The 144,179-nt window shown below is 35.1% G+C and overlaps 2 protein-coding genes across 2 annotated transcripts in view; both read right to left on the bottom strand.

Moving 5' to 3' along the window:
- Positions 1-18,138: 18,138 nt before the first annotated feature.
- LOC129227905 (uncharacterized) lies at positions 18,139-52,179 on the bottom strand. The gene is made up of 12 exons (XM_054862526.1): positions 52,011-52,179; positions 45,121-45,281; positions 43,767-43,835; positions 43,492-43,542; positions 38,094-38,141; positions 32,689-32,733; positions 32,566-32,604; positions 29,390-29,434; positions 24,947-25,006; positions 22,070-22,132; positions 19,032-19,194; positions 18,139-18,155 (listed from the first exon to the last, which is right to left on the bottom strand). The coding sequence occupies exons 1-12, from the start codon at positions 52,150-52,152 to the stop codon at positions 18,139-18,141; spliced, it is 903 nt and encodes a 300-aa protein (XP_054718501.1). The 5' UTR covers positions 52,153-52,179.
- A 24,979-nt stretch (positions 52,180-77,158) lies between these two features.
- The window catches only part of LOC129227906 (low-density lipoprotein receptor-related protein 2-like), a 146,766-nt gene continuing 79,745 nt past the window's right edge, over positions 77,159-144,179 (bottom strand). The window contains 18 exon segments of the mRNA XM_054862527.1: positions 77,159-77,185; positions 80,268-80,472; positions 86,349-86,498; positions 96,352-96,565; positions 100,731-100,927; positions 101,761-101,973; positions 103,646-103,869; positions 106,589-107,106; positions 110,198-110,388; positions 119,594-119,756; positions 123,732-123,971; positions 127,246-127,365; positions 131,664-131,774; positions 132,748-132,861; positions 135,045-135,259; positions 136,026-136,217; positions 139,867-140,052; positions 141,863-142,079. Coding sequence (XP_054718502.1) covers positions 77,159-77,185; positions 80,268-80,472; positions 86,349-86,498; positions 96,352-96,565; positions 100,731-100,927; positions 101,761-101,973; positions 103,646-103,869; positions 106,589-107,106; positions 110,198-110,388; positions 119,594-119,756; positions 123,732-123,971; positions 127,246-127,365; positions 131,664-131,774; positions 132,748-132,861; positions 135,045-135,259; positions 136,026-136,217; positions 139,867-140,052; positions 141,863-142,079 — 3,497 coding nt within the window.

Here is a 144,179-nt window from a genome sequence, read left to right on the forward strand (position 1 = left end):
GTTTAATTTTCTTTTAATTAATGAAAATTCTTGGCTGTGTTGCAGGATTGACAATTTCCTGTCAAAGTGGTTTTAACTGACTAATATTGTTAAGGCAAAAACTGCTTTCTGTTGAAAAATGGTATTGACTGGGAAAATCTAGAAAGAAGCCCATAGTACAAAAATACTAGCTGAGAAGTAATTTTAAAACAAATAAAGGATGTCTTAAAAGCACAAGCGCAGTCAAAATTATCTCCTGGGAGTTTTTTTTTTTTTTCTTTTTGATCAAAACAGTCATTACATGCACATAAATGTCTGCATTAGGATTGGTAATAACGTTAAAACCAAGGCTTCTAGAGGGTGTTTTTATCCCCACCCCTCGCTGCTTAAGAGGAATGAATAATGCATTTAAAAGTGAATTCTGTTTTCATATGAAAGTATGCTGCATTATGATATATACAAGTAAAATGTCAATAAGTCAACAATGCAAAAGTTTCTAGGTATAAGATGTGGTTAAAAGAATGAATAATTAATTTGAGGGTGAAATTAAGTTTTCATAAAATGAGGCTATTAAAAACGAAAAGTAAAATGCGGTTTTCTTCAATACATAAAACTCATGCTACTGCACTTTATGCAAGCTGTAACATTGAAAGAACTCCAATTCATTGTTCCTTCTTAATCATCTCTAGCTTAGGGGGTAGGAAGTGATGAATCAGATACAAAAAATGTGTTCAGTCATAAATCAGTTCATGTTCAAGAACAAATTTCTACACTGGTACATCAACTCAAGGCAGCGTAATTGAAAATGTTAATAAGTTTTCACTCATTATTTGCTCATTGAAATTAGGACTTGTCAAGGTCCTATAGCTTTGAAAATACGGCCTTCTTAATGCTAATTTTCTCATTTCATAACATAAAGCAGACAGAAGCTTTAGTCTTTGCATGAAAAATAGTTTAAAGCTATCAAAAACCATAAATATCAAATTAAGTAAAATTACACTATATTAATGATGCTGAACATTAACAAAAGCAGGTGACTGCACTCCTTTTGGTAACCTTCAAACAGGTTTTTATGACTCAAAAACAAAAGTGAAAACAGGAGACAAATGATTTTTTTAAGAGAAAAGAAGGAGGAGGGGGGAGGGGATCTTGCAGCATTCTTGCATAATATAGACGAACGCGGGAACGGCGTTCACGGAAAAATTTTGGCTCTGCAGAAATTCTTTTTCAAACAGCTAGCATTTAAAAAAAAAGGGGAATTTAAAAATGAAATCCCAGTTTATTGCTGTTAAAGTCTTTCTCCAAAAGCCTTTTAAATTACATGTGTGAAAAAAAAAATGGTTTCGGCAGTTTTGTTCAGTTAGTGAAAAATAAGCACTAACTATATGTTATTACAAAAATATATATATATATCTTTCATATTTGAATTCAAATTTAATTCTTTATTCAAGGGTGAGTTAGGTAAAATAATTATTTGCAGAAAATTTTCTAGTTAGGATTTGTGTTTGCAGAAAGCTTTCACTTTTATCTAAGTCTCTCTTGCAGTACAGTTAGAACTGGATCACAACCCGTCCAAATTGACAAAGCTCCCAAAGAGAGCAAATAAGTCAATGGATAGCTGCAGCTTTTCAAGGCCAGAATTGAAGACAAGGACGTTAGAACTGTATCTCACTTAGCTGCAATTACACTACGTACAAGGTACCATATTTTCAGGCACTTCATCTAGGAAAAGGAAAACATATTTTGCTGCAAATTGAAGGTTAAATGGTCAGAAGGTATACCTCAAAACTCAAATTTTGAATTGGTAGCCAATGGCTACCAGATCCTCACAAAATGGTAGCCAAATCTCAAAAAATGATAGCCAAACTTTATTTTAATTTAAATTATTTTATTCCGTTTATTTGTTTAGTATGAGTGTATGTCATTGGCGTAGCAAAGAATGTTTCTTATAAAATAATAATTAAAAATAAATGAGTAAATAAAAAATATTTAAAAAAAAATAAATAAAATAAAAAGCGAGCTAAAAATGAAAAAGAGGGTTGAGGAAAAATTTTTGGAGGGGGGGGGGAATTGAACTTGGGGGGGAACGGGCACCCCTGCCCAGATACTATTTAACACATCTTTTGCAAACTATAATCTGCATTAATTTATCTTTAAGCAAAACACATCACGATAAAAAAATAAATAAATAAAAAAGATTATTATAATTATTAATATTTTTCAGCTTTCAAGACTCTAGAAACATCACAGCTTTCAACCAAAACACGAGGTAGTTCCTTGATAAAGAAAACAACAAATACCAAAAACTTGAACAGAATGTAAAACCTAAACCATTTGCGATTCTACAAAAATATTTTTTTGTTTTTACAAATGCATGCAGAATTTTATAAAAATCGAAGCCTGAGTGTCAAAAAATGAATAAATAAAAGAAAGGTAAACAATATAAAACAAAACGAAAAAAAAACAAAAAATGAAATAAAAGATCCAGCAGAAGAAAAAAAGGGTTTCAGCCGTATTCTTTCCACCTTCTCTAGACGCAAGGGTGCCATTTTTTTAAAATTATTTATGTGTTTTATAAATACGATTGTTCTTCTCTTTATTTATTTTGGAACACACATTTTCCTCTTCTAGCTGGTGAAAATGGACAATCTACAACGCGGCGCCATTTTGAAAACGCGGGACGCCATTTTGAAAATTTACCGCGAAACTTAAAAATAACAACTTTTTTAAGAAGAAATAAAGTAAATAAACGGATATATCCTCTCCTCCAGTAGGTTTTACATTTTAAAAAGAAAAAAAAGGAAAAACAAACAATATAATTAAAACAAAAAATCAAAAATCTTGCAAAAAAATTTTTTTTTGCGATATCGTTTTTACTTTGTCTCGGTGCATTTTGACTCAAAGCCGCCATTTTTATTTATTCATATGACCATATGTACAAGATTAATTCTTTTCAATTCTTTTTATTTTGGAAAGGACATTTTCGTCTTAACTGGTAAAAATGAACAATAACAACGCGATGCCATTTTGAAAACGCCTAGTTTAAAAATACTGCAAAACGAAGAAATAGCCATTTGTTAAGGAAAAATAAAGTTGAAAAATGAATTTACGATCAAAAAAGCATAATTTACTAAATTGGTGTCAGAAATTTGTCTCTTTTTACGATCGCGTGTAAAGAAAGCCGAGTTTTCGAAATAGAAGTTTTGTAACGAATTTGCCGTCGTGATTGCGATTTTTGTTTTCTATTCAGAACAAGAACACATAGCACAATTTGCCACAATTGGACAATGCTCCCCCCCTTCATCCCCGGCGATCCGATAGCCGAACTTTTAGTGGACAAAAGAATTTAGGGTAGGTCAATGAAGGTTGCATTGGCGAATGGTAGCCACATTGGCGACTGAAGTGAAAATAATTGTCGCCAAAATTTGAAAATTGGTCGCATTTGGCGACTGGCGACCGCGAGTTTAGAGCTTCATCAGAAGGAAAGAGGTTAAATTTTGCAATCAGCAAACTATTAAAATAAACTATGTTTTGTTTAAGTACAATCTCATTCAGTAAATTTAATTCCCAAATCACATATAAGGCAGTGAGAAGCAAAGGGATGCAAGTGGCAAAATCAAAAATTTGGAGATAACCAATACACATGGTAGGTGAACCTCTCCTCTGTCTTGGGGCAAGAGATGGTACTAGTAGCCCTGGTAGTTGCTGCTACACATCATGATTTAGAAAAAGATTTCAATGAAAGCCTTCCTAGGAGCTAATCTTTAAACGCGTTTTACTCAAAACTTGAAATTGTCCACTTGCATCCCTTTGCTTCTCACTGCCTCATATTTAATTTCTATTTTCTATTTTTTTTGGGGGGGGGGAGAAATTTTTGTGTTCAGTAAACAGGGTTGGCTTTCTGCCGGCAGAAACTAGTTTTTGCCGTGCCAGTGGCAGAAACTGGTTATAACCGGTAAAAACCGGCAGAAACTGGCAAAAACTTAAAGGTGTCTTTAATAACTTTAACTTTACTTAACTTTTCAAGTAATTACTAAATGATATTCGTTTAAATAAACTGAGACATCAAACTTCATTTCAATCATTTAAAAAAATAAAATCCTATGCTAATGCCCTTGATTTAGTTTGGAAAGGAAACTTTTCAATTGTAGATGCTCGTAATATTTGCATTAATCTAACAAAGGACAAAAATCAGATGGGTTCTTAGGAAAGAGGAGTGACATACAGAACTAAAAACAGGAAATAACTGATTGTAATTTGTTCGCTTTATATGCTTCATCTAAATTGCTTGTGATTGAAATTATCACGTGCTTCAAGAAGAAAGTGTCAGAATTTTACTTGCTTATATTAACCCAGATTTTGTATGCACCTAATGTCACAGCTTTGCAAAACAAATTGGCCGCATTTCTCGAAACTTATTTTTCCAGTTAAATTTTTACCACTTTCCCAGTTATTAGATGGTGGACCAGTTTGAAAAAATAAACAACTGATGAAAGTTTCACGAATATTGCTTGCTCTTTGATGCATTGCCTGCTAGCTCTTTTGTTGCAAGAGTACTTAAGTTCCTCATTTGTGCACATTAAATTGAGAAAACCGTTTGGATTTTTGGAACCACCTTTTCTAAGAGGCAACTGCAGAGTCCAAACAATGTAACATTTGCTGCAATGTAACAATTGATTGTGCTTCAGTTAACAAATTAATTATTTTTTCCTTGCATTTTCTACTGTGTGTCAATAATTATTTTTTTGTCATTTTGTGAGTTTTTGCCAGTTTCTGCCGCAAATGTGGCAGAAACTGGTTTTTGCCATGCCGGTTTTAACCGGTTTCTACCAGTGGTTTTAACTGCCTTGGCAGAAACTTGCCAACCCTGTCAGTAAATAATATATATGGACTCTAATGGATATTAGGGCTCCACAACTTGGATCAACTCAAAAGGGTTCGGTAAGAAAAAATAAGGTTGGAAAGCAGTTACAGCCATGGAAAAAATTACAAGGACAGTTTGAAAAATGATAATCATACATTAAAGTAATCATCAACTGCAAACAAAATTAAACATAATTTGCTACTTGTGATTAGGAAACATTAGACATCTGTTAGTATGAAATTAAATTACATTAAAATTGATAAATCACATAATTAGATAAATGTATTATGTGAAGCATGGAAAAAAGACTAAGGACATAAACAAATGTGAAACAAAATTAATTAATATTCTACAAAAACACCTTAAAAAAATCTTATTAGTCGTCCCATCATTTGATTCAGTAAGTTCAGTCAAAGTTTGTTTAGAAATGTTTTCCCATGCCAATTCAATGGATGATGTCACTTCTTTATTTGTATATTGTGTCTCATGTCCCACAGAAGCCATGCCACTAGAATGCCCCACAGAGACTTTATGGGGTTTAAATCAGTGCTTCTCATGGGCCAGTTCAGAAGTTTCACAGAAGTGGCCTGGAACTAGTTTACCCGGGAGAAGTCGCGGTACTTTTCGTCACAGGAACGCTCGCGGTGGGCTACGTAGGCCCGGAGTGGTTATTTCAGTAAATTAAGTTTGCAAAATAGAAAAAAAAATGTTTTCAACACTGAATCTTCTTCTTTACTAATAATAAAGCTGAAAGTCTCTCTGTCCAGAGGATGTCTAGATGTCTGGATGTCTGTAGGATGTCTGTGACGCGCATAGCACCTAGACCGTTCGGCCGATTTTCAGGAAATTTGGCACAAAGTTAGTTTGTAGTATGGGGGTGTGCACCTCGATGCGATTTTCCGAAAATCCGATGTGGTTCTTTTTCTATTCCAATTTTAAGAACAAAAATATTATAAAATGGACGAGTAATTTGCGAAATTATCGTAACGTGGAACCGTAACATGGGCACAAGCCAATTGGCGAGATACGAAATGATCATAACGTGGAACCGTAATGTCGGTACAAGCCAACTGGCGAGAAAATTCACTATACATTATTTGTAAATATACAGGCGAACCAAAAGACCTTTTGATTTTTCTATTGCGGGCGAAGCCGTGCGGGTATCACTAGTTACTAATAATAAAGCAGAAAGTCTCTCTGTCCAGAGGATGTCTGGATGTCTGTAGGATGTCCGTAGGATGTCTGTGACGCGCATAGCGCTTAAACCGTTCGGCCGATTTTCATGAAATTTGGCACAAAGTTAGTATGTAGCATGGGGGTGTGCACCTCGAAGCGATTTTCCGAAAATTCGATGTGGTTCTTTTTTTATTCCAATTTTAAGAAAAAAAGTATCAGAAATTACGAAATTATCGTAACGTGGAACCGTAACATGGGCACAAGCCAATTGGCGAGATACGAAATTATCATAACGTGGAACCGTAATGTCGGTACAAGCCAACTGGCGAGAAAATTCACTATACATTATTTGTAAATATGCAGGCGAACCAAAAGACCTTTTGATTTTTCTATTGCGGGCGAAGCCGTGCGGGTATCACTAGTTATAAATAGATAAACAGCCTCTAAAATTTGTTTTAAAAAGTAAGGTTTAAGAAAGTTTTATGATACATGAATCTAAATCTTCTTCTAAGCATTACTGATGATCGCTTTACTGTTCTGTGTCAACTTCTTCTTCATCATCTTCATTAAGGGAGTTTTCATCAGTTGAAACCTCAACCAACAAGTTCTGCAACGTCTTCATTTCACCTTTGTAGCTTAAATAGCGATGCATTTCACAACCTCTTCCTTTACATTCACAATCTGAAATGAAAAGCGTGAGCGCTCGCTCCGGGCCTCTGAGGCCCGAACCGGAATTTTCTGGGTAAAAGGGGGAATGTACATTCCTGAAAAGCATGTGGTCAGTATGTAGGTCACCTCGAACGCAGCTACTGTGGACCTCATTCATTTCCGGTGAAGGGGTGATTTTTGGCAGTGTAGTTTTGTAATGACCGGGCCTGAGAGGCCCGATGCGAGTTCTCCCGGGTTAATTAATCCCCAATGAAGAATCACTGCTTAAAACTATTCACCTAATTGTAAGCAACAGCTACGCCCTATAAATTACTCCAAAAGTCTACAACCCTATTGAAGAAGTAAAGTAAGTTTTTTCTAACATCAAGACTAGCTTAAGATTTGAAACAGTAACAACAATGACACCCCGGTTCTACTTGGATAATCAGTCAATTGAGGGGTCTAAGGACCCTTAACCTTTAAAATGTTCGATTTTCTGGAAAAAATATATGTATGCATAATTTAATTCTGAACAATTTGACACCTCATTTATTACCATATGCAAAAAACTTTTCAAGTTATTGTGAAAATGTAAACTTTCCCCGTAAAAATCTACGTTTACAGCAGCTGTTTAAGCCCCTTTTTCTCAGGTGCCGGTTTATCGTTTTGATCTTCATCTTATAAAATCATGATGTCTTAGAAAGTTTTTTATGTATTTCTGTAAAACTTTTCATGCATGTTTGTTTGCTTTATTTTTATGATCTGAACCTAAATTTCAACTAAAAATGAAAGTTAATATTAAAAAAAAATATTTTTTCACCCAAAATTTTGGAAAATTTTGATATTAACTTATAAAATTTCAATAAATAAATAAATAAATAAATTTAAAAAAAAATAAATAAATTGAGGTTCAGATCATAAAAATAAACCAGACAAACATGCAAAAAATTTTTTACGGAAATATATAAGAAACTTTCTAATATATTATACACGCAAAACGAGAAACTTGAGAAAACGCAATCTGAGAAAAAGAGGCTTAAACAGCTGCTGTTAACATAAATCTCTATGGGGAAAGTATATGCATTTTTCCGATAACTTGAAAAGTTTTTGCGTATGGTAATAAATAACATATCAAGGGTCCTTAGACCCCTTAACTGAATTGATTACATGATTTCTAATACAACTACTCCAGCATCTCGACAAAATGGGTAGTAACTGCTAACTTTAAGATTTTCTTCAAAAAAAGAAAACTACATATTGTCTCCTCAAAGCAATAGTAGGATATCTTACTGTTATTTCTGGGATTAGATGTCCTTATTGACGATACCTGTAAATGTATGCGTTGTTCTGTTCCTACCACAATATGCTGCAAATTTTTAATCAAATGTGGGCCTAGTAGTTAGGTACAATTTGTTTATAAATTCATTTAGCATAGTTTCTTGTTTTAGGTATACTTAAAGTAATTTTAAGTAAAAATAGTTTTTCCCACCAATTAAACGGTAAAAATAAGCCGATTATCACAAGTTAATGGATGCATTCCTAATTCAAATAACTAGATTCCACACCTTCCGACCTCCTTTACTCAAACGCCTGTAATCATAATCTAAATCAGAAAGTCCATTACTATTATTATTATTTTACAACTGGTAATCCATTTAAAGATTTATATTTAAAAAAAACCATGAAAACTAATTACATTTAAGTTGCCTCAAATTTAAATGAATATTTTATGCTTTCTTTGTTACTTGTTAAGAAAAGAGTCTCCATTTCATATTTCAGAGCCGCAATATTTTTTCATTTTACATTTAAACAATATATCATGATATAATAGTTGCAGCCAAAAAAGTAGATTCCCGTGTGAGTGCAAAGAACTAAATAAAGGAATTCCTCTAATAAGTAAAGAGGAAAAACCCCATGTAGTATGTTATTTGGAAAACAAACTGATCTTTTCAAAAAAAAAAAAAGAATTCTTTGCAGAAAAGTCTTTTTTTGCAAAGAATCTTCACCTATTCTTTGCAGAAAAATACTAAATGAGACAAACCAGCAAATCAAATTATTTTGGTTTTACAACTCTTTCATGGACACTCTTTCAAATACGTGACATTCATGATAAATTTTGTGTATTTAATACTCAGTTCAATAAAAATCAAGTACTTTCAACTGCTTTAAGAAACAAGAACCAAAATGAAACATTTTGCAGGATAGCTCAGAGGATTGAGAAAACAAAACAAAAAGAGACCATTAAACATTGTAAATAAATGGAGAAAATATAATTTAGAGAAAGCACAGTTAAAAATTTAACACTTACTTTCAAATTCTGTCCCAATGATTTCAACCACAGAATTTCCATCTTGCATTTTATGACGTCTGGTAATATTTTTGTCATCCATTTCAGTCATTAATTCATTTTTTTCAGATTCACTTTGTTTAGCTTTATTTTGTTCAGAATCAAAAATTTCTTCCGAAATATGTTGACTCACATTAACATTTGTAGCAATGTTTGGAAGAACCTCTGTATCAGTATTGATAGTTTCTACTTCGTTTATAGAATTTGTATGTATATTTTCTTTCTCCTTGTTGACCGTTTCGTAATTTTCATTCTCAATAATGTTTCGATTGACATCTGTATTTTTGTCAGTGTCAACTTCAGCTACGGTGTTTTTATTTTTGTTCTTGATTTCATCTTTACATTCACTGATGTCATTTAATAGATGCCTTGATTCTGTTTCATTGTTTTCAACTTCATCTTTTGTCTCTTTAAATGGAGTAGACCTAAAATACAATTTTTTTAAAAATCATGTACATTAAAATTTTATTTATATTCGCAGTAACACTACATGCATATAATTCTGCTTGAATCAGAAAGAATGCCGCACCAGTATTTAAAAAGAATTGAAATCAGCTGTTCCTTTTACACCAATTTAATGTTATTTCCCCATTATTGGCAATTTTAATGTGATTCCATTGTTAACTCTCTAAATATCACCAACAGTGGCCAAAGTAAAACCAGATTTTTAAAAAAAATCTCCAAATTTGTTGCCAAGTTGGGGACAAAACTTGGAGACCAAAAGACTGGCGATATATTGCCAAGTATCTGATAAATTATAACACCACTTGAGTTTGCAGCGAAATTAACAATGATTTCCCCCCAAAAAGATGCAAAAGACCCCTTTAAAAACACCCAAATGCAACCAAAAGGGGAGGTGCACATTTAAACACCACTAGCATCTACGTACCAAATTTCAACTTTCTAGGACATACCATTCTTGAGCTACGCGAAATACATACTCACATACTTAGACATACAAACGTCATGCAAAAACTCGTTGTAATTAATTCGGGGATCGTCCAAATGGATATTTCGGATGTCTATATGCTCTTAGGCATATATCCGCATGTAATAGGGTTGAAAAAAACCTCAACATTCATTAGGGGGTGAGCAAAATGGAAATTAAGGCCTATTTTTGGGTCAAATGTTTTTCACGAATACAATACTTCCTTTACTATGTAAAAGGAAGTAATAATAATTTAATAACTAAAATCAAACTTGAAAAAATAAAATAATTTGTAAAATAAAAAAAGTTAATTTTAATATTTAAATTAGCTTTAGTTAATTTAACTACTACAGGGAGTAAAACTATTTGCCAAAAATACTAATTTCACTGACCAAAATTTATAAAACATCGACTAAATACTGACCAAATTTTAAAACTGCTGACTAAATACTGACCAAAATTTTAAAACACTGACTAACGATAGCTTAATAATTAGCAATATTACACTTTGTAAAATGGATGTTTCTTTCATTTGTAATGTAAGGCAATGCCTAATTTGTAATGCACACTAGAGATGAGTTCGGGCTCATTTTTGAGTGCCCAGGTCCACCCGAGCCCGAAAATTTGTAACCGAGCTCGAGTGATATTGTCTCGGACCAAAATAAGAGCCCGCCCGAGCCCGAAGGAAACTTTCTTGTATCAAAAACCGAGCCTTTTACAGTCTGACATGATCTCTCTGTTAATGAAAAACGTTGCGTCAAATGTTCTTCATTAGCAGAGAGAAGTTTCTAAATTTTCTTAAAATGCTCTACTTCAAATGCATTACTGTACGACATATTGCAATAGTAATCGCAAAAAAAAAAAAAAACCCACTATAAATAAGCGTTAATTTATTTTTTGGTAGGCGGGGGGGTACATTTGACGTTGATTGAACTGATTTAAATGTTCTTTTCATTTTCTCACTGTAGGAAAATGTTTATTAGCTTTGAATTTGTATGGAGATTGGCAACTGTATATCTGTGCTTGGGCCCGAGCCCGAAACCTATTTTCGGTTCTAGAGCCCGAGCCTGCTTCGGGCTGAGCCCGTCTCATCTCTAATGCACACCCAATTTGATAAAAATGTGTTATCAGTTTAATTAACATTATTATTGTATGACGATGAGCAAGACTGAGGTTTTTTTTATTATCATTATTAAGCTTAGGAACCAGGAATTTTTTTTAGCCCCCAGACAAATTATTTCTCACAGTTTAAAAGAAAATTTAGTGCAAAATGGTTTCTGAGAAATTCTTGTTCTAAAAAAGCAAGTCGTCAAGACATTTTTTTTAGCTGCTTGTGAGGTTTGGCACTCAGCATTTATTGTACCCTGAGTGACAAAATTTTATCGAAACAAGGAAAACATATTTATTTAAAAGATCTTGAAAATGTTCAAAACTTTATCCTACCCCTACATAGGCTAAATTAACTTCCAATTCCCAAAATAATTTTAAAAAGTTTCAGGACGCAAAAGAATAGAAACTTAAGTATGAAGTGCACTTATCGGTGATGAAACATAGGTTTTACTTATACAAGGGAGAAATTAAGAAAATTTTCGAATCAATTATTAGATATGTTTTTAAACTTTTCAAAAAATTATCTTAAATGCATCAAAAAAATAAGAGAAATGTCCGAAAAATATTAGCAAGATAAGTAATTTCTATTAGCAAGATAAGTAATTCTATAAGCGATACATGTATCTAATTAATTAGAAATTGCTGTTTCAGTGCATTATTAGTTGGTTTCTGTATTTATTCTAGCACTGGGAGATTTAAAAAGAATGGGAATTAAAAACTTAAGAAGTGAAGATGTTTTAAAAATATGTCAATGACTTCAAACTACTAAATGTGCAACCGATTTCTCAAAGTAAATTAAAAGGAAATTCGGTAAGCTATGAATTTCGGTTATTGCATTGCAATGATCAGCAACTCTCGCAGCATTAATTTTATCAAAGTACTGCAATGAATGATTGCAAAGCGACAAGATTGGTCAACAAAATTTTTGTAGTATCAACATTAAGCTAAATTTTTAAAAATCAGGAAATTAAGAACAATAAGAGAAACTTAAAAGAAAAGAATCAAAAAACAATAGAGTGGGTGGTTCGGCTAAAAATGGGAGTTTTTCCCAAAAATCGGGAGAGGTGACAACTTTTAACTCTGCATTGAAAAAGTAGGAAACCATTTATGAACTTTTGACATTGTAACCGAAAATCAGAAGAAATTCTTTTCCAATTGGAAAAAGTTTTTGCGGGCTTTTCAAAATAAAACTCCCAATTTTCCATTTCTCGCTGCGAAATTGGCAAATTTCAGTTTTGGAACAGAATACAGAAATTTTTGACGTCCTATGGGCAACTTTAGGGAGATTTTGAAAATTAAACTTTTAATTTTTTATTTTCTGGGCAGGCGAGCACAAAATTGGTGAATAGCAGTTTTCGGAGCAGAATGTAGCAGGAATTCAAAATAGAAGCTGTTCAGCGCAATTGGAGCAGAGTTTCGCCCCCTGAACCCCTGAAAGCAACTTAAGAGGAAGTTTTAAATGACACTATTCTTTTAATCAACTTAATCCAAAGCGGATTTTTCGGAAAAAAAAAGAAATTCTGATGAAATCGGATTTTTTAAGTACAGAAAAAAAGGTGGGAAAATTCAAGAAAAAGAGTACTTGTCAGCTATGCATTTTAAATACATACATCATAATTTAAATTTACTGAAAATTTAATTATATGAATGAAAGTAATAAATAAATTCACTCACGAAAGTACAGTGAAGCACTGCTTATACGTTTTTGAGGGGATTGTATGAAAAAAAGCATATAAATAAAAAAAACGTATAATAGGTATACGTTAATACGCATTAGACTCTGTAGGGACCAATTTATAAAACGTATAACTGATAAAAATGTATAAAAGTGTAACATATACAAAGTTTCACTGTATCTCAATAGTCAGCAAAAAATACGATAAGAATCTTCAACTTTATAAACACAAAATATAAACTTTTTAAATGTTTATTCATTTTATTTCATGTGCTTGCAAAAACAAAACAAAAAAAAAAAAAAAAAAGAAAAGAGAAAAAAAAAATGCACATTAACAAAATTAAGATATTTTAAAATAAGAAATAGAGTAGAACAATGTTAGGCAGATGTTCACATGTCAAAGTAATAACAATATTAAAAGGATACAAAAGGCTTGAAATCTCAAAAAGGAAACAAGCTTTCCAAGAAGCATGTGTTCAATGGGGGCATGTTCTCAAAAAAGAAAAAGGGGGAGGGGGGGGTTCAACAGGGTTGCCACGGAAGTTCAAGAATGAAATTCCCTGACATTTCCAGGTTTTCCAGGTGGTTTTGAGAAAAATTCCAGGTTATCGATCTCCACCTTCATTTTGCAACATTAATATATACATCTCAAATTTTGATAAAACTTACCTCATTTTCAAACTTTACAAACAATGGTTACCAAATTTAATTTACTCAAGCTGAAATAATCAAAAATATGTACTAATGGTGGTTCATTTTTTTTCCTCTCAGCTTGAGTCCAAGACACCCCTTATTTTTTTTAGACTTACTAATAGTATTATGCTGTAAAAGTTTTAGCTTCTTACTCAAATTTTAAGAGGGTGCTCAATGACCCCTTAATTTAACATTAGCTCTAGCATAGAAAAAGTCACAAATTTAGAAACATTTAATGTCCCCAGCTGTTTTTTTTATGTAAGTAATTATTTTATTGCAATGAATATGCATACAACTCGTGTATATTACAGTATGTAACATTGTTTTTTCAGTTCAATGTATTTTTTTAGCCCCCTCCCCATACTTATGAAGTTTTGAGGGAGGGGGTCGAGCACCCTCTTTCAGTTGGAATAGGAAGTTAAAATTCTTCCAGTATTTTACTATCCACAAGTCTAAAAACATTGAGTGGTGTCCTGTTTTCTAGGAGAAACCTTTTTTTTTAAAGTGTATTTTTGAACTACTCTAATGTACTGACACAAGTGAAGCAAATCACTGTAATAAACAATTAATGTAAATGTAGCATATCTTATTTTCAATAGCGAGGAGCCACTGCCTTACATCAAGTGAAAGAACTGCAAAATTAACAATTGTGACATCTGTATCACAAAAATAAAGTTAATTGCTAAAATAATCTGAACTAAAAACTTATGAAACCTAAACTTTTTCAATTATTGCCTTCTACCCCTCCAATCCATTGAACTCAAAAGCGCTTTTAGACTTTGGCCTGTAAAAAAATCATGCATCTTTTAGCTTCACATATTTCCCCTGTTTGTTGCTGATAAAACAGGGGTGTCCCCCCCCCCAAGTTCAATGGCACAACCTCCCCCCCACCCCCCAATATTTCTGAACGCCTTAGCGCTTTTATTTTTAACCCTTTTTTTATTTGTTTACCTATTTATTTATTTTTAATTATTATTGTTTTGAAAGAAAAGTGTGCTCGCTCCCCAAAAAATACACACACAGATGAAAATAATAAAGTAAAATAATATGAGTAAATAATTTGAATAAAAATAAAGTAAAATAAGTAATTAAAAAATCCCCCCCCCAAAATTTTGATGGCGCAACTTGCGCCATAATCACTCCTGTGGGCACCCTGTCATAAAGTTAAATTTTGAGCATTGATCAGAAACTTCTCTGATGCGCAGGTTTTTTTTTAAAAATCGGATTACTTTTATTTTGAAAGAAAGAAGCGCATTGGAAGTCTTTAAAGATCACTACCAAAATACTAAAAGATTAGCGATACTTCAGTAAAAAAGAAACTTTCTAAGTTTAAAATTTTCCAATGAACTAAATTTACAGAACAAAATTGTTTAGAATAATACGATTTCATTAATTAATTTAAAGAAATAATATAAAATATGAAAAGATTATTGCAGCTCATTAAAAACTTCAGTCCACTCGCAGACAAAACAATGCTGTGCATCATAACAACTTCAGAACTACTGGCGTAAACAAGCAGCGTTTAAACAGAGCCCGCTCAAACGAGGAAGAAAAGCACCTTCTGCGCATGTCCGCCGCAGACTGCTATGGCGCACGCGCCAAAGGCAGAGAGTTGATAAAAAGAACTGCAGGGGGAAGAAGAAAGAGGGGAATGACAAAACGACGAATGGGAAGGGAATGGCGGCGAAAAAAACAAGGCTGAAAGTTTTTTTTTTTTTTTTTTTGACGTCATAGACCGCGGGCAGCGCTAAGAACGATCGGAAATATGCAATTTTTCATTTTCCCTGACATTTCCCAGATTTTCGGCCATTTTCATTTTCCCTGACAATTCCAGGTTTTCCCGGTGCGTGGCAACCCTGGTTCAATGGGTCCATATACGTAAATTTTTCTTTGTCAACACTAATAAATCATATAAAAAAACAATAACAATATTAGCAAGGCAAAATTTAAAAAAAAGAAAAATGATTTCTCTGTCTCTCTCTCAAAAAAAAGGATTTTTTTCTAATTTTAATCCAACTTTAAAAATAAACATTCAACATAACCGCTGAGACACTCTGATTTAATTTTATACTGCATGAATATTAGTTAGAGACTAAAAGTATTCATGACAGTGTGGAAAATTTCAGATTCGCCAATCTTCCACATAATTAATCATGCAGAAAAAGTGTTTGTTTTAAAAAATAATGATGACAATATGGCTAAAAAAATGTAAACAAATTTTTTTATAGTTAATAATTCAGAATAATAGTAGTAAATCATAACAATCATAATTGGAAATCATCTGATATTAAAAGTATTAAAAAAACTTTCCCAGTGCTACTACACCAAAAGGAGGAAAAAATTTGCAAGGTGGAAAATCACGTGATCATGTTCATGGTAAAAGCCAATGTGTTGCAAGTCGTGACTTTCAGAACCTGATGCAAATTTAACCCGAGTTTTCCAGTTGTATTTCAAGATTCCCCGAGAATTCGCAGTTTCCAGAGTGAGTGGTCACTCTGGATATAGCAGTTGCAATGAACAAGAAAGAGGTTCGATTGCACTATCCCTTTGAGCTATTGGCACGAAAGTAGAAGCGACTATTGTACCCTCTAAGCTCTACCTGTGTTTGATTCAGTTCATTACTTCTTGAGATACAATAGTCACAAGCAATGAGAAAAAATCGTTTGATTGCTCAACCCCCTGTGAAGCAATTGACAATAAAATTGAATCAGCACTGTACCTTTTAGGGTCTACATATGAAAAATTTTTGTTGGATTCCTTCAATTACTTCCTGAGATATTGCAATTATGCACTACAGAGAAAGCACTCAATTGCTCCACTCCCTTGGAAGAATTAGGCACCAACCAAAACCAAACACCAAAAACAATAGGCACCAACTCACCTGGGGGCACATATGTGTACTGAATTTCATTTGATTTCATGCAGCAGTTTTGCTGTAGAGCAGCCACAAAGAATCAGTCACACACATACAGACATTTTCCTAGAATAGTCAAATGAATTCTGCACACCTCAAAACATCCAAAACCTTTGAAATTTGAAAATTTTCATGAAACCAATACTTTTATTTACATACCTAGAAAGTCGCCCGTCAAGGTGAAAATTGCTTCTACTCTTCTACATTTAAATGAAGCAATTGCCTGTTTGGTGATATTTTGATATTTGAAATTTTAACCCTAAGTCCAGTGGATTAACCCTAAACTCCAGTAGGTAGCGTTCATTGTTGACCCTTTTTTTGTTTCTTCACCCCCCTGAAATGATAGTCTTACCAGTAAAACAGTTGAGTTACCGGATCGAGTTCAGCCTTGTCACAATAAAGCCTTTCCCTGCAGGTTAAACGTAACCAAAACATATTATCAAATTATCTCGCAGTGGCACGAGTTTGATTGTTGGAACACGCGGGTACTCTATTATCAGCTATTATTTATATGAGGATTAGATACGTAGGAAAGTAAAAATACAACTTTCAGTCAATGTAAAATAAATCTATCTTCCAACAAGTCCATACTTACGTTTTTCTAGAAAAATCTATGCCTTCAAAGACACTGAGATCCAGATTAAACACTGGCAAGGTTGGAGCAAATTTGAAGTTTTCTGGTGCAAAGGATTTTCTTTTTGGCTCTATTTTCTTCCCTGTAGCAATTTTGCTGTCTCCAACTGGTTTTTTAACAGTATTTTTGCTGGCAGTTGGCTTGGGGAGCAAACCTATTAAAATACATAACAAAAAAATATTATTTAAATGTTTCGAAAAGTTGATAAAAAAAAGTTTCTTTTCATTAGTTATAAAACACATCAGAAAAGTATATAATTACTATACTTTTTAACTACAGTAAATCCTTGTTTCACGCGGGTTTATGTAACGTGGTTTTTGATTATATGCGGTTTAAAATTTGGCACCTTTATTTTATTTTATGTGGATGAGTTTTAATTTTACGCGGATGCAGCAATGCTGACAGATAAAATTTCCCTCTCTTTCAAAATTCAAACACCTGAGATTGAAGATTACACATAATAAACTGCAGTTTGGCGTGTTAATAATCAAGCTTGGGCCACTGGAAACATTTTATGCGATTGGTTCCAGAGCTCTTTCCATTAAGCTCACACAATTCAGAGCTAATTGGAAGAAGAGCTTTTAAGAGTGACAAAGGGGGACGAAACCAACAAGGATACCGACATGACACAGAACCAAAAACAATAACATTGAAAATCTTGAGCCATTCCTTAACAATAGCAAGTGATTTTTCTGATTTATACGTGAAAGATTTCTCCATAAGAAGTGAGAGAAAAATTCTTAATGACTGCCAAAAGACTATCATAACCTGCTCCTTTTTATAATCACTAAATTTATTTATATGTCCTTTGTGCATATATATCGATATAAGTACATTACACTTATAATAAAATTAGTCATCACCAATGAAGTATTGTTTTATCTATAGAACCTAACCTCTATTTTAACACTACTATTAAGTCTTAATTTACGCGATTTTGATTTATGCGGTGTTTCTGTGGAACGTAAATTTCTGCATAAGACGAGGGTCTACTGTAAGTATAAAAGATCAAAATCAAAAATAAATACATTAAAAAAATATTTTTTCGGTTTTTTTCAAGATAATTTTCTTTTGAGAGACTAAAATATCTGTAATTGAGTTTTGTTAAAAAAGGTGGAGGGGGTTCAGAACTGTCACAGAAAACTACTATTAGTATAACAAAAAAGTCGGTTACTGCTCAACAGAAACTAACAAACAAGTCAACAAGTCATATAAGTTTGTTTCTCAAGTATTTAATAAGTGAACCTTCGGCGAAACAGCAGAAATCAAACCTAAAACCAAATAAAAACATTGACTCATTCTCGTCATTCTATCTCATAATGTATATTGGTGAATGTCACTGTGATTCCTTGCTGTGACTGTGTGAAATCACATTTCCATAGTTAAAACTGACCTAGTACCCAAAAACCTTGAAAACTTGCACATGAACATAGAAGAAAAACAGGTGCATAGCTGTGTGTAGTAAACTTGTGCTCTACATTCTTTCCCAAACTTAAATTATACTACAGTAACAATAAGGGTCAGACCACAACATCCCCCCTCCCCCCCCCCAAAAAAAAATAAATAGACCTGGTGCAAATTGTTTCTATACCCTTCTCAAAAAAATTTAGGCTCGAAGTCCTATCCCATTATATGTCCGGTTATGAAATGGAAAGCATCTAAAAATTGTTATTTTGGGTATTTTTTCGGAAGTGTATTTCAAGCGGGAATATTATTTATGGAGAATTTAAAATCATTACACTAAGGATGTTAATACCCCTTAGAGGGATGGCGCAACCCCCAGTGCTACAGAGCCCCCTTCCCCATAAAACGAAACAATACCCCACAAAACACCTTAACTTTTAAGCTGAAATATTATTTCTTGCAAAAGTTAAAGAGCATTAATCAGATGTGTCCATCCCCCCAAGAGCGACAGTGTGTATATTTATACATACATATAAATAAACACACATAGTCTTTATTTTATTTATATGTATTGGAACATGTCGAATTTCACGGGAAATCTTACTAATAAACCAGCAATTTGCAACGATCTGAAAAAAAAAAAAAATGATCAATTTTACCTGGCAAAGGTTTAGGGAATTTCAAACCACAATCTCTTTTCTCACTTTTGAAGACTGGAGGTGCCAGACAATTGGCCTTTCCACTTATTTTCCCGATACGATCAGGAGGATTGCTTTTGCCATCTATTTTTCCAATGGGTTTCTTTTCTTTAACATCTTTTTTCTAAAACAGTAAATGCAATGCAAGACATGTTATATGTTTTAAAATTTGCATAAGCAAAATTTATGCATTAAGATTAAACATCAAAAGACATTAAAAGATATTAAATTCTACTTAAATTACAATTGGAAAAAGAAAACACTAGTTAAAACATAAAATAAAATTACAGTTCATAAAAAACTTCCTCCCGTGCCTTTTTAGGAGGGAGCTGCATCCTCCCCTTTTTACATAACTGTGCCCTGGCCTTTTTTGCATTTATTAATGTGCTCTCCTCAACCCTCTGAAATTTTAATAAAACTTAATCACAAAAACAAACCAAACTATTTTGAAACGTAACTCCCTTGTTTCCTTTATCCACTAAAAGTTGATTTGAATTGAAAATCTGACCTTTTGCCTTTTTTAGTATATATGTTTTAACTAAGCACTAAAAAGCTCTTTAATGTTTAGGAGAAAAAAAATACTACTGAAAAATGCGGTATGTACTCTCGTATAAGTCGACCCTTTACTTTGAAAAGGAAAAATCAGGAGGGGGGGGGGGGAATCAAGAACCCAGATAGTCGAGCTCCAACTTTCTAGAAAATCGAGAATGTTTTGCTTTGATTTCTGAACATAAACAATATTAAAAGGAGAGAAATGTAATGCACTGAACAGTCTTTTGTTGAAAAAAGTCCGATTTTTATACTTTTTCACAGAAAGGGTTCACTTCTGCAATCACGATTTTTGAAAAGGGTTTGATTTAGCTGTTATGATTTTTGTTACTAGTCGCTTTTATTTTGAATTAGTATCAATAAAATTTTGTGATGTGGCCCTATTCCATTATTTTAAATAAAGGAGCATTAATTTGCGACTATTGAGAAGATTTGTGAACAGGATAATTCCTTCGCTTTAAGCGTAGTCTATCGTTTACTGTAAGTATTTATTTCACAATAAGATCATGGAAAATTAAAACATAATGTTCAAGTATTTACTTCGTTACCGTCAGTTTAAAAGGGTTGGACTAAAATCAGGGGAGTGCATGGGGTGGGGGGAACTTGTTGGCCTGGGCTAAAGCCTGAAAGGGGTCCAAGATTTTTAAAATGAGGGGCAAAATATATGTAGGACGTATGGGTAGACAATAGACAATATGGAGGAGGGCCCATTAAAGTCATTTGTGACAGGCCCCAAAATTTTTGTACACACCCCCAACTAAAATCTACTAAAAGTTCACATTTGAGAGTGCTTTTTTTCAAGAACTGTTCCGGAATTCTGCCTCACATATATAGGACGACACCCTAACATTTAACCTCATTTTTTGTACAAAACTTTTCGATTTATACGAGAGTATATTTGGTACTTGTGTTTTGTAAGTGCATAGTATACAAAAAGAGCACTTTTCTGCAACAAAATTCCTATCAAAAAGTGCCCTTTCAATTGAATTAAACTGCTCATTTATCTAAAATGTAACCTGCCCCTTTTTAGGTATTAAAAGACAGGCATTAAATGGCAACAAAATTAAGGAATTTAAAGAGTAAATTCTGTACCTTAGAGTCAGAATAACGTAGGTCACATAATCATGATTTTACAGTAGAGAGGGAAATGGTTGTCTGGCCCATGCAAAAGACGGGATCCATGCTCTTTTGACCAGGGTTGGCAAAAACCCCGGGTTTTTTTAAAAAAGCCTATGGACCCAGGGTTTTTTGGTTTTTTTTTAAATAAAACCCAACTAAAGCTGGGTTTTTAAAAAGAAATGTGGGTTTTTTTGTCTTTTCTTAGGGAAAATGTGGGGTAATTGTAGTATATTGTAGTGTAAGTATATGGACAAAGCAAAAAAAATTGTCTTGGGGTAAAAAAAGCTGGAAAATTCAGCGTTATCTGAAGAAAAGTAAAAAAAACAAAGAAACCCAAAAATGGTGAAGGTTCAGAATTTTTAGTTTCCATGATTATCAACAGTTAAGGCAAAGTTACTTCTCGAGTGATAAAATCTATTGTTCGTTTGTAATTATTATTATTATTTTTTTTTTTTTTACATTTTGATTTATTGTATTTCATTTTGTTATGCAAAACTACTGTAGAACCTCAAGTAGTTTAAATCCGTTTTTATTGAATTCCAGCTTAATTTCTTTGAATTTTATGTTGCCTGTTTTTCTATTTCTGTGTACAGAGTAAGAAAGATTAAACTTTTTTTTGTAAGATAATGAAAATACTGTACATCTTATTCTGTTTTCTGTTCGATTGTTCGTAAAACCTGTTAATTTCCAAAAAATATACCTTGTTTATTCGAGAGTTGTGACGTGTTGGTTTGCAGAAAATAATTCACATGAAAGCCTTTCGGCTACAGTAGTTTCCTCTGTACAGTCTACAAATATTGAGAAAATCAGACCTGACAGGACTTAGTCAAGATAATTTGAGTTATTTATATTGACCAGTTAAAGAAAAAAGTTAAATACATTTATTTAAAATCTTTGAAGTATTTTTTTAATGCTGTTAAGAGTGAAGAAATACTATTAAAGTTCAAAATTCATTTTTTATGTCCATTGGCTGTGGTGAAGAACAAATAAAAAAGTTTAAATTGTGAAAGTATATAAATTAGTTTATTTTTTTTTTAAATTTCTCGGAAAATTTAAAAAAACCCAAAAGTGGGCTAAATAATGGTTTTTTTTAAATGAGTTTTTTCAAAAAAACCCATTGGGTCCAACCCAATTGGGTCCAATCCCGCCAACCCTGCTTTTGACGCTGGTAAATAATTACAAAGGATTTTTAGAATTGCGCTCACATGGCTCGATGCAGAATAGAACTCCACATACAATGCACTAATAAGCTAAAAATCACAATTTTTCGACTTACGTCAGTATGACTCTGAGGTACAGAATTATTAAAATAAATAATGTGAGTAACATACCTGTTGCATGGCAGGTTTGCAAGCCGGAATCCTGGACTCAAGCATCTTCAAATTCTGATTACCCTGTATTTAATACAAATTTGAACTAGTAAAATGAAAAGTACTTTTTCAATGCAAATAGAGTAACAAAACAACTCTGAACACAGGTCAAAGCAAAGATAATATCAATATGTGAGAGCAATATTGTTCAACATATAACATATTTTCCAAACATTATGCTTCGGGTCACTTTAAACTTGTATTTAAAAATCCCGAAAACAGCTTGGAAAAAAAGTAATGGGCAAAAGCAAAAAAGGAAATACATGTTTATCAGTGGAAAAGAATAAAGAGAAATAATGTTAATGTCATGAAATAATAAAATTTGGAAATGATATTTGTGTTTTATTTAAAACTAAAGCATAATATTCAAAAATTAACAGTTTTGCAAAAGTGTGCCAATTGAAACCACTATCACCATCCCCCCCCCCTCAAAAATGGCTTCTTTTTTTACTTAATGAATCACATAGTTACGTAAATCAAGCAATTACAAAAATCGTCAATTCTAACATAATTCCTGGATTTTTTAAACTTGCCAAAATCTAGCGTATCGAAGAAAAAGTGGGTTTTCAATGTTTGGGGAATCCAGACCTCAAATCTTTTCATTGTCTTATTATTGCATGAGCAAATCAGTAGTTTTACCCAGAGCTGCAAAGGCAACCAACTTTTTTAATTTCTATAATATCATAGAGAGATACCCCTCCTTTTCTATTTTTCCAAGTTTTAAGGCTGGACAAAAATATTCAATTTTAGTTAAGCAACGGTAGTTATTTCCCCAAACGATACTCATGCTGGACATCACTGACGGATAGTGACGTAAAAAGGTCTAGTAGCGCTTTTTCAGAATTTTACCTCACTGCAAAACTTTTGCTCACCCGTCAGTAATTGAAAAAACATCAGATTTGGAGCCCTTGTTCCATGTTCAGTTGCGCCATAGTCGGGACTGGATTTTGAGAGATTAATTTTTTTACAGTAGATTCAAAATCTTTTGGTTAATTTGAGAAATTAAATTTGAACATTAAAGCAATTGAACTAATAAATGAGCCAAGTTCAAGAGGTGACTAATTAGCTGTTGCCAGCATATAATTGGAGGAATGAAAAGCTGGAGAACAAATTGAAGCCAAAGATAGTTTTAACTGAAAAATCATTGTCTTTGCTTTGTGTGTTCCATAAAATGAAACAACATAATAAAACAAAGAGCAATGAAAACTGCATTTCATTTTCTATACTTTTTCAGTGTTGGCTATGAAACACGTATATCATCCAATTTATTTTTCAAACGTCAATTTATCCAGTGTTGTGTGTCCTTTCAAAATGACAAGTCTTGAATGACACTATCAAACTTTTATGAATTTTGTCTCATATTAAAAAGCATTAAAAGTATGTCTTAAACTTGAAATCAGTTTCTGAATAAAAATTTAAATTCTAAATTCTTGTTTTATAATCAAAGAATAAAGACAAATTTTAAATTTATATAGGTGTAAATAATTAACTTTTCTACATCAAATACTGTAAACAAAATGCATAGCAAAAAGTAAATAATGGTACACATATTTTGGTAGTTCCAAAAATAAAGATATGTAACTAAGGATCAATATGACTTATGGGAAGGTATCGTTTCTTTATTTAATAAAAAAATAGTTTTGAAATTGCGGCAAAACATTTATGTGAAAAAGAAGCCAAATTCAGTCGAATTGTGGTTTGGAGTAGTCTTTGTCACCAAGGAAAGAGTTTAGATCTAATAGGTACCAGGTTCCATAACAGTTTCTCATAGCTGTTGGATTGTCCAACGTTCTTCAACTTTATATCGGGGTTTTTTACTAGCAGCAAGTTTTAATCGTCAATAAACTATGCTCAAAACATTTGACTACTCCAATTATAAAGTAACTTGCTCTTACCCACACCTAATGTATTCCCATTTATTTCAAAAATTTATTTTCAGAACATTAATTTGTTAAATTTCCTGGCAATGACTTTGCGCATTTTTTAGCTGAGCATTTTCAAAATAATTTTGAGAAAATCTCTCGATTTTCCCTCTCACATCACCAAAAAAGCCTCACATTGATTTTTAAGATTAACAGTGGATGCCAGTTAATTGAATCCATCCCTTTCTTGAATGAAATCGTCAAAAACAGTCCAGCTTTATTGAATTGGTTATCTTATTGAATCAAAGCATTTTAGAGCAAACATGATTCATATAAGCAACGGCCACTGTAAGTACCTAAGTGCATCTATTTTTTCTTCAAAGCAATAAATTGCACACAACAAATTTCTTAATAGTAAATTTAACTAATGTTTTATAAATTCAGTTTTTTTTTTTTTTAATTAGAACTTGAAAAAGAAACTTGAAGGGGAGATGAGTAAAGGCTGCAGTTTCAAGTCCTTGTCCTGTCTCGGAATAAGTTCAAACAACAAGTCTGTATACCATGTAGCAATATGAACACAATTTAAAATTTGATAAAGGTTTTAATTCTAGGTAGCCTCCATTTTGACTACACTACAGGATTTAATAATTGTTAGTATGGTATTGACCAAAGAATTAGTACAGGCTTACCAACCTTACAAAAGACAAAACAGGAGAAATTTTTGCACCTTAGAACAAGGTGAAAGCTAGTACAAAATCTAGCTTTCCTCTTTTTAGATACAAATTAGAGAAAAACCAATTTATGTTTCCAAGTAAACAATTTTTGAAAGATAATTTAGAAATTAAAAATGCAAAAACAGATTTATGGTATTTTAATAAAAGTTTTAAATTATAGGTATAAACTCTACACTTAAAATCTTCTGACTCCTGCAACTAAAATGGATGAAGAAAAGAAAAAGTCACATTGAAAATCTTACCTGCGGTAAGTTTCGAGTTGGAAGTCTTGACGCACAAGTTTTGGGGATATTAGTTTTCATCTGTGTGGAAAAAGTAATAATGATGATAAAATAAACCAGAATATTTATTTATTTTGCCAATGCACACATCATAAAACTCTAAGAAAATTCATCAGACATACATAAATAAAAAAGATTAAATCACATGAAGGATTGATTAAAACTATTAATAATAATAATTGTAGTAGTAGTATGGTGGAACATCTCAAAGCTTAATGATTGTTTTTTCCTTTACTAATTTCAGATCCGTAAAAAAGTAATTGGATTATATTTTCTTAAATCTTTTCCTATATCCTACACATACAGCATTCAACAGTCAAATAGAATATATTTCACTACTTTATACAATAGCCAACTTTGTTATTATTACAGAAAAAAAGTCTTAGGCATCTGTTGTTCCAGGAAGAAAAACATTAACAACGTTATACACAAGTTTCACTGTATTGAGAATAAACTGCTCTTTAAAATGCTCCTAAAATCAGCCAGGGTGTGTGTGTTTACCCATTTGAACACTAGCAATGTTAGCAGGGTGGGGGGGGGGGCATTCCAGTGTCCCTGTTGAACATTTCAGAAATCTCATGCCTACCTAAGCACTTAGCAGTTACATATTTTCAATAAAAAAAAAAGGGAAAGAAAGAAAAGAAAAGAATCAGTTTATGATAGTTTAGGTTTTCACAATCAAGGACTGCAGCCAGGATTAAAAACATTGTTTTCTATTAATTCTAAACTTTTTATCCTTCTCAAATCTATAAGCTCTCAAGTCGATTATTCAATTTTTCTGAAAATTAAAACGTTTCACAAAGGCCGTAGCTGGGTTTCTATGTTAAATCTGCCCTTGCGTTTTTTTTTTGGCTCGCACTTGGGGGATCATTCTGGTGTCGGATAAAAATAATTTAGCCAAATTTTCAGCTCTTTATCTCAAAGGACCTTCGACTTTTTGAAAAAAGAAATAAAATCGAAAAACTTGAAAAACTTGAAGGTTGTTTGAGATAAAGCACTGAAAATTTGGCCAAATTATTTTTATTCGACACCAAAATGATCCCAAAAGTGCAAGTCAAAAAAGCAGCAAGGACAGATTTAACATTGAAGCCTGGCTACGGCCTTTCAGTCTACGCTCTGATTTTTAATCAACTAAATATCATACAAGAACAATAATAAGCTGTAATGTTTTAGAAATTTAATCATAGCACATAGAGCAATAATCAGAAATTAAATGATCTATGTATGGGATAAAATAGTGCACAGTAGTAATATTGAACAAAAGGCAAGTTTTAAAAATGCACTATTAAAAAAGATGCCCCCCCCCCCAAGCAGACAGAATAAAAATGAAAAACAAATACTAAACAAACCCATTCAAGAATCTTGGGTACAAGAAAATCCTAAATTTAATATGATTTAGAGAATGATAATCACTTACAATTACTCATCTTAGCATTTGAAGTAAAATAATGCTTTAAAAACATACAGAAACTATAAAAAGTACAGAGGATATCCTCTCAAAGAAATTGTAAAAAAAGAAAGAGAAAAATAAATAAATAAACAAACATTATTTTTACATATAAAAAAACGGACAATAATTTTTATTACAAAGATGCAATAATTTTTTCTCAGTAATTCAACTGTCAGTCCTCACACCATGGCAATCAATTATGCAACTTGCTTAGTCATCAAAGGAAAGACTAATGTCAGACAATGGTAATGTGAAATGAATAAGCAACCCTGACAGCTTAAAAAAATGGTTTACAATATTTACCATTCGGGTTACTGATCAATTAATAAGCACTGTACAACCTCGATTATCTGGACTAAATGGAACAAAGACAATTTGGAGATTTGAAAATCCCGATGATATTAGTAATTAGCAAAACAAATTCTTAAAAAGCCGGCCTACTGTTTATTACAATGACAATGTCTAATAACAAAACTACACATTTCATTGCAAGAAATTTAGGAACATTAAAAGGTTTGAAACCATCACCACAAAAAATGGTCGACTACTTAAATGAAGTACAGACTTTCTGATTACATCACCATGTTTGTACTGTAATTTACTTTACAACCTCTATAGAAGTTGTACGTGTAACAAAATAAAAAGCGAGTGTTTGGCGCTCTTGCTAAGTATTTAAAATTATTTATGCGTATTTTTTTTTCTTTTTTAAATTTTTTATAGTCGACAAATTTAATTGGAATTATAAGGAGATTCGGATGAACAAGGTTCTACAGTACATTTGAGAATTTTCAGATTCCGTTATTTTTTAATTCATATTTTACTTTTTCATTGGTTAAAAAGCAAAATCTTATCTATGTTAATAAAATATATTTTATAGATAGGCAGGGGGCGGGGGGGGGGAGAGGAAATGTTAGATTCATAGAAAGTAAAATTGAATTTTAAGTTGCATAAAGATAACTAAAATGATGTAGAAAAGAGACTTTAAGGAGACTTTTTTGCAAGGGACCCAAAAAGACTAAAAATTTGGGATGGAATGGATGGAACTAAGCTTCGGCATGGCTGAATCATGAGCTGTGATTCGGCAGTTTTGGCCTGAAACAATTTAATGTCGAGAAGTTTTCTTTACAATTATTTCTGTTATACAAGATACAGTCTTTTAAATTCAGAACTGTAACGAATGATAAATCATAACAGAAATGTATATTTAATTGTAAAATTTGGGTGTATTGATCCCTTGGAGCCAGAATTTATTCAACAATTAATAAGTTACATTATGTTTTAATTTACAATTTTATTAAACTTAAGTTTTTAAAGGGAAGCCATATAAATATACTGCATTAAACATTCTTCAAATATTGCTAGCTTTGGAAGCTTATAACAATAGCGATGTTACTTATATATACAAGGACGGATATGCGATTAATGAGCATCCTTAAGTAATTTGTTTTAAAAATATATTTTATTTATTAGTTATAGATACAATATTTCAGTTTTTTAAATAGATGTATTAATCTGTTAACATATTGTAACTTGTGACATTGTTAAAAACCTGAAAATAAATACTAAGTGATAGACTAGTAAGAAAGAATGCATGATATTACTTTTACAAAGTCAACAAAAAATGAAACATTTTGTATTAAGAATGTTTAGATATTTACATTGATATTATTAACACACAATCTAAATATTCAGTAAGTTACTGCCCTACAGCCAGGGCTAAGGCAGAAGTACGTGAAATACACCGCCAGCTCAGTCATTTCCAGCCGAGGACTGCAGTTTCGTGCTTATTAGCACTCATCAGCGCGGCATAGGAAAGTGACTGAGCTGGATATGGAAAACCTCTTAAGGAAGCCAAGAGTGCCAAACAAACTGGTAGCTAAAACAGAATTAGCACTGACCAGACGAGTGACCGAAGGCAAGGCAGGTATATTCAGTAAGTTACCGCCCTACAGCCAGGGCTAAGGCAGAAATACGAGTTGAACCGAACTATTGCTTCGGTCACTCGTCTGGTCAGTGCTAATTCTGTATTAGCTACCAGTTTGTTTGGCACTCTTGGCTTCCGTAAGAGGTTTTCCATCTCCAGCTCAGTCACTTTCCTATGCCGGGGTGATGAGTGCTAATAAGCACGAAACTGCAGTCCTCGGCTGGAAATGACTTGAGCTGGCAGTGTATTTCACGCACAATCTAAATAGTAAGTACTTGGTTATTGGATAACTCTACGATTTAATATTTGATCACATCAGTTGATTATTACAAATTTTAACTTAATTGCAGAGCATGGCTTTAATATTCCAAATAATGCTTTACTTACTCCAATGAAAAATTAAAAACATGTTTTTCTGGTACTTACCAGTGCAAAGCAAAAGTAAAATCTTAATTGGTGGTAAGTGCAGTTGTGTTCCCATAGGGTATATTCGAAATAAGCTGTATACTCTCAAACATTTTTTAGACACATATAGTGTAGTATCTCTAGCTTCATAAATTTTCATATTATGACATACTATGTATATGACTGCATACACAAATTGTGCGTAATGGATTACTGGGAGCAATACCCTCAGAAAACTTGATGGGAACATCACTGGATATGTGTTAATTAAAATAAAAACACACACACACACACACACACACACACACACACACAAACACAGTAAGCTGAAAATGTTGAACAAATTTAATGTAGTAAAATACAGGGAGAATTTGCATGATGTTGTATGCATTTATTGCTCATTTGGTGCTAAATTTCAACATACAGAGCAGCTGACACTTCAGCCATTAGTTGGTTGAAGCGTTGGTATTCGGCCTTTCGGTCAAATTGCTCTTTGTGCCATCTGTACTAAAAACACTTGAATGTATTATTGTTCTTATGAAAAAACATACTTATGAGCTAAAATTTTTAAGTTTCAAATTCAAGCAACTTTGGGTATGATGTGGAAAGTATTGCAAATACATACCTGTGATTTATCTCTTACTGCTGCAGATAATGCTGGTAAGGCACTCTACAGAAAAAGGGGGAAAAAAGTCAAAAGCAAATTTAAAAAAACAGCTGAAATGTTTCCTACATACTACATTTTGATTGAAAAACTTGAAATTTCAATTTAAAAAGCACAAAAAGTAAAGTCTAACTTATCGAATAAGCCACAGTATTTTATTCTAATGAAATATAAGCATTTACAGAGATGAAAATATTTACTAGTAATGAAAAAACAAAACAAAGTACTTTTCTGAATCAAGCTATAACTGAAATAACTAGGTTAATGAATATTTGAACTATGAATTAGTTATTTAGTGTAACTGGGCTATATGTAGGTTAATTTTGTAAACCTTCAAAACAAAAACTGCAGATGCTGCAGTTTAATGGAGATCAAATAAAATCGGTTTCCTTTTGAAAAAAAAAAAAAAAAAAAAAAGGCTGGCAATACAGCACACAGTGGATTGCATCATTTAACATAATTCTGACACTAATTTTGGAATGCTGAATTGAAGTTGTTGTAAAATTCTCTTCTTGCATACAATATTCCATTCAATCTTCATAAATTATCTTGTGATGCGAAATAAAAATGGGGAGTTTTTAAACATTTAGAGGTTTGGTTTTTCTGGTTCAAAGTTTCGATTATAATACTTTTATCAAAATAATTTGTTTATATCTCATTTTTCATAGTTCGAAACAACCCTATGTGGAATGACGAATTTGAACCAATAATTTTAAATGGTTTAAAAATTACTGTTTCCTAATTTCTATAAATTATACAATGCTTACTGACATTTGATTATTAAAACTTGTATTTTTGATAACTGTACAATTTTTTTTTCTTCATTTTTACCCAATCAGAATATGAATGAAGCAATTGAATTAAAAAGTAAAATTATGGATTTAAGTTAACCAGAATGCAGTAATTGTGAGCAATAAATTTTTAGGGGAATATGTTTAGCTATAAGAACACAGCACTGACCAATGAATTAGAAACCCAAGATCAATATTTAATTGGACCAACTTCTGAACGGATAACTGCTTTGATTTGTTTGAGCATCGGGTGCACAAGCTTTCTAGAGTGCATTTACATCCAGAGAATACCACGCATTGGCTATGCAGTTTTTTAGATCTTGTAAATTAGATGCAAGAAGAGAGTGCTGACAGATGCGTCTTTCCACCATATCCTACACATTTCCTATGGGGTTAAGATCCCGGCTATGCGGTGGCCAGGAAAGGTGTTGGAAGTCAGACTGATGCTCAGCTAACCAATTTTCAACACTTCTGACACGATGTATAGTTACATGAAATATACCACCAACTCAATCAATTCCAAATGAGGACTGCAGTTTCGTGCTTATTAGCACTCATCAGCCCGGCATAGGAAGTGAATGAGCTGGAGGTGAAAAACCTTTTAAGGAAGCCAAGAGTGCCCAATAAACTGGTAGTTAATATAGAATAAGCATTGACCAGACGAGCATGGGTGCAAGTTTGGTGATGTGTTCAAGACGGAAAATATTTTGAGCCCCCCACATGCGTGCTTAAGGAAAAATTTACGATCATAAAAGTTGTAGATTTTGAGTATGGCAGTTTTGGAATCTGTGTTTACTTTGAATTTTTCACTTTTGACTTTTCTAACAATATGGACCTAGTAGTTTTAATTGTAATATTTAAGAGTTTTGATATCGTAGTTCCAAAAAGCACCAATAATTGGGGGTCTGGGCTCTGGGGGCTCTCCTTGAATTCAAAAACTTCAATTTTTTTAAATTGAAGTCTAAAAAGCGCAATGATAGGCCATTTTGGTAAAGTTCAGGGAAAGGAGAGGTTCAGGGGTCCCAAAATCACAATATTGGGTGATCTTCAAAAATATTATAGAAAGAGGAAGGGGGCGCTGGCTCTCCCTGAAATCGAAGCTTTAAAAACGAAATTGTACTCCCTCTTTCATAACATTTACACGCTTTTTCAATGCATTATCGAAGGGACGGAAGTTCAAGAACTCTCCTTCAGCAATGTTTCGAAATTGAAGTTCCAAAAAACGCAATTTTAGGCAATGTTGGATGATGTTAGGAGTAAAAGCAATCGGGGGCTCCAAGCCATTAGTTTTTTTGCCAATCTTAAATCTTTTTTTTTTTTTTTTTCGCAGTAATAAAATCGCATGGGACATAAGATTCACTTTTGCAACATAAACCAGTTTCGAACGGAAAGTCTCCCCAAGATAGCGCGAACAAACCAGAAAAGAAAGAAAGGTGGGGGAAGGGTATAGGCGATTAATGAACTGGCAAATGAGAAAAAAACCGAAAGGACACACACCTCCAAAAGCACGTTGTAAACAAAACAAGCCCATGGCGGAAAATCAAGAGAATGTCCATGTAAATTTGTGGTTATGGAAAGGTCCTGCAATTAAAGCGTATTTTTGGAATACTCAGTTCTTCTTTTTTTAGTAAAAACTGAAGGAAAGTAATCGAATTTCTTTCCGTCCCGACCTCCGTCTCGGAAATTTTGTCCAAGACGGAAATCCGTCCTGAGACGGAAGGTCTTGCACCCATGCAGACGAGTGAACGAAACAATGGTTCGGTTCAATTCAAAGATTGAAGGCAAGGCATGGTATATTCAGTAAATTACAGTAATTTACTGAATATGATGTAGAGTTGTATTATCGTCCATAAAATATGTCGCCATCAAGATAAAAATGCAACATAGCAGGGTGCACTTGATCTGCTAGTATATCTAGGTATTGCGTGGCTGTTTGTTTACCCCACCACTTCCATGCCATTAGAACATGCTCCACATACCATGCCACCAGACCCTTGCTCAGTGCGAGTAAGGCAAGAAGTTTCTCTCAAAGGTTTCTAATTTAATGGCCAGTGATTACAAATAGACTAAAAAATTTAAAAATTACTAAATTAAAAGTTCAGTTAATTTGCCAAACAGTTTAAATATTTTTAAAAGATTTGGTAAAAATGATTAATGAAGGGTTAATTCCACTAATGCAAGATCAGATTAATCCCAAATTGGAAGACACCTACATATTGGTCCATATAAAGCTAATATGAAAATTACAAAAGAAAAGAATCAAGCCTTCAAGGATATTTTCATTCAAATTCAATATGAGTTTATATACCGTGCAAATTCATGCATTTTCCTTTTCTGAATACATACCGGGGGTTTAGCTTTCTGATTTGTGGATGAAGCTGCACCCTATGTAAGAAAAGTAAATTAATTAATAGCAGGGTTAACAAGTAGTTAAAATTTTTACTAAAAGTTAATATTCAAGAAACATACAGTTTTGGTTGGAGGTTTCATCCCAGATGAAGCAGGTAAATAGACCTGGGAGGGGAAAAAAAATGTTACAATACCAAATTTGTCTACCACAGAATGTTTATACAAATTTGATAACCTTACAGCTATTAGCTATGCTAAGTTCAAACACTGACTTCAATCTTTGAAGCATTAGTGAAAATATATACATTCTCGCTCAGGGGGGGGAGCTGAAAGTATTTTGTGGATTTTTGCTGCTTAGTGGAAAATGCTTTTATTTAATTTGTTTTTCAACTCTCAGGGAACAAATACACTTCAAAAGAATATCTATATTTTTGTCACCAGATTATTTTTTCTTGAAACTGTTGCTTTATTTTGACTACCGGTTGTTTAAATGATTTACTAGCTTTTTATGAGATTCATACCGCATCTGTATTTTCAAATAAAATTTTAATAGAGATACAAATTAATTTACTTCCAAACAAAACCTAAAAAATAATTGAAACCTGGGTTTAATTTCTACCAAAACAAGTGCAGGAGCCATAGTCCCCACAACTTAGTTTCACATTTGAATAGCCTGAAGTTTACCTAAAATGTTAAAATTTGCATAAAATTAAAAAGTGTAGAAGCGCAGCTCCTGTGAGCTCCTATGCAAACTAAGCCCAGGTTGAAACGAAAAAAATCCCTCACTTAGGCAGGAAGATTGTTCCCTGAAAACCGTTGTTTTGCTTCACTGAAATAGTAAGCTTATGTTATTTTACAGAATTTTTGAAACTGAGTGGCAATCTCTAAACATCTGCTACTGGTTTTGTATTGCTTTTTTTTTCGTATACATTACAAAGCATGTCGAGATTTTTTTTTTTGTAATGTACTTTCCTCTTCAAACTTAAAAAACAGAATAACCATTCAAGCGGAATTTCGCATGTATGTAAAGATTGAAACTCGCTCAATTACTCCAATTAGTGAAAAAGTTCTACATATGAATACGAAAAGTAAGGAAAAATTATTAACAGTTACACTTTACAAATTACATCCTTCTTTCAGTATGAAGAACTAAATACAGTAAAACCTGTAAAGTTGACCACCTTTGTAAGTTGACCACCTGTCTATGTTGACCGCTTGGAGTATTGTAAAAAACCCTTTGTAAGTTGACCACTTGGTTTATTTTTTAAAATTTTATTTAGCAATTATTTTATTATTATTATTTTTTTTAAAGCTTTCCAAGAATATTTCTGATGCCAGACCAGCATTTTACCAACTAAATGAAATAGCAGCATAACTAAACCTGCTTTTGAGTTTAACCACATGGGAAAACTACTAAGAACCCTTTTATTCTCCAAACTTGTTTTTCTTCTGTTGTTAAGCGAAAAATTTGTAATTTTTGATTCACTATAAATTTTTAGGAACTATTAATATAAAATGAGTAACTTTTCATAAACAATAAGGCTTTTTTTTTCAAATCAATTTACTGAAATTTTAAATTTGCACGACACATTGTATGTCATTCTGGGAAAATAATCTCTAAAAATATTTGAATAACATCTTAAATTATTGTTTCAAAGTAATGCTAAACAATGAAAGTGAGTTAAACAGAAAGAGTAGGTGTCAATTTGCAAGAATTACAAAAGGTGTCATGATGCAAGAATTACAAAAAAAAAAAAAAAAAAAAAATCATTACCCCCTTTATAAGTTGACCACCTGTCTAAGTTGACCACCAAAGTACTGCACCGCAAGTGGTCAACCTACACAGGTTTCACTATACTTATGCCATTTGGTTTCCTCCACATTAGTTTCTTTCCTTCTTTTGTATGTTTATACCCCATTGAGCATTAATACTAGAAAGACTGGAGCTTGCTATAAACCTAGAAAGGATGAACAGGGTTCCTTCCTGATTTTAGAGTGCATCCTCAATACATTTCTTGATGAACAAATCCACATGCAGCATGCATCTTCTCTAATGACTAAATAAGAACTACAGTAAACTCACGATCATCAGCAGAATTGGGCGGCATAACTACCGCGGATAATAAAAATTGTAGATAAACCTTTTTTAAACAGTTATCTGCTAGGCTATATGAGGCTAAAATGAGGGACAAATAAGGTAAAAATTGTCCTTCCTCAAAACCCTAGCTCTATTGATGCATAATACTTTCTACAAACAGTGAAAATATATACAGGTACAATAAAAATGTTTTGTATTTTTGCACAACAGAACTAATAAACAAAAAACAAGTCTAGATACGATGAAGAAATCACAAAAAATAAATAAATAAAATAAAAACAACTGAGTTTAAATTTCAAATTTTTCGACAAAAATTCAGCTATTGCTATTTGCAGCAAAAATACATGTTCCTGATTGCTGATTGACTTGCTGATAATCAAGAGTTTACTGCAAATCCATAATAATTTCTCAGATGTTACCTCAATACACCAAAATGTAAAGTGTTTCTCTTTTGAAGAGTGATCCCTACAGTCTGGTTTGTAGGCAGTCGGCAGTGTTTCTATCTCAGAGGAGCAGAAAATGACTTTATAGCCAATATTTCTCCGATCCAGGCAAAAACTTCCCTAAACTTTTATATGTTAGAAACTTCCAGTAAAAAATAATTCTGTGTTACTATAGATGTAAAGAATTCCGGAAGATACATAATTGCACCTTTAAAACCTTATATACTAAACTTGTAGCTTGCATAGGCATAGGTATTAAAAATTTAAATTAAGTATATGCAAGTTTTTATTAAAGTTTTATATCTAATACTAATTTATGAACATAAACTATAAGTCCAAAAATAGTTAATGAAAGTGAATGTAAGGAATGTAAAGAATGGTGATGGAAAACAAAAAATGCGTTCAAAAGCAGGGTCAGATCTATAAAATTTGCCCCCTCTCCTTGCAACAAATCAAAGTCCCTAACCACTTACTGGATCCCCGCCCCGCATCTGAATAATTAATTTCTAAAAGTGATTGTTGTCAGTTTTTATCTGTTTTAGAGTTCATTTGTTTGAACTTTTTTTTAATTTATTATTATCATTTTAAAGTTTTTAACAATTCTGTTTAAGTACTTCTAGGTAGAGTTATGTGGGTTTTTTAAACCTGATTTTTAAAAATTTATTTTATTTATAAGGTATTTTAGCAAGGAAACAAATCTCACACAACTTTACATTTTTGTGGTACAACATATGAGGTACAAGTAGATGCTCAATGCATGGACTCCAATCTTTTGTTTTCACCTACCAAGTTCTTAGAACTGGCGTGACTCTATTAAATTTTCAAACTCGGGGATTCTTATTTTTACATATGTTTCAGAATTATCTCAATAATAAGGCTGTAATATTAAATAATTAAAGTAACTGACATGACTGCCAAAATTTTTCGACAGCCTAAAATTAATGAAATAAATTTTTGAATTTGAGTAACTCATGACAATTTTTGATATTTGTGTAATTTTTTCTGAGTTTTGTGTAATTTTTGTCTGAATTTTATGTTTTATGTATTCAATTATTATTATATAAATATCCTTAACCAATTTCAATTTCTAAAATCTTAAATTTTAATAAGAATTAAAACTAATTGTAAATACAAAACTCATAACATACAAAATTAATGATGTCCAAGCGATAGAATTACATTGTAAACAAAAGCAGGGTAGTTTCACATAAGCAGATACAGCCAGATTTAAAAATGCGTAAAATTAGGATAGAAGCTTACAAAACAGCCATAATGTGTACATTTTACATGTAACCCTTTCAAGTTGGCAAGTATACAAGCGTATTTTTTTAACGCCAGAAAAAAATTTCAGTTGCAAAGAATTGATGGTTAAAATTAAATTTGTAAAATTTCTCTAGATAGATCAAATTTTTCCCGATCCTAAATTGACGGATTAGACATTGATTGCACCTGTGCTCTATCCGACTGTGAAAAGTGAAAGATAAGAGGTGAAACTTTTTCATGTCACAATAGGTAGGAGAAAGGAAAATGTTCTCTATTTTTGTTGTAAAATACCTTTGGAACAGTGGTGTTCCCATACAGTGTACTCCTTATATGCCGTATACTCTCAAACATTTTTAGACACATAGCCTATACCCTCAAGCTTAAAAAATTTTACTATTATAACATATTATGCATATGATCGCGTACACATATCGTGCATAAAGCATTATTGAGAGTATTCCCTCAGAAAAACTGATGGGAGCATAGCTACTTGGGAGCCACTGTGGCTAATCTTGTCTTTCTAAGCATAAGGTTCAATATTTACACTTTTATTAGGCTAGTGACAAAATTATCAAATAAGCACTCAAATAGGATCATATTATGAAAAGTCAGAAAGTTCATCCCATTTCTTTGGTTATTTTTTGACTTACTGAACAACATACTTTTCGAGGGGTCACATATGCCCATTCTGCCTTTTTAGTGTTAAACTGAAACAAAACAAACACTATAAAATGGGTGTAGTATATAAGCACTATTACTAAACTTTCAACTTCAAACTGCAGCTTATAGGCTTTCCCATCTTTATGATGTTTATTTTCTTTCAGTTTAAGGTTTAATCTCTACATAGTATAAAATGAAGTCCCCAAAAAGGGTCTGTGTGTTTGAACTCGCAAAACTCAAGAACTACCCAGGCGATTGCGCTGAAATTTTCACATTTTGTTCCTTTAAGTCCTGAAAAGGTTTGCAGACCAGTTCGAATAAAATTCGATGAATAGTTCTTTTTTTAATTCCAATTCACGTCCAATTTTCACATAAATTCTCAAATATGGGGGTGAAAAATTACTTGCACATATTAATATTACATATCGTTAGAAAGGGTAGAATTTTCTGCGTTCTACACAATTTGTTTCAATGCTCTAACTTTATTATGGCGGGAGTTATTTGCGTTTTTAACTCGATTTTTTTTAGGCTTAGCTGAAATGTAGGCAACACTTTCTTCATTAAATAAATCAATAAAAAGTGAAGGAATTGTCCCACAGCTTTCTTTTTGACGCCATCGGAAAAAGCGACCTTTTTTACTCTAGATCTCACTCGACCTACGGTCGAAAAAATAAGCTTTTATCTCGAAAGGAAAAAAAGTTACAAGCCTTTTTAAATCAAGTTTAAGAAATCTCGATTCCATTCAAATTGTGAACCATTTTCTTTCGCATTTTAATTCCTTAAACTTATTTCATTTTGTGTTTCCATGGTTACGTATTTTAAATCCATCTTTCTTGATTTAATTTCTTAAAAGTATTTTAATATCTGTCGTCATTGTTTGGAAGGGAAATCATGATGTTTTTTTATTTATTTTTTTATGCCTGATTGTCGAATATACGTCACTTGACACAATTTGTATTTTCAAGGTGGACTGTGCAAAGCCGGGCAATGCAGCTAGTGTGATATAAAGATACAAAAGAAAGATACAATTTTTACTAAATACTAGAGTTCAAGAAACTTACATTTTTTGTTGGAGGTTTTGCACCAGACGTTGAAGCAGGTACATTGACCTGGAAGGGGAAAAAATATGTTAGAAAAACATTTTTGTTTACCACACAATGTTTATACAAATTTGATAACCTTAGAGCTATGCTAAAGCAAAAAGCATCTGATTTAATCAATGCATATTAACTGCCATATTAGTAATGCATGAATGTAAATAATAATAAGTTTTAATTAATGAATATTTGAATTTCATAATATTTTTCCTTGCAAGTACTATTTTACCAAACCTATAGTTTTTAACACATTCAACAATCATAGTTCTTACTGCAGCGTTCAAAACCTTGCCAACCTTGGTTATGATATTAAAATACACTGTTCCATACAATTGATAACCCACACTGTTCAAGAAAAAAAAATATTGCCTTTAGTTTACATATCAATGGCTTATCAGACATGAAAATCTCCCCCATTGACTATTTTGGAAATAAATATAAATCAAGTTTTCAAAATATTGAGAAAACATAAATACAAATATGACACAAAATATTTTTTCAAGTATGAGAAAAGAGTACAAGGTACTTAACAAAACGTTTTTACTTTTCAATTATCAAACCATAAAACCATTAATCCGACTAAACTATTACTACAGTACAGTGAAAAGTTTTAGCATGTGAGGCAGTATCAGCAACACTCAGGGTTTGTATAAAACTGGTTTTTTTGAAAAAAAAAAAAAAAAAAAACATTTTTTTTTGGGTTGAAACCGAGTTTACTTGGTTTAAACATTATTTGTAAGAAAAACAATTTTATTTTAGGAAAATCGTGAAGATTTTATGAATTAATGGTTAAGGAATGTTTAATATTCATATTTGTATCTAATTTTTTGTAATTAATTAAATAATTAAGAGTAAAATCTTGTAATTTCATTTCCTCATACTTGGAGATTTCTATAGGCGAATACTGCGTGAAAATTTTTAACTATTATAGAAAATACAATTCTTAAATGGGTCTTGGTATATATAATCAAAGAAATAATTTACTGTGATAGTTCAGACGTTATTAATTACAAATAACTAAGAATAAAGTCTTGCAAATTAATTTCCTCATAATCATAGCTATCTATTATAAATATAGAAAAAAAAATTAAAATCAAACATTCTTAAACAACGAAAGTATTTTGCAGTATCTACCAATCAATTATAAGTCTGATGTACATTACACAACTTTTAAAATCAAAAGATCAAGACATATTTTGTTTAAAGATTTTAAAAAAAGTTACACAAAACATGTAATTTATTTACCTAATGAATCAGTGACAACAATTATAGAAAAAGAATAAGTAGGTGTTAAGAAAATCATTATGTTTTTCATTGTAAACATTATTTCTCCTGCAGGGGTCTGGCCAGGGGAAATTTGGGTCCGTTAACGGACCCTTCACAAAAATACGATCACTCAAAACGGACCCTTCACAAAAATACGATTACTCAAAACGGACCCTTCACAAAATTCCGATCAACCAAAACGGACCCTTCACAAAATTCCGATCAACCAAAACGGACCCTTCACAAAATTCCGATCAACCAAAACGGACCCTTCACAAAATTCCGATCAACCAAAACGGACCCTTCACAAAATTCTAATCAACAAAAAAGGATCTTTCACAAATCATTTACTGTAAAAGCAAATTTAAAATCAAAATAACGGCTAATTTTTCAAAAGAAATGTCTGCATATTTCTGTGATGCTTACTGTTTCTTTTATCACAGCAGAATAAAAATAGCCTGAAACGATGTTGTTGTTATAGATTTTTCTGAAAATGTTATGGCCTCTGCATATTGATATTGCTGCCTCAGCACCTTTCTCCCTTTGCTCTCAATCTAAACAATAATAACACATATCAGCGAATTGAACTTGGTACTGCTAACAAATAGAATAGCTATAGGTTGGGGAAGAAATGTGATCGCTTCAGATATGGTTACCAACTATAAAATTAACATTAACGCTAAATAAATAAACGTCTAGTAAACCTTTTACAGGGACTTGGAAAATATTCCTAACATTTTCCAACTTGGCAATTTTTGTGCCTTTATGGTGTGATGTTTTAACGTTATCTTAAGAAGAAATTATATTAGTTTTGAATTTTTTATGCTAACAGGGGTGCTCATGTATCGGTTATAAACCGGAATTCCTGTATTTTTTTCCTATGTCCATATCGGGAATCTGGTATTGTCCATTGTTTTACATTACCCCACCTCCTTTTTTTCTTTTTCTTTTCTAACTACGAATTTTCAGCGAAAATGTCGGTGGTTATCAATAATATTCATCATGTAAACTTTTTAAAATGCAATTCTAAAATTGTTTTATTTAAATAAACTCTTTTATTTGCTGTTTTTCACTCTTGATGCCTTCATTTTGAAAAACGCGATCTCTTTGCATCCGGTATGACAATCAAATCTTACTAATTTTTCATGCTAACTAAGCTTTGTTACGAGGCAAATAAATAAAAATTCTCATTATTTTTAGTGAAATCATTAGTTTAAGCAGAATTTCGTATTCTTTTAAAAGTGTCAAGACGGTTCGATGGTTTAATTTTATTTTTGCTTCAACTATGTCGATAGACATTATCAATATGTTTATCATTAACCTTTAATATGCAATTTGAAAAGATTTTACTAATATAAATTCTTTTATATTCTTTTCTTATACTTTTGATGCCTTCACTTCAAAAATTTCAATCTTTTTGCATCCGCTATAGGAATGGAATTTTTTTGCATTTTTTTAAATGCTTACTACGCTTTATTCAGAGGTAAACAAATAAAATTTATACTTATTTTTGTTAAAATTACAAATTCAAAACGGAATTTCGTGCTCTGTAAAAATTTCATGCGCCAAAAAGCTAAATACTGAACAACTACCTGATTTTTTTTTTTTCAATTATTTTATGATTTTACTCTTTATAGAAAATCTTCAGAAAAAATTTCTAGTACAATTTAACAAGATGTGGAACGGTATATAGATACTGATACATCTAGGTTGACCATCCGCTGGAGAATGATTCCTCCCTATTGCTATGATAACCTTCGAAAATGCCCTAGGAAAGACAAAAAATACTGTAAAACTTCCAACAAATTATTTCAATGTCGTAGTTTGCTCCATGAGCCTCCCCCTCCTCCAAAAGCATTTATTAATGTTTATAAATTTAAATTTTTCGTTTTTACAAAATAATTTTATTTTACAAAAAAAAAAACGATCTTTCATAATTTTTTTTTTTTTATTTTTCACAAAAAAATTTCGTTTTTCACAAAAATATTTGATTTTTCACAAAAACGGACCCTGTGAAAAACCCTGGACAGACCCCTGTCCTGGTTTAATGCATTTAGAAATACATTCTTTTTTTATCAAAGAAAAAAAAATCATTTTAACTAAAAACCTCAGTTTAAACTTAAATGATAATATTCTTTTAACATATTTTAATAATGAAGACTGTCATAAAAATTATTGTTTATTGATTCTTCCACCATACCTTTTATTGTATTGGGATCAAAAAAGTTCTTTGAAATGTGAAAATTTGGCATTAATTTTTTTTTTTTCATAAGAGCACTGAGTTACATGAATATTTTCTGTTTTCATAATTTTATATATTTTCTTTCCTTGCTCTGACTGCATTTTCTATCGGGGATGCGAAAAGTGTGCAAGTATAAGCGCAATTTTATGCCTACTCTACTCGCACTACTTTAAAAAATATAAGTTTCTAAATTTATTAAATCTATAATGTATCTATAAAGCTTTGCTAGTTACTTTGCATTAATTAGATTCTACTCTTTGCAATAATCTGTAAAATATATGAAAACATTTGGGGCAAAACAATGAAATTTTACAGATTTTTTTTTTTTTTTAATTACTTGATTTAACTACAGTTTAAACCTAACAACACTGCCAACAATATTTCTTTAAAAAAATAATAAGAATCTATATCCTAATCTCAGAATTAGTGCTCGTTATATGTTGTAGACTTTTAACAGTTTAAATGTAAACAAAAAGCCCTTGAAAGCTTCAAAACCCATGATTTGATTTGATTAGTAGTGCTAGTTTTTCCAACCATAACTTAACTTCCCAATGAAGCTGCAAACTATAATTAGGGTAATTGAAAGAGGATTTGCTGTGTGACTGCAACATTCTTTCATTCATGGGAAAAGATAACTAAAAGTAACACTGAAGACAGAAATAGGTGTCAAACAGAAAGTCTAACAAAAACTCAAAAATAATATTAATCGTTGCAAAATGCATAATCTCACGGACTTGCCTATGGACTATATGATAAAAGTATGATGGTGGCAAAACATCCAAAGAAGTTTCGGTTATGATATTTTTTTGTGACATTGAGAAACTTGGGCAGAGTTGTGGTAAAGTAATGGTGGTCAGTTTTTAGAACTTGGCACCATAATCAAAAGTTCCACAAAAAATAAATTATAATGCAAAAAAGGAAATTTTCTGGTATAGATATGTTATTTGGTGCCTTTTTAATCTTTTAGTGAGATTTTTTCCTTTTATTCATTGCCATCATGATAAAAGTTCAATAGAAATTATTGGTGATACAACACAGTATTTTATTGTCTTCATGAAATTTAAACAAAGACAATCAAAAGCTCCATTGAAATAAAAAATAGCTGGCTAAATATTTAAGTTAAGCTTTCAAAACTCAAAACAATCTGCCAAATAAAAAACTAGCCCTTAAATAACATGAAGAGAGAGTTTTATCAAAATAATCTGCCAGCTAAGTGAAATAAAGTTAAAACTCTAATAAAACAATAAATAATCAACCAAACAAATGCATCAAGATGTTAAAAATTTCTAAAAGTTTTGTTTGTAAAACTAGCAAACATGGCGAAGACAAGACTTTCCAAGGAAGAACTCTCTTTTTTTTCCAAGGAAGAATGTAAACGAGTCGCCAAACACAACCTTGAAGAGTTATCAAAATGCAAGGTAGTTCCCCACTTCATTATTTATCACTAATCTAACCAAGTGACCATGTTACTGTAACTTTGTCCGAAACTCTCTAAAGCGTGTAACTCACTGTAAACTATTTAATCATTCTGCTGCATGATAAGTGTATATATATATATATATTAATCTATAGAGAGGATTCCAAAGAGATGTCCTGTGTGAGTTTAGCTAGTAGTGTGAGTAAGTAATAATGTATTGTTTAGATTTCAAAATCATATGATGATTACCATTCCAAACAGCCCACTTCTCCCTTACTTCCATACTATCTTATTTTTATAGCTTTACATCTTCACCCATTGCAGAATCACCGCAAAAGTTTAAAATTTCTCCCTACTACATCCTTGCAATAGTTGCGATCAAAACTTAAAGCAATCAAAATTATGAATTTCAAACAACCCAAAGCAAAAAATGTTACCTTTCCTGTCACCCCAGCGGTGCTTCTGGCAGTACTTACAGATGAAACGCTCTGTAAGAAGAAAAAACAAAAATTATGTATCCAAAGCAAAAAGTGCAATAAAATGAAGGGGGGGGGGAAATCTTATAATACTAAATAACAAAATATAGGTGTAGATAAAACCTAATAAACCACACATAGATAGCTTTTGGTTTAAGTATGATTGCAATTTGAACATACATTAAAAATAAATTTAAAACTTGATTTTATTCTGAAACATATCAGACTAAATTTACCTTGGAGATGAATCTGCTGCTATTTTTTGCCCCAAACATAGTGGAAGAGTTCTGCAGACTTCGTAAAGGCTTTGAAAAAAATCAGGATACAATATTAGGAAAATCAATACATTTTTAATAATTTTTAATATGTGTAGCAGGTTTATATGTATTGGTTTTTGCATTAGCTCCTTATGTCAATGAAATTACTTACGAGTGCTATTTATTCAATTTAATAAAATTTCTTGAGAGAGGAAAAAAAAGTATAATACACCTTGAAACCAGTTGTAGATATACAGGTCTGGGGGCCCGCTGCAATGCATTTTTTGGATGGTCCTTTTTCTATCACACAACTATATAAAACATTTATTATGTGCATTTTTGAATCCCATTCCTCCCAATTGCGACAAGAAAAATCCTTAATCCCCTTAAAGAGAAAATGTCTGTAAGAACCCAAAGGGCAATACAAATTAATCAACAGAATCGAACAATTTTCTTAACATTATTTGTTTCGAAGAAAAAAAAAACTATCAAAATATTTAGTTTTATTATAAATACTATAAAATAGAATAAATCAAAATTGGACTAAAATACATGGGGAAAAAGAATTAATATTTTACAATAAAACAATTAAATGCTTAATTCTTTAAAGTTTTCTATTTTCTTTTAAAAACATTTAATAATTTGATAGTACAGTACAATCTTGTTTGTCTGGACTAATTGGGTACCCTTTATTAAAACAATGCTTTGTAACAAAGTTACAAAAAATCGAACAACATAATCAACTTCTTTACTTCTAATAATCTGAACGTCCGCCGTTTTAAACTTTTGAGAAATACGTATTTTATATTAGTTGAAAAAGGAATCTGAATGAGAAAATCGCAATGAAAATTTTAGTTCAAATCCATAAGGAAGGTTAGAATATAAATTTCTAACCTTTCTTTATCGAAAAATATGACACATAATCTTCATCATCCAGCTACTTGCAAGAAATTCCATAAAATAATGACATTAGGCACTAAACTCTCAATAGAAGACTTTAAATATCCAGCCTGATTACTTTCCAGGAACTTTTTTTGCCCATCAGTTATTATTTCCCCGTCCAACCCATCTCATCTGACTTTTTCTTTTTACGCCTTTTTCTTCTGCATATTTCAAATTTTACCTTTTTGTGTATATCAAAATTGCTGTGTGTCAATTGTAAAACATTTAATTTAAACAATATTCAGTTCCATGTACGTTTCCCAGTAAGTGCTTGGTAGTACATGAATTGTTCTCCCCTTCCCCCTCAATCACCACATGCCGTTGAACCCTTACCAGAATAGGTACGGTGGTGATTGGTGGGGTTTAAATAAATACAATAAATAATTCTTACCACTTTTGAGCAACCCATTTCTGGCTTTGCTTTTCCAACAACAAATGGAGCTTTTTGTCTATTCTCATTTTCTATTTTCTTCTTCAAGGCCTTCTCTTCCTTCCATTTCTTTAATTGCTCCAAACGGGACAAAGGCTTTGAAACAGTTGTCGCAGTTACAGCTTCAATAAAAAGAACGGGAAAAAATGAGCGGAAAAATCAAATACAGTAGAATATTATTATAACCCACCCAGAGTGTCCTGTTCATTCCCCCACAAGAGGAGTGCCCCCCCCCCCCCCAAAGAATGAGAGCGACCCTCCAAAAAAAAATACACCCCCTGAAAATACTTCCTTCCCCCCCTCTCGAAAAAAATTTAACCGTGCAGTCTGCGCTATGACCCTTAATGGGTACCCTTGTAACACACACTTTGGGACCAGGCTCATCGTTTCAAACTCTGTCAGTGGGTATGTATTCATTACATTTTATAGGGGGGAAAAAACAACAAAAAACATACAAAAAGGCAGAACTTTATCATGTTTCTAAAATACCACTGCCTCCTTAACCCCTGATCGCCCAAATGACTGGCCTGCTTGGGACTAGTTTTTTCCTAAATACAAGTTTGTTACGTTAACTTTAGGCTCAAAAAAATAATAAAAAAGTAAGTTTTATGAAAGCTTTCTTTATAATTTCATAAACCTCATGTTATTAGCTTTAATTTGATGCATTACTTGTAGCAATAAAACAATTTTTAAATTTCAACCCTCATGTCTACTTTCTCGTGGAATTGACCACAAATAAGTTAACAGAAATATAAAACAAAACTAAGAATACTAAACATTCAATGTGCAATGTTTTATTAAATGTAGATGATCTTGTTACTGAAAGTTTTACTTAATGGTCAAAGTTTGTACATGAAATAGAAAAACTTCTGCTTGCATTTGCATACTTTTCTATAGCACTTATATTTATTGTAGACAGGGGCGGATACAGAAAAATCTTTCAAAGGGGGCCCGGAAAACTGAATAGCACTCCCTCCCCCCACCTCATACGATGTATCATAACAAAGTTTTCATTACTTTATTTTAAAATGTTTTTTGAGCAATCATTATTGTTTATTGTTCTCACTTGACTGTTCCGATGTCCAATGATTTTATTTCCCCCACGTCTCCCTCTGCAGCACCATCGTCAGTTGGCCGCCTCATGATGCTGCTCCTCTAGCGAAAACCGTCTCCAGGTTGTGTCCCTATCCTACACACACACATACATACACACACCAACACACACACAACTACCCACACATAAACATACCTTCCCCCAAACAAACACATGCACACACACCTACACACTAACAAACATATACACACAACTACCCGCCACATAAACATACCTTCCCCCACACAAACACACAACTACCCACACACACACAAACATACAACTACCCACACACACACACTATCACACATGTCCACACACAAGCAAACATACCCCCCCCCCACACACACACACACAAACACGCACACCTACATACACACACACTCGTGATTGAGAAAAACATAATTTGAATTCAAGATGTCAAAGTTCTAATTAATTTTTTTTTAATTTTTTTTAGGATTCCTTCAGGAATCTTCTTAGGATCTAGGGTCAGACGGGGGAAATATGGGTCAAAAAACTTTTAATTGAAAAGAATTTCGATTTTTCTTTTGCCAAAGTTCATTCATGGGTGTTCCTAGATTTATAATTTAGATTTTTGGGAATCCTATTACATTTGGAAAAATTCTGCTTCAATAGTTAATGATTTGTTGAGTACTTCCCCTTTCCCCAGTGTTTGAAAATCTTATCTTTAAAAACTTTTTTCTGTTTGTGACGTTTTTCCGCACTATAGGTGTCGTTGCTGTTCTGTGACACATGTGTTTACGGTTTCCATGTCTATTTACTTTGCTTCCTTCCATTTCTGTTCATTTGTCGTTCCGTCTACATTGCGTGGACTTTTCGTTCTTCTGTTATGCACTGATGAAGGGGCTTGCACATGACAGCTCCAAAACAGCTGTTTGCTGAGTTTTGAACTCTATTTTATTACTTTATTTGTACTTTATGCACATTGTTGTCATTTTTACTCAGTAAATTATTTACTGGAACACATGATTTATCTTGAAAAATCTTCAGGCACTTTTTAAATTTCCTTGGAAAATGTATATCTCAGTTCAAAATTCAAAAATATTTTTTTGCTGTGCAAACAAAAGTACAAAGAATATTTAAGGGAATTTACAGAAATTTATCTTAACTACACGATTTTTAAAAAAAAATTAAAATAGAGCGGTCTCTGAGATCTCATGTCCCCTATTATGTCCTACTTTTTCACCTCCCATGTTACAGGTTAAGTAATTTTTCAAAACTATTAAACTTCAAAAAATTATTTAAAAAATGGTTAGATCCTATGTTTTTAAGCATGTTCTTTCCAAAAAAATACTTTTAAAATATTGGAAACGACCCCATTATGACTCACACAAATAATTTAAAAAAATCATCTTAAAGCAGAAAGAGTTCCTGTTACCGTTTAGTTTTACTTCCATACTAATTTTTTGCCTGAATCCTTGGGTTACATCTTGAGACATAGCAGTCATATTAAACGAAAAGAGAATTCGTTGCACCATCCTTTTGCATGTTTATGTTTGTAATGGTAACAGAAAAAGGTAGTATGTTTTTCTGAAAATTATTAATTTTCTGGAATTTGTCTGATGTTTACGAATTAAGACAGAAGAAAACGTTTGGAATATTTGAAGGAACATACTTCGAAAGGCAATTAATATTCTTTCGCAACTTTTATGCTGAAAAGCATCGACGTACATTTAAATTTTTTGCACCAATTGAACGAGCGAATTTTGGTCCGGGAACATTTTGGACAATAATGCGACATTTTGGGCAGGCAACATTTTGGCCTGGCGATATTTCGGGCCGGCGACATTTTGGGCGTATACCTTAAAAAACAACACCAACAACATTGTTCCTTCAAAAGTATTTAATTTACACAAATCTTTAAAAAAAATCACAATTTTCTGAGACAATCTTTTTTGAAGTTGTTTTAATAGAAGTGTGAAAACTTTTTTTTTCTATTATTTACTTCACTGTTGCCTAGTTTTTGACTTTGATATAGGAAAATTGAATATATAAGGATGATTTAGCATAATTTAGTTTTTTTTTGTAAACACATTTTTTAACAGTAAAAAATTGGTGACCATTATTTACCCCGGAAAGAGAGTGACCCATAATTCCTCCAGGTGATCCTACTTCTAAGTACATAAATATTATTTACTAATATATTTTGAATGAGGATGTAAAACATACTTAGCATTTCAAACCAATTAGATACTAAACCAAATATAATGTCCCCGAAATGCTATCAATGAGCCGAATGTCATAATAATGATTAAAACATAAGGGCAAGGTTATTCAATAAACCCATTTCTCATTTGAGTTTTTACAAAATATTATTTAATTAAGAAAATCATGGCTATTTAAACATTTTACTTTTATTGAAAAAATTCAGGACAATTTCTGTGTGAATTTCAAAGCAGTTGCTGATTTGTTTTTGAAGCCAAGGTACAGTTGAGATAACATATTGAGATTACATGCCATCTCCATTAATATCATGGTTTTACCAAGAAACTACGATATGATTTAATTCATTTTGCATTTTTTAAAATGCTATGGAGAAGTCTATTAAAAAATAGTGAAATAAATTCATCCCTTTGGGGGGGGGGCACACCCTCCCCCCCACTTAAATCTGCTTCTGATTGTAGGATGGTCAAGGCTGCTCAATATCATCCTCTTTTATAACACTTACGGTAGCTTCCATACGAGGCGTGTTTTTAAAATAAGTTCCGTTTTGATATAAAAAAAGAACGAGTACAGATAGAGCAAAGAAATTTATTGCACAAAAATCTACCATCCTTACGCTATTTTTTGACATTACTCCCGTGATTTTCCAAGCATTTGTCATAGCGTGGTATAGGTTTTTGTATACCTATTCGTACAAAGTTGCCGCCTGTGTAGTCATCCTTGGGATAACATGTTCTCTGAGCTCATTATTGCTGTTGTGCCACAGACCACCTAGGGAAGACTTTAGATGCCGAAACAAATGAAAGATGCTGCGAGCGAGGTGAGGGTAGACCAGAGGATGTTCAAAAACGCCCCAGCCAAAGCCCTGTAAGAGTCCTCATGGTTGACTAAACGGGCGGTAACTTTTTACGAATAGGTATACAAAAACCTGCACCACGCTATGACAAATGCTTGGAAAATCACGGGAGCAATGTCGAAAAATAGCGTAAGGATGGTAGATTTTTGTGCACTAAATTACTTAGCTCTATCTGTACTCGTTCTTTTTTTATATAAAAACGGAACTTACTTTAAAAACACGCCTCGTATTTAGTGAATATTGGAAATGTTCATCCATGGGATATTCTAGGCGACTAGAAAACAAACGTGCTGCAATAATTGCTTTTTTCCCCCCCAAGCCGCACTCTATTCAATGTGAATATTGGCGAAACATGAAAATTACGATGCCAAAAAAAAAAAAAATAAATAAAAAAACAATAATTTAATTTGCATTAAGCGTAGTATCAGGTTTATCGATGTGTGGACTAAATGTAAACGCGATTGGATTGCTAGGGATGGCCTGCATCTGAGCTCTACAGGTGTCAAAATGGTTAGTGGTTTGGTTTTAGAGGATTCAGAATCAAAAACTAAGTTGGAATGGGGGAAATGGTTTAAGGAGCAGAATTCGAAAGGGTAACTAACTATTGGGATTTTAGTAGAAACGGAAATAGGGTGGCTAATAAGAGAAAAGATTTTAATAGTTGGGATTCAAATAATCGCGCAGCATTAAATGAAAGCAAGATGGGCTTACTTAAGGTTTTTAATACAAATGCTTGTAGTATTAGGAACAAGATGGATGAACTGAAAAGCATAATAATAGACGAGAGGATGGATATTATTGGAATTACCGAGACATGGGCTACCGAAAATGATGATGATTTATTATCTATTGCTGGGAATAATTTGTTTAGACAAGATAGAGTAGGTAAAAGAGGTGGTTGGGTTTTATTTTACGTCAGAGACACTTTAACTTGCAATGAATTGGTTTTGGTCCCCTTATCTTAAGAAAGATATTAATGTATTGGAAAGGGTTCAAAGGCGGGCAACAAGGCTAATAAATGGACTTTCTCATTTAGATTATGATTCCAGGCTTAGAAGGCTAAAAATGTGCAGTCTTGAGCAAAGAAGAGACCGAGGGGACATGATTCAGTTGTTTAAATTCATTAAAATGAAAGATGTTACGGGGCTGAAGTTTAGCACTGAAAACAGGACAAGGAGTCATTGTTTTAAGCTATTTAAATCTCAGGCTGACATGGATATTAGGAAAAATTATTATTTTAGCAGGGTAGTTGAACCTTGGAACAGCTTACCGGAAGAGGTGGTAATGAACAAGGGAGTAGATAGTTTTAAGTAGAGACGTACCGAGTAGCACTTTGGCCGAGTAGCCGAGTACCGAGTACTCGGCCTTTTACTACTCGGCCGAGTACCGAGTTACCGAGTAACTCGGCCTTTCACTACTCGGCCGAGTTTCCCAGTACCAATTACGTTGAAAGAAGGACTACCGACACACACCAATGAATTTTGAACTTATTGAAATAGTAGTATAGACCTCCTTGTCCATATAATAGTTTTTAAACTAAATTCCTGTTGAAATTTAACTACAAAATTTTGCAAAAATAATATTTTTTAAACTAAAAATGAATAAATAAAAGGTATGACTTAACAAATTGGAATTAAAACAAATTATACAAATTTATTCATTATAGGTCTAGTTCGCTAAACATAAATAATTTTTAAAAGCAAAAAAAACAAATGTGCTGGAACACTGCAGACACGTTTTTCTGTGTTACAGGGATCGTCTTTTCAGGGCATAACATGTGAACTAAAGAATGTAAAGGCATACGACAAAAAATTTGACTTTTGCCGGATGCCTTTAAATCAACGAGCTCACATTTTATGCATTGAAAAAGAAATTCCTCGTAACGCCAAAACACGTGTCTGCAGTGATCCTGCACTGTGCTTCTAACGTTGTTTTATTTCCTTTTATTTTTAAAGCTAAGGTACTTTTATATATCTTATAACTAATTTTAGTTTGTAGCAAAAATTCCATATTTGCACAATTTTTAACAAAAAAGTTTTATTAACTTTCGAGACATTCGAGCCAAGATTTACTCCATTGAAGTATTTCAAACTTCATTATTCTCAAAATTTAAATTTGAATTGTAAATGTTTGCAGAAAATTATATATGCTTGAGTTTTTTTTGTAAATTTTAATACATTCAATTTTTTGCAACTACTCGGTATTGGCCGAGTATCTGATCAAAATTCGGCCGAGTACCGAGTACTCGGCATATTGGCCGAGTACCGAGTAGTTACCGAGTACTCGGTACGTCTCTAGTTTTAAGAGGGCCATTGATCTTCACTGGGGATTGCAAATTGTCTAGGACCAGTCTAGCTGGGCCCAGAGCCTGTTGCTGGTCGTCACTTTTGTATTTGTATTTTAATAGCGTGACACAGATATAACAGGTGTCAAAATTATCTGTCTGAGATCAACTCCTATTTTATGAGTCTTATTTTTCATTGCATCCACCGATGTACTCGCATAAGATTTGAACTCTAGTCAGATTCGCTAGAACCTTTTTTACTAAAATTATTATTTCATTTAAAAGTAGTTTTCAGAAATTGCTACAAACTAGTATTTTTTTGTATCGCATTACTTTTTCTTACTCAAAAATGCAGCTACAAAAGGGTCTCTAATTGAACAAGCTACTTCCGACCACTAAGCTGTGAATACTAAAAAAAATTCAATAAAACTTACCTTTTTCGTTAAGTGGCTCAGATTCGGGAAGTAGCGAATCATCAACATCATTGTGATCGATATTTCTTCTTAAATTCACAAGTTCTGACCGAGATGATTTTCTGCTTTCAGAATGTTCCTGCAAGCGAACAGCTTTACTCATCCCACATCCCGAAAAGCGTAAAGACTTTTTTTTATACAGAGTTTGAGACATTTTAACAAAAATAAGATGAATCAAACACTTTTCGTTTTCGACTGTTTTTAAATTTAGTACGTACAAACTTTATACATTGAGTTGAGTTGTCACTGCTCTGTAGGGGTGCATTCGGAAACGCGGATCGGTCGCCTCGGTGCAACCGCAAGCGTTCGGAAACGCTTGCGGTGGAACCGGTGACGTCACTTAACCGCGTTCGGAAACACTGCGGTTGTTTTTTGGCGGTCGACTTGGTAGCAACCTGTGGCACCGCTGTCTGGAAGCGGTTAGCGAGATCACAAACGTCACAAAGTCTGTGTTGGCCAATCCGGTCGTGTTTCATGTTTTGATCGTAACGCACGTGACTTGCCTATTATGAAAGTTACGCGTTGATTGGAGTGTCGTTTGCTACTGAACTAGAACTTCCGCGGTTTAACCACGAGCGTTCGGAAACACAGCTGTTCTACCGGAATTCCTAGAGAAATTCCAAATACGTCATAACCACACCGGACTAACCACGCGGTGTAACCGGTGGATCGTTTCCGAACGCAGCCTAGGGGTGCATTCGGAAACGCGGATCGGTCGCCTCGGTGCAACCGCAAGCGTTCGGAAACGCTTGCGGTGGAACCGCTGACGTCACTTAACCGCGTTCGGATGTTCGGAAACACTGCGGTTGTTTTCTGGCGGTCGACTTGGTAGCAACCTGTGGCACCGCTGTCTGGAAGCGGTTAGCGAGATCACAAACGTCACAAAGTCTGTGTTGGCCAATCCGGTCGTGTTTCACGTTTTGATCGTAACACACGTGACTTGCCTATTATGAAAGTTACGCGTTGATTGGAGTGTCGTTTGCTGCTGAACTAGAACTACCGCGGTTTACCCACGAGCGTTCGGAAACACAGCTGTTCTAGTCTGTCCCCCAATATCACAAAGAATCCCCCAACTCGGGTGCCCCCCCAAAAGAAACATACCCCTTAAAACACCCCTCTAAAAACTTCAGTGGCGCAGTGTGCGCCACGATAACCCCTAGGTAAGCACCACTCACTATGTAAAACAAATCTTACCTATAAAGGCATTACAATGACATCATACCCAAGATTACCATTTAATTGTTGCAAAATCAGTTAAGGCAATTATAGATATTATTTATAGATATAGAAGTTTTTTTGTTCTTTTTTTCTAACTGAAAAAAATAAAGAAAAAGTAAATAAAAAGTGCAGTTACACGCGTTGGGAGGGGCAGAAGGAGAGTAAGAGTGCTTTTATGAGAAGCAATTATAAATAATAAAAGTTAAAGACATGAAATGGAAAAAGCGGAGCGCCGCTTTCAACTACACTGGTGTGCAAAAATTAAGGACGAAGTCGAAAAATTAGCATATCAGCTGAACGAAGAGGCAGAGCGGACAGAAAGACCAATCAGGAGATTAAGTAAGGTGATGTATGGTAGCACATGCGCAGATATGCAGGCAGACGTAATGGGGGAGTGTCTGAGTAGTATAAAGCATGTTGTCGGTGTAAGATCAGTATTTCTGGCAGAGAGATTGCACCTCGTATAGCAGTTAAAATCACACCGAATTGCTGCCTCAGCGAGAAATGGCGAATAATCAATCTGTTAGACGACATCTGGATGCTTTTACCCGAGGTAGAATCATTGGGAAGTTGGAGGAAGGCCGCAGTGTGACAAGTGTGGCTGCAGAGTTCGGAATTGCTCACAGCATCGTTTCACCACTTTGGAGACAATTTCAAACTACAGGAACAGCTATCCGGGGGTTCAGTAGTGGTCGTCCACGAGGAACCACACCCGCAGATGACCGGTATATTGTCTTACAGGCCAGAAGAAACAGGCGGCAGACAGCGGGAGAAATCGCTAGACACACGACACAGGCGACTGGACGACCGATATCGCGTTTTACCGTGGCCAGAAGACTGCACGGTGGTGGTCTGTTTGCACGACGTCCTATACGGTGTGTACCTCTAACGCCTGCCCATCGGAGAAGGCGTTCTCTGTCGTGCCGGGAACACCGGAATTGGAGAGACAATGAATGGGGACGAGTACTCTTTACAGATGAGAGCAGATTCAGTCTGAGTAGCGATTCTCATCGCATACTCATCTGGAGAGAGCGGGAAAGCCGCAATCATCCCTCGAACATCATTGAAAGGGACAGGTATCCCTACTAGCAAAATTTCTTGCATCAACCTTGACAGATCTTGATATTATACTGACGGCGTCAATATTGACGTGTTTCATACTGCATAAAGCTTGCATAAAGATTAAAAAGCAATATTACAATAACAACACGTATGCAACATTGCATACATCTTAAAATATCAATATTGATATTACCTTACAATAACAACATTGCATACATGTTGACGCCGTCAAGATGATATTGATTTCATGCTGTCGCCGTCGTCGCGGTGTTCTCGTTTGGGGATTCATCATGCTTGGTAGTCGTACAGATCTTCACATCGACGCAGGTTTAGTCAACGGGACCCGTTATTGTAACGAGATTCTTCTTCCATATTTGCTTCTTTTTAGAGGCGCTATGGGTCCGCAGTTCCTTTTCATGGACGACAATGCACCATGTCATCGCACAGTAGCTGCCGAACAGCTCTTAGAGAGTGAGGATATTGAACGTATGGATTGGCCGGCACGATCTCCGGATCTCAATCCCATCGAGCATGTATGGGATTTTCTAGGCAGACGCTTGGCAGCTCGTACCTTACCATCAGTAACGATTCGGGAGCTTCGATTGGCGCTGCAAGACGAATGGGCAGCAATGCCTCAAGAACTCATTGACACCCTCATTTTCAGCATGGGCAGACGCTGTGAAACCTGCCTAGCAGTCGGGTGAGATCATATCCCCTACTAAAGACCGGATGTTTCTTGCTGGACACCCATCACAGGGATGTTTCGGCCTTCAGTCGCATTGCGCTCCATGCTACTTTTTCAATAAAGCTTCTTTTTATCCCTCTGATTTCTGTTTTAATAAGTGTTGCTTACATTACACATGTCCTTACGTATTGGAATCTTACGGTATTGAATGTGTTGATTTGGAAGGTTTTTGTACAAAGTTATATTGAAAAAACCGTCTCTTCCTTAATTTTTGCACACCAGTGTACATTATGGACTAAAAATCAGTTCGTTCAAAAAACTTATTACTACTTACTTTTAATGTTGCTGAATAAAGCAGCTTTTCTATGCAGCTCCTGCAGTAGTCTTTGGCTTTGAACATGAGCTCTAATTAATAATAGGAAAAATTTCTGTCAACACTCAACTGACAGCGGACGAGTAAGAACGTTTTCTCGGAAATGTATCAACTCCTCTCTCTTTCAGCATTGCTCTCCTCGGGCTCTCAAGGTCACACTCGGAACAAAAACCCCTCATGCAAACTGGACACATCAGGCAGAATTCTATTAGAACACGTGAAGGTACCACACAAGGCTGCAAGCACTGCTTGAGCCCCGTACGATGTATTATCAAATGACAACCAGACGTGGCGAGAACTACAGATCCGCGGGCTATAAAGCAATTAGTCCCTTCGATTTCCGACAAAAAATAGCATCTTCTTTCGGCGAAACAGTCTAAACAACGACAGTTGTATCCAGTTGTATCGTTTGTTTCTGTTTTCAGCAAGGAAAAAGTCTTCGTCATTTGACTGCGCTGTTATTAGGAAAAAGTGCCTTTGGCTAATGCTCATAGTGACTTTTATTCCGTGCGGCAGTGCAGTGGTGTAGCCAAGGGGTGGAATAGAGAGTTCATACCCCCCCCCCCCCGCATATATCAACAAAATAATTTGAAGGAACACACTGCAAGTGCATAAAATTGCACTATCTGACCTTTAATTTCGAAACATATTATATGATTCCCCCTCTTTCCTTCTCTCCCAAGGAAAGTTTCTTGAAGCACCACTGTGGCAGTGTACTGAAAATCTGAAAATGTTGCGCGTATTTATGCAGTACTTCTTTTTTCAAACACGGGATGATCGATTTGTAAAAACCCGTTCACGCGGCCCCGCGGCCCCACTTAGCGTTTAATATTCGTATTTTCCGCATCGAATGCCGCCCGAAAAGAATCTTAGCTTTTTTTTGCGGCCCCATTTGTAGTTTTTTAATAGCTGAAAAATACCGTTTGTTTTAGATTTCAGGTATACTGATGTTGCTAGTTATGTTTTAGTTATTTTACTTTTCTTCTAAATTTCAAAGAACTATGCCGCAGTTTGAAACAGATGCAAAAAGAATTGATTCATGCCTACTCCACTTAACAGATTTTACTAAAAAGGTTGGAGTAACTTTTAAAGTTCTCGCACGTGTCTACACAGTACTTTTTTTTTCTAATAAGGGACGACCGGTATGTAATCGTTTCCGCAGCCCCACTTGGCGATTAATATTCCGCATTTTTCGCGACGATTCTTAGCTGTTTTTCGCGGCCCCATTCATTGTTTTTTTTTTTTGGTGACTAGGGCCGCGATAGATGATAAGTACCGGATGTTTTAGATTTCAGGTTTACTGATACTGCTAGATAAAATTTTTGTTATACTTCGTTTTTCTTGTAAATTTCATTTAAGAATCGCGTAAAATCGGCGGCCTCTTTCTCCAAAAAAAGTGGAGGGGTGTAACCCCCCCACCCCACCCCCTTGCCGAGGGCCCTGATCTTATCCTAACACGTATCTTACCTTCCAGACGTAAATGGAACATAATCTCTGCCAAATCACTTGACCGCGCAATTTCTAATGTGAAATACCGACTTGGAAAATATTACGTAAGAACGAGTTTGACTCCCCTCCCCCCCAAGTAAGGGTACGTATAGTCTTTTTCAACTCCCTCCCCCTCGGGACCCTTACGTATTTAATGAATGGCCCCTTATAGTCTACTATTTTCATTGAAGATAAATTAGCATAAGGTAATTTTATATACTTCAAAAAATAAATGAACATCCGTGCAACAATTAGCACTTACTACAGAATTTGTCTTTTGCGCAGAAATAAGTTTAATCCGAAAACCGGGGCTTTTAAATTGCGAAATCAGCGTGCAATCGCTGATTTAAAACGAGTCTGATTGAGGAGCATAACGTACTCCTCGAGCGCAGCGCCATCTGGATTTTCCTCAGATCTGACCTCACTTTTTCCCCGTCGATCGGCACACAACTCCTTCTAGGCACTATAGTTTCGGGCTCTCAAACAGAAGTTTATTCTGTAAACAAGTAGGGGAATCGTTGCTCTGCGCAAAAGGACTCATTTAATCTTGTTTATTGCATTGCTTTTTTTACTTCCTTTTACAAAAAAGGAAGTATTGTATCCGCGAAAAAATTTTCACTCAAAAATCGACCTTAATTTCCATTTTACTCACCCCCGAATGAATGTTGAGGTTTTTTTTTCCGACTCGACCCTTACGTGGATAAGTGTCTAAGAACATACAGACACGCGAAATATCCATTTTGACGATTCCCGAGTTAATGACAACGAGTTTTCTTGTGACGTCTGTATATAAGTATGCGAGTATGTGCGTATGTATGTGGCATAACTCAAGAACGGTATGTCCTAGAAAGTTGAAATTTGGTACGTAGACTCCTAGGGGGGTCTAGTTGTCCACCTTCTCTTTTGGTTGCATTCGGGTGTTTCTAAAAAGGTCTTTTACCCCTTTTTTGGGGGAAATCATTGTTAATTTCGATGTAAACTCAAGTGGTATTACAATTTGGCGGACACTTGGCGATATATCGCCAGTATTTTGGTCGTCAAGTTTTGTCACCAACTTGGCGACAAATTTGGCGATTGTTTTTATCTGGTTTTGATTTGGCTTCTGTTGGTGATATTTAGAGAGTAAACTATTGAATCACATTAAAAATGCCAATAATGGGGGTGTGTGTGTGTTCTTGTTGAGATAAGCGGAATTATATTAATCTGACGAATATATGATGGGGGAGGGTAAAATATTTCTGACTGCGTTTTCCAGAGGATTGGGATTCCCGGCGCATTGAAAGTGTACAAGTGTGGCTTGACAAGTGTGGTGTTGGTGCAGTGAAATTCATGGCTATTTTTTTTTCTTGATTCGCTCTTTTGCATTTTCCTTTTTCATTCGCTGACTTGGGGAACATGCAATAAGAGTAAAAGTGTAGGGAATAAAGTTGAAATGTTTCTGAGTGCATTAAAAAGAAATATTGAAGTTTGTCGTGTGGGATTAGTTTTAGCTATCACTCTTTGGCCCAATTTTTTAAATAAAAATTACATTACATAGATTATTGTTTTTTTTTTTTTTTTTTTTTTTTTTTTTTGAGCAATCACGATTGCTTATTGTTCTCACTTGACCGTCTTTGGTGTCCGTGCCTGTTTCAGCTTGGATCAAGGGCCTCTGCAGCACCACCGCCCACCGTCCTCTGCAGGCGCGGCTGCTCCAGTCCTGAGCACTGTCCCCAGGATTCCGCTTCTCCTGGTTGGTGATGTCCATGTCTTACACACATGCACGTTCATACACACACTCACACCTGTACACGCGTAACCGCCCAAGAGGAAGGATAGGCTTGGGGGGACAAGAGCCGTTTCTAGAAACAATAACTCCAATGAGTAGGGTCCTGTCCCAACTTGTGATTGCGAAACACATAATTTGAATTCAAAATTTCAGAATTCAAATTAATTTTTTTTTCTTTCAAACTCCATGCGCAATATATTTGTAACTTCTTGTGTACGTAACATTCATTTTCGCGTGCATAGTTAAATTTAAGTATTTTGCTTGTTTTACTCGCTTCTGGGTATGTCATATTCCAAAAATTTCCACAAATGTTGGTTAGGATATCATTTACTCAACTTCAAAATTCGGAGTCAATTGATGTGCTGATTTTATGATTTTTTTTTTTTTTTGTAAAGTTTAGGCAAAACTGCTGAAAATGCTTAGGCTTGCGACGGTCCATTTCGGAACTTTAGATTCCGTAGCTACGCTTCATTTTCCGTGCACTGGTCCTCAAAAAGGTTTGAATTACTTACCAAGTTTCTCTGAAAAGCAGATTACGTATTTGGTTTTCAAATCACCCACGAGAAAGAGGGGGGGGGGGTCCATGGGCAGACTGCGCTATTGAAGTTTTGAAGAGGAGAGGATAACTTAAGAGAGTTAGTCTCATTTTAGGGGTTCTCGTTCTGGCGGGTTCTCCGTCACATTTGAGGGATGAGAGTCACCGCCATTGGGGGGGGGGGGGGATGTGAGCCTCTACACTATAATCACGTTGCGTTTAAACGTTTCATAAACGTTTTAACATGGTTATAACAGCGTTAACAGTCGTTTTAAAACGTTTAATCAACGAAGTGTGCTCTCTGAGTAATTCCATTCGAAAAAAAGCCCTCGAGAAGCAATAATTTGATTTTAAAACCTTATAGAATGACATGGGTGTCCGTCCGTTCCTGTGAACAATAACGCGCCTCTTACGACGATCCACCCTCCCCCACCCCCTAAAGAACGATAATCCGAAAAAGAGCTGAGACCACCTTAAATTATTAACTACACGGTTTGTATCATACCGGTTCCTCCCCGTGGGCACCTCTGCGAATGAATCACTCGAAAAGTAAACCATTCTAGAGATTTGTTCACAGGGGTGCACTCTATGGGGACGTAAGGGGGGGGGGGTTCCCCTCTGATTTTAGATAAAGTGCTCCCACTTTTCCGTTTAAATAGATAATTTTTAATTTTAACAACTCTCAAGTTTAAACCTGCTAGTGTCGCCCAAAGACCCGCCCATATTATCATTATCCCTCACTTTTTAATTAAAATTGTACATATTTAATCTTAATAACTATCAAGTTCAAAACAGTATGGAAAGCGTTTCTCTACCCTTTGTTTCAAGATTTTACCACCGGATTACACCAGGGAGGATGCAGAAAACAATTTTAGGGGGAGGGGGCTTTTGAAGAAAGTCCTCCCCCCCATGAACGAAATTCCGTTTTAGGTACGATAAATGTCTGAAACTGTTTGGGGGTCAATAAAAAGCACCAAATCGGGCAGGGATAAGGTACCTAATCGGGGATAAACGTTGCAAATTAATTTTATAAGCAATGAAACGAAGTAGTAGTTCGAATTTTTACTTTGAAAAATAATTAATTAATTGAAAAGATACTATCATCGTTTACATTTTATGCATAAAGTGTGAGATCACAATGTGTACGGATATTGTTATCGAAGGTTTAAGGGGGGGGGGGCATGACCCTTATGACCCTTCCATTATAACTGACACTAAAACAACCCATGCCCCTCCATAAATCCGTTCATGTGATAATTAACAATTTTCATTCGAAAAAATATCGTTCGATTATTAAGAAATCTCTTAATTATCGAAACTTCGACGCTAAACATTCAACTATAACCACATTCGAATAAACCAAGCGAAAAGCCATCATTCGATTTCGAAATAATTCCAAATCCCAAGAGCGAAGGTGCACCACCTATGAAGCTCTTCCCCAAGACCAATACCCTCAAAAGAAACAAAACCTCCGATAAATTACAATCCCGCAGTTTGCGTCATAACTCCCCCCCTCTTCCCTCCCATTTGCACCCATACGAATAAATTACAAGAGAAGTAAACCACCTCTTTCATTTAGAAATAAATAAATACCTTTGTGCCGAGAAAAGTAACATGAAATAACAAACGTTTTGTAGCCCAAATATACAGAGTACTGCAGAAACGTGTTTTGGAGTTTTAATGAACCATTTTTTTCCACAAAATAGTAAGCTATTGCATGGAAGGGGCCATTCATTAATTACGTAAGTGTGATTTTAGCAATTTTTGACCCCCTCCCCCATGTAAGGGTACGTAAGATTTTTCAAACCCCTCGCCCTTATTCTTACGTAAGATTCCATTTCGTTTTTCAAAATAATAAAATGACGAATCTAACATCACTGGAATCAAAATTAAATTCACTATTTTTAAACTAAACCTTTTTGGTGTAATGAAATATTTGCTAAAAAGTTGGAATCTAGACTGAATGTTTTTCGACATATTTTTGTTTATGATGCGATACTAATTAAAAATAAAACATGCCATACCATAGTGAGATTCTTTTATTATATTTTACATTAGCCATTCTTTGTAAAAAAAAAAAAAAAAAAAAAAACAGGTCATCCTAATACGTTTCTTACCTTCCAGACGCAAATGAAATATATAATCCCTTGACCAAAACTATTGACTACGCGATTTCAAACGTAAAATATCGACTTGGAAAATATTACGTAAGAATGGGCTTGAATCCCCCCCCCCCCACCCAAAGTATGTAGATATTTCTCCACCCCCTACCCCTCGGGAACCTTTGCGTAATTAATGAATGGTCCTTAGAGACATCCAGTAATGTCTTTACATCCAAAACCATCGCAGTCTCACTATTTTGAGGTTGAAAGAAGGATTCCTTAAAACCCCGAAACATGTGTTTGCAGCAATCTGTACATTTGGGTTCTAAAACGTTTGTTACTGCCTGTTACACTTGTATCTCATCGAAAACAACCCTGTTGTAAAAATTTCCCCGCCAAGAAAACCTTTTTTTCCGCACAGAAAAGAAGGATTTCATCCTAAACCCAAAAACAATCAGCCTAAAAAAGTTATGATATCTAGTTTGCCCGCCAAGTATCTCTGCCAAACTATCATCCTCTCTCTTATCCTCTTTCATCACACCTACTTCCATTAGAACCTCCTCCCACCTTCAACTCCTCAGAAATATGGATAGATCCTTTAAATTGTTTATCTTGTTTGGCGGGAAGCTTTTTGCTCACCAAGCAACCACTTCACTTTGAAAAGCTTCCCGCCAAACAGGATAAACAATTTAAAGGATCTATCCATATTTCTGAGGAGTTGAAGGTGGAAAAAGGTTCTAATGGAAGTAGGTGTGATGAAAGAGGATAAGAGAGAGGATGATAGTTTGGCAGAGATACTTGGCGGGCAAACTAGATATCATAACTTTTTTAGGCTGATTGTTTTTGGGTTTAGGATGAAGGCTTTCTTTTTTTGTGCGGAAAAGTTAAAGGTTTTCTTGGCGGAGAAACTTTTACTACAGGGTTGTTTTTGATGAGATATCACATCTTTTTGCATTGATATTGTTACTTTGTCTGTATTTTTAGAATTGAGAACTTCATGTCAGAAAGTTTTCAATTGAAACAACGCTGTTTTGTGTTTTTAAGGAACAATAATGGCAAGCCTAATTTTACGTCAAGTTATTTTCTGACCATTAAGATTCTATGTTCGTTTTGCGAGAATTGTGCTGTTTAAATTTAATTGCAATCCTTGTATCCTCTCTGTTGCAAAGAAAACTTCTTGGATAACAAAATACTATATTTTAAATTATATTGTTTTCGAATATTTTACAACTTCGCAAAAAATCCTATTACAGTTTCTTTATTTGACGGATTATTCAACATTTTCATGAAGGTTTCTTTAAATGTTTTATAGCTTGCGGGCTATCTTAATCAAAGTCGTTGTCTTGTTTAATACCTAGTTTTGTTTAAAAGTTCATTAAAAGGACGAAATAACGCATGTCATCACAAAGCAAGAAAGAAAAAAAAAAACTAAGCCATTAAATATTTGAAATTTGAATGTGTCAGAAGATCTGTACAACTGTACTCGACGTCAAATCGCGGATATCCCAAATTTGCCGCAGCGACTGCGCATGATGCGCGTGGACTATCCTCATTAAAAGTCTTGCTTAAATTAATTGCAAAAATTTTGTGCGCTAACATATTACTGTGAAGCACGGATATACACACACGTATTTCCTATATTATTATTTATAAATCCCGCTGCAACATCCCCCATATGAAAAAGAATAAAACAATTGAAAGGATATCACTTAAAAAAATGATAAAGGTAAAAACAATTCTTTGAATAAGCGAAAATCACTCATCCTTTCACGTTCTTCCCGATGTAAAATAAACACATTCTTCAACTAAAATGACTAAAAACTCTTAAAAACGAAAAACAATTCTTTGAAATTTGAAATATTTCGCCAAAATAAACAAAAAATACAATAAATTACATTAACAGTAGCTTTAAAATGTAAACAAATGATCACGCAACTCTATTGTTCATAGCAAAAGTCGCCAAGCCACTCCGTTACTGTAATCCAGCCGATCAGCGAGCGAAGCCAACTCCGACCAATTAGCAGTCCGATCTTTTGAACGAAAACTTTTATAACTTCATATATTGCTTGATTTGTTCTTTCCACCAAAGATAAAGATCTTCCACTGCGCTGATCTTTTGTGTACAGAACTACCCTGTTGCAATTTATTTGGACGAAAATAAAATTTGTTTCGTCTTTAAATTCCATCATCTTTCCCTTTAATAATGTACTGATTAGTTTGATAATCCTTAAAGTATTCTTGACGTTAGCGTCAAAACTCAGATGGATTTGAGCCGAGAAACAAATGTTGCTAGGTACGGTACTTTCTGATCATTTGGTTAGGAAAACCTAAAGCACTGATCCGATCTCATGTTTCAACTACGACGACAGAACACATGTTTTGCGGGAACCTTCCAGTACATTACTTTAGAATATACCACGGGACCTAAAATAGTTAATTTCAAGAAATGAAAAAAAAAAAAGCTTCACTCTCTCTCTCTACGTTTTATCTATTCTCAATCGACAAATCACAGTAGGAAATTTCATTACAAAAAAACAGAGCTGACTTTCGTATTGTCCTTTGGCAACGAGTTAAATATTTATTTCAGTTCTCGCTCAACAATAGGTTAAAATAAACATTAATCATTTGGGAGATATAACCAAAAAATGTTTAAATTAATTAACTGACAAAAACATTTCCGAAACTTAATAACACACAAAAAATTTGATCAAAATCGGACCGGCCGTTTAAAAGTCTTATGGTGACAAACGTCCGCACAGAAGATTTTATATATTAAGATGTAAAATGCTTGGAACGCAGAATATGCGTAGCCACGGTGGCTCGACCCGAAATTACGGACAGTGGGCGTACTTCAGAGAAAATCCTAAACGATGCTAAAAATTCATTGTAAAAAAAAAAAATGTATACGTATCGTCTTATTTTTCTTTTTAATTAATTAATAACACTACGCTGAAGAATTTGTTTGTCTGAACGCGTTAATCTCAGGAACTACTGGTTCGAATTGAAAAATTCTTTTTGTGTGGCATAGTCTGTTTATTGAGGAAGGCTATTGGCTATTTTTTTAAAAATCAGATTGATCGAAATATGAAGTTGCAAATTAAATGCTTAATTGTTTGGTTCTATGAATTGCTAATAGATGACGCGGTAAGTTAACCCTTCAAGAGGGCGCTAACCGACAGTGTCTATAACTGAGGAACCATGCCCATGCTACGCTGTTGTGATCAGCGAACAGATTTTTGAATGCGTTTTTTTTTTTGATATTCAGGTATATAAGGATTTTTCTATTGGGTTTTGTTCTTCAACGTGTGTTTTTGTTCTTTTAGTTGAATATAGTTACTTATCTAAGTAAATAATATGATTTGTCGTATTATTGTGATTGTTCTTTATAACGCTTTAATTATAGCATCTTTTTTGGGAAACACTTTGAATTGCAGGGGGAAAAAACCGCTTCACTCGCTAAAGAGCAGGGTTACGGTAGCTTGGTTGCTTGGTGCGTTAAGCGATGAACTATGTAGTTGAAGGATTATTTTGAGTTTTAAAGCTACTGTCAGTATTTTTATGTGTTCTGGCGAATAGTTTTAAATTCCTTAGAGACTTTAATAGGTCTTTTGAAAAGGTGTGTACGCATTTTAGATGAAGAAAAATGATCATTTCACATCAGAAGGAAGGGGGGGGGGTGAATTTTTTTGTTTAACGGACTTCCTTTAATTTCTTAGCATGGGCATCGCAGTGCGGGTACTGCTAGTAAAGGTATATAATTACAGCTTGTTATTCCTTTCCTATCTTAGATCATTTTCTCCCGTCACAGCGCAGGAAATCACAGGAAAACAAATGATCGTTTTAGGGTTAATTCTTTGCATTGATGCTCATTAGGTGTCTTTTCGTACTAAATCGATGAGGCTCTCAACTTTGTGAATCACTTTTTTACTATATCTCAATCCGTATTTGAGTCCGTTCTAATTCCTCAATTTTCCAACAGGTGACACTGTGAGTGGTCTCATTCTGTAGCGCGTATCCAATTTACAATACCTAGACACCACGTTTATAAAGAAAGCAGCAGTCGTACCGAAATTAAGAGGGTGACAAAGGAACTTTAGTAGGCACACTGTATACCTTCTTTTCGGATATACCGCGCTTTTTTATTGTCTCTCGACAAGAAAGATGTAACGAGGGATTACTGTCTTTATTGAGCAATCACGGTTGCTTATTGTTCTCACTTGACTGTTTTTGGCGTTCCTTTGATTTTTCCCACCGCCACCCTCTGCACCATCACCGTCGACGGGCTCCTCACGATGCTGCACCTCTAGCGAAAGCCGTCTCCAGGTTGCATCCATGTCCTACACACACGCGCATACATACACAACTACACACGCACACATACACAAACACATACACACACAAACACAAACACCTACACACACGCGCATACATACACAACTACACACGCACACATACACACACAAACACATACACACACAAACACAAACACCTACACACACATACAAACACTTACACACACGTATACATACAGACACCCACACATACACACACAAAAACATACACACACATACACAACTACCCATGCATTCATGCATGCACACAGACACAAACACATATGCCTACACACACATACACATACCCCCCCACACACATTCATACACACACATACACATAACCCGTACACACAGACACATACCCCCACACACAAACACACACGCCTACATACACACACTCGTGATTGCGAAAAACATAATTTGAATTCAAAATGTCAAAATTCAAATTAATTTTTTTTCTTTTTGTTTTTTCTCTCTTTTTTAACGTAAACGAGCAAAAATTTCCAAAGTCCGGAAAAAAGTTTCAGTGTTTAGACAATCGTTGCATTATTAATGCTGTAGAAAACTATATTTTTATACGCATTATATTCGCCGTAAAACATATGTCTTCGTTGGTTTTTAAGTTTCGCATTAGCGTAATGATATCAGTATGAAAAAGAACCGTAAGGGAAATTTTATTAATGGCATTTTTTCTATTACATTATTCTTTATAAATGAACAAGTTGTAAGTGTGTCTGGCTTAAATAAGTCCAGCCAAACTCGCTTATAATGAGGGCGAACGGACTGTGATAATTGCTCGTACAAAACGAGAGTGAAAAAAATCATACAAATGCAAAAAAAAAAAGATTAGTACAGAACCGAATCAGCTGGTTAATTCCTTTCGGACTGTCTTATTGTCTCTTTTTTGAGTTACTGTTTTAGAGGAATATTCATAATCCGGAAAACATCGTTATTTGCACTTCTGGCTTGCGCAAAAATGTTTGACTTTCTTCTGCACAACAAAAGCCATCGAGTATGTTGGAAGTCGTTCAGCTTCAAATTCGTCACATTTGTCGTTATCGTCGTCGTTTTCATTTTTTTTTCATCTGCATTGAATTTGAGTTACAATACCTTCAGAAGTGCTAACAATGGTCGTCAACCAACGTTATGCCATTTTCAAACACTTCTTTATTCTAGGAATTAAAAACAAAATGTCGATCTTGTCCTCAGGATTTATAACTCATAGGTGCTCACTAGGGTGGTTCAAACATTTTTTTTTTCAGCTAGAGTCCAGGACATTCCCTATTTTTTTAGGCTTACTAATAGTATTACGCTGTAAAAGTTTTAGCTTCTTACTCAACTTTTAAGAGGGTGCTCAATGACCCCTATTAACATTATCCGTAGCATAGAAAATCACAAATTTAAAAACATTTAGTTTATCAGAGCTGTTTTTTTTTTTTTTGTAAATAGTTATTTTACTGCAAGGTCCTTTTCATACTGATAGTTTTAAATTCCAAAAAGACTTTAATAGGTTTTTTGAAAAGGTGTGTACGCATTTTAGTTGAAGAAAAATGATCATTTCACATCAAAAGGGGGGGGGAGGGGGTGGCGTGGATTTTTTTGTTTAACGGACTTCCTTTAATTTCTTAGCATGGGCATCGCAGTGCGGGTACTGCTAGTAAAGGTATATAACAGTAACAGTAATCCCTCGTTACATCTTTCTTGTCGAGAGACAATAAAAAAGCGCGGTATATCCAAAAAGAAGATATACAGTGTGCCCATTAAAGTTCCTTTGTCACCCTCTTAATTTCGGTACGACTGCTGCTTTCTTTATAAACGTGGTGTCTAGGTATTGTAAATTGGATACGCGCTTTGGGGATTGGATACAGTCTTTTTCATACTGATATGCATATTACTCGTGCATAGTATAATATCAAGCATTGTTTTTAAAGTTCTATGTATTTTTTTTACCCTCCTCTACTAATTAAGTTATGGGAAGGGGGTTGAGCACAAGAAAGGTTAAACTGAGCTGATAATCGATAGAATTTTTACGAATTGCAAAATATTTCCTGCTTAAAGCGGGGGGGGGGGGGCTTGTTAAAAGTGAAATACGATTCCATCGGCTTATTGTACTAAGATTGTACTAATCAAATTTTACTGACTTCCTCGCTAAATCCGAGTCCTCGCTAAATCAGGGCTCGTTATATGCGAGTTTGACTGTATTCGAATCCAAATCCAAAAAGTTCAGTTCTCTTCAGGACTGTATATAAGGAACAAAGTCAACTCAAAATGTTTGTTTATTAGCTAAAAAGTAGTACAAATGATGCAGTGAGAAGCAAAGGGATGCAAGTGGCAAAATTAAAAATTTGGAGATGACCAGTACAAAAGGTAGGTGAACCTCTCCTCAGTCTTGGGGCAAGAGATGGTACTAGTAGCCCTGGTAGGTGCTGCTGTATAGCATGATTTAGAAAAAAAAATTCAATGAAAGTCTACCTAGGATCTGATCTTTAAACGCGTTTTATTCAAAACTTGAAAATGTCCACTTGCATCCCTTTGCTTCTCACTGCCTCAAATGTGGATTGTACAAACATATGAAGGTGGACAAGGTAAGCAAAATCTACGTTTAATGGCTGAAATTCCTGAAAAACTAAAAACTTGTTCATTATTTTTAATTGCTAATGAAACCCGCCAAGACTGAGCTTGCAGACTGTTTTGCCCTCACAAATCGCTAATAAAGGTGGAGTCCTTCCTCTAAACGGAACAAACATGCAAAAAGCAAGGAACAAAGTCAATTCAAAATGTTGCATAATTTATTAGCTTAAAAATAGCCTAAATGTGGATTGTACAAACATCTGAAGGCTAACAAAGTATAACCGAAATATGTATTTTGTACCTGAAGTTCCTGCAAAAGCTTAAAATTATGCATAATTCTTAAATTGCTAATGGATGCCTCCTCAAGACGGAGCTTACAGTCACTCTTGTCCTCATAATCGCTAATAAAAGTGCAGTCCTCCAAACGGAACAAACATGCAAGTAGCAAGGAACAATGTTAATTCAAAATGTTGCATAGTTTATTAGCTTAAAAATAGTGTAAATGTGGATTGTACAAACATCTGAAGGCTAACAAAGTATAACCGAAATATGCATTTAGTGACTGAAATTCTTGAAAAAGCTTAAAATTATGTATAAATTTTTAAATTGCTAATGGAAGCCTCCTCAAGACAGAGCTTACAGTCATTCTTGTCTTCATAATCTCTGATAAAGGTACAGTTCTCCGAATAGAACAAACATATAAATAGCTGTGTACTAGGTTCTACTCGAAGTGTTAGTTTATTAGCTCAAAACTAGTAATTCATATGCGTATTGTACAAACATATGAAGGCTGACAAAAAAAATATGTATTTAGCGGCTGAAGTACTTGAAAAAACTTAAAATTGTGTATGATTTTTTAACCATTAATGAAGCCTCCTCAATACAAAGCTTACAGTCCTTCTTATCCTCGTGATCGCTGATAGAGGTGCAGCTCTTCGAATGGTATGATGGACATTTGTTGTCTCTGTCTTGGGAACGGGAGTCGGAGAGCTGAAACAAAAAATTAGGATATTCTATTTGTGCAAACTTGTCCTTGTCTATTTGTACAAAATCTTTAAAGTACAAAAAAGCTTAATATTAGCTAAATAAATACTGCACCGAATATAAGAAGGTCTCAATTAAAATTTCTAATGCTAATTACAAAAACTTTATCAATTAATAACTGCAAAAAAATTTTAAACCTGCAACAAAATATTACAAAGTGAGAACCAATTTTTGAAAATTGCTTGCATTATCATATTCTATTGTTTTCAGAGGTAATTGTTTCTTGACTGGAATAGACTACATGTGTTACTACATAGTTAAAATATTATTTGATTGGTGGTGCTGAGAGCAGAGTAAATATTTCACCGTTTCACTTTGCCCCGCTATTTCACTTTGCCCCGCATTCCCCTATCTTAGAACATTGGGACCAACTTTAACTGATGCAGTAAAATCAGGGGTTTCTATGGATATTTAGTTCTAATATGCGCGAGAATTCATATTAGAGAATTTAGGAAAACATGTTGTTTAAAGACCAAAGTCTAACCATAGCCCTACCTTATTCTTATAAACCATGATAGTCGCTGAAACTCATGGCAACAAAGAGGGCGATACAGGGAACCCGTTTCCCTTTACGTTGCCATTGATTGATGGATGCAGGGGTACCGCTCAGCGCCTCTTGCGGTCAAATTGTGCGACGTCTAATCAAAAATAAACAAACTTTGGAACGTTGACATTGATTGGTGGATGCATGAGCGAGCATAGTTGCATCGGTTTAACACAGAAAAGTCATAAATTGTCAAGGCCTGTTAAGCGTTAGCGCCATCCAGTGAGGCCATGGTCCTAACTCATCCCAACTTGGGAGCTTCAGTTTCTCAGGAATCGCTCCATTTGCCTTAAATCCATACTCTCTATGAGAATGAAGCTTGGGGCTCCCGAATGCATTAAGATTAAAAACGATAACAATACACCAGCAGAATAAAACAAATCCTTACTCAGGATTAAGAGTTCCATTAAAATGTAAAGTAATCCGCCCGACCGATAAAGCAAGACATTAAATTACACAAAAAAAATTCCTCTGAACAAAAATAATCCGCCAAGTAAATCGAAGACTTCATTAAAATGTAAAATAATCCGCCAAATAATTATATCAAGGGCAAAGAAAACCATTAGTTCCACAATTAGATTGTAAAATAAAAGCATTAAAAGTCAATATGTCGAAGAACTATCATAAGCCTGTTTTTAAAGATTTTTTTTTTCTAAACTATCAAAACGAAGCTATTTTATTTATCAATCCCCGCTAAAACAATTGCTTATTATTACAATTAAATGTAGAATTTTTGAACAGGATAAAAGTTGCATTAAACTCTGAAAAAAAGAAAGAAAGAAAGAAAACAACAATTGAAAGCTCCATTAAAATCTGAATTAAAATGTCAAAAAAAAAAAAAAAAAATATGAAGTAAGTAAAATGCAAAAAACATTTCGATTGAAATGGCAAAATAAAGCACGAGGAGCAAAAATGGCAGCTACAGTTTTAGCAATTGGGAAGCGTTTTTCACCAATTTGGTATGCTCCCCATTATGAAAATTCCTTAGCATGGTGATGAGATACAGTAAACTCCCGATTATCCGAGGCCTTTTACACTTTCAAAAACAAAAAAGGTGGAAATGATTAACTGATGTAGGTAAATGCACATGTAATAACAAGTGCAAAATCATTTTTAGACATTCCTATTTCTTTCTTCCCCTTCCCTTCTAATGATATCAAACCGTTCAAAGTCAACGACGCTTGACTAATAGTTGGCACATGAGTTTTAGATCTACACTACTCGTTGAAACAAGATTTTTAGATTTACACCACCAGTTGAAACAAGATTTTTAGATTTACACTACTAGTTGAAACAAGATTTTTAGATTTACACTACTAGTTGAAACAATAGTTTTAGATTTACACTACTAGTTGAAACAAGATTTTTAGATTTACACTACTAGTTGAAACAATAGTTTTAGATTTACACTACTAATTGAAACAAGATTTTTAGATTTACACTACTAGTTGAAACAATAGTTTTAGATTTACACTACTAGTTGAAACAAGATTTTTAGATTTACCACACCACTAGTTGAAACCTTATTTTTAGATCTACACTACTAGTTGAAACCTTATTTTTAGATCTACACTTCTAGTTAAAACCTCATTTTTAGATTTACACTACTAGTTGAAACAAGATTTTTAAATCTACACCACTAGTTGAAACCTCATTTTTAGATCTACACTACTTTCCCCAGGGACTGACTTGCAAGTTTTCCTGCCCCCTTTGAATGGTTGATTTACAGTGGCATTCTCATCACGAGTCCCCCCCCCCCAACTTCATTAATGCAGATTTGATTTATTGAAAAGAAAAAAAAACGAACTACGACGGGGCTAAACAATACCCAGTAGCGGATTTACCATACTGCAAATGTAGCAATTGTGAGGACCCCATGACAAATTGGCTCCGAATGGGAATTCAAAATGACTCATTAAAAATGTTTTGCATAATTCTGTGCAATTCTAAGGGGCTCCAAATAGTGCATAGCGACGTGTCGCAAGACTTGTAAATCCGCCTCTGACAATTCCTCATAGGTGAAGTCTAAACAAATAATAATGTTTTCGAATTTTTTACTTTTAACCAATGCGCACACAAATATTAGAGTGAGTTATAGTCACAATGTATTGTTTTCGAACTAATGATACAGTACAGTAGGAAACTAACACGTAAAATTGCTTTTACTGTGAAATTATTTCGACCCTTGAAACTCTATTTCATATCCTTTTTCCATCCTCAGTGACTTAAAAAGAGAGAAAAACAAAATTAATAACTTTTATAAATGCGCATTTAGTCATATATATATATATATATATATATATATATATATATATATATATATATATATATATATATATATATATATATATATATATTAGGGTGGTCCTTATTTTTGAAGTTGCAGATATTTTACGCGATGCCCCCTCAATTTGTTCCATTGTACAAATAAATGATCCTTACAAAATTTAAAGTCAACCCATGAACATTAACACGTGCCCCTGGGGCCCCCTTCTTTGAGTTTCGAAGACGAAATTGCGGATTTTCTCCTTTTTATGTAAAAATATTCTAACGTTTTATATTTAAAGTAATTTTGAACCTCAATAGGTGCTGCTAATTCCAGACCGACCATTCTCTCATTTTCATTCCATAAAATTTAACACGTTACAGAGAATAAAATGTACACCAATGGCCTTGGGTGAAGTGTACCGCTCTTCTGCACTTGTTCCAACCAAGCGGCAGGCGAACGTTTCTTCCCATCAAGATGATTCTATGGGCCATTAATGAACGATCTTTGACAACAACAAATTGCCTTCTCCAGGCTTTGGGGGTGTTGATTTACAAAATTCCCTGTGTGTGTAATAGGTGTGGCAAATAGAGTCGCAAGGTTTCAATGCTATAAATATAAGTAATTGCAATTATATTTTAATTCGCTGTTCTTTAGTTATAAACATACTTAAATCCTTATGCAATTTTTAATTTTTAAAATATAAATTTCGAAAAATCCTCGATTACTCCTAACATAAAAATATACTGTATTTTCCATAGCTAAAATATAAATAAAAAAAAAAAATCCAGATCGGAACAATGCAGAAATCTATACTTTAAATTAATTTTCTTCTATTTCAGTACATAGTCATTTATTATCACCAAATTCTTGCGATTAACAAGATTTAGAAACCGAAATGGGTATCTATACTAACCTGTTGAACTTTTGTTTTATACAGCAGGTGTACTACAATGCGAAAAAGCTTGACAATTATAGATATCTGCTCGCCTTTCATCACTGTTAGACAAATGCCATATTTGGGATAAAGATATTGTTCATTTATTTACAGCCTATGTAGATGCAGTAAATTTAAATCCAAATGACCTAGTGATCAATTGTACATTCCTTAAGAGAGCAAAAGAAAATCTTCGAAGGGTAAAAATAAATTTCATGAATTTAAATTTAGATTTTGTAGTTATTCACCGGGATACAAAGCTACAGCCTGAGTAAAAACTTTAAGGCCAGTATAATTTTCTTTGAAAAAAGGAAAATGAAATTAAAGGGATTTTAATATTATTGTATTATTAATTATTAACGTTCACTGGTAAGAAATAACGCAACAAACAGGATTTGTAAAGCATGCAATAACCAGAAAAGCAGTGGTTTATTCAAAGTTAGCATTTCAGCTTGAGTAAAAACTTTAAGGCCACTAGTATTTTCAAAAAACTGCAAGTACTTATACTGTAATATATAAGTGTCACCTCAGTTAACAAGATTGTGGAAACCCTTCAACTTGCAGTTTTTTGAATAATTTCTTCAAAGATTTTGTCCTACTTGTGATGATATCGTAAGGTAAAAAGTTAAACTGTTCAAGAAAGAGGGCAGATGAAGCTTTTTCTTCAACAAGGATAAGTAGGCGTTGCGAAAAAATAGGAAGATCGAAGTCTGAAGTCAACATTTTTGTTTGATTTAAACACAATTACGGTAAAAAGAAAACCCGTTGAAACTTAAAGCTTTGTCCTCGCGTCATGGAAGAAGAGTTTGGAAATTATTACATTACCTGAAAAGTACTTAACCAAGAAACTTATTCAGACGATAGTTTTAAATGTTTGTCAAAAATGATATATAACACAATTAGACCGTGTGGAAATTTTATTAATGTTGCAAAATTGCTTAAATCTAATTTATTGAAAATAAACAATATAGAGCGTTTCAACTTTAGCTAGGAAATCATGACCTGAGATAACCAATGAATGCAAATAATTTTTTATAACGAAAAGAAGTGGAGTTAGGATGGACCAAACGGACGGTAGTACTATTGGCATAATTTACGAAAAGAAAAAGAAATATTTTACAAGCGCCAATTGGATGGAGGCTCTGTCAGAACTTGAGAGTGCTTTGCTTACAATGGTGTGTGCTCAGTTGCGTTTGTTTCAAGTAAAATGAACTCACAAGCATATCGAAATGTCCTTCTAAGTCATCTTTTACCAAATCCTGAATTTATTGCTGGAGAAAATTGAAAATATCAGCAAAACAATGCATCTATCCATCCGAGTAACACTGCAAAAAATAGGCTCCAAGTAAACAATGTTGAAACTTCGGAATGACCAACTAAATCTCCAGATCTTAACCCAATAGAGAACGTATTGGGTGACTTAGTAAGAAGAGTTTATGCAAAGGAGAGACGTTTTACTTCATCAATAGAGCTGAAATCTACCATCGAAGATGAATGGTAAAAAATACATCCCGAATTTTGTCAAAAACTAGTTTCATTCATGAAAACAAGAATATTTGAAGTAATTTTAAGGAATGGTTCCCACACAAGCTTATTAATATTTGAATTTTTGTCCTCATATGCTTTTCTTTTATGTCGGCCTTAAAGTTTTTACTCAGACTGTACATCCAGATGTAACTGGAAAACGAACGCCGACAGGATTACCGCGATAGCTTCAAGTCCTAACATTGAACAGCTACTCGGAATTCCTTAGATATTTCTTCAGTTGTATATGATATCTTAGATGATAGCTCTTTATTGCTAACTGTTCTAGCTGTAGTGTTTGATACAAAAAGTTGCAATACCAACCGTATAAATTGTGCATGCATTTTTAGAGCAAAAACTGAACCATGATATATTACATTTGGATTGCCATCATCATGCACTTGAATTCGTACTGCAGAGTGTGTCCTTAAAGAAGTTCTAGCCTTTCCTAGTTCTAGATCAGATATTCAATTATTTAAGCGCTTCAAAATTTTGTGAAAAGATCTTCATCATTCAGAACTTATAACATTTCAATCAAGTACACATACCACTTAAATTCTAAAAGACGAAGTTGATGACTTATTATTGTTCGTAAAAAACGGAATTGAGAAAGATTACAGAGAATTCTCATAACTTGTAATAATATTACCTGCTGAATTTCCTCCTACAGGGATATGCTTTCGGCAACCTGTAGCTTATACCTGAGCCACATGGGTGGCAAAAAGAATTTTTGTTTGAAAATTTTTATATTTATGAAACAATTTAAATTGACCTTACATGAAAAGAAAGTCCTTCAATGCTGTTTCAAAAAGCTGTTTTACAATTAAATGCTGTATGAAGATATGGTTTTTCGCAGCACCCCAATCGAGGCTCCTTTGAATAGTATGATATGTCTGAAAAACTAGCAGCGTACAAAATGACGACAAACATTCAGAAGAAGCAGTGATTGGAAAATTCACAAATCACTTATGGTACTTAGGGGATAGACTAGTAGCTTTGTCCGTATTGGATGAAGGAATTAACTTTGAAGATAGGAAAAGACTAGTTCAAAACATGCTTGTGATAAGGAAGACGTGTCTGATGACTGTTTAACAAATTTCAGAAAACAGTAGATGGTTTGGAATACTTTCTTAGTAAAGATCTTCCTCTTTATAAAATCAATTACGAGTCAATAAAACTGTTTGATAAGTTACAAGTACTAAAAGATTTTTTCCTATTTGATCCTGATTCACGGTAAAATGAAGGAAGCTATTTAAAGGGAAGAAAGATTGTTGAAATACTGAAAATTGTGAATGATACAGCTGAAAGAGGAGCACAATATATTAATCGAAGAATTTCACAACTAATTAACCAAATATGAGTCAAAGCAATTCATTTTACAGACCGTCCAAGACTATCGGAAATATATACACACTATCGAGATACATTGAGAAAAGCGTACGATTAAGGAAAGTTTCTAAAGCATTATTTCATTCTTATTCATCGTAAAATCTTTAGACGATATAAAGTAATTTAAAAGATTAATTTTAGTGCTACCTCACTGTAAAAATATTTGCAAACCTAGGAGAAACGATGTACTGGGTCTGAAGTAAAAACTCGAAGATTTGTGGGAAATTTATCAAAAGTGTTAAAGTTCAACAGCCTGGGGCACGTGTTATTATTGACTGATCAAGTTCAAATTTTGCACACGTTACTTTTTATTATAGTGTCGCAAAATTAGGGGGCGTCATTCCGAATTTTTTTTCCCATACAAATAAGGACCACCTTAGTATATATATATATATATATATATATATATATATATATATATATATATATAAAACACAGTCCACTCACGAAACATCTCATAATATTTTTCCTACTCTTAAGGAGTACCCCCTGATGAGGCCCCATTGTATTTTGGGATTTTTTCGAATTTTCATTCTTTCTTGTTCAATACTCAGACAGACAGACAGACAGATAGATAGATAGAAAAGGAGAGAGAGAGAGAGAAAGAGAGCTCTTCCTGTGGATACTGTTTTCTCAAAAATTGGTTGTTAGTAATATCAATTTCCATTTAAATCGAAAATATTTAAAAATTGTTTTCATAAAATTTGAAATTGTTTCAAATTTAAACAACGAAAACATTAGCATTAGAAATGAACTAACAGCAAAATTCTAAATTATGTGTGTTTTAAAGTAGGGCATTTAAGGCCACATTAGAAATACATACATTTAAATTCCATATTTCAGGCAACAAACATGCTTGAGTATGAAATGCCACTGTGGTGCATAATATTTCGAATTGTTAAATAATTTTAAAAATTACTCTAAAATAAATAACTGTCTGACTTCTTTTTTCCAGTAATCTTTCTGAAAACGTATTTTGCAGCTGCTTTTTATTTTCTTCAAAAGGAATTTAATTTTTACTTCTCCTTTAAAGGGAAGGTATGCAGGAATCGTAGTTAAAATTTAAAAAATACAAAGCAATTTTATGCAAAAATGCTAAAAATGCTTTTTGTATTTTAAATTTGTTACAAGGGCCGTGGTGGCCTGATCGGTAAGGCATCAGACTTGTGACAGGAGGGTCCCTGGTTTGAGGGAAGAGCGGTCGAAGATCCACCGTCTTCACTAAGGGTGACTGGGAGACATTAAATATGCTCGTGGTCACAATGTCCATCAAGTTAAAGGATACCTCTGGGGGTGCTAGACCAAAAAGATATTCAGCTGCTGGTCTGGTTCTAAATTATCGAACTGTCCGTAGATGGTGCTGCCATGTATCGTGTTGTCTGAGCCAAATCGGACTTCCACCTGGAAATAGGCGCTCGATTAAAACGGGAGACGTACCCCTCTGCCTTAAAATCGAGTAGCATTACTACTCGGGCTCGGTTTCCCGAATGGAATAAGCAGCAACAATAACAAAAGAATTGTTTCAACCTGCACCCCCCGCGAAAAAAAAAAAAAAGCACTAGGACAATTTAAAAAAAAATATTTAGATCATTTACGTAAAATTTTACTGCCCCTTAGCAATTTCATTCCCAGGGCACGGACCATGGCTGCCCATGCGATAAATAGGGCTTGACTTACCCGTATAAATAGACCATACCCCGTAAGATAGACCATATGCCAGTCTTGTACGAAAAAAAAATCCCTTCCTTATGCGTTTTTGATGTAACCTAGCTTGATCAGTTTCAGTTTTTGCTGGCTCATGTGTGTAATCCTTTTGCAAATTTGAGTAATCTTTTTTAGTTTTTACATACTTTTTTTACGCACACTGTAATTGTTTTAGCTATAGTTTTAATGTATACGAATGTTACTTTTTTTTTTTTTTTTTTGTAGTAGTCTAGTGTTTTACGTACAGTAAAATGGTACAATTTTGTGTCAAGGGGCAATAGTGGACCACTGCTACCATGGTGATGATTTTGCTCTCCAGTGGTCTCATTTTCGAACTTTCTGGTAAGTTCAGATTTGCTCTACTATTTTGTCAGTTATGAATTAAGCCGCTTGTTGACTTAAAATGTTTCATAGTATTCACAAGTTCTCAACTTTTATCGAAAATGGGAATGTTGGGGTACAACAATAGCAAACCTATTTTTCACGGTTTTTAGTGGCTTGGAGCTTCATTTTATTCTTGTAGGATGCTTTTGTCATATTTTGTGCTATTTATTAGAAATAATGGATATAAAAGACAGAAGAAAGCTTTTTTGGAGAAGGTGCTGACTGAAATCCGGACCAAATACAAACTGAGAAAATTAAAAAAATAATAATAAATATTTATTTTGATGAGATTCGGAATCAGAAATGTGATTTTGCATTTCAGTTTTAAAAATTTATTTTGAGCAATCACGATTGCTTATTGTTTTCATTTGACTGTTTTGAATTCCTATCATTTTATTTTCCTGCCAGCACCCTCTGCCAGCACCACCGTCGCGTCGACCGGCCTCTCGATGCGGCTCCTACTGCGAAAGCCGTCTACAGGTTGCGTCCATATCCTACACACACACACGCATATACACACATACACACACTCATGCCTGCGCACAGGCACAAACACACTCCTACACACAAACACACACTCATGTCTGCGCACAGACACATACACATGCTCCTCACACAAAACACACATGCCTACACACATACACCCCAGACACAAACAAACATACCCCCTCCTCCCCACACACACAAATACACACGCCTACATACACACATACGCGTGATTGCGAAAAACATAATTTGAATTCAAGATATCAAAGTTCAAATTAATTTTTTTTTTTTTTGGTGTCGTTAAAATTCGTCAGACCTACGTATTTTCTGAGACCTAAGTATAGGTATCTAGCCTTTAGTTGGCGAGATTTTTCTAGTTTTCAAATGTTTCTATGTCAAAACCTAGGCAGATAATAAAGAACAGTACCTACATTTACTATGTTGAACTTTATTAATCACTCGATACAACAAATGATGATTAAGTCTGAAAAAATTGAAGAAAAAAATATTTGTCGCCAAGGCGACAAAACTTGACGACCAAAAGACTGGCGATATATCGCAAAGTGCCCGACAAATTATAACACCACTTGAATTTACATCGAAATTAACAATGATTCCCCCCTCTAAAAAAGGGGGAAAAGACCCCCATAAAAACATTCGAATGCAACCAAAAGGGAAGGTGCACAACAAGGCCCCACTAGGAGTCTACTTACCAAATTTCAACTTTCTAGGACATACCGTTTTTGAGTTATGCGAGATACATACGCACATACACACTCACATACACACGTATATACGGACGTCATGAGAAAAATTGTTGTAATTAACTCGGGGGTCGTCAAAATGGATGTTTCGGGTGTCTGTAGGTTCCACGTGTGGTCGGGTCGAAAAAAAAAACAAAAAAAAACCTCAACATTCATTCGGGGGTGAGAAAAATGGAAATTAATGCCGATTTTTGAGTAAAAAATTTTTCGCTAATACAATACTTCCTTTTTTGTAAAAGGAAATAAAAAGGTAAATGATGGACTAAAAAAATTCTTTATACAGTTTCAAGCAGAGGACAATTTGCTTTCTAGATCAAAATGAGGTGGCCCATAGTTGTACCCCGCAGGAGTACAACTATGAGCTATACGGGGAAAAAAATTCCTCTTCCTCTTCTTTCCAACTTAGTTTTTTTTTTTTAACATTTCATTCGAAAGACGAGATGTATAGCCACCATTGCTAAAGTCCTCAAATCTCTAAATCAAAGAATGTACACGGAATTTTCATTGAAAACATCGAAAAGTGGCCCATAGTTGGACCATTTTACGGTACTTTGCGGATTATCTGTGGATTCGCTTATCCGCGGTTGCCATGCCACTCTTTTCGGCGGATAATCGGGAGTTTAATGTACAACATTTTTCTGTTTTGGCCAAGGTAGAAAGTAAGAAAGTCGCCAAACGCCATTGCAGTGGCGTAGCTAGACCCGACTTTCGGGGGGGGGGGGTTACTTCTTATATATATATATATATATATATATATATATATATATATATATATATATATATATATATATATATATATGTATATATATATGTATATATATATGTATATATATATATATATATATATATATATAATCGCTTGGAATTTTTTCCTTTTCTTCCTTTTTTTTCTTTCTCTTCTCTCTTCTTTTTCTCTTTTTTTTTTTTGAGACTAACTTTTCGGGGGGGGGGGGTTTGTCCCCAAACCCCCCCCCCCCCTTAGCTACGCCCCTGCGCCATTGCACCTCCATTCACCTCTTACCACTGCATTGTTTACTTACCCTTTCGTGGGGGTTCTTTCCAAACAAGGGGTTGGAAAGGAAATAGCCGAACTCAATTTTTTTGTAATATCCTTTCGTGGCGATCACGAGTTCGGTGCAGGCGCTGTCACCATCCTCGTCGAGGACCAACTGACCCCTTTTCCGGCCAAAGATGGGGTTGCGAAACCTGACAGCCACACTTTCAGTTACTTTATTGATCTTCTCTCTGGAATACGGGAAGAATTCATGCTTGGTGCGGCTCCGTTAAAAATAGATCTGACCTTGAGAGAGTTTATTTCTTCTTGGCGAGTTCATTGCATAGGAAAAGTGTTATCGACGTGAGTTTGAGTCAAAATTCCTGAAGAATAACTGTTACGAAGTAATAGTCCCTCCAAACATAATACGACCGATCGAAACATAAATACGACCTACACTCAAGAAAAAACGTTTTACACACGAGGATGTCATAAAATTTCGAGTCGTTTTAGTGTTGGCAGTTTCAATTTGTTTTGAATTTAACTAAGTTACGGAGAAACTGCCGACTGTCTTGTCTGTCAGAAAAGTCTGACTGCGATGAAGAGGTTCAGAGTTCGAATCCCGGCTCGGGCATGGATGTATTTTCTCTCTCCTGCCCTTGCACTTCCTTTGTGAATTATTTGAATAGTTGCCTACCCTATAAATTGATTTCTATGGTATGTGTGTACTGTGGAAGTCGGACTTCACACCAAATTACGGCACAGTTGGAAAAGTGAAGCAGCGCCCCCCGAATAGCCAGCCTAGCAGGCACAAGACAGCAACAACAACGTAGCAACTACGAAAATTACGTTGAAATTGGAGGGTATAAAGTTACACAACTTAGCACTAATAAATTTTCCACGTTTCAATTGCTCCCCATGAAGAAGAAAACAATCTTAAGGTCAGACTTCATAGTATCCGAGACTTGGCATACTTACAAGAAAAGTAGCCAAACTAGAGCATGCAAAAATACAGGAACGTAAATCAAAGTGTTACTGAATTTATAGGTGGGTAACGCTTTCGTGAAATTCAGGACCAATAGTGATTCTCCACTGAGCACTTCAAAATGTCATTGATCAAGTTAACACGACGGAGCAGATAAATAAATAAATATGAAAGTGATGCATTCAAGCTCTGATAACTTCAACTAGATGGACAAACTATTGAACGAGCCCAATTGTTAAAATAAGGGTGAGGAAATCCGGTTTGTTCGCGAGTAACGTACTGCAATAGTTATTGGGTCTATGCCAAGAATTTTTCTTCTTCTCCCCAAGTAAAAATGAACTCTCTGTAGGTCAGATACCGTGTTATGGTGTTCTCAGTAAAGTTAATTTAGGCAAACAGAGCCGAGAAAAAAAACCAAAAAAAAAAAAACGATCAAACTTGTGGAATTTTTGATTGATCAGTGAAAAAACACTCAGTTAGTATGGACAAGAATGGTTAACAAAGCGCCTGCCTCGATCTCGAAACGAAACAACACGGGGGGGGGGAGATGTATTTATCAGCACATTAAACAAAATGACGTAATTTATCAGTATGTCATGCCTCAAGTAGACCATTTTTTAGTTTTTATTTTAACTGGCTATGTTTGCTCCGTATGAAAACTTCTGACTAGAGACGTATCGAGTTGCACTTTGGCCGAGTACCGAGTATTCGGCCTTTCACTACTCGGCCGAGTATTGTAGACCAGGGGAATGCCGTCACCTTAAGGAATTTCAATTTTTATCATCATCAAAAATCGTATTTATGAGCTAGATCAATGGACAGTGCTGTTTCAATATTAGCTACCAGTTTGTTTGGCACTCTTGGCTTCCTTAAGAAGTTTTCCACCTCCAGCTCAGTCACTTCCTATGCCAGGCTGATCAGTGCTAATAAGCACGATACTTCAGTCCTCGGCTGGAATGACTGAGCTGGCGGTGTATTTCATGTAATAAACTATCTGAAACAATGCTGCAACAAAGGCTTGATTTTGAAAATAAAATTTCCAATACAACACCTAATCACTGCTTTATGCCACCCTATTTAAACATTGTCAAAGTAAAATTATTGTCCACTAAAGCAATAGGTACGAAGAATAGTGTGTTACTAAAAAAGACTATCAAAAGAAAATGCACATTCTTGCCAAAAAGGTGATTATATAGCTTTTGTTAAGCACTAAATTTAGAACTCCTGTCATTGTCTTGGTCCTGGAACAGTTTTGAAGTATCAAATTATGGATATGCCTTGGTAAAGTAATCCAAGACGCCATATACATGAGTCACCATTCCGACTATAGGACTACTAGGTGAGTTCATTTTCTTAAAACTACACTCAAACAAAAAAAAAAAAAAAATGAAAAACGTACCATTTTTTTTCTTTTAACAATGTAGACAATGTTTTTGCATGCGTTTAGGCAAGTTACATAAGTTAATGTACAGAGCGTGTGTTTGCATGCATTGAAAATTTATGAGTGTGGATTATCAGTACAGTCTATAAATTAACTTCTTAAGCAGTCAATCAATTATGAACTACTCATTCATGTCCAAATGTGTCTAATAAGTTATAAAATTAAAATAATTACTTTTGTACTTACAGTATGTGTTTCAGTATAATATATTATGTAGAGCACGCTATACAAAATTTAAGAAGGTGAAATGAAATTTTCACTTTTTATTTCTGTTTAAGTGTGAATTAACTAGCAAAATTACTCAATTTCAAAGACCTATATCTTTTTTACAAACCAAATACACGAAACAATACATACACTGGTAGACAATTGCTAAGGACGGATGGCAATAGCAGAGTTAGAAACCACAAAATGGAAGGCAAGGAAATATGGAAATTAGCATAAGTTCGGGACACAGTAAGACGTGTTGTGAGTATGCAAATTTTGGACTCACGTCGTTGCTGGTCACGTGATAGCGCTGATAAGCAATATAAAGGATAAGGCGCGTGGTGATCATTGTTGTTCAAAAGCAAAGTTCGACGGCAAAGAATCAATTGACGAACTTGCATTTTTCGGTATGTCTTCCTGACATCCTTTCGATGATTTTATGGGTGGCTGTGTGGTTGGCAACATCGAAGAAGGGCAGAAGAAATTAGATGTTGCCAGGGAGTTCGACATCAGACACAGGGTTGTTTCTTGAGTTTGGAAATCGTTTCAAACAAATGGACTGCGTAGCAATGTCACGAGGGAGGTCGTGTACGCAATACGACGTCAGTAAAAGGCTGTACGCAGGTCAGTACGCAGTCAGCTAAAGATTGGTACTTAGTGCTTGCAACGAAAAGAAACCAGCGCTACACAGCTACTGAGGTAGCAAGGCAGTTTCCTGCTGCTACTAGCAAGCAAATGTCTCAAAAAACTGTAGCCAGACGTTTCAGTGCTGTAAGACTATATGCCCGTCAGCTTGTTTTGTAGATCCCATTGTCTACAAGTCAGTGTTTTGCTCGTTCGTAATAATGTACTCAGCATTGCATTTGGAGAGAAGTCGACTGGACTTGTGTACTATTCTCAGATGAAAGCAGGTTCAGTCTGTCGTCTAATTGTGGACGACAACTAACCTGGCATGAGAGTGGAACAGCATACAAGCCGGCAAACATAAAAGAAAGGACTAGTATCCTACAAGTTGTGGCATGGTATGGGTAGGATTATGATCAATGGCCGTACGTTGCTTGTGTGCTTCCAAACAAGACTATGACGGCTAGTGATAGATTAATTTTGTTCTTCTTTCTCATGTTCACGTGTTCTGTGGTGATATGGGCGATCAATTCGTTTTCATGGATGGCAACGTAACATGTCATTGGCAATCGACGTCCAGGAGTATCTAGCTCACTCAAAATATTCAACCCGTCGAATGGTCAGCACGTTCTATAGATCTGAATCATATTGAAAACGTTTGGGATGCTTTGAGGAGCAGTCTTGCTGGTCGACAACGCTCTCCAATAAACAAGGACACCCTTATCTGTGACTGACAGAAGAATGGAATAAATTACTCCAACAGCTGCTGGATAATGTTGTGTAAAGCATCACATGACGTGTGGAAGCTTGCATCGCTCTCCATGGTAGCCTTATCCCATATTGACACCTTACGTCGGATCGCCTGAGGGCGGTAATTATTTATTCACGTTTACGTTTTCAGCCCAAAATGACCGTATTGTCCCTTGAACACTTTTCAACGCCTTCTGGATTTCAGAGCACAATAAATTATTGTCATTGCAACGTTCTGGAGCTCTGGCATTAGTTTATTTCACTCGGCATCGAATTAGACTTACTTTTATACGCGCTACGTAACCCATTGGAATCCGTCCTTAGCAATTGTCCACCAGTGTATAACATGTATAGTACTTGAGTGGAATATTCAATTGGCCAAGAAATTTTATTTTTAAGTCCATCTCCTTATGGTTTACAGGGGACATATTCTTATTAGCGTGGTTCCAGTGATTAGTTTTTGCCATATTTCATTTTGTATTTCCGTCCCCTACGCGAGTTATTCCCCTATGAAATGAGTAAAATTTTTACATTTGAACTTGAACTTTAGCCTGTTGCCATTATTTTAATTATTAAGTTACAGCCACGTAACTCTGCATGTAAGACTACCATCTTATGTTCTTTAACATCAAAGCGTAAAATTAACTGTCTTAAATGTAATTCATATAGATTATGGCCAAAATGCAAAGGTCTAACAGTCCCATTTTTGACTACGAAAACCGCTTTTGATGACCTCTAAAAAATCAAAGGTCCAGTTTAGAGAGAAGATAAAAATGGTTTTAAACAGCTTTCTTATGCAGCTTTTAGGGATATGAGTTTCAAAAAAATTAAAAATTGTCGAGCGCACTCATCCGTCGAACCTGTATGGATTGACCCTACTTTATCTTTCTTTGCATTTGGATTCAGTTGTGATATACATTCCCAAAACCTTTGCTGCAGATTTTCTTTTGGCTTGTTTCCTTTTCAATGTCTTTTCCTTTCTTTTAGCTACTGTTTCTTCCAAAACTGCCTTCATTGGGGTTCCCGTTAGAATTGATGAGTGGCCTTTGCTTTTAGAACTTACCTGTACCCTTTCTGCTGCCAATTTTGGCATTGGTGAAAACTTTTCTAGTGATTGAAGAAACGTTTTTGAGGTACTTCCTGAACGATCTTTGATGAGTAAGGAGTCATCCAGTAACTCACCTTGAGACGTATTACTCGCATTCACAATATTAGTTTCTTCACCAGTTTCTTCTTTTAAGACTAACTTCTGTTAACTAGCTCTTTTTACTAAGCACAGTTTACAAGAGCGCATTTTCGTTCCTTTAAAAAATTGCTTTTGACCTATACAGTGGAAATATGCTTCCGGGGGTAATGCCGCCACCATGGCGGCATTACCCCCGGAGACCGCCATGGTGGCGGTCTCCATGCCGCCTAAATGCCGCCTAATGCCGGCCTAAATGCCGCCTAAATGCCGCCATGGTGGCGGCATTACCCCCGGAGAGGTGGCGTGATAACTCCGATCCGACAGGATGGAAGGAATGTAAAGACATCAAAACAAACGGAAGTGATCAATATTGTTGATCAAAATGTAGGCTAAAATATCTAATTAAAGGTTGTTCGTAGAAACTCCTGCCACTGTAGCATCTAAAGGTACATACCTCAGCTTATTTAAATTGGAAAAATAAGATCAAACTTCTTCAGAACAACGTTCGACATTATAGGAAAAAAACAACGCGCGTTTGCTGTAAGGTGTTTTACTATCACCCAATAGTCTGGGAGCTAGTATTAGACTATTGGGTGATGGTAAACACCTTACAGCAAAACTTCTGCGAGAAATTCATTGTGTAATTTGCTATATGTGGGTGGACATGTGGGATATGCTGGTTCCATTCCAACAGCAGACTTCTATAATACTGAACTACAAAACCTTCTTGAACCGTAAGACAAGTGCATCCCTCTGCTTTTTTTATGAGGTGACTGAAATATTGATACATCCTTTGCAGTAAATCCTCTAAGGTACTAATGCATTTTTATGTTCATTGGGATGCTTACTTTTTGGAAAAGGTTTCCAACTATTTTGTTAAATGAGCTTTAGGAAAAATTGAAGAATGTTTAAACGTTTCAGTTTGAAAACTTACTTATCTTTCTTGCACAGTAGATACAATATCACGATCGAAGTGATAATGAAGATCGAGAATACGAGCATGACCACCCAACTGTAGTCATAAGATTTTTTTCTCTCGGCAATCTTTATTTCACACCTGTCGCCAGTAAAACCGTCAGGACACCTGAAATGATTTACTAAGATTCAGTGCCTTGCAGAAGAATCAAATCTATCTTCCCCTCTCGCCTCGCCACTTATTATCAATCCTCATATCCCAACTCTCGGAAAATAGCATGATTCGTTCCAAAAAAAGAAAAGTACTTGAGAAAATAAATTTCAATTTTTAGTGCTTGAAAACCTTTAAAATTTAGAAAAGTGTGGCTACAAACCACAAATGGGAGGGGGTAAGGAGAAAGAGTGCCAATACATGTCAAATTCATCTCCTTGCTACATCCTGCCCCAAAAATATAAAAGCCATGGTTCTCACGTTTCTGAAACATATTACAATTTTTTGTGACTCACATTTTTCACATCTTGCTATTTATATAATTCCGAATGCAGTATTTGGCGATTCTTTTGTTATTACTTTCTTTTATCTTATTTCTTCTGCATATTGTCAATCTGTTTAGCACGGGAAAAAAATATACACTACCTCTATTCCTTTTTTGCCCCATTTGCAACTGAAGAAAAGTTGTTGTCATGAGAAATCTACAGTTTTTTTTCCTTTTAAATTTAAAATAGCTGTTTCTTACAAAGTTAGAACAGGACTGTAAAAATTTACAATCAAGTACTAAAATATCAGAGACTGGACAGTACAAATGAAGTGCGTTAAATTATTTTAATTGTTCTGGAGTCTTTGAAAATAATTAGATAAGTCTTTGAAGCTCCTAAGCAAAGTGAATCGATTATTTCAGAAAGGGCGTAAGTCCAATGGATTCCCGTAGGACTTACGCCCTTTCTGAAATTATCGATTCAACTGAGCTCCAATTTCATTTTTTATCAAGTGTTCAAGTGTATAAATTATGTATCGTTATCTTGTTACCTATTTTCTAAATCTGTACACCATTTCTTTTCTATTGATCATTTTATATTTAACTCGTTGTTGTAGTTATCGGTGGGTTAGAAGGGTGATTAAAAACTAATTGTAACCAAAAGCTGATATGAGCAAATAACAAAGCATTGTCTTTTCTCTTCCCGCACTATTTCTCTCTGTCAATTGCTGTCTTTCATTTGTCGAATCGAAAACATTTTTTACTGTGTATTATCTTCATTTGCAAAAGAGCATATAACTTTAAAAAAGTTTTGTTTGCCTATTACTGTCCTGATATTTTTGTAGTTTCAACTACATCTTAAAGGCTTCAAAATGCATAATTTTATATCTATTTTTCAAAATTTCTTCAGGGGGAGAAACCCCCGGACCCCCTGGGGATATTCTATACTACACTTAAAGGGGAATCTTAGGGCTCTTGATATCATTCCTTTTCTTAAGGTCAATACAAAAAGTACATGAGGGGAAAACACATTAACAATACAATCAAAAAATAAATAAATTGCTGTATGCATCAGAGGGAAGCGAAAAACATAGTAAAGGGGAAAATAATTAAAAATTGCCTCTTACACTACCGAGAGAAATAATGTTTAAACTACAAAAGGGGCCCCATACCTGAAATAGCTTAGGGCCCCGTTGAGTCTAAATCCGGCCCTGCCGGTAACTTAACTGTTTTACTGGTAAGACTGACTCATTTCAGGGGAATAAAGAACGAAAAAGCGGTCAACAATGAACGTTACCTACTGGAGTTTAGGGTTAATCCACTGGAGTTAGGGTTAAAATTTCATGCATCAAAATATCCCCAAACAGGCAATGGCTTCGTTCAAATGTAGAAGCAATTTTCATCCATCATACCTTGAAGGGCGATTTCCTTGTCAATATGAGATTATTGTATCAACACGCCAAGATTTTGATGGTGCTTATCAGGAGTGAAACTAAGGGAAAAGCGTCCCACTAGTAGAAGCTCTCCTGACAGCCAGGGTCTGATTACTGCACAGGCCAAGTAAGCCTGGGCCTAGGGCCACATCTTCATAAGTTACCAATTTGTTTTAAACTAAGCATAGCATTAAAGAATCATATATTTTCATGTATCATTCAGACGCTAGTTGGCTCGCGCTGCAGTTGTTTGGAAAACAGTAAACTTTTCTTACACTTGTTTTGACATAAAATGAAAAATATAAGAAGGGACAATAGTTATTATTAAACTAGCCTGCGTGCCCGGCGTTGCACGGGCTACTTAAAAAATGAAAGAGCTGTTCAATTGATGTTTTTGTATTATTCTGACATCAGTTTCTAAAGCGCTAAGGAGTAAATAATTACGCGTAATGCAAGGTTTGCAAAACACCAGTAGAGCATATTTTTGGCAAAAGCCTCTTTAACGTTATTCATATTTATCAATAATACAAGTTATGAGTATTTTCAATTAGCACAAAAGATGAAAATATATGCATTCTCAACTATAATATGTGCTCACTTTAAACTGAATTAAATCTGATAGAATATATCTTACTAATATTATATATGCGAAAGTTTGTCTGTATGGATGGATGTATGGATGTATGGATGGATGTATGGATGTTTGTTACTCTTTCACGCAAAAACTACTGAACGGATTTTGATGAAACTTTACAATAATATAGCTTATGCATCAGAATAACACATAGGGTAGTTTTCGTCCCGTTATGGGGGGCAAAACCCCCTTAGGGGGGCAATAAAACACAATTTTTGTATAAATTCTCTAATATTGGGATGAATAAATACTTGCACATATTTACATTATATGTCCATCGAAAGCTCTGATTTTTCTGCTGAAGATGGCACCTGTTCGAAATTTCTAAGTAGAATAAAAAACGAGTTATGAGCTTTTTAGATCCATGTTCGAAGGCTTTCCTCAACTCAATACAGTATTTAGTGTATCATCTCAACTCCCTGTCGATAGCGACAATTGTTGTATTGTTGACTTTCTTTGCTTTTCGTGATTGTTCAAGGCTTTTCTCAAGTCAAATCTTGAAGTAAGATTTTTGCACAAGATTGGCAAATAATACATGATTTGGCTGATGATTTTCCATTTAAACGGAACTTTAAAGTAATTAATGGTTTTTATTATTATTTATGCTAATTGAACACTTACTCATTATCCAAACAACCAGCAGATCGCCAAAATTTTTGCAGAAAGATTTCCGTAGCTGATGCATTTGGCAGTTTTTTCAACGTTGCTGTTTTTGAAGCCGAAGACTACGTCATAATGTTTCTCAGCTTTCACCATGTAAACAAAATATCGCCAATCAAAGAATTTTCAAAAGACTTTTTTTACTGTGTTAAATAATGCAGCAACTAAATTAGGCAAATCCATAAACAGCACAAAAACTTCCATTAATTTTCCTTTTTGCACAATTTCAAACAATCACCAAATTTTATTACTTATTTTGGTAACATTTCGGATGAAACTGTTTAGCGCCATTTTATGGTGACCAAAAATGTCTCAGCATCTGGCGACGATATCTCTGTAACGAAAATTAATATCATATCGTTTTACAAAGTAAGGAAAGAATGGGGGAGCATCATCGAAGGTACCTCGAAACGACTTTCGCAAATTCGGTAAAATCGCACCAAGAGCCACAATGATTGAAATTTCCCGAAATAACTAAAGCAAGTATAAGGGGATTACGAGCGCAGCTACTTTTTTTTAATCACTTCGTACTTCATTAGCCATACAGAGAAGGTTTTAGACTCCATGTTAAAAAAAAAGTATCAACAGATTAATCTTTTTAAACATGAGAAGATTAATTTCATGTTTTTTAAATTTGTATATGCTTAAATATAGTGCTTTCGTTTCTAAATCAATACTACTTTGTTTTTATACTTATTGCTATTTTAGTTTTATGGGTAAGGAAGAAACTCTATTTTTAATCACGTCAAAAAGATGTGTTTTAAATTCTTTTACTTAAAACAGAAAACAAAAGCAAGTAACGATTTTTTCTAATAATCATTACTGACCCAGGCAACGCCGGGTATTTTTGCTAGTATTGATATATAGAGAAAAACATTGATTAATACCGTCGCTAAATTGTGTAAGCAGCCGCCGAAGGCGGCAACCCTGGCGCAAAAGGCGAATTGCGTAAAAAGGCGGACCAGCTGGTCGCCGAAGGCGGCTAGTCTGAAATATTTATGTACAATTACAATCAGCTTTTTACATAAAATGACACACACTTTTTTGTTGATTACGTGAAACTAAAGCACCAAGACTTGTTAAATACCAATAAGCATTAATTTAATATCAAGCCATCAGATTCCAATTAAGCTTTAGTTAAAATCCTTAAAAACAATCTTTTTTGTTCAACTCTGTTTCACTTAAAGAAATCCAAACAATCTTAATTTAACGTGTTCTTTTAACGATACAAACTGTATTGCAAAAATCGAAACAGGAAGGAAAAATAGATTTATTATATTTCGAAAACTCACCCATGTGACGGAAAAAAGTCCAACAAAATAAACATAATTCGTCGCACATCCTAAATGTACCCAAATATGAGGCCGGAGAATGATAAACTTACACTTCAATCAATAAACATTACTAAAGAAACATTTTTCATATGCTGAAAAGAGTTAAGAACGTTGAATGTGAAAAAATAAGAAAGGACAGACGAGATAAATGTCCGAATAGAGCAACTAATTTTAAACTAATTAAAAATGAAATTCTAGATGGAAACTTTTTTTTTTAAGATTTGGACAGCAGCCAAAAAAATCTCTTTTGACACAATTATTAGAATTTTATTTGCTCACCCATGTGCAAAATGGCAACAGGAAAGAAATAAAAATTCCTGAATAGCGTTATGTTAATTAACGTTTTAATTAATATCTCCGCTAATTAAAGTCGTACAATTATGAGATTGGTCCTATTGTTTTCTTTGGAAAATTTCGAATTGATCGGTATCTCGTTTGACTCCCGATTCGCAGTGGTTCTCGAGAAGATCGATCTTCAGACAGACAGACAGACAGACGGACGCGAACAGATTTTAATATTATAGTGGATTGTAAACTTTAGCAAAAAAAGCTTAATTTTAGAAGCTTATTTAAGTATTTATTTTAAAGGGATAAATGGATCCCTCTGCTTCTCCCCCCCTCCCCCCTCCAAATAAAAAGGTTGCTCAAATATGTTTCAATTCACCACGATATGGTTGAAAGCAAGCGTAGAGCGTAATATTCAATTTCCTTCCCATGTTATCATAACATGGAAACGTGGTAGATAGATGCTTCAAAGTACATTATTTGTCGTAACTTCCGTTAACAGTCGTAATTTCCTATTAAATACAGTTAAACTCTATAAAGGAAAACCGTAAAACTGTTTTCACTTCTAGTGTACTGTTAATGCAAGAAAAACAACCTTCCTATGAGTGTGTGGTGTCACCTGGCGGGAGTATAAGTAGAACGATATGTCAACGCGGATAGTTGGCGCTCATGCTTACTCTGCTACACTGAATATATAGTACAAATCAGGACCTGATTACCGCACATGCCGACTATACCTGGGCCAGGGGCCCCATCTTTCCAAGGAGTCCCAAATTACTCATAGAATTATGCATAACATTACAACGATACGAGAAATTCATGCACTTTTAAAATAATAAAATAAAAAAAATGACTTGTTGATTGGAAAAAAACTTCCTGGAAGGAGAATTTTTATTCATTATTCCAGTAGCGAATTTATCATGTCAGAATGGGGTCGTTTCCAAAATTTTAAAAGCATTTTTTTTTCTGAAAGAGCATGCATAAAGCTAAAAATAAGGTTCTGACAATTTTTAAAATAATTTGACAAAGTTTAATATTTTTAAAAAATCATTTTAATCGGTGCGCTTCTATTATTTACGCTTCTGCCGATGACATCACAAATGATGAAATGCCAGTCTCTGTTGTCATTCACAGGGCACGATATTAAATTCGCATCTTTATTCTGGTGTACTGGCAACGATATGGTTGATAGAAAGCGTAGAGCGCAATATTCAATTCACTCCTTGATTATCATAACGTGGAAACGCGGTAGACAGATGCGCCAAAGTGCATCATTTGTGACGTCATAAAGACCACGCCTTGTTTGAAAAATCAAACATTTTGAAAAATTAATTAAAAACTAAGCGTTGAGAAAATTAAAGTTCTTTCTCGCTCCGTATTATTTTGTTTGCTTATTCTATCCATTTCAGTGACTGAAAGTAGTACTTTTGACTGAAGGAAACAACTCCATTATGAGGGGTCTCGAATGGGATTCATAAATTCATATAATTGATTAACATAGTTCTGTGATCGACAAAAAGGCCTCCAAAGACTGACGGGCCCTAAACATATAAATCAACCGCTGCATTCCGCTATAGTCTTCTGAGGGTCTCCGAATTATTGTGGAACATGTGCCTCTCTTTCAGTTAGTTGGAATCTGGTGCAAATACAAATGAAAGTACGCTTAATTCATGATTTTCTGACCCTTTGTCCATATTGGGTAGACCGAGAATGTCCCACAATGAATAAATAGTTCGGTTCTTAAAATAAAAAAAATAAAAAGAAGAAAAATTAATTTGAATTTTGACATCTTGAATTCAAATTATGTTTTTCGCAATCACGAGTGTGTGTATGTAGGCGTGTGTGTTTGTGTGTGGGGGTATGTGTGTTTGTGTGTAGGGGGTATGCGTATGTGTGTGTAGGCATGTGTGTTTGTGTCTGCGTACTGGCATAAGTGTGTGGGTAGTTGTGTGAATGAGTGTTTGTGTCTGGGGGGTATGTGTATGTGTGTAGGCCTATGTGTTTGTGTGCAGGCATAAATGTGTGGGTAGTTGTGTGTATGTGTGTGTATGTTGTGGTGTGTGTGTATGTATAGGTGTCTGTATTTATGCGTGTGTATGTGTTTGTGTATGTGTGTAGGTGTATGTGTGTGTATGTGTTTGCGTTTGTGTATGTGTGTAGGTGTATGTGTGTGTGTGTATGTGTTTGTGTGTGTGTATGTGTGTGTAGTTGTGTATGAATGCGCGTGTGTGTAGGACATGGACGCAACCTGGAGACGGCTTTCGCTATAGGAGCAGCATCGTGAGGAGCCCGTCGACGGTGATGGTGCGGAGGGTGGTGGTGGGGAAAATAAAATGATAGGACGCCAAAAACAGTCAAATGAAAGCAATAAGCAATCGTGATTTCTCAAAAAAAATAAAAAATTGCTTTATTGGATGTGTATAATGAATGCATTTTACTAGATTTTCAGCAGTTTTCGAGGTTTATTTTTTAATTTAAAGAAGTTTTAAAAAGACATTTTGTTTTGCACAAAAATCAAAATATGGCGACTTATGAAAAGCCATTTACTGTATATTTGTCTTGGACACTATTTTGCCGAGCTAAGTACGTAAGTCGTATCTGCACTTTTCATCAAAATTGAGTTACGGTCACCGGGTGGTTTTTTGTCGCATACTTCACCTAAAAAAGATGTTTAATGGTCATTTGTCAATGGCAAATATTTTAGAAAAAGTTCTGAGAAAACTTCATCTGATTCAAATACACGGAGGAGCAAAATTTTGAACGGCAATTTCTCATTTTTAATTAAACTGTAGCTTAGCACTGCAGAATTGGAGCTTAAGTGACTAATACTTTTTATTTCCAAAACCATAACACCACTTTTAGAACAGTAACTTGAATGAGAATAGAATAAATACCTTGGTGCTTGAAAAATAAACGAATATAAAACAACGCACAAGGCTCCAACTAGCATGAAAGCAGCATACACGTGCTTTGGGGAACATGGAACCCCTTCTTAAATGCAAAAGAAGTAATTTTATGGATGTAAAAAAAACACAACAAAAGGCTGCTAACTAATTTCAAAGTTTACCTGCATCATTAAAATATTGAATATGAACGTTATGCAACATAACATGAGCACCTTATCGTTTTTATTAAGTTTTTTTTTTTTTTTTTTTTTTTTTTTAATGTGACTGCTACTTAATATCTTCACGAATGAAGATTAGTAGTGACAATAATTATTAACAAATAATAATTTGCCCCAAAAGCGCTTATTTTAAGATTAATAAAAATAAAGAGGGTCCTAAAAATATGTTACGACGGAACCTTAAATGTTTAAACCCGCTACTACTCCGGGAAACGATTTTTTTTTTTTTTTTGACAGCGCCGTGTTTTAAAACCAGCTTACTCTTTGATAATGGAAACCTGGTGAAAGAAAAAAAGTTATCAGAATGTATTTACGAAAAAATAACTCGAGGATAGCAATGAAATGGGTCTGTTATTTTCTTCACATTTTTGTTAAATCACGCTTTTTTGTTTATTTCATTGTAATTTCCAATTATTTTCATTCATAAATGTCTTCTAATTATTGATATATGTATTTTTTTTTTCTTTGTATGTTGCGCGCAATTTCAGTGAACGGAATTTTAAAACTGCAGCCAATTTCCCCTCACTTTTTTTGCAGGTTTCTGGCAGTGTGACTGCAATGCAAGATTTTTCTTTCCAATTCAGGATCATAAAATAAATGGTAGACATTTTTGTCAAAACGAATAAATGCAAAAAGTCAGCGACTTTGATTTATTGCACGCATGCAGTTGACAGCAGTGGTGTAGCCAGAAAAAACTTCGGAGGGGATGTATTCAGGTTTCGGAGTAGTTGGAGGGAGATATTGGTATTGTCAATTTGAGTCATTTTCTGTTGTCAAAATGGTATATTTTTGCGTTTGGAGGGAAATAATATACCTCTAAATCACCCACCCTTCGATATTGATAGTAAAATTTTGTCAGAACCATTGTTTCTAGAGTTTCAATGGTAGGACACTTATCCCTTAATACACATACTGAACTTTCCACGTAATCAATTTACTGTATTACCCCTCTTTAGCCGACATGCCGTGAGATTGACCAGCATGCCGGGAAGTTCGAATTTTGAGGCATGCCACACAATTCGGGGTTCATTTCGAAAAAAAAGGGGAGATTGTGGATGAAAACACTTTTGCTAAAAGCCAAATGCCGATTTGCTTGCACTGTTATTATTTCTTACTGTAAACAAACATAGACGTTCCACGAAAAAGAAAATTGCTCTGCCAACGTGCAATTAGAGCGATCTTCGTTTCGCTCGTTTTCAATCGGTTTTGAAGTAGACTCATCCAAGGACGAGCGTCAATAATCTTGAGGTGGACTGTCATTACCAACCGTCCCCGTCAGACACTCGAACCGGACCGCTGCCGATTGCTGATTCTTCGTTGGCGTAGTAGTATTCGATCGGCGGTTTGGTGGTTTGACGGGAGTCGAATCTTCAGTTGACTATGACCGTAAAGAGTTAAGATTCAAATAATTATAACAACTCATGCTTCTCTCGTTTTCAACCGGTTTTGAAGTGGATTCGTCTAAGGTCGACCCGCCGATTGATGCTTCCTTATTGGTTGACGTAGTCTTCGATCGGCGGTTTGGTTGTTTGACGTAGGGTCGAATCGTCTGTTGACTATAAACGTAAAGAGTTAAGATTCAAGTAATTATAGCAACTCATGCTTCTCTCGTTTTCAACCGGTTTTGAAGTGGACTCGTCTAAAGACGAGAACAAGCAATCTTGTGGTGCACTGTTGTCACCAACCGATTTGAACCTCCGTCAGACACTCGACCCGCCGATTGATGCTTCCTTATTGGTTGACGTAGTCTTCGATCGGCGGTTTGGTTGTTTGACGGAGGGTCGAATCGTCTGTTGACTATAAACGTAAAGAGTTAAGATTCAAGTAATTATAGCAACTCATGCTTCTCTCGTTTTCAACCGGTTTTGAAGTGGACTCGTCTAAAGACGAGAGCAAGCAATCTTGTGGTGCACTGTTGTCACCAACCGATTTGAACCTCCGTCAGACACTCGACCCGCCGATTGATGCTTCTTTATTGGTTGGCGTAGTTTTCGATCGGCGGTTTGGTTGTCTCACAGAGGGTCAAACCTGCTGGTGAATACGACCGTGAAGGGTTAGAAGGTAATTTGCACTCACCAGCAGCTGAACTCTCCTCCCACGGCCACACATCGGGCGTCTTGTTCACAATAAGAATCAGGGCAGGATAATTTGGGTTCGTGTGTTGGCTTCGGTGTCGGTTGGAAAATGCAGGAAGAGTTGCGCATGATGTACGAATTTCCACATTTGCAAGTGTAACTCGTCTGAGTTAGCAGGCACAATTGAGTACATTTGCCTTCGCATCTGTTCTCTCCTAAGAAGAGAAATATCATGAAAAGAACGATCAACTCCCTGAAGGGTGTTTCAGAAAAGACTTCCCTACTTTTAAATGACACAATAGGGAGACAGAAAGGAGAATCAAGTGATATGTTGGACCATGGCTCCACTAGATGGCGCTGACGCTTAACGGGCCTTGACAATTTATGACTTTTCCGTGTTAAACCGATGCAGCTCAGGCATCCAACAATCAATGCCAACGTTTCAAAGTTTGTTTATTTTTGATTGGATGTCGCCCATTTTGACCGCAAGAGGCACTGAACGGAACTTCTGCATCCACCAATCAATGGCAATGTAAAGGAAACTGGTGTTCCCTGTAGCGCCATCTCTGTTGTCCTGAATTTCAGCAATTGTCACGGCCTATAAAAATTAAGTGGGGCCATGGTCCAACATACCACTTGTTCCATACTCCTGTTCCTCACTGCTTTGCTGTATGTCACTTCAAAGCAGGAGAGTACTTTGTGAAACAGCCTGTTCCAGCAATGATACTGAAGTGCAATTTTATTTTTAAATGCACTAAATTCTTTCTGACAGAAGAAAGGAAAAATATGCAATATTCAATAATAAATTACCGTTATTGAAGCACAACGGTACAAAAAAAAGAAAAGAAAAACATTAAAGACATACGTTTTGGGCTCGATAGAAACACTCTTTCAGTTCAGAAAAAAAAAAAAATTGTAACCCCGAAACACGTGTCGACACTGTTGCTGTAAATTTGAGTTTTAGCATTAATTTTATTAGTTATTGTTTCTGTACGAAGGAAGAAGCCAGAATGTTCATGTACGTCTACTCATGAATGAATTTCAAAATTTGCTGTCTTTCCAACTTCATGAATTAAAACTTTGAAATAGGTGGAAAATTTCATGAAACATTTCATTTGAAATATACATTTTTGTATTTCATTATCCAAGTCTATTTTCATTGCTAGTTAATTGATTCACCAATTGAAAATTATAGAGCTCCATTGTTTCATTTTAGATCACTCTAGGTAGTCAAAACTCCTGACAGCATGACCATTTGATGGCTTTTTTTTTTCTTTTTGAGCAATGACGAACTGCCTATTTACCTCGTCTGACCGTTTTTGATGTTTCTATGATTTTTCAGATTACTATGATGGCAAAAATAATAGGTAATGATGGCAACTGCCGCTGCAGCAGTGAAACTCCGTTTATCTACACTTATTCATTAGTTAACTTTTATGTGGGGCCGTGGTAGCCCGATCGGTAGAGTGTCGGATTCGCGGCCGGAGGGTCCTGGGTTCGAACCTCGATGGTCGAAGACCCACCGTCGTCATTAAAGGGGACTGGGCGACGTTAAATATGCTCGTGGTCTCAATGTCCTCCAAGTGAAACGATACCTCTGGGGGTGCTAGCACCAGGTAGCTATTAGCTCCTGGACTAGTTCTAAATTCTCATTAACTGTTCGATCCGGTGATGGTGCTGTCATCTATCGGTATATTAAATAATGGAGGCAAGGCACTTAGTATGCAGTCCTCGACATAAATACAGTTGTAGTCAGTTGTGACTCTGAATAGGAATAGGAATTTAAGACGTCAAAATTCCGATGAATGCCAGGGGCAGGATTTCTTCTTTTTTTTTTATAGCCATCATACTTTAATAGAAGCATGTCTCATCTGTGAGTGAGATAAGGCACACATTATCTGCACATGTTCTCGTGAAATCTAAAAGAATAGAAGTTAAATGACTTTAAAACTATTTAGTAACTGATAACGGAAAAATATAAATTGCGCCCTTTTGTTTGACTTTCGGAATTCTTAGTCTAGTTGGAGAACGGATGAGATTTTCACACTACGTCAAACCAAGTTTAATGCTCACATAATCAGTTACCATGGACCAGTGACTGGAGAAAATTTCATTCGAGAGTTGTATCCATAGACTAATAATAAGAATAGACCGAGCTATGGCAGCCCTTTTGCTGCTCATAAACTAAACCATGTGACTCGTGGATATCCTAGCAACAGCAGGCGTTGATCGTAGCAGACGATCAACGATCGCGAGAAATAAAATAAATACAATTGATGGAACACGGAAGAATGATCTTTTATAGAGTCCGATTTGCAAATTTGTTATTCTAAGTTGTAAATATTTTGTTAATATAGTGAATTTTTCGTTTAGATAATGCTGTGCATTTTCTTTAGTCAATTTCAATTACTCTCTAAGCAATTAAAGATGTAAGCGCCCAAAAAGAATCGGCAAACGGTAAGATTTTTACCTACAATTTCAATTTAAGATACCGATTAGTACATTTCTGCGTTAACGCAAAACGTTTACGCCATTCCGTTCACGCCAACGCTGACGTAGCAGTTCCAAATGAAATAAAAGTTGCTGAAAACTGTAATCAAAAACTAATTACTAATGTCAAAATAATGCATAACTAAAAGAAAAACAGTTCAATCTCTCTACCTGGAAAACAATTATAATGAAAACTCATTACGTCTTAAAATACATGTCGAGTGCCAAACTATAGATAATGTTGCCATCTAGCAACCATGCTGCCAAAGTTTTCGCCAAGCTTTCCACCAGTCACATGATGTATCCATGAACCAATTTTTTCATCAGCAAGTTTGGGAAAGCTCGGTCTACTCTTATTATTAGTCTATGGTTGTACCTGAATTGTCGATGCGGTAAATTATTAGTGGCGACATCTTTTAATGCTTAATCTAGTTATCTGCATTATCTTTGATATGGAAAATAATGATTTACTAGTTGCCTCACAATTAATAGCCATCATATTTATAGTGCTGAAAAGAGAAAGGCTAGAAACTCAAAGGGAGCCAGTCTACAGAAAAGTCCCCACGTTGTCTATACGAGACAGCTCGTTAAGATATAAACAAAAATTCTTGCTTATTTGCCATTTAATAAGCAACAACATTTTACTCATTATACATTGAAATTACGAGGGTCGATCCAAAACTAAGGCTCCCATCAGTTTTACCAATATACAGCACTGTCTATTCTCATTGAAATTTACATAGTTGGAAACAAAAACGTTTCTCTATTCTTATACATAATCGCCATCTTTTTCTATGCCTTATTGTCGACAGTGGCTTAACTTCTGTATCAAGTGTCACATAATTCTATCGCCAGAGTGGGACATGACAGTCAACAAACCACACCGTTCTTGATTGTAGTTCGGAGCTCGAGTCTAGTGATTACCACTTGTTTCCTAAGTTTAAGGAACACTTTGATGGCCAACGTTTCCGGAGCGACGACGAAGTCAAAAAAGGGGGTGAAACGTTTCCTCAACGGGTTGGTGGTGGAATTTTGTGACACTCGATACAGAAGTTAGAGCATCGTCGACAATAATGCACAGAAAAATATGGCGATTGTGTATAAAAATTGAGAAATGTTTTTTCTTTCCAACGATGTAAATTTCATTAAGAATAGAGAGTGCTATATATTTGTAAAATAGCCCGGAGTTCGAGTCTGGTGATTACCTCTTGTTTCCTAAGTTTAAGAAACACTTTGATGGCCAACGTTTCCGGAGCGACGACGAAGTCAAAAAAGGGGGTGAAACGTTTCCTCAACGGGTTGGTGGTGGAATTTTGTGACACTCCATACAGAAGTTAGAGCATCGTCGACAATAATGCACAGAAAAATATGGCGATTATGTGTAAAAGTTGTGAAATGTTTTTTCTTTCCAACGATGTAAATTTCAATAAGAATAGACAGTGCTATATATTTGTAAAATATATGGGAACCTTGCTTTTGGGTTAACCCTCGTATTATCTTTAACGAAATATATTAGCTATCATGAGAGGATTCAATTTTCCGCGAAATGGTCGAAAGTGCATTCCTCTTTAAAAAAAAACAAGCAAACTTCATTTTCTTTTCTATACAAAGTGATAAGCATTTTAACTACTTATTTATCATAGATAGCTGAGGGGATATTTGCGTAGTAGGTGATGTACCACTCTAGCTATCTAGTTACTCGATAGGTAGTGCCACTTAACTACCATATAAAAACAATCGATTACACTTGCACCATCTATTGAGTAACTAGATAACTACATCAGAAAATTGCCCGATATATTGATACCTCCAAGCGCGTTTGAAAGGTATAAAAAGATACACTCGAAGGTATATTATGAGTAGCAAACATTATACTCAATTCAGAATTACTTTTCGGTTGCTTCACTTTGTGGACTACCATCATATCGTCCGCTCTGATGTTCCCTTTGTGGAATTCAAGATATTCCTTGCCGGTGAACTTGTCACATTTAAAAATCGTGTCCGTCCCCCAATCAGCCCAATAGGCAAAATCTTCGAAAATAGCCATACTGTATGGATAGAACATATCGCCAGAATAAACCACTTTCCTGCAAAGAAAGGTTAGAGGGAGCATGATGAAAAATCTCTTTTCAACAACATAGAAGAACATTTAGCTTGACAATGATACGAAATGCGTATCCCATTTATTCTAACTTTTGCAATAGTTTTCATATACCTTGATTGTACCTTTTCGCTCCTTTTAACCTACCAATTTCCTTCCCTTCCTCCTCCCCCTCAAAAAAAAAAAAAAAACTTTAGCTGCCAAATCGAAGGATCTTCGACAAATTCCAGCCTGTCGTAGATCCTCCATGCCCGTTAATGGTGACTGGAGCACGTTGAATATATCAAAATCACAAAATCCTCCTAGTGAATTAATATCTCGGGGGGTGCTGTACCAGAGATTGCTCGGCTCCTGGTCGCAAAACAGAGCTGTCTTTCAATCGGCTAAACCCCAAATCGTGCTAGGTACGGAGGGCCCCTGGAGTGAGATAAGTGGCGTACATCAGAGAGCACATAACCTAATTTTGCTCCCGAATCTTGAGGTCCTTTTGGTTCAGTGATTAGCAGCAGTGATTAGCAGTCATCAGCAGTGGTTAGCATCATAAAGGTCCGTGTTTCAAATCACATCCGGGTTACCATTATATGGCATATGGATCATCATTACGTGGACGTCCACGACGTGGAGGAGCGACGCGTGTCGGGATTTGAGTCACAGACATTTATGATGCTAGCCCAGTGCTTTAACCACTGAACCAAAAGGACCTCAAGGTTCGGGGGCAAAGTAAGGTTATGTGCTCTCTGATGCACGCCACATGATATGATATTATTTGGTGTATGAAAACCAAGGTTCATATCAGTCATTAAAGTACAGCACACTTACCTTTGAAGACCGTGAAAATCTGAGTATTCCAGAGTATTGAGCTTCGAGTCTGTCCAGAAAATCAGCTTCAAAATTTCGTCGACGGTAATAGCGTTTGGAGACACTATCTTCTCGAAAACGATGGCCACTCTGTTGGACCCATCCAAATCCGCTCTTTCAATGACGGCATGTTCTTTGTGCCTCACTGCAGCCCATACGCTCCAGAACATTAATCTACAAAAAAATAGATTTGTAGTACGGTAGAGCCTCGTTTTATCCGGATCTAATAGGGAAGTTGCAACCTATTAAATGTTCATATTTTGGCTATTGCATATTGTTAATTGACCCTCAAAACTAAAAAATTCACCATCGCCGAATTTTAAAACACCGTGGTTGATTTTTAACGAATTTTTAAAAATTCACGCGCAAAAGTGCGCGCTTCTGAAACGTCACGAGCCTACGTCACAGGGCGCGAATGGGCAGCCTTCCGCCGAAGATCCCTTGTTTTCGCTAGGGACATTTTGAGCGCGCTGATGTTTATATTTTTTAGAAATTCAATAATCCTTTTGAACACACTATGGAGGCCGGATTCGTTAAAGCACAATCTAAATAATCTTCCTCAAGTAACACCAATGAGATATTCGAATATTTTCGAGAGGATGAGAGGTTTAATGTTCCAGAAACGCGAGGAGTTAAATGCGAGGAGAAAGCCTTTTACGTTTCGCCTTCGAAGTCGAATGCGTGACTTTCGCTTCTGCCCTATCAGAAGAGGGGATGACGTCACTTCCTATACCATTTGACGTCACAAGAGCTTGAACTTTAAAAATTAATTTAAAAAAAAACTACTTATCGTATCGCAAAAATTTTTTTCACCTATGATGTTCATACATGTTACTCTATCATATAAAAATAAAATTGAAAAATCGAAAACTTCCCTATTGGTAGAGATAAAACAAATGACTTATATTCACTTAAATAATAGTTTCAAATTATGAGAGAAAGAACGGAGCTATAAAATATTACAATATTTCAAATTGAGACCGAATATTCGCTTTTTATTTTGATTGAATGTGCAACTCTCGCATCATAAATTACAGTTAGCAAAACAAACAACATGACGTCGAACCCGTGTTCCCCCCATGGGGTTGTTTCCTTCAGTCAAAACTAGTACTTTTAGTCACTGAAATTAATAGAATAAGCAAAAAAAAAAAAAAAAAAACATGGACCCAGAAAATTCTTTCATTTTCCCAACAGGTATTTTTTAATTATTTTTTTAATGTCCGGTTTTTCAAACAAGGCGTGGTCTTGATGAAGTCACAAAATTTGCTCTTTGGCGCATCTTTGTACCGCGTTTCCACGTTATGATAATCCAAAAGCGAATTAAAATTGCGCTCTATGCTTGCTATCAACCATATCGTTGCCAATACAGGTGAGTAAAGATGCGAATTAAATATTTTGCTCTGTGAATGGCAACATCGAATGGCATTTCATCATTTGTGATGTCATTGGCAAAAAATGTAACCAACGAAAGCACACCGATTTAAGTTAGTTTTTAAAAATATTAAACTTGAACAAATTATTTAAAAAAAATAGTTAGATCGTATGTTTTTAAGCATGTTCTTTCAGAAAAAAATACTTTTAAAATTTTGGAAACGACCCTATTCCAAATCCGATATTGTAACCTCTATGTTTCTTCCAATTAGACGGTTTGTCCTGAAGGACCCACCCCACTTGTCTCAGCTTGAGGAGATATTCGAAACTTGAATAAACCAGCAACTGGAATGTGTAGGCATTTTTGGGATGTCAAAACCAATACACATAAAATTTTCATTTAAAAATTTAAAATGTGCGAGCAAATCACCAACTTCAGAGAAAACAAACATTTCATCAAAAATCAAAATCTTACCCGTTTGGTGGTGAAATAGCAAAGCTGTTTATGTGTGGAGCTATATTTTCCAGAAGAGTAGCACAGAAACTTCCATCTTTGTTACACACTTTAATAGCACCGTGATCGTTTGGGTAGTAGATGTTTTTTGTGATCCAGTCTCGCCGAATGTAAGACGGTTTTCGGTCGTCTCTAATCAATTCCAATTTCTTTCTGGCATTGAGGTTGTAACTGTTGATAGTTCCCTGCAAAAAACAGTTTTTAAACTATTATTTCATCATCGAAATAGGGAATGTCCAAATAAGGACACAGAAAATGGGTTGGAGTATTCAGAAAAACAGTTTTTAAACTATTATTTCATCATCGAAATAGGGAATGTCCAAATAAGGACACAGAAAATGGGTTGGAGTATTCAGAAAAACAGTTTTTAAACTATCGTTTCATCATCGAAATAGGGAACGTCCAAATAAGGACACATAAAATAGAATGGAGTATTCGGTACTTTTCTGTTAACAGGATGAATGTCGTTGACGAATTGCCAACAAAATTCGCTTACAGTATCAATATATTAGCGGTACGATTTTGTACAGTACGTCACGGGTAATCCCAATAGCAAAAAAGTAATAAATATTCAAAATGTTTTACAGCAGTGGTGTTCAACATACGGCCAGTGAGCCGCATCCAACCCGCAAAGTTTATCCGTGCGGCCCGTCGTTTTGTTTAAATGCTACAAATCAAGAAGCACGATTAATTACAATTTTTCAAACTTTGGAGACAGAAATTCAGATATTTATTTCTGAAAAACAGATGCCATTAATAAAAGAAGCACCAGATAACCACAATTCAAAGGGCTGTAAGTGTCAAAACTAAAAAATTGGAGATAACCTTTACAAGTAGTAGTAGAACCTCTTCTCTGTCTTGGGGCAAGAGGTGGTACCAGTAGCCCTGGTAGGTGCTGCTATAAAGCAAAATTTAAAAAAAGGTTTCAATCAACGTCTACCGAGAATCTGAACTTGAACGTGCTTTGCTCAAAACTTTAAAAAGCCCACTTGGGTCCATTTGCTTCTCGCTGCCTCTATTGGTTTCTGATTTTCATTTCTTTTTCCATATTTTCCCATGTTATTTAGAAAAATTTTGAACACCTTAAAATTTAACATGTTTTTTGGTCAACGGGAATCATTTAAACATTGGGTCTGGCCCTCGGGTAAAAATAGAACCCCTATAATTGGAGAGGCCGACGCATTCGTCTTGTGCGAGCAAGCGTACTTATCACACAACAGGGAAATACAGAATAAAAGACTCTCTGTAGAACACTGCAACGTGTTAGCAAAGGTTACAGAGCATTTCTAACGTAATGATAGTAAAATCATGAGAAATAAATCGATATTAACCTCACACAACGAGCTCCATTTCCAGGCTGGCAGTCACTTCGTCGGTTGTTAATTACCCGTTTCTTTTCTCTTTTTGCATCTGCTGGAAATCTGAAGATCTGAAATCCCTTTTTGTGGAGCTTTTTGCACAACTAACATCCGAACAACCACCCATTTGACTCAATTTAATATATGCTAAAGAAATGTAAACATCAGCAGCAATGCTATCGCTGCGTAGCACTGGATGAAGTTTGCTCCAAAATGGCGAATGCGTCGGCTCCTCCACTATAGGGACCTTAGGTAAAACCAGCTGATGTGTGCATCACATGACTTCCTTTTACTCCAATTTAAAGATAATAGTGCCTCGGAGTGAGCAAAGAAACACTTTAAATATTTTCACTCCAAGTTTGTTGCGAACCGAAGCAAAGAAAACGTTTCATACAGATTAATTTTAGCAATATTGGCAGTTTTAATGTGATTCAATGGTTAACTCTCTAAACATGGCCAAATTGAAACCAGATTCAACAAAAAAAAAGAAAAATTAATTTGAATTTTGACATCTTGAATTCAAATTATGTTTTTCGCAATCACAACTGTGTGCATGTAGGCGTGTGTGTTTGTGTGCGGGGGTATGTGTGTTTGTGTGTAGGGGTATGTGTGTGTAGGCATGTGTGTTTGTGTGCTGGCATAAGTGTGTGGGTAGTTGTGTATATGAATGTGTGTATGTGTGTGTGGGGGGGGTATGTCGGTATGTGTATGTGTGTGTAGGCATATGTGTTTGTGTCAGTGTGCAGGCATGAATGTGTGGGTAGTTGTGTGTGTGTGTGTGCGTGCGTGTGTGTGTAATTGTGTATGTATGCGCGTGTGTGTAGGACATAGATGCAACCTGGAGACGGCTTTCGCTATAGGAGCAGCATCGTGAGGTCGACGGTGATGCTGCAGAGGGTGGCGGTGGGAAAATAAAAAGATAGGACATCAAAACAGTCAAATGAGAACAATAAGCAATCGTGACTGCTCAAAAAAAAAAAAAAAAAAAAAAAAAAAAAAAAACGCCAAGTTGGCGACAAAACTTGGCGACGAAAAGCTTGGCGATATATTGCCAAGTGTTTGTCAAATTATAGCACCGCTTGAGTTTACATTGAAATTAACAATAATTTTACCCCAAAAAGGTGTAAAAGACCCCCTTTGGAACATCCGAATGCTACCAAAAGAGAAGGTGCACAACTAGACCACACTTGGAGTCTATGTAACAAATTTCAACTTTCTAGAACATACGGTTCTTGAGTTATGCGAGATACATACAAACATACGCATATACGAACATACATACGTACATATGGACGTCATGAGAAAACTCGTTGTAATTAACTCGGGGATCGCCAAAATAGATTCTTCAGGTGTCTATACGTTCCTAGGCATGTGTCCACGTGTGGTTAGGTTGAAAAAAAATCAATACTCATTCTGGGGCGAGCAAAATGGAAATTAAGGCTGATTTTTGAGTGAAAATTTTTTCACGAATACAATACTTCCTTTTTTGTAAAAGGAAGTAAAATGTTGGACGCCACTGTTTTAAAGAAAGATTTCCATACATTACCTTGCCACCGTCAGACCAAAAGAAAACGTCTTCCTCTGCATCAAAGTCTATTCCTTTCATATTTGAAGATTCATGACTAAGATACACCCTCTGAGACAAACTGCCAAGATCAATCCCCCTGATTTCATCCTCAAGCATGTAGACAAGGGTTGCAGATCCACCGTCTGCTTTGCATTTCCTGTGGTCCCGTTCCAAGATGTAGCCATCGGCACAACTGCATTTAAAGCCGCCCTTTGTGTTGTTGCAGAAATGACTGCACCGACCCGGTATCAGGCATTCGTTCAAATCGACGCAGGTCTTTTCGTCTGCAGTCAGGATGAAGCCACTGTTGCAGTCGCACCTTGGACCTTGAGGTGTCCTTCTGCACAACTGAGCACATCCGTGGTGGTTGCTGCAAGGTTTTGAGCAGAGTCCTCCTTCATCTGGCAAGTCTTCGCAGTCCCTCCGCCCGTCGCAAACTTGCGACCAGGGTATGCAAGTCTTACTGACGTAACAGTAAAACTCGTTGCATTCTTCAGCTAAAATAGAAAAATTTGTAAACTTTCGAAAATAATCTGAGACTCATGGCAAAATTAAAAACATTGGCGAAAGAAATAGCTACAGTTTTGTTGTTTAATCTTGGTGGGCCGAAATTATTTCTAAAAATACCATTTATCACTTTTCTGCCAAACCTTTTGTCTTCTATAGTACCTTTATCAACTACGATCTATATTGAGTTGGCTTTATGTTTTACTGATTATTACTGACGAATTTTATTCCCCATTTAAAAAAGTGTTGCTTTTTTGTTCTGTTTTCATCGGTACTGTGGAATAACTTTGCAGCTTCCTAATATTTTTAGATTAGTTTTTGCTTTTTTAATTAAGTTATCCGGTACTCCGGCTGAGCTACCGATCTATTTGTTGTTACTTATTTCTTTATACATGGTCTATTGGTAATACTATATACAGCGCTGAAACTAGAAAAATTTAATAACTTAATTTTTTGACATGCTAAAATGGAACCTGCAATTTTTGGAATACCATTCGGCAACCGAGAAGTATCTTACAAAATGAACTATAATTGCTTTATACATCCAAACCTGAATAAAGTTTTTTTGATTCACTTTTTATAGGCATATTTTCTTACTTTTAGATAATTTTAGTTATTTTTCCTTCAAAGAATATTTCTGATCCAATGAAACATTTTGAATGTACGTGAGTATTTCGCGCAGAGAGATCACCTGCAACTTTTGTAAATGAACGAAGTCGCTCAAATGAACGAGTTGAATGAACGAATCAAAAGAATGAACGATCCTCAGATGAACGGATCATTAAAAAGAACGACATTGCCCACCTCTATTAAATTCCCCATAAATAAAGGAAAACCGTAAAACCGTTTTCACTTCCAGTATACTGTTAATGCAAGAAAAACAACCTTCCCATCAGCATGTGGTGTCGGCTGGCGGTAGTGAAAGTAGAGCAATATGTCAACGCGGATAGTTGGCGCAAATGTTTTTTACTCCGCTACAATCTATTTAATGCCCTGTTTTGCTTGGAGTTGGTAACTTAAAACTTTAAAAATAAAAAAAAAATAAACAGTTTTTATGTATTTAAAATATTAAAATCAAGAGCTTTCAAGCGACTCTGAATTCACGCTAAATGTAGAGTAAAAGTATAACTCAGTTTAAATATTATAGGCGTAGAAATGTTTTAAAAGGTACGTAATATTTTACTCTCAAACAGGTTTTTCTCAAAACGGCAGTTTAAAAAAATTTGTGTTCCTTTTTCTTGAAAACCATTTAAGATATCACTTTGAAAATTTCATCACCTTTTATTATACTGTAACGGATCCGGTGCGGCTTCCAACTTTCTTGAAAGGACAACACAGTTCTTGATTAAAAATACAGGAAATGTATTTACACTGTGTACAGGAAAGAGCGCCAACAACTGCTAAATTAATCATCAGCAATTAAACAAGTATCACTCAACACCGTAAACTCAACGGTTACACACGTATTTACTTCCAAATACGAAAACAACACAGCGAAATGCCTCGCTATAAACAGAGCTAATACACTCTCAGTACAAATTCTCAATCGAAACTCACTTTTTATCCAGCGTAACGGCTTATATACACACCGAAAAGAGAGCTCTCAAATATTCCAGAAAATGCTACACCGTTCTACACTTTCATTGATAAAATCAGTGAATGAAATAAGAAAAAAAGTATAGGGGGTTCGTATACTTCGGCCGAATGTAAAGGGGCTGTATATTCATTACGGGAAACTATTTACCGGTTATAATAATTACTATTTACAGAATTCGTAACAATACGTTCATAATTATACTGAAGTGAAATTTTTCCTTTAGGACTCATACTTTTTCCGAAACAGCTGCTTTTATGTACATGAACATATAGATCATAAGATTGCTCAGCAAACTTCGGGGGTTGGTGATCGCCAGTGAGCTGGGGGCGGAGCCCCCTAGTTTTTAAAAATTTCGCTGGCCAGTGTACTATTCAACTGCTAATACTGCTAAAATATACAGTCGAATCCCGACTTACGCGAGGTATGCGTTCCAAGACTCCTCGCGTAAGTCGAAATTTCGCGTTGTGGAAAAGTGTTGGGTCATATGATTTTTTATTAACATACCTAATCATTTTAGACATTCAAACACCTTTCAAACTGTTTTTGACCATTTATTAACTATATATTACCGTTTCTTATATAAAGAGCTGAATTTTTACCGTATTTTTTTAAAAGTTGCATTATTCAACATAAAATACTGTTACGATGCACAAAATCAGTGACCAATGGTAAAGAGATATATAAAAATAAAGCAGTACGGAACGTACAGTATGTAGTAATTATAAAGCACTGCACTGTAATAGTACTGTACAGTAGATACAATAAGATACATTTATGACTTAAAAATTGAAGATTATGACTTATCCTGCGCAATCTGATTGTCATTCTAATATATTTTTAAATACAGTAGCTTCACAGTTGCTTTTATAACATTTACATCTATAGTAATACCCCTCTGGGACCCCCTGGACTTGTACAAATTGCCTTCTTTTGACTTTTAACTATACGTATGAAAGATTCACCCATTCTTCCTTATTGTCGTGCTACCTTCGACCCACTTTCCAGTTGTTCAAGCTTATCAAGAATCTTTACCTTTTCTTAAATTGTCGCACACTTTTGGTTTTTGTTTCTGTCTTCAAACTTTACTTGAAACAGCGTGCCTAGGTGCCACAATGTTTCATCACCTTTCATATTTAGAATAAATAAATGAAAAATGAGGAGTGGTGATACATATACAGTAACAATGCTATGTTTATAGTGCGGTATGTGGGAACTTGCGCAGTCAGTGATGCTGAAAGGATGAAAGTATATTCACGAATTAGTGCTTAGTAGTCAATAACAAAACCGAAACTTAGCACCACAATTCCTTTCCAAATATTTTCGAGTTCAGAGCGAAAAATTCGCTTTAGCTGTAAAATTCGTTGCTCCGGGAAAACTCGCGTTATAGCCATTTCGCGTAAGTCGGATCGCGTTGTAGCGGGAGTCGACTGTACTGATGAAATTCAAATGCCAAAGCTGTATGGGACAAGTGGGAGTATACTTACGATTTGGGGGAGACACTGGTTTCAGGGATATAAGGCAGTGATTCGGGTCTTCATCGGCGCCGTCCAGACAGTCGTCGTCACCATCACAAACGTAACGACTCGGAATGCAGTGCTTCGAAGGGCACTGAAATTCTCCTTTAACACAAGGCCGGAGAGCTGGAAGATACCACGATGTTACTATATTTGAAATACTAGCAAAAATACCCGGCGTTGCCTGGGTCAGTAATAATTGTGAGAAACAATCGCTACTTTCTTTTGTTTTCTGTTTTAACTGAAAGAACTCAAAACACACCGCTTTGACGTCATTAAAAATTGAGCTTCATCCTTACCCATAAAAGTAAAACAGCAATAAGTATAAAGAACGAAAGAGTATTCATTTAGAAACGAAAGCGCAAAGTGAAGCATATAAAAATTTGAAGAATTTCCAAAATATATCTAACAAAAACAAAGATCACTAAAAAAAACTGTGCGCTTTATTTACTTAAATAGTACACACACAAAAAAAAAAAAAAAAAAAAGAATGCTCTTTACTATGTTTACCTAACTGTGCAAAAAGTGAGTTTCCAAATGTTTAAATGACTTTAGACTCATGTTTGCTCCGGAGAAGCCTTGATTCAAAATTTACATTATGATTACTTTTAATGTTCCTGTTGTTAGGCAACGAATTTTCGAAACAATGGGTTTAATCTTTAATCATTTGATGTGGAAATTACATGACATTTACTGTTTTCGATCACGACGTTCTTAAACTAAGATTCTTAGCAACAAATTATAGCCTAAGTTGTTCCCCGATTATGTAGCTATCTATGGTGAAAAAAATGGTTAAAATCCCTCCTGTAGTTTTGAAGTTTACCCCGGACATCCGGACAGAGATTAGCCCTTTATCTATAAAGATTAATAGTTAAGTATGAAGCTTATTTTCCAAAGTTTACGCTTCTTATCATTTCATTAAAAAAATAAAAGACCCACGAAATATTTTTGACAAAAATAAAAGTGTTCCTAATCAGGAATCGAGGTTAGTTATTACTTCCTTTTACAAAAAAAAAAAAAAAAAAAAAAAGGGAAGTATTGCGTTCGCGAAAAAAATTTCACTCAAAAATCGACCTTAATTTCCATTTTACTCACCCCCGAAAGGATATTGTGTTTCTTTTTTTCGACTTGACCAAACGTGAATAAGTGACTAAGAACGTATAGCCACGCGAAATATCCATAATGATGATTCCCGAGTTAATTACAACGAATTTTCTCGTGACGTCTGTATGTACGTATGTATATACGTATGTATGTGTGTATGTATGTCGCATAACTCAAGAACTTTAAGTCCTAGAAAGTTGAAATTTGGTACGTAGACTCCTAGTAGGGTTTAGCTGTGCAGCTCCCCTTTTGGTAGCATTCGGGTGTTTCTAAAAGGGTCTTTTGCCCCTTTTTGAGGGGAAATCATTGTTAATTTCGATGTAAACTCAAGTGGTGTTATAATTTGGCGGACACTTGGCGATAGATCGCCAGTCTTTTGGTCTTCAAGTTTTGTCGCCAACTTGGTGACAAATTTGGCGATTTTTTTAAAAATCTGTTTCAGTTTGGCCACTGTAGGTGATAATTAGAGAGTAAACTATTGAATCACATTAAAATTGCCAGTAATGGGGAAATGACATTGAATTGGAGTAAAAGGAAGTCATGTGATGCACACATCAGCTCGTTTTAATTATTATTCCCGCTATCATCCCAAATGAGTTGCTGTGTTTGAATAGCTTTGTACTGATTATTGAGCAATCACGATTGCTTATTGCTTTCATTTGACTGTTTTTGACGTTCCTTTGATTTTTCCCACCGCCACCCTCTGCACCATCACCGTGGACAGGCGGGCTCCTCACGATGCTGCACCTCTAGCGAAAGCCGTCTCTAATTTTCGTCAATATCCTACACACACGCGCATACATACACAACTACACACACACACACGCGCACATACACACAAACACATACACACATACACCTATACACACATACACCTATGCACACATACACCTACACACACATACACCTACGCACACAAACACATACACACAAACACATACACACACAAACACATACACACACACACGCGCACATACACACAAACACATACACACATACACCTATACACACATACACCTATGCACACATACACCTACACACACAAACACATACACACATAAACACACACGCATACATACACGCGCACATACACACAAACACATACACCTATACACACATACACCTATGCACACATACACCTACACACACATACACCTACACACACAAACACATACACACACAAACACATACACACACAAACACATACACACACAAACACATACACACACACACGCGCACATACACACAAACACATACACACATACACCTACACACACATACACCTACACACACATACACCTACACACACAAACACATACACACACAAACACACACGCATACATACACACACGCATACATACACACACACACGCGCACATACACACAAACACATACACACATACACCTATACACACATACACCTACACACACATACACCTACACACACATACACCTACACACACAAACACATACACACACACAAACACACACGCATACATACACACAACGACCCACACATTCCTGCCAGCACACAGACACAAAGACATATGCCTACACACACATACCCCACACACACACATACACATGCCCCCCCCCACACTTATGCCAGCACACAGACACAAACACACATACCCCTCACACACAACCCCCCCCACACACACAAACACACATGCCTACATACACACACTCGTGATTGCGAAAAACATAATTTGAATTCGAGATGACAAAATTCAAATTATTTTTTTTTTTACTGATATTTTTTTGATTTTGTACGAGCAGTGTTTTAGAGATTTCTTGGTGCTGTACTATCACTTCACAACTTTACATCATCATTTACTTCCCAAGAATTCCCCCCCCCCCCCCTTCTCTCCCTACTAAAATCAGTATTAAATAGGTCTCAAAAATGAGGGGTTTGCAGACGCTCAAAATATAAGAAAAAAATCAGAAAGAAGTCTACCAACAGTGCAACAGAAAGCTCAGTTTGCTTTCTAATGAATTCCCGATTCATTAAGCAGGAGGTAGTTAAATGCTACTACGGTAGGAAAAGTGTTTACAAAAAGGGACGTGGCTCAGGAGTGTGCAAATCCAATGTTTTTGAATTGGCCAGAGGACCTCTAAAAGGATATAGGGCGCTTACTACAGTCAAGTAAAAACAAGTGCCTTAGAATGAGCAAGAAAACACTTTAACATTAAAAAAAAGAAAAAAAAATTATGTTAATTTGAATTTTTGGCATCTTGAATTCAAATTATGTTTTTCGCAATCACGAGCGTGTGTGTGTATGAATGCGCGTGTGTGTTTGTGTAGGCGCATGTATGTGGGTGCGTGTGTGTGTGTATGTATGTGTGTGCGTGTTGTGTATGCAGTGCTGTGTGTGTAGGTGTTCGTGTGTATGTAGGCATATGTGTTTGCGTCTGTGTGCAGGCATGAATGTGTGTATGTGTATGTAGGAGTGTGTGTTTGTGTCTGTGCACAGGCATGAGTGTGTAGGCGTGTGTGTAGGACATGGATGCAACCTGGAGACGTTATCGCTATAGGAGCAGCATCGTGAGGCGGCCGGTCGACGGTGATGGTGCGGAGGATGGCGGCGGGAAAATAAAATGATAGGGCATCAAAACAGTCAAATGAATGCAATAAGCAATCGTGATTGCTCAAAAAAAAAAAAAAAATGCGGAAACCTTTTTGAATCTGCGGTTCATGAAACTGTCAAAAACCTTTCTGAGTATTTTGGAATTATCTTTCTGCAATCTTCAAAAAATGTTTCTGGGCGATTCTCGAAAAATTGTCCCGTGCATAACGCTAAGTTTTTTATTTTATTCAGGTCAGTGGCGTAGCGAGAAAAAATCCTTGGGGGGTGTTAATTTTTTCTGAAGTTTAAAGTAAAGCTATGCCCTCAAGTTTATACACACACACATATATATATACAATATATACATATATGTATGTATATACAGTGAAGCACCGTTTATACGTTTTTGAAGGGACTGTATGAAAAAACGTATAATTGGTATAGGTTACTGAGTATTAGACTATGCAGTTACCGATTTGAAAAGCACATAATTGATAAAAACGTACAAAAGAGAAACGTATAAACGGTGCTTCACTATATATATATATATATATATATATATATATATATATATATATATATATATATATATAAATTTTTTGGGGCTCATGGGGGGGTTCTAACCCCCCTATCCCTCCCCATGGCTACGCCACTGATTCAGGTAGCTATTTAATTAAATATGGAATTAACTGTTATGCTTTGATAGTTCATTAACGCATGTATTATTCCCCAACAGCATTATTTTTTGAAGCCTTTGGTTCGCTGTAAAAAATAAAAAACTTAGCGTTATGCACGGGACATTTTTATCGAGAACTGCTCTTCTGAATATATATTGTGCAGCTGCGGTCCATAAAATTTTCAAAATCGCATCCCGGTGTTACGGAATCCTCTCTTTAATTTTCAAAAAACATTTACGAATGTTTCAAAACCCCTTTTCTGTGATTTTTTTTTTTATCTTAGCTGTAATGCTGTGTACTATAAGAATTTCAATTGGTTCGTTCACATCTAACAGCAACAAAGCTGGTAAACATGCGATTATGAAATCACTCGGCTTCTTTTGAGCAAACACGAATTCCTTAGATTTTTCCCCAGCATTACTGTCCACCAGAATTCGTTCCTCCTGGGCAGTTGCGTCCATGACTAGACGTTAAAACCCGGTTATCACAAATTTGCCATTTCAACTGCGCTTGCGCGCGGACTTAGCTTTTTGGGCTTTCTGTTTTAAGTTTTCGTGTTGCTTGTTTATATTTAGACTGAGCGAGAGTCCCACCAAATTAATGAATGCGATTAGAATATTTTCACAGCGATTTCGTGATATATTATATGAAACTACTGATAGGAATAACTCATAATCTTAAGAGAAAAATGACACTTCAATATTTATTAGTTTGGAAACATTTATTTAACATAAATGTAAAACACGTTGTGTACTTCAAAAATGATTGGAATATTAGTACAGAAATCCGTCTTTTGCGGATATTTTACGTTAGGCGTAAACAACTTAGTATTATACATTTTTATTTAGGTTGAGGGTTCGGCTTTGTATTAGAAGTGATGCTGAAATTCTAGTACGCTCTTCTGAGGTTAAAAATTTGGTCCTGAAAAAGGACAGACGATTCAGATACCGAATCCATTAATAATTAAGACGTAAAATTCAATCTTTACCGAGACCTAAAAACTAAATCAGAAAAAACTTTGTGATTTCTAATTTTTATCTTTTGCCATCTCATATTTATTACCAAATTTAAAATGTTTGTAATTAATTTAGCAAGAGTTTTGAAATCAGCTAAGTCCGCGCGCAAGCGCAGTTGAAATGGCAAATTTGTGATAACCGGGATTTAACGTCGAGTGCGTCCATGTCCTACACACAAGCACGTCTGCACACACGTACACTCCTACACACATAACACACACACACACGTCCTTACACACTTGCACACACGCTTGTGTGCACACGCACAGGTCTACACACACAAGCCTACACACACGTGATTGCGAAAAGCATAATTTGAATTCAAGATGTCAAAAATTCAAATTTCTTTTTTTTTGTAGTTTTTATATAATATCCTGTACGATTTTGGTTTGAAAATTTAAAATCTATTTCATGGTCAATGACCAAAGAACCAATTAAAATTGATATATACATTAGCAGTTAAGCTTTATTCAAAGATATCAGTGTGGTTAGAACCAAGGTATAGGGCATAAATATTTGTTTTATCATCGGCACACGGTGCATATACAGCATCTAGAGAAACTTTAAAGTTAAGTTTCTCTGCAAATTTGATTTTTACTCCCTTTTACAAAAAATCAAGTATTGTATTTGTGAAAAAACTTTCACTCAAAAATTGGCTTTAATTTCTATTTTTCTCGCCCTCGAATGAATGTTGAGTTTTTTTTTTCTTTGCCCCGACCACAAGTAGATATATGCCTAGGAACGTACAGACGCATGAAATATTCATTTTGACGATCCCCGAGTTAAATACAACGAAATTTCTCGTGACGTCCGTATGTACGTTTGTATGTGTGTATGTGCGTATGTATCTCGCATAACTCAAAAACGGTATGTCCTAGTAAGTTGAAATTTGGTACGTAGACTTCTAGTAGGGTCTAGTTGTGCACCTTTTCTTTTGGTTGCATTCGGATGCTCCTAAGGTGGTCTTTTGCCCCTTTTTGAGAGGAAATCATTGCTAATTTCGATGTAAACTCAAGTGGTGTAATAATTTGTCGGACACTTGGCGATATATCGCCAGTCTTTTGGTCGCCAAGTTTTTTCGCCAACTTGGCGACAAATTTGGCGATTGTTTTTATCTGGTTTTGATTTGGCTTCTGTTGGTGATATTTAGAGAGTAAACTATTGAATCACATTAAAAATGCCAATAATGGGGAAATGACATTAAATTTGAGTAAGAGGAAGTCATGTGATGCACACATCAGTTCGTTTTTTTTTTTTTTTTTTTTTTTGTGTGTGTTCTTGTTGAGAGAAGCGGAATTATATTAATCTGTCGAATATTTTTTTTTTTCGACTTGACCAAACTTGAATAAGTGCCTAAGAACGTATAGCCACGCGAAATATCCATAATGATGATTCCCGAGTTAATTACAACGAATTTTCTCGTGACGTCTGTATGTACGTATGTATGTATGTGCGGATGTACGTATGTATGTCGCATAACTCAAGAACTTTAAGTCCTAGAAAGTTGCAATTTGGTACGTAAACTCCTAGTAGGGTTTAGCTGTGCACCTCCCCTTTTGGTTGCATTCGGGTGTTTCTAAAAGGGTCTTTTGCCGATTTTTGGGGGGAAATCATTGTTAATTTCGATGTAAATTTATATGGTGTTATAATTTGGCGGACACTTGGCGATAGATCGCCAGTCTTTTGGTCGGCAAGTTTTGTCGCCAACTTGGCGACAAATTTGGCGATTTTTTTTTAAATTTGGTTTTAATTTGGCCATTGTTGGTGATATTTAGAGAGTAAACTATTGAATCACATTAAAATTGCCAATAATGTGGAAATGACATTAAATTGAAGTACAAGGAAGTCATGGGAAAGGAAGTCAGCTCGTTTAAAATAAAGTAATTGCATCATTCAAAAGACTGCTTTCTTATTAAACACCCTGTATTTGATATTTATCAGAAAAGAAATGTCAAAATCAAAGTACGTACTGCAGTTCAATTCCTCCTCTCCTTCTGAGCAATCTCTGAAAAAGTCGCATACCTTATGGGTATGAATGCACTTTCCGTCACTGCACTGAAAGTGTCCGTCTGCGCAGGCGTGATGAACATCTGAAGGACAAAACTTTATTTCAAATTCACATTCACATGCAATAAAATAAGAAATGAAAACAAAATTGCAGATTAATGCTGACACTTGTTTCGACGTTACAAGGACCGCCCCTTTTCAATGCAGAAGAAATGAGCTTGTGGATGCAAAAACAACCGACAAAAGTCTTTTTGACAAACTACTTTCGTCGGATGGCTTTTCATCCATAAGCTCATTTCAGCATTGAAAAAAGCGTTCCTTGCAATGCCGAAACACGTGTCTGCATTAGTCTGCAATTTGTGCTATTTGAAGTGGTTATTTCTTCTTTTACATTTTACGCACAAGGGTAATTTATTCAATTCACATTTATATGTTAAAATAGCTATAGTGGGGGAAAACCTAACCAAGCAGCGTCGTAATGCTGTAATCAGGATCTGCGTAGCTTTCGCAATGCTTCCAGGTTAGATTTGCCCTTAGCTAAGCGTTGATGAGTTTCTTTATGAAATACTAGCTTTTGCTCGCGGCTTCGCTTACGTTGATGTAGTTTTTTTTCAATTGATTCAAGTTAATGGTCATTACAGGCAGAGGTCAAATAGTTACCAAAACATTGTATGTCTCTAGTTTCGCCGACATTTCAAATTGCCTGCTCCCTCAAATGTATCAAAAGGTATGATTAAAACTGAAAATTAGGGGGAGTAAATGAAATGTTGGCAAAACTGAGAAGACACCCAAAAATCACAAAAAATAAATCACGAAAACGTTCAGGAGTTGTAAAGAAGTCAGTTTGGGTAATTCCCAAAAAATCCAATTCGAGTGAGGTCAACTATTCTTAAATAAAGTGAAACAGTTCCCTTATAATCCCGATCTCCATCAAATAGATAATATCCAGCGCTACACCGGTAATCTAAATTATTGTGTAATGTGTAACTTCTTACCGTAGAAATCGTCCCAAAATAGGGTCAACAATGACGCTACCCGAAATGTTTCCAATAAACAGCAAAAATTTGGCAATTGTTTGAAATTGTGCGCAAAGACAAAATAATGGAAGTTTTTGCGCTGTTTATGAATTTGCGAATTAGTTGGCGAATTATTTTACGTGTTAACAAATTTAAAGAAAGAAATATAAAAGAAATGGCGATATTTGGTTACATGGTGAAAACCGAGAAACAGTATTGCGTAGTCTTTAGCTTCAAAAACAGCGACAGTTGAAAAAAATGCCGAATGCCTTAGCTATTGAAATGATTCCACAAAAAAAGTTTGGCTAGATTCCAGCTGATCGATTAAATACCCAGTCAATACAAATAAATAAAAAAAAACATTAATTGCCTCAAAGTTGCATTAAAATGGAAAAAAATCAGCCAAATCTATGTATTATTTGCCAATCTTGTGCAAAAATCTTACTTCAAGATTTGACTTGAGAAAAGCCTTGAACAGTCACGAAAAGCAAAGATAGTCAACAATACAACAATAGTCGTTATCGACAGGGAGTTGAGATGATACACCAAATATTGTACTGAGTTGAGGAAAGCCTTCGAACATGGAACTAAAAAGCTCATAACTCGTTTTTTATTCTACTTAGAAATTTCGAACAGGTGCCATCTTCAGCAGAAAAATCAGAGCTTTCGATGGACATATAATGTTAATATGTGCAAGTATTTTTTCATCCCCATATTAGAGAATTTATACGAAAATTGTGTTTTATTGCCCCCCTAAGGGGGTTTTGCCCCCCATAATGGGACGAAAACTACCCTATGTGTTATTCTGATGCATAAGCTATATTATTGTGAAGTTTCATCAAAATCCATTCAGTAGTTTTTGCGTGAAAGAGTAACAAACATCCATACATCCATACATCTATACATCCATACATCCATACAGACAAACTTTCGCATATATAATAGTAGTAAGATCAAAGAAAGACAAAATTTTGTTTACCACATAAACACAACAGACAGTAATGAAAGATTCTTACTTGAGCAATTTCTTTCGTCAGAGCCATCTTGGCAATCATTCCTTGAATCGCAAACGAGTATTTTATCGATGCATGTTCCATCCTCACAGCGAAACTGTGTTGCTTCGCAAGCCCTTTGATTTATGGCTGAAACAAAACCAATTTATTCAGTATGGTTGAAGTTGGGAAAAATTTTACGTGGTGTATCCAAAAGAATAATTTGATTTTGTACCGTAATCTATATGTAGATTACCGTTAAAGTATATAAAGTGCAGTTATTTTATAGAATGCCTAGTTATTCCATGAAATAACTGATTGTGTCCGTTAAAGTGTGTAATATGTTATTAATTTGACACTTTAACTAGTTATTTTATGAAATAACTAGCTGTACCCGACGCGCGTTGCTACGCCAACAAAAAAATACATCATTATACTGATTTTCATGACAATCGGTTGAACGGGGCAGAAGTTGCTACTCTGCAGTGCCACCTGGTGGCGAGTGGCTTCAATGAGCATATTATGCACCTTCTCCGTGGAAAAATACATATATATAGCAATTTTCATAATAATCGGTCCAGGTATCAAGTGAAGCCTTGACTATACTCAAATTTTGTACTACACGCAGTTTGCAAGATCAATCAATCGCTAAAAATATCAAATAGAAAAAGTTTTAAATCCCCCCGTTGCATGATAAGCCGTAAAACAATAAAGAAAGAATTTATTTGTTCAAACTCAAGAAAAATGGCAACAGCTAATTTCTTATCAATGAGATCTTTCACGCGAATTAATTTCTGCAGCCGATAATTTTATTCGTATTTATCCAATGGATTGTGACTTAAATTGGAATAAAAAAGGAACTATCGATCGGATTTTTTTCGAACTGCTCTATAAACATTCCCAGCACCAAAAATAACAAACGGTGCAAGTTTCAGCCAAATCTGCCGGGTAGTTTTTGAGTTCATGGATGACATACAGACAAACATTCATTTTTATATATATAAACTACACGGTAAAAACGATTCAGAGACGTTCCTGGAAAACAATAGTCAGCTGATGTGCCCAATTTCTAATAGTAACATATCTTGCAAAATCCAGGAACGTTTTCCGCTAGAATTCAGTTACCTTCCTGATATTATTCAGGAAGCCTCCTGAAAAATTCAGAAATCTTTCTGTTAAAAGCCAGTCGTGTCTCTGGAAAATTAGAAATACCTTAGGAAGGTATAATATACTAGCTCGGCACTTTCCTGATTTATCAAGGAAGATCTAAGAGCATTATTGAAAACATGGCCATGATTGCAAACATGGCCAAAGCTAAGCCAGAATTGCAAGTAACGAGAATTTTACTCACCCGCAATTCTTGCAAAGCAGCGTTGTCCATACTTATTTGCTCCCTTTGGGACTTTAATTAGCATGGACGGGCCGTAAGCGAACTGAAGCCGATGCACTTTATAAATACGCTCAGTAAATCTTTAAACTGGAAGCTAAAAATATTTTTCACAACAGTGATAAGTCTGTATTCGTGCATCTTGTAGCAATTCAGTAAACTTTTTGACAATGATACTTGATTTTTCCAGGAAGTGGATAAAAACCACTAAAATCCCGAAACGTAACACGGAAATACCCAGTAACGTTTCGGATTTTTTTTACAGTGTAGGTATTCTATGAATTAACTAATGAGAGACAGTTAAAATGTAAAACAAGCAATTTATCTAAAATAAAATAACTAGGTATTCTATAAATAAACTAATGATAGACAATTAAAATGAAAAAGAAGCAATTTATCTAGTTTTTGCAACGTATAAATGATAATTATGGAAACGTACCATAAAATCATTTGTTACAACAAGGATTACTAAAATGACACTCTTGGAATTACAAAGAACATTATTTCTAAAACAAAAACATTTTTTGTTGACACATTGGGCTGACACCTATGACCTGGAATAGTTCATAAATGCAGCAGGGGTGGAAGGTGAATGTATTTGTCGGCAAGATATATGATGTAGATTATTTTACACTTTAAAGGGCTGCAAATCGTTATTCCATGAAATAACTAGTTAAACCATGAAATACAAGAGAGTTTTACACTTTAACGGGCACGAACAGTTATTCTATGAAATAACTAGGTATTCTGCAAATTAACGGTTTTAATACTTTAACGGTAACATGTATGTTAAAATAGCTGTTTGTGGGTGAATGTGTTCTTTATACAAGTAAGCAGTTTGCCTCGGTCAATCGAAACTTGTTTTCTTCGAATTAAGTGAAAGTGCAATACGTATTAACTAAAACTACAGATAAAGGAATAGTAAATATCGTCTAAACACAACAGAAATTTGGATTGCAGGACATTTAGAGTCCATTTCTCCATGACATATACAGGGTGTTCCGTTTTAACCTGTAAGACCTTTATTTTCGCAACTGTTAGTCCTAGATTTATACTTCTAATTGCAAAAATGTTCAAAATCAGATGCAGGGTTAAGATATTGAAAGTTTGAAGAAAAACTAAAAATGAGTCAAAAAATACAAAATTTAACTTTTTGTACGGGCCCCGGGTCTCCTAACTAATATTTAGCGAAATAATCTCCATTGAAAACTATTACTGACACAAAAAACTCTTGACATTTGTGCGACCAAAACTCAAGGAGATATTCCAGTTCCAAGTTTTAAGGGACCATACAGAAGATGAGGTTGGAACTTATCGCCCCTTCAGGAGAACGACAGGTAGTCAAAGAAAGAAAAACAAGGTATTTATATTTTTCATTGCTATTCAAAAATAAAATGCAAATGTTATTCAGTGAGACGCAAAAACACACTACAAAACCTCGAACAATTTGAAGAACCACGCTCTATGCACACATATCATTTTTAACACTTGCTAACCGCTATATTTTCCTTTAAAAGGTTTATTGACGGCGAGTGAAAAGTGGTCTAAGTCACAAAACGCTGCGATTCATATCTCGGTAAATATGAGGGTACTAGTTTCAAACTTTTATTGTTGGAATTATTTTTTTGATGGAGATTATTTCTTTAAATATAAGTTAGGGGCCTGTGGCCAGTATAAAAAGTTAAATTTTGTATTTTTCGACTCATTTTTATTTTCACTTCAAGCTTTCAATATCTTAACTCTGTGTCTGAGTTTGAACATTTTTGCAATTGGAAGTATACATCTAGGATTAACGGTTGCGAAAATAAAGGTCTTGGAAGTTAAAACGGAACACCCTGTATATTGGCGATTTATAGCCTATTAAGTATCCTGTGCCCTTTAATCTAGTAGAACTAACTAAAGAGCTGGGAATACAGTCATAGCTATTGTACATTAACTGTTAAACGTAAGAGACTATTTCCTAGAATAATGAGAGAAATGATACAGGGTCCATTATGAAAGTAATGAGCATTTACTGGCAAAATATATTTATTGATCGTAATTTGTACAAATGTTCAATATTCTTCAAAATACATTCCTCCTGCATCAATACACTTGCGGAGACGTGTTTGCTACGCCTCAAAGGCACCCTGAAACTCTTCCAAGGGAATGCCTCTCAGGAACATTGTAATGTGTTGGATGTTTCCCAAGGTTCCCCAATGTTTTCCTTTCTTCTCTCTCTTGAGTAGCGGAAACAAAAAGAAGTCACATGAAGCTAAGTAGGGACTGTAAGGTGGTGAGGGATCATAACGGGGTTCGTCGGCGACCTCCTCCCTGGCTCTCTTTGAATGCCTTGTGCCACTTCCCAGACTGTGATCTTGAAATGCAATCGTCCTTGAAGGCTTCTTGCAGCATCTGGAATGTTTCGGTTGCATTTTTTCCAAACCTCACGCAAAACTTTATGGCGTATCATTGTTCAAGCGAACGCTCCATTGCGTTATGTAACAAAAGTTGAAAACATACTTCAAGCGGAGGCACTTATCTCCGCTCACACTGCTCGAAAGCAACTGACGACTGGATGCATTGAAAGGGCATATCACGCACCACATTTCCCAGCCGGTTTTACCGTGCTGCCATCTATCGTAGCGTCACAATAACATTATGCTCATTACTTTCATAATGGACCCTGTATTTGCAGTGCACCAACGTACAACAGTGTTCTACTATTACCTGAAATTTTTAACTGAGCCAACACTTACTGCAATTGATCTCGTCGGTGCTGTCATAGCAGTCGGGGGCTCCATCACAAACCCAGGATCTCGGGATACACTGCCCGTGATCACACCTGAACTGCATCTCGTGGTCACAGGACGTCTCGTGGCAGTTGGACTCGTCGCTGTTGTCGTTGCAGTCCTTCTCTCCATCACAACGCCACAGCATGGTGATGCACTCTCCGCCTCCGCAGGAGAACTCGTTTTTACCACAGGATGTCTGGACAGCTGAGGAAAATGGTTTGTTTTAGCTTCGGTTTTTGATCTATCACTTTAAAATAATATATGTTAACATTACATCTTTACTGAGTTTCGGGAATTTTAATGGATAAAATTTACAATTTTATTCAGGTGTGGTTCTGAAAAACATTTTCTACTATCAAGGCTCGATTAAGACACTGAGGGGCGCTGAATAAAACAACTTTTGGAGGCTTAAGCAAAAAATTTCATCAGATTTGATAAAATTTATCTTTCTCCGTTTAAACTATCTGCAGCATCAGCCAAGCGCTATCTTACACTGGTTTGACACCGATTATGATTACAGCAAAATACGTCTGCTGTATCTTTTTTTTAATGACTATCATACTAACTATGAGAGTTCACAAATTGTATGAACTCTTTGTGTTGTCAACTAATCACGGTCCTCTAAGTGAAATTAGTTTTGATCGGTGGAATAAATGACAACCAATGAACTAAGGATTGGTAATAAGAAGACGTGTTAACCAATTTGCATCATCGGCACTATATCAGGGTTGGCAAGGTTTTGGACACAACGGTAAAAACCCTGGTTTTTGCCGTTCTGTCCAAAACCCTAGTGTCCAAAACTGTCCGAAAGTGTCCAAAACTGTCCAAAACTATATTTTTGGAAAAATTGTATTGTGTGAGAAACCATCAAAAATGAGAATAAAATGTATCAAAGCAATGTTTTATTGTTTTATATTGAACATTTATCCAATGAGAACATTCAACTTCTTTATGCAGCTGATTTTAATCTAGTTACGCAGAAATTGAATTCTTGATTAAAATTTCAATTTGTATGAATGAGTTCATTTATTTTATTTATTTTTTGATAATAGTAACCAAATTTCCCTATGTTTATGCATGTGTGCAAATGAAAGCAATGTTGGCAAGGTTTTTATCATCCTGTTCAAAACCTCTGTGTCCGAAAGTGTCCAAATTTTGAGAAATTCTATTTTATGAGAAAATATCAAAAACAGAACAAAATGTGTCAAAATTACTTTTTTGACTATTTAATATGTTTATTCAAGGTGAGCATTCAAGTATGGTAACTTATTTATGCAACTGATTTTAATCTAGTTAAGTAGAAATTAAATTCTTCATTAAAAATTTCAATTTTTTTTTTCATTTACCAAATTTTTCGACATTTATGCATGTATGCAAAAGAACGTGTTCAAAATCTAGTGCAATAGTCGGCTTAAAAGCAAAAAAGAACAAAATTTGTAGTTACAGAATGCATTACATTAAGTGTATGAACTAAAAAAAGAATAGTACACGTTTTATAATATACAGTAGACTCCCGATTATCCGCGAGCGGTTTATCCGCGGGGCGGATTATCCGCGAATCAATCAACAATCACGAACATGTATTTTCGCAGTAAAAAGCTAATACCAGTGGCTGTTTTTTTTTCTTTTTTGAAAAATTGTAAATTTACACTCAGTTGTTTTTGCTTGATTGATTGATTTGATTTAATTTTATTATTATTATTATTTTTGTGCGTTCTTCATCGTACATACACTTATTTATTATTGATGTTAAGTTCGGTTGTGCAAAAATAAAAAACATTTGTACTGTACTCTATATAAATTTTCACTGTTTGCAGAAAGTGTTATGCATCAATACAGTTAAGAATTTGAGATAGGACAATTTTTACCTGATTTGTCCCCCATTTTAGTCTTTTTGCGGTTATCCGCGATTTTTATTATCCGCGGCACTTGTGCCACCCAATTCCGCGGATAATCGGGAGTTTACTGTAAGTGTTTAATCATCAATTTCTTGTTCTTTACTCTATGATTTGAAAAATTATTTTTGTTAAAACATCATGTAAAACTTATTTGCAACAACCATTTAAAATATTAAGCTTTTTTCTTTTCTTTCTTTTTGAACCTAAATATTGCACATTTAATAACATTCTTTTGAGTTACAAATGTAACTGAAATTAGTTGTCTTGGTAGTGTTGTGAATTTGATTGCAGAACTCTACCAACTGTTACATAAGGAAGTTTTTATGTAATATTTATTGGCAATTTTTTAAAGTAAAATATTTTTAAAATGAACGTTTCGGAGAAAAGTACTATCAAATACTCATTATTTTGACCTCATTAATGTTTATATTTATGCATTACAAATATTGCAGTAAATACGAATTAATCAGATTACGCCCCTTTAGCATCAACTTAGTTTTGGACAATTTAAGACAGTTTCGAACACTTTTGGACAGTTTTAGACAGTTTTGGACGGTAAAAACCACCTGTCCTGTCCTAAACCAGTTTTGAACAGTCCAAAACCCAACCCTGCACTATATGCGTGGAAGCTTCCTGGCCGTTATTAATGAAGCGCATACATGAGTGCAGGCATGTAAATGGTACAATGCGACGATTGAGAAAGAGTTAAACCAACTTCACCAGGAGAAGCTCGCAAACGCTGCATAATTTGTTTACTACAATAAAATAAAAATATTAATTTTATCAGAGTGACAAGGGGCTAAGGATGTGGTAATAGGGAAGTTGCAACCTATTAAATGTTCATATTTTGGCTATCGGATATTGTTAATTGACCCTCAAAACTAAAAAATTATCCAACGCCGAATTTTAAAACACCGTGGTTGATTTTTAATGAATTTTTAAAAATCCACGCGCAAAAGTGCGCTCTTCTGAAACGTCACGAGCCTACGTCACAGGGCGCGAATGGGCCAGCCTTCCGCCGAAGATCCCTTGTTTTCGCTAGGGACATTTTGAGCGCGCTCACATTTTTATTTTTTAGAAATTCAATAATCCTTTTGAACACACTATGGAGACCGGATTCGTTAAAGCACAATCTAAATAATCTTCCTCATGGAACATCAATGATGATATTCGAATATTTCGGAGAGGATGAGAGGTTTAATGTTCCAGAAACGCGAGGAGTTAAATGCGAGGAGATAAGCCTTTTACGTTTCGTCTTCGAAGTCGAATGCGTGACCTTCGGCTTCTCCCCTATCGGAAGAGCGCATGACGTCACTTCCTATGCCATTTGACGTCACAAGCGCTTGAACTTTAAAAATTAATTAAAAAAAAACTACTTATCGTATCGCAAAAATTTTTTCACCTATAATGTTCATACATGTTACTCTTTCATATAAAAATAAAATTGAAAAATCGAAAACTTCCTTATTGAGTGAGTTTTATGTGGATGCAGTTGAAATTTCGTGAGGGAAAAATGATTATGCATATTAAAGGAAGCGTTTTTCAATTTTCATGTCACTGAAGATTAGAGTGAGACTTACGACAATCTGTCTCATCCGAACTGTCACCACAGTCATCTCTATGGTCACATTTCCATTCCTGAAGGATGCATCGTCCATTGCGACACCTGAAGTCGTTTCCTACGCAGCGACTACTGAGGTCTAAAAGTAAAATATGTTCAGTTATAGAATATGTTCAGTTTTATGCATTACTGTAAACTTTTTGAGGGAACATTTTTATAAATGCCACTTGTTGCAAACTGATTTTAGAATAAAGTTTTAGGGCAAGTAGTAGCCCCTCGTTATATCGCTCATTCGGATATATCGCTGTTTTCTTCTGTCTCCCGAAATATTTAAGCTTAAAATAAGGAATAAAAGCTTTGCTTTAAGTTTGAAACCATTTCTGAAAACATATGGTATTGATCAGAGAAGGTATTTTTCTTCTTTAATTTGTCAATGAACAAAAGGAAACTATTCTTCTGAATTCGCTGGAAAAGCAGCAGTAATTCCTGTCATCCGAGTGTACATACCAGCGCAGTATATTTCAGTTTCAAGTTTTTAAACTAATTAACGTCTTCTGTATTGATACATTGCCTTTACAATGGGTGAGAGACATCAAGCAAGTGTCATAGTAGCCCATGTAGAAGAGAACATACGCCCTTCTTTTAGTACAAAAAAGATTTGTGCTTGGTTGCACTAACCAGGATTAAAGAAAGGAAGAATGTTCTGGACGGGCAAAATAGTTTTTTGTAAACAATCTGACAGCAAGTCAAACGGATTAGAAAGTCTATTGGGAATGAGAGGGTATTGGAATGCTCACACTTATCTCGCGGTAGCTCAGAAAGATTATCTTCATTCCCCATTTGATGTTTTTTACTTTCAGACGGTGAAAATTTACTTAAATTTCAATCATGTTTAAATATCAATCGGTGTGATATTCGTGAACTACATTGAAACCATTAGAAAATCATTTCAAAAAGAACGAATGCTAATTTAATTGTGTATTGGACTTATGACTATTTTTAATGACCTCCGTTATATCGCGCTTTCGGATATATCGCTCTTTTTCTTTGTCCCCCGAAAAGCGCGACATAACGAGGGGTTACTGTATTTTGTACCGTGGCTTGCGCCTCATTGAAAAGAAAATTTTATTTATATACTTCAAACTGAAATCGACTAATAGTGCGTCGTATACATAAAGGGTAATTCTGTTACACGAAAGGAATTTTTTTTTCTCTCCAACCCTTAGAAACAGAGCCGAGTTGTAATTTGTAGTGATTAAATATATTTTCAATAGCCGATGCTGTCGATTATTTTTTATATAATATTTAGAAGGAAGAAAATTAATAAATTAAATTTCTTTCTAATAATTTTATTTTAGAATTAAAATTTTTAGCGTCAAGTTGTACCTTAAGTTGCTACTAGTTACCAGAGTGCTAAGTTGTTACTTTAAGTTAAATTGTCTTGTATAAACAATTTATCTCTCCTATTAAATACTATTGCCAATGTTTGAGTTAGCGACAAGCACAAAGTTTAATACAATCATCAACACATGGCAAATTTCACTCAAAAGTAATCAAAAAATATTTACAATCAACATACAATAGAGTTCGACGGTTTTTATAAAGCATTTTTATTATACTTGGCCTGATTGTCTCGGAAAAATCCGAGGCCTGCTTTTGCTTATACCTCTACAACTAGACCACTTCGAGACTTCAGGATATCACTAAATGATTTGCTTAATCTTAAGGTACAACTTAACGTAAAAAAAATTCAATTCTAAAGTAAAATTATCATTTTCGTTAGGATGGAAAACAGCAAATTTCATGTAATTTCCCCATTAAATGTTTAAATATAAAACCCATTGTTACAAATTTTGTTGCCTTACAACATCAGTATAAATAGTAATCATACTAAAATTTTTGAATCAAGGCTTCTCTGGAGTAAGCCTGAAATTTATCCACTATCCATTGCTTTCTTAGGATTTTTATCCTCATCGCATAGATGCGAATAATCGAAAACGGGGATAAGTAAAGACACATATTAGGATCTTTATCTCGAGTAACTTTTATGTTGCGAAATATTAATTAGTTTCCTAAATTTTTATGGTTCTAATTAAATTAGCACACAAACAAATCCTAGAGGGGGACAAAGATTAATTTTTAGTGCCAAATGCTTGAAGTTTTAGACAGGTATATGTATTTTTTCCTTTTAGTATGAATCATTTATGTGAAAAAGTAAGGTGAAATTTCGTGATGGTAACATTATGCTATTTCTGAAATACATTTACACTAAAAAGAATAAAATAACAGAATTGAAAAAAAAATTACTAAGCACTTTTCATTATGCATTCAAAAGGACAAAATAACTTTTCTGGGTCAGAAAGGACAACATTTAAGTATTCCTGTAGTTTTCAATTATTCCAAGAAAATGACTCCACGAACGAGGAAAAGTTTCATTTCAAACCAAACTTTCCCCAAAAATATGCATGTTTCACCACTCAAATTTATGACAGAAAGTTGGATAACGATAAAAAAATTTCTACTTTACTTGAGCCGCACTTTTCCTCGTTTGTGGAGTCATTTTCTTGGAGTAATTGAAAACTTCAGGAATACACTTAAATGTTGTCCTTTCTGACCCAGAAAAGTTATTTTGTTCCTTTGAGCGCATTATGAAAAGTGCTTAGTATTTTTTTTCTTTAATTCTGTTATTTCTCAATGTTGGTGTGACATTTTTACCTATATTAACATATGATTCATATTATGTATCATAATATGAAGTATCAACTTTTTATTTGAAAAATAAAGATTTGTACTTGTTGCGACTGTGACTGTTCAGCCACATGCTAAGGGAAACAATGCTGCAGAAATTCATCGACAAATGAGCAACGCTTACAGGACGACTTTCGTGGGTAACAGCAATGGTTGGCCATGGTGCTAGAACTTCGAATCGGGACGTAGCAGGTAGAGTGTGGTAATTGATGATCTTGCTCAGGGAGTGCATCAAGAGATTCGGAGAAATAAAAAGTTCACTTTTTCTGAACTGAGTGATTTGTTTCTTGAAATTTCAGTCAGTTCTCTGTACTGTCTGTGCGCCTCTGTACTATCTTTACTAATAATAAAGCTGAAAAAGTCTGGATCTCTGTCTCTCTGGATCTCTGTCTGGATGTTTGTGACGCGCATAGCGCCTAGACCGTCCGGTCAATCTTCATGAAATTTGGCACAAAATTAGTTCGTAGCGTAGGGGTGAGCACTTCGAAGCGATTTTTCAAAAATTCGATTTTGTTCTTTCTCTATTCTAATTTTAAGAATGTTTTACCGAGCAAATTATCATAACATGGGTGAGCAGATTACCATAACTTGGACGAGCAGATTACCTTAACGTGGGCGAGCAAAGGACCATATGTGACCATGGGTGAGCAAATGAACATAGCAAATTGGCGATATCATACATTATTTATAAACATACATGCGAACCAAATGACCATTTAATTTTCTATTGCCGGCAAAGCCGTGCGGGTACCACTAGTCAAAAACAAATATGAGTTCTGATGCTGCAGTATCGGCAACTTGGTACCAAGCTAGTACAAATGTCTCAGCTAGATTATCAACTACGTAGATATGTGGCCGGTGGTTGTGCTAAAAAATTACAAATAAGACAGTTTTTATTTACACTATAGTTTTAACTCTGCGACCTTTCGCACCTTAAAAAAAATCCCTCATATGTTTCCTGATGCTGAATTCTCCAACTAGTAGAAATAAATCCCAATTCGCAAAGCGATTGCAAATATTTTCAACCAAGCCCTTTTTTAAATATTTATTCTAGAAGTAAATTTATAAATTTATTTTTACTACTTATATTTTGTAAACATTTCATTGAATATTTCGCCAATGTTCGAGTTAGCATCAAGCACCAACTGTACCATCCGTAGCAATTTATCAAAAATATTTGCAATCGCTATACGACAGAATTTGAAGTTTACCTGTTCCAAATTTGGTATCATATTAAGATTCAAGGTCATAAAAAATATTTCAAATACTAATCTCAAGAAATGCGAAACAAGACACCGTAAAAGGGAAATGAGCTGACGGTAGTCATTGTGCGCTTGTTTGTGCACTGAAGAACTAAGAGAAAAAGCAAAACAATTAACTACTGCTTTCTGCAAGATTGCTATCTTGCAAACAGTTATAGTTACTACTAGGGGTGCCCATCAGGAGGTTCCATGGCGCTGACTGAGACATTGAAATTTTTAAAGAGGAGGGGTAGTTTGGCAGTTTTTAATCTCATTTTGGGGGTGCTTCTTCTGGGGGTACTCCACAGTAATTGAAGGGGGTGCGTCATCTTCCTTGGGGAGCATGTGCACCTCTGGTCACTGGAAATACTTTGTTAGTATGCTACACCTTTTTCGCGAATTAATCAACTGAGAGTAAAAATAATTCATAATAAGTACTTACCGCCACAGTGTTCATCAGAACCATCATTGCAATCAATGGTTCCATCACAGTAATACTTGTTAGGAATGCAGACTTGACTTTTCTTGCAACGGAAATCATCTTTTCCGCATTCCTTGCCTGGAAGAAAATACGCTGTCAATGCTTACCAAGAATGTGAGAACTGTACATAAAGAGTAACTTAAGTTTTTCTTCTCTTTTTACTTCCTTTTACAAAAAAGGAAGTATTGTATTCGCGAAAAAATTTTCACTCAAAAATCGCCCTTAATTTCCATTTTGCTCACCCCCAAATGAATGTTGAGTTTTTTTTTCGATTCGACCACATGCGGAAAAGTGCCTAAGAATGTATAGACACGCGAAATATCCATTTTGACCATCACCGAGGTAATTACAACGACTTTTCTCGTGACGTCTGTATGTATGTGCGTATGTGCGTATGTGCGTATGTATCTCGCATAACTCAAAAATGGTATGTCCTAGAAAGTTGAAATTTGGTACATAGACTCGTAGTGGGGTCTAGTTGTGCACCTCCCCTTTTGGTTGCTTTCGGATGTTCCTAAGGGGGTCTTTTGCACCTTTTTGGGGGGAAATCATTGTTAATATCAATGCAAACTTAAGTGGTGTTACAATTTGGCGGACACTTGGCGATGTATCGCCAGTCTTTTGGTCGCCAAGTTTTGTCGCCAACTTGGCGGAAAATTTGGCGATTTTTTTTATCTGGTTTTAATTTGGCCATCGTTTTTAATATTTAGAGATTAAACTATTGAATCACATTAAAATTGCCAATAATGGGAAAATGACATTAAAATGGAGTAAAAGGAAGTCATGTGAGGCACACATCAGCTCGTTTAAATCAAAAAGCATCTCGAATACCTGCTATTTTTCTCACATTGTTTAGATATTAAAGTGTAACCATGTATATGAAATGCGCCTTATATCAACCTCAATCTCTAAGTTATTCTTGACAGCGCGATTAAAATGTTTTCTCCACTAAAAGTCGCCGTTGTGGTTTTTTTTACTGCAAAATTCAAAGCTTAAATAGCTATTCTGACATACTTCAGAAATTTCAGAGATGAAGAAATACGAGACTCACTCTGACAAGTCGCATTATCTCCAGAGATCGTCATACCCAGAGGACAAACACAAGACCTTCCGTTTGGAGCAGACAGGCAGATGTGACTGCAACCACCATTAGCCACTGCACAAACTGAAAGAAAAAATAAACAATAAATTCATAAATGCCTTTAAGTTATATTTTTATTTAGTTACTAGAAAATCACCCATCAAGGTATGACGGGTGAAAATTGCTTCTACACTTGAACAAAGTCATTGGCTGTTTGGTGATATTTTGATGGTTGAAATTGTAACCCTAACTCCAGTGGATTAACTAACTCTAAACTCCAGTAGGTAGCGTTTATTGTTGACCATTTTTTTCGTGTCTTTATTTTACTGAAATGACACAGTCTTACCAATAAAACAGTTAAGTTACCGGATCAAGTTCAGCTTTGTCACAATAGTCTTTCCCTGCATGGTAAACATTACCAAAACATATTATCAAATTATCATGCCGTGGCACGAGTTTCATTGTCGAAACAAGTGGGTTACTCGATCATCGGCTATTATTTATATGAGGATTTTAATGTGAAAAAGAATAATAGGTCTTACATAATATTTCTTCATATAGCTTGAATATTACACGAAACTAAACCAACGAAACCAAATTTACATGCTTTGACTAGACGCTATTTATGAGCTTTTTCAAATTCTTCACTGAAGTAAAAATGATATCTTTAAAAAATTTTATCAAGTGAGAGGATTTACCTCTCACGCTTGAAGAGGGAGTTTATTTTAGGGAAGAGTAGTTTCCCTATGGATAGCGTGAGAGCTCATTCAGCACAAATGTCGGAGTAAAAACCAGGACGATGTTATGTGCGCCTTCCAACTTTGATTGATCTATTTAAAAGTTTGCTCTAAGGTAGTAATGAAAAAAGGTTCATTCCCTGAGAAGACAAACCATCGGCATGAAAGAAATAAAGTATAATAGACAAAAATGAATAAAATTGAGCCATTAACTTGGATAAATTTCATGAAATACACCGCCAGCTCAGTCAATTCCAGCCGAGGACTGCAGTTTCGTGCTTATTAGCACTCATCAGCCCGGCATAGGACTAACTGAGCTGGAGGTGGAAGAATATTGGATAAATTTGTTGGCATTATTTTGGATTCACTTTTGAATCACTTATCCTGGGTCACCAGCATAAGTGTTGCTAATCAAAAAATATACATATAGCTGGGAACAGTGAATCACGTAGGTTGCCAGAGTCTTCAAACAAGATATTGAGTCGCTTCTGAGAGATGGTTGAGGAAGCAACATGCTGCCGGGAGTTGGTTTAAAAAGCAACCTGTTACTGAGAGATGGTTGAAGAAGCAATCTGTGTTGCTGGGAGACGGTTAAGGAAGCAACCTGTTGTCGAAAAATGGTTGAGGAAACAATTTGTGTAGTTGTGAGACGTTTGAGGAAGCAACCTGTTGCTGAAAAATGGTTGTGAAAGCAATCTGCTGAGAGATGGTTGAGGAAGCACTCTGTGTTGCTGAGAGATGGTTGAGGAAGCAACTTGCTGCTGAGAAATGGTTGATGAAGCAACCTAAAAGTATGTTGCTGAGAGATGATTGAAAAAACAACCACTCAGTACGGATCTTGAGAGTAAAAAATGAACAGTTCTAAGGCCAACTTTTGCTTCCACAGACCACTATGGGACAAAGATTTATCTTCCATTTTCTACTTGCGGCTTGTATGACCACTGCTTAAAACCGTTGCTGTAAACTTGATACCTTGTCCCAGATGAGAAATGCCCACTGATTTGAATAACACTTTTTCTGCTGTTGACAATTTGTTTTTAAACTCTTCATCGTGAAAGAGTGTTTTAATTTGTAGGAAGTTGAAACCCATACTTTTTCCGTGGAACTTTTTAAATTTGTTCCTGAGATGTGAAACAGCTACTCACTCTCTACCGGAAATGTTACATATGTTTTTATACCCTGAGATTAGTGTGAAGTGTTAGAAAAGAGACACTTCAAATTCACAAGTGGTTCGCACGATATTTTTTTTTTTTTTTTTTTTAAGGAATGAATTTTTTCTATTCTTATAGATCACCTTTTGGAAGCAATCATAAATTTATCAAAAAAAAAAAAAAAAAACTGCAAAATATGGATTTTGGTGAAAATAGTGCGTGGTAAATAAACAATAGCTACAAATTCGTCATTTTCAGAAAAAATATTCAAGAACCATGCATATTTTATACTGCGCAGTGTTATCGGTGTTTTCTAATTTGCTGTGTAAATTAATACGATTAATCGGGAGACTAAGAGTATAGCATACGCGATACGTACCTGGAGGTTCCGTTGAATCAGATACACGAGTATAAGTTATTTTTCGCGCTGCGTTCGCATTTCCAATTCCTGGTAACGGTATTATATGAACATAGCTTGAATTCTCTTGCTTTAGGTGGAGTTGGCGATTCTTAGTATCTGTCCAGTACATATATTTTTCACTTACTGCAATGGATACTACGCTTCCAGCTCTGTTCCTTTCTGTTTTTATTTCGCTGTGGAGAAAAAGAGAGAAAGCGTAAGTCGTAAAAAAGGTAACAAAAGCAGTACAGTAACTGTTACTTACAGTTGTTACGGACAATTTGCCTTCAAGATTTGTCAAGAACACTACACTTCGAAAAGCATCATTACAATGGGAAAATGTTCCAATTTAAGAAGACAATACAGCTTGTCATATCTATCTTACTAGGCAGGAAGGGCATATCTCAATCTTTCTGGAAACATTTTCTCATAATCTAAGGATCATTAGGATCATTTACCACGTATATACATATACAAATGTACTTTACAAAATAAGATTAAGTAAATGGAAATATCAATCGGTAGGCTCAAAAAGAAGCAGTTATTCAAAGGGTAAGAAATTAACATTCAGAACGATACCCATTGCAAAAACTTAAAAACTTTTGGAGGTACGGATTTCTTGATTAAGAGGGCACATAAGTTTTCCCCTATTTGATCAGCAGCAGTTATATCTCCAATGGCACTTTCACATGAGAAAGGCAGTGTTCCGATTCTGCACAAGATCTTCAGGGTTTAAAGGCGTAAGAGCTCATATACTTGATTTGATGTTGCTGTCTTCAAATAAGATAAGAGACAACAACGTGATCACTTACTCCGTATACTCGGTGAGTGTCAGTTGGCATCAGACTTCGAACCTGGAATACTCTGAATCTAAACCCAGTGACCTATCCACTCAGATACCCACAGCATGAAGTGATATATCATCAATATTAACAAGAAACTCGAGAAATTAAGACATACCTCATAGGAACCATGTAGTCAAGTGAAAATATTTTTTCCGCAGTAATATCTGCCCAATAGAGTCGACTTTTGACAGGATGTAAAGCTACGGATATTACTGAACCTGATACTCGATGAAGTAACTTCCTGTTTTTACCATCCATATTGTACATCGAAACTTCTGAATTGTCGATTGTTGATACAAACATAATCCTAAGGGAAAAACATGAAGCATTTTAACATACATTTCCTTAACTTTGGATCAAATGGTCAAAAAGCTTTGTATTTTGGAACATTTATTTAGTTACAGTTCTTGTGCAAAAATTTCTGATAATAGGGAAGTTGCAACCTATTAAATGTTCATATTTTGACTGTTGGATATTGTTAATTGACCCTCAAAACTAAAAAATTCGCCATCGCCGAATTTTAAAACACCGTGATTGATTTTTAATGAATTTTTAAAAATCCACGCGCAAAAGTGCGCTTTTCTGAAACGTCACGAGCTTACTTCACAGTTCACTAATGGGCAGCCTTCCGCCGAAGATCCCTTGTTTTCGCTACGGAAATTTTGAGCGCGCTGATATTTTTATTTTTTAGAAATTCATTAATCCTTTTGAACACACTATGGAGGCCGGATTCATTAAAGCACAACCTAATAATCTTCCTCAAGTAACATCAATGACGGTATTCGAATATTTCCGAGAGGATGAGAGGTTTAATGTTCCAGAGAAACGCGAGGAGTTAAAGGCGAGGAGGTAAGCATTACGTTTCGCCTTCGAAGCCAACTGCACGCCCTTCGGCTTCTCCCGCGGCGGAAGAGCGCATGACGTCATTTCCTGTGTCATCTGACGTCACAATCGCTTGAACTTTAAAAATTATTTTAAAAAAAAAACTACTTATCGTATCGCAAAAATTTTTCACCTATGATGTTCATACATGTTACTCTATCATATAAAAATAAAATTGAAAATTTGAAAACTTTTCTATTGTATTTATTACGAGTAGTACTTTTTACGCAAAGATTTATTATATGCAAATTGCACTGTGGATCATGTTGCGTTCGGCATCGTCAGTTGGTTTGAGAGTAAGATTTCGATGCCTGCTTGGTGTTTGGCTACGTACATGGTGAATATTTGGTGGTAGGGGATTTCGCTTCTTGCTCGACTTGGGTGCTATCTTCTTTACAATGGTGTGAATTAAATACAGGGCGGGCCAAAGTATTGAATGCATTTTCTGCTTGAATAAGGAAAATGAGAACAAATTGAGGTACGTATATGTTTCTATCTTTATGTTAAGTTATGTTAAGTTATGTTATGTTTCATATGTTAAGGGGGTCCGTGACACATTTTGAAAAAATATTTATTAAACAGTTCAGAATAATAGGAATTTTTGTCCTGATTCTATTAACAAAGCAAAATCAAAACATAAATGTTTTTTTTTAATTTCAATTTAATTATTTTTTAAAATAGGGTCGCTTTAAATTGCTAAAGCTCAAAATATTCTTGGTCAATTTTCAAATTTTTTTTTCATAAATCTAAACATAAATAAATAAGCTTTAATTTTTATTCGGTAATTGAAAAAAAAATTGTTCAATAAAAAAATTAAAATATTTAAATAAAAATTTCGAAAATTTTTAAACTACTTTTTTTTTCAAAAAATTACATCCTTTGAAGTTTTTTTTTTTTTTTGATTTACCAAATAAAAATTCAAGTAAACTGTTCGAATAACATATGCTCCAAATTTCATTACTTTATCTTTATCAATTCTTCACTTATAGGAGTTTGAATGCAAAGAATCGGTAAAAATTGCATCATGGAGAAAAACGCGTTTAAAGTTTTAAAGTTGAGAATAATATTAATTGAATGCAAGCAACAAAAACAATTCTATCTTTCGTTCTTATTAAGATAAAACAAGATTCAAATGGCATTTTAAACAGAAAATAAAACGGTTTTTTTTTTTTTAATGATTAAAAAAAAAGCAAAATTTTACGATTAACCCCTTAAGACAACATAAAACAATTTCATACAACACAATTTTAAATAATATGAAGTTCCACATGAGCTTCATTAGTGGCATGTCAAATATCAAGCCGAAAACCCGTAAAACGCACATTGCTTTTTCCTGTACTTAAGTCATTTGCAGACTGAGTCGATCAGTAAATTTTCTCTAGAAATGCTGTCGCTTATAACCAGCTTGTATGAAAATTATAAAATTGTGTCATATGAAAGTTTTATGTTGTCTTTCCAATTAAAAATAAAGAAATATGTACGTACCTCCACTAGTCCTTTTTTCTTCAAGCATGAAACACGTTCAATACTTTTGGCTCACAATGTAGTTCGGTGAAAAAGTTCAGCACAGTCTAAATCAAGGTTCCCACTCTTCCAACAGATCAAAAAATTTGGCCTTTATAAGTCCTTTTTAAGGCATATTTTTAACTATATAGGCCTACTTCACGCTAGTAGTTCACGCCACTACATAGGACAACTTCGCAACAAGAAACTTTTCTAGGTGTAAAATGTTTCACTTATAAACACATACATAGAAACATACAGGTATACAGTCGGACCTCGCTATAAAGTCACTCTCCGAAACTTCGTGAAAGTGACCTGTGTACTTATAACCAAATCATTTTTTTTTAACAATGAGCATGCTCAGTGCTGGTAAAAAAATTGCATCACCCTCGCATTTTCACAACAATGGGATTATGTGAGAAGTTTTGGTCGACCGATTAACGATGAATGTATGTGAAATTCTGCAAAATTTATGAAATAAACGCGGGAATCCGTTAATTTTTTACGCAGATCGAGGCTGTTTCCGAGTCAAGACAAACTGCCGACCCCATGCTCATTTTTCCATTCCTGTACCTGCGTGTGACTTTAGAGAAAAAAAATTACGTAATCCCATGTCAATTTAAGTCTAATGGCCAGGATAAAGATTTTCAAATTGTTACTTACCTGTTTTGCCCTATGGCACGGAGCAGAATCATCCTGGAAAATGACGTTTGGAACTGAAGTAAACTGATCCCGGATAGTAGGAAGCAATTTCTCCTCCAAAATGCAAATATACACCTAAGCGTTTACTGTTCCTTGCAAAAAGTGAAGCCCACCAACTCCTTGAACAGAAATACATCCCCAAATCCTCTGGGATACGGGATGCTTAACTGTGTTTTGAATGCTGTCGAGATGATATTCCTGTCCTCTGCGGCGCGGGTGATGCTTTTTTTTTTACCACCACTGTATATAAATAGCAAAATTCATTGTTAAATCTACTATGCTCCAAGTTATCAGATTACTGTCCAACCACGGATTGCATGGAATTTTCAAACGTTCAGATAAGACGAATCTATGTGAATAAGGGGGAAAAGTAAAAACTTGATGCGCGTATTCCGCTCATTTGAATGAGACTCTGCTTCTGCAAAAGCTGACATCGGTAAAAAATAATAAATTCGTCCATTTCCGGCTGTAAAACGGATGTTTATCTTTCCATACAATCCGTGGTCAGACAGTATTAGGTTGTAGCTTTTTAGCAACTGTCTTTGACGTTTGTTAAAGGTCGAAGGGCTTGTCAAATCTTAAAAAATAGGGCCTTTGATCAATTTTTAAGGCTTTTGACGATTAAATGTGGCTTTTAGAGGGGCTCCTACAAACAATACTTGAAAATAGGGCCTTTTGAGGGGCGTTGTGAACCCTGTAAATGAATACACTTAGTTTTAGCAACCTCAAACAGTGTAATAAAATGTATTTGATGAAATTAAAATAATTTAAACGTGTAACTTATCAAGTGAATTTCAAGGGAGTTGATCTAAAATGTGATTCAGAAGTCCCATAATTTCCAAATTGAAGATTTCATAGCAATTACTTACCCCTGAGAAGGAGCCAATGCTAATGCTGTAGGCTTGGCCAGATCAGCGAGGATTGTTGACACGTTGCGATTCCGAATCGAAATAACTTCCACCGATCCTTTGCCAGAATCAACCCAGTAAAGGATATCGCTCAACCAATCAAATGCGAGATCTTCGGGAAGAATAAGATGATTCTCCAATAAAGTACTGTAATGATAACATTCAAAACTTAAAATTTGTACTAAGAAATTAGTTTTGATAAGAAAGTTGTGATGATTTTTAGTTTCAATAACAAAAAAAAAAAAAAAAACAATGATAACAATTATGTCTAAGCAGTGAGTAAATACATGAATAAAATTATTATAATCAATATCAGCTCGAAGTTAAGTAAATAGAACATTAACATTTATTTCTATCTGTTAAAGGTCGTGAAAGCAAAAAATTATTTCTCTTTAATTAGTTCTCGAAACATGTCACAAAATTTACAACTAATTAAAAAAAGTATTTACATAAATAATTGTACTACATTCTCATTTCGTCAATTATTTACAGGAATAGAAAAATTCCAACTCGTAATAAATAAAACATCGCACAGCGCATTATTAATAACAGACGAATTCGGCAAGTTAGATAAGAAAAATAAAATAAAATTTTCCATCAAAATACTGCGCTAACTTCCTGTGGACGAAAGCCGTACATCGTCCACTGTATTGTCCCTTTATTACAATCAATTTCCAGTAGTTTGTTTCTTTTTTTGCTTAAATAGCTGCCTCTAAAAAAAATGAGAAACTTAGCATCATTTACATTGATCTGCTGCGATTGTGGGGAGCGACTCGCCGACAACGCCCTGTGGAAAAGTGAACAATCGTTGCCACTTTTACATTAGCAAACCCGTAGGACATTTCTCTCCTTGGTCGCTGAACTAAGACTGAAAAATATCGCAAAGGCGATGAGTGATGTCCATGAAGGAGGGGATACGATGGGGTGGGCATCCGCCATTTTGGAGCAAGAGTACAACAGGGAAAGCTACCTTTATTGGCAATCCTTCGCCAAACAGGGAGCGAGAGAATCGGAGAGCGAAGGTGAACATTGGCGAAATTTTGGAAACAGTTGGCGTCGTTTCCAAGCCGCCAGTCACTTCGCATGCCATTATTTATCCATTTCTTTTTTCTTTCTGCATCTACTGGAAATCTGAAGAGCCGAAATCCTTTTTTGGAGCTGTTTACACAATTAACAGCCGAACAACCACCCATTTGACTTAATTTAACACATGCTAAAGAAATGTAAACATCGGCAGCAATGCTAACGCTACGAAGCACTGGATCAAGTTTGCTCCAAAATGGCGGATGCGTCGGCTCCTCCACTATAGGGGCCTTAGGGTGGAGTGCCCCCGAGATACACCGTCGAAGACGGGTAGGTGGTCAAATCACTGAAAGTGGCGAACGGGGATTCGAGAGCAAAGCCAGCGACGGGAGGAACCCCCTCGTAAATAAATATTGATAGTAACAAAACAGTTAATTTACACGTTATGTAGTGAAAGGCGAAATAACGTACCGTAAAACGGGGGAACATTGCTCCAAAAAGAGTAAAAGTTTTTTTACTGATTTTCGAGGACTTCGGTGACGAAGTGGTTGACAATGCGGAATTTCTTTCAACTAGGTAGAAGATAACAGTAAACAGGTGTGCAAATTGCCAATTCGAGACCAAAAATCAGTAAAAAAATTTTTTACACTTTTTGGCGCAATGTTATCCCTAGAGGAGCAATGTTCCCCCGTTTTACGGTAAGCTTGGAGCAAATAAAATAAACTACAATGTAACAGATGAGTTTTTAGAGAAATCGCTCACTACTTCATTGTCAATAAGTGGTCCCATCTTTGCATGGCTTAAGATTGCTCTAGAAACCGGTTACTCATTTTGTAACGTTTTTTATTGCCTCTAATTTACGTTACTTCGCCAGGAACAATAATAATAACTATTGCTCATTTCTCACGAAATTTAGCTGTAGATCTTTACTCACCCTTCTGTTAAAGACGTCATGTTGAAATAATCAATAGACGGTTTGGAAAAATCCACAATGAAAAGAGTTCTGGATTTCCAATCGTACTCCACCTTTCCGATCGAACTGATTCGATTGACGGGAAGAACGGATATAGATTCGCTGCCAACCATCTCCGGACGTGTGTGAAATATTTTGAAATCTTCTGTGACAAACAGAGAAGGAAATCGATTGTCCACTAGAAAAGAATATGTTTATGATATATTCAGACACATGGAATCACCTGTCAACAAACCTAAAGCAGTTGTTGATCAGTAAAAAACAATTCTTTGTAACTAAACTGATTAAACGGATCGAAATCCAAAATTTTCGGAAATATTGACTACTCGAAACATAACTTGTGTTGCGAAATAAATAAGTACATTTGTGGTAGAGAAGAGCAGCATTCTCCAACCTACTACCACGCCAACCTGTGCTGTTTGAGGGCCACATTTAGCCCGCAAACAGATTTTTTCTGGCCCGCGAGAAGCTTACAAACTGGCGAAATTGGTTTTTGTTAACCGTTTAACCGCCGAACTATTGACGGATGATCAAATTTGAGTAATTCTTTGAAATTATGTCTATTTATGTCTAGTAAATACAGAAATAAAATAAAATTTCCAGAAAAAATTTTTTTACTATGTTTTTCAGTGTGTTCCATTTTTGGAACATTGGCGCTTTGCATGAAGTTTTTTTTTTTTAAGAGAATTTTTTTAAACTAAGAGTTTTGAATGCGGTTTTTGTCTTAGCATACTTTATTGCGGAAAAAGTAATATTTTAAATTGCATTTATGTACATATCAGAATTCAGAAAATCCAATACAGAAATATCTAATGCCCATGATATGAAAGGAAGCATTGCTGGTGAAGTCGTTTCTCGCAATGGAAACATTTCTTAGTCGTATTTTTTTGCACGCCGCGCAACGTCCTTGGGATGCAGATACAATATAATGTCTGTCAGACATTCTTGATCGTTTATGTAAAGGACAACGAGGCCCTGGATGACTTTCTACTCGTACTTTTCTTCTTAGGAGGACAGTTGTTATTTCTCTTCAGAACTCTAAATGCTTCATCTTGACTTCGTGTAACTCACAATGAAGTAACCAACTAGCTACAACTGAAATATTCAGAGCATTACTAAAAAGATTCCACCACCATTTTTTACTCCTCAAATGAGGTCTGTAGCTCCCAAAAAGTTTATCCAAGACGTCCCCCCCCCCTTCATTGTATCTCTTGATAAGATGAGGTTGTGGCACATCTATCTTGCATTTCTGCGCATTTGAGTAACATTTTACAGATGCAAGTGGCTCATGTGTATAACAATTAGATGCTACTGCAACCACTGCATTATTATTCCAGCTGCACATGTACACTGATCCATCAGATCGATAGTCAAAATTTCCTCGATCTTCTTTAGAAAGGGCTTTTTTGGATTTCAGTGGACAATGGCCAGTTCGGTTTTCACGAATTGTTCCTGTTGCTCGTACAGTTTTTTTTGATAGTTGAGAAATTAAATCATATGATGTAAAAAAGTTATCAAAGTATACTTCATGCTTAGACGTGTCAGTCAAAACTGATAATAGATCATTTACAACTCTGGATCCTAATTGCACATCAGGGGATCCTTCTTTTTTGCCTGAATAGATCTCCATGGAATATGGATATCCACTTGAAGAGCACAGCATCCAAATTTTGAAGCCGAATCTTATTGGTTTTCATCTAATAAACATTTTACATGAATGCCGACCGTAGTAGGGAACCATAGATTCATCTATGCTCAATTTTTCATAAAATACACCAAATTGTTGAGGGTTTTTACACAATTCTTCGTAAATAGGGAAAACGTTTCTTAGTTTGTCATTTTGTTTTAATTCATGGTTGTCCATCAAATGAAAGTTGTTTTTTATTTTTCGAAAACGATTTTGAGGCATAACTGTTGATACAATTGGCACAGATGTATCTTCTGCACTGCTCCAATACATATCTTCAGAAGGAACAGAATGGTACCCACTCAATAGCAACAAACCAAAAAATTGTAGGATTTCATCTCTGTCAACATCTATTCTTCCTCAGTGATATTGCCTAGTTCATCAGGGGGTAATTGGCATATATCTACATCTGACAAATCCGAATCTGACAATGTCTCTAAATAAGCCACAGCTTGTTCCACAGTAAGAAATCTTGTAGACATTTTTTAACATTTATGAACAGTTGGTATACGTCAAACAGAATTTCGTTTCGCTCGAAAACAAAGCTAGCGAATTATTGAACTGCATTTAAAATATGAAGAATAAAGCGCT

This window comes from Uloborus diversus, chromosome 8, assembly GCF_026930045.1.
Source record: "Uloborus diversus isolate 005 chromosome 8, Udiv.v.3.1, whole genome shotgun sequence".
NCBI lineage: Eukaryota > Metazoa > Arthropoda > Arachnida > Araneae > Uloboridae > Uloborus > Uloborus diversus.

Coding starts and splice junctions, on each gene's coding strand:
- LOC129227905 (XM_054862526.1), bottom strand. CDS start 52,152: ATGAGTAAAGCTGTTCGCTTGCAGGAACATTCTGAAAGCAGAAAATCA. Junction 45,282..52,010: donor TGAGCCACTTAACGAAAAAG/GTAAGTTTTATT, acceptor TTTTTATTGAAG/CTGTAACTGCGACAACTGTT. Junction 19,195..22,069: donor GCAAACCTGCCATGCAACAG/GTATGTTACTCA, acceptor TTACTGTTTTAG/AAAAAAGATGTTAAAGAAAA.